This window comes from Pleurodeles waltl, chromosome 11 (assembly GCF_031143425.1).
Source record: "Pleurodeles waltl isolate 20211129_DDA chromosome 11, aPleWal1.hap1.20221129, whole genome shotgun sequence".
Lineage (NCBI taxonomy): Eukaryota > Metazoa > Chordata > Amphibia > Caudata > Salamandridae > Pleurodeles > Pleurodeles waltl.
Window position 1 is genome coordinate 956,853,265 of NC_090450.1, and position 144,179 is coordinate 956,997,443.

At 47.5% G+C, this 144,179-nt stretch overlaps 1 long non-coding RNA gene across 1 annotated transcript; it reads right to left on the reverse strand.

Annotated features, from left to right (window-relative positions):
• Positions 1–692: 692 nt before the first annotated feature.
• On the reverse strand, positions 693–78,663 carry LOC138265312 (uncharacterized). The gene is made up of 5 exons (XR_011199337.1): positions 78,026–78,663; positions 35,973–36,370; positions 24,599–24,915; positions 9,441–9,499; positions 693–715 (listed from the first exon to the last, which is right to left on the reverse strand). It is a non-coding gene; the product is annotated as an uncharacterized lncRNA (long non-coding RNA).
• Positions 78,664–144,179: the final 65,516 nt, after the last annotated feature.

A 144,179-nucleotide genomic window follows, 5' to 3' on the forward strand; every position in this document is an offset into this window, starting at 1 on the left:
GATATCTCACTATTTTTGACTTTTCTGAGCCTGTCAAGTCCTTCTTTTGACCCATTTTGCCAAAGGAAAGGAAGTTGCCTAATAATTATTCACACCTGATATAGGGTGGTGATGTCATTAGACCACACCCCTTCTCATTACAGAGATGCACATCACCTAATATGCTTAATTGGTAGTAGGCTTTCGAGTCTATACAGCTTGGAGTAAGACAACATGCATAAAGAGGATGATGTGGTCAAAATACTAATTTGCCTAATAATTCTGCACTCCCTGTATGTGTTTCAATGACTGTCTTGTGTCCTCAAACATTCTGAGCCTAAAGAATACATTGCCTATTTCTCTTTCACAAAGAAAGAAGCAGACATATACTGAGACAGAGAAGTTAATATACAAAGAAGGATAGACACATAGGGGGTTATTACAACTTTGGAGGAGGTGTTAATTCGCCCCAAATGTGACGCATATACCACGTGACGTATTACGAGTTCCATAGGATATAACGGGCTCGTAATACGACTGGTGGTATATCCGTCACGTTACCGTCACTTTTGGGACGGATTAACACCTCCTCGAAAGTTGTAATAACCTCCATAAAAAGGAAATACAACTTCTCAACAGATGTATAGATGACAGTTGCTGCTGGCTCTTATGCTTCCACAGTTCTAACTTCACATCCTACTGTAGACTTCTCACCATCACCTATCAAGCTTCAAACCTAGAAAACAAAGAAAACAGGGAAAGTTATGGAGGCATATTGACTTGTCGAGTGGAGCCCCAACACCTCCCCTCGCTCCACTCTATGCACCTCCAGGACCACCACCACCACATATCCCATCCAAAGAGATACACTCTCCTATCCTGCACCTGTCAACTTCTTGAAAAAAGAAGAGAGAAGAACACCATTGGAAGAAAAAGGGGTAGCGGGAACACTTAAAAATAGGAGAGAAATTGAACACCTGAAAGAAACAAAGAAGCAATTTCATCAGAGGACCCAGTAGCCTGCACCATGAATATTCGTACTGGAAAGTAATGGAAATGAAACAACGTTAGTACAGTATGGGTATAGATGATAGACATCATATTGAGAATATGAATAAAACCAAAACACAACCAAAGCATGTACTCCACAGCTTTCACAGCAAGCTCAGATCATCTTGCCCACCTGCCTTGTCCGCTTCCCATACCAACCACATACATCTACTGCACTGGGTTCCATTCTCTTGTTCAAAGAATCGGTTCATCGAACTGTGCCCTTGTATGCTTGCCAGTGCCAAAGGCAGCATCACTCCATATACCAGGATTAGCTCACAGACAAGACACATCACACCCAGCGACGAATACTGGTAACTTGCCATAGGCACAAGTACCTGGCTACTGCACGCCATTAGATGAGAACACAGAAAAGGACAGAATAGACCACGGGTGTGCTTGTCATGACTGTCCATGATCCAAGAAGATGTAACTTAGTTTTGCTAAGGATAGCGACAGTGCTGGTATAGATAGTGACAATGATGCTGGTCAAGGAGGTGATGCTGGTCGAGGTGGTTGTGGTACTGGGTCCTGCAGACGCGCTGGCGTGTGGAGGTACTGCCAAGTCCACAATGCAGCACCTTTCTGTGGTGGTGCTATCACTACTGGTGCTGACACAGGTGGCGACTCTGAAGCTTTTGTGAATGATTCTGATACTTTTGCTGATTACTGTTGCAGTCACTTTTGAGGATAGTACAATCACTATTGTTGGTGGCACTGTTCTTGATGGTGCTTTTGCTGGTTGTGCTGTAGCTGCTATGATGGTGCTGCAAGGGTTGTTACTGGTGCTGCTCCTTTCCACTTCTATAACATAAACCAGAAACACTTCTCGCTGCTAGATGCTTGCCAAGGGGATAATTGTTGGCAGTGGAAAAGGTGCCTTTGGCATTGTACGTAGCAGGTGTGACTAGTGATGGCAGCACTGGCAGGTCAACTTCAGGGAAGAGCAGCATTAAAGTGAATCAACAACTCCCTCCTGCTGAGGTAGTGCTGCTTTTTTCGGTAAATAAGAAATATCCATCAGTTAGTCAAAATGCTGACACTCAAGATGACAGGACTGGCCATAAAGAGGGAGCTGGTATCTGTATATGGTGACAACAGAGATGGCTGGAGTGGTGGTTGGGCTGTGTGACTGTTCTCTCCACTGTGATTAAAACTTTGGCGCAGGTGTTTGGGGTAGTGGTGACTGTCCGCTCCAACATACTGAATCGATGGAACAAAAATGACAAGACAGGAACAAGAAGATCATGTGTGATCACATACAGCAAGGGTGGGGAAGGGATGTATGCCAAGAAAAGTAAAAACCAAAGGGAAGATATGGTAGTGTGCAGGCAAAGGGAACGTCATGCACAATGAAGAACGACACAAGAAGTTACAAACGTAGAGGAAGAAAGTTCGAACTGGGACGCAAGAAAATTGTTAGGGAGGCGAATAAGCTGTGTAGTTAAAATAGTTAGAAAGTATGCACGACAAGCAGTGATAGGTAACAAGCAGGGTAATCAATTGTCAACTGTAGGAAGCTGACTTGGTGTGTTGTGGGTACCCAAGGTACTAACACCTTATACCAGGTCCAGGTATCCCCTCTTAGTGAAGTGTAGGCAGTGCCTAGAAGCCAGACATTCTAGAGTTATCTGTGGATGAGCAGCCAAGGCTTATCTAAGAAACATGCAAAGCTCATGCAATACCACTGAAGTCAAACAGCACTTACACACATGAAAGAAAACACTCAGTTGTACAGAAATATTGGTACTTTATTTTTGGAACACAATACCACAAAATACTAGAAGGGCAAGGCTCCAATAGGAGGTAAGTATTACACTAAATATATACACTAGTAATCAGAAATAGGCCTAGAAAAGGTTAGAAAACAGTGCAAATAGTAATAACCAATAGCGACCCTAGGGGGAGCACAAACCATACACTAAAAATATGGAATGCAAACACAGGACCCCCACCTAGGTGAATGGAATGTGCTGAGGGGAGCTGGGAGTTCTAGAAAACCAAAAAGATTAGAGCGGTTGCAGGGGAGTGACTCCTTCACTCCAAGGGAGATTCCTTCTGCTTCTTGTGCAGGCTGAATTCTTGCTGTCTTCTGAAGATGCACTGCCATGTTGCAAAGCTGGCAGGAGTTGTGGAAACAAAGTTGCAGAAGAGTCTTCTTCGTTGGTTACAGCATTGCCAGTTCCTGGAGGGTCCAGTCGCAGCTCTAGTGTCCAGAAGTCGAAGTGGAGGTTACAGAGGAATCCTGCTGGAGTCTTGCAAGCCGAATCTGAGGACCCACTCAAGAGAGAGACCCTAAATAGCCTTGAAAGGGGGATTGGTCACCTAACCAGGTAAGTACCTACCAGGAGGGGGCTCCTACGTCACCTGCCTGGACTGGCCACTCAGATACTCCCAGAGATCCCTGCCAACACTGGCAACAAGATGCAGAACCCAGGGACCCTCTGGAGGAGCCCTAAGCACCACCCCTGGGGTGGTGATGGATAGGGGAGTGGTCACTCCCCTTTCCATTGTCCAGTTTTGTGCCAGAGAAGGGACTGGGGGTCCCTGAACCAGTGTGGACTGGTTTGTGCATGGAGGGTACCAAATGTGCCCTTCAAAGCATACCAGTGGCTTGGGGAGGCTACCCCTCCCAAGCCAGTCACACATATTTCCAAAGAGTGAGGGTGTTACCTTCCTCTCCCAAAGGAAATCCTTTGTTCGGCCTTCCTGGGCTTTAACAGGTCAATCAGCAGAAGGGCAGAAACCTGTCTAAGGGGTAGCAGCAGCTTGGGCTGCCTGACAAACCCTGTAAGACTGGTGGTAGCAACACTGGGGGTCCTCTAAGGAGCCCCAGAGTGCATTTAATCATACTTCCAATACTTGCAACAGTATTGCAGTATGACTCAGACATGTTTGATACCAAATATGCCTAGATTCAGAGTTACCATTATGTAGCTGGACACAGGTAGTGACTTATGTCCAGTACACACATAAAGTGGCGTCCCTGAAGTCCAGGAAAATTGAGCTGGAGTTTGTTGGTGCACCTCTGCTAGTGCAGAGATGCCCTCACACACAGGCACTTGCATCCTGCCTACTGGGCTAGGAAGGCCTGCCATACGGGTGACTTACATTGAGCAGGTGCAGTGACCTGTAGTGAAAACAGGTCCATGCACCCTTTTCACGCAGACTGCAATGGTAGGCCTGCTGAACCCTTTGCATGGGCTCCCTAAGGGTGGCAGAAAAATTGATGCAGCCCATGGGTATCCCCTGGAATCCCAATGCCCTAGATACCTATGTACCATATACTAGGGACTCACATGGGTGGACCAGTATGCCAATTGTGGGAAGCAAAAGGTAAAGTTACCAAGTTAGGAGAGAGCATAATCACTGGGGTCCTGGTTAGCACGATCCCAGTGAACACTGTCAAACACACTGACAAACAGGCCAAAAAGTGGGGGTAACCATGCTAGAAAGAGGCTACTTTCCAACACCAACTCTAGTGTAAAAACATATGAGTAGCCATTTTTAATTAAGCAAAACCAGGTCTGGACTAAGAACCCAAAGCGGCCCTGGCAATTTTGTCTGAACCAGCCCCCGAACCATTGGGGAGGGGTGGGGGAAGGATTATGAAGCACTGCTGCAAAACCACACACCCCCACCACTCTTCGAGCCCACTGGGAAAACATGATGCCCGCTATGGCCAGTCCAGCCCTGGCACAATCACACCTAATTTCAGTAATTTCGTGTTACAAGAATTTCCTGAAATCATGCGATTATCTCATATCATGTAACTGCAAGTCTTTGGCTGTAAAACATATAGTGCAAGGGAACAAACCCAATGAGCAGAATATGAACGGCATGCTGTTTGTGGCACTCATGTTTTTTGTGTTATTTTTGGCACAAAATGTGTTTTGTTATATCTAGAATCGGAGGCAAGGTTGCACTGTGTGATAACATATAGTGCCAAATGCCAGATTTGCATGTTTTTCCCCAAATTATGCATAACTAATTATGCAAACACAAACTATGCATACCCCTATTATTTTAATCAGTAGGACATTTATTTTAGCTCTTACAGTTCCAGAATACCACATATGATGCTTCTCATCGCCTATTCAGCATTTCTGTAGGTGTGGATTTCAGCTGATTTTATGCAAATCATTACTATTGATCTTATGTTGATAGATTTTAGCATATAAAGTGCAAAATGTAAGCAAGGTCATAACCCCTGTGAAACTTTTCCACTAGTCCCAAAGGTTGCATGCGATTATTTTCTTTCATATTTTTGATTTTTGCCCGTTTTGTTTACATGCTTCAATAGTACATTCAATACACTGAGGCTGCGCAACTACTAATCTTTACATATGAAATTCAACAATTGGAGTGTGCAGTGAGCTCCATTCCACTGGCAGAGCTAACGGAGTTTTTGGCACTCGGCTTGGAGCGCGGAGTTCGGCCAAAAACTCCACTCCAGGGTTGTTCAGTTTTTCCTTTTATGGCTATTTGTTACTATATTCATTAGATTTTCATTGAATTACACAAGAGGCACGAAGCTGGTGACCACTGCATTACTTTAGCACTTAAATGCCTAAACCAACACACTACGTTTGCTATATTTTTTTGTATTTTGATGAATTAAACATATTTACTTATTTATTTCACTTTTTTTTTTTTTAAACAGAGGTAAATTAGAACTCTCTAAAACGCAAATTATGGAAATTAATGGTGAAGTACAACAATGGATGTGACCAGAAACGCAACAATACATAGAAAGTGCCATGGTGTTACATAAAAAGTATTTGAGATGTAGGAAACAATTTAAACCAAAACCCAATGCTCATTTCTAAAGACACCCAGCAGCAGAAGGCCCACTGGGCCACATGTACAAAGCCAGTTTGCATTTCTTAATGGTACAAATCACTATATTGATCAATGAAGAAATGCAAAATGGGCTTTTCTCATGTATAAAGCTCTTAAGGGAATCACAAATTGCGATTTCTACCCTGTAGACGTCAGAAATCACAATTTGCTATTCTCTGAAAAGGAATTCGCAAACAGGGTTTACCTATTTGTAATTCCTATTCTGTTGTACCATGCATTTCCTAAATGCGATTTGGGCATTTAGGAGATGCAATTACCATCGACTTTAGGTCGATGTTAACCAGGTGAAACTGAAAAAAAAGCACCCCAAAATGCATTTTTTTAAATTGCAATAGAGCACCCACATGCACTTTGGGCATACATGTGCTCTACAGGTGCACCCCTATTTTTGAGGTACACCTACGGGGGCCTTTTGCCCACTGCATTCATTGGTTTTGCATTTCCAAAATAGTGATTTCCTAATATGAAATGGCTTTTTGGTAAATGCAAAAACGGCCCATTAACTCAAATGAAATAGGATTTCTTAATTGTGATTTCCTAATAGCAATTCCTACTTTATAGGAATCGTAATTAGGAAATTGGTGTCTGTACATTGCATTTTGCATTACGAAAATAGCTATTTCTATGAAGTTGCTATTAAGAAATGCGAAATTGCATTTTGGAACATCTGGCCCATAGAAACAGTCTCAGCAGCATCACCTTTGAGCACACTAGTGGCATCTACATTTGAAATCTTGGCAAGATGCGAAAAATGTAAAGGCACCAAACAATCTATTATATGATGTAAAAAAAAAAAATAAAAAAAAATGTGTGCAGAGAATTATTTTTAAATACAAGTACTGTGCATGTAAGTGCAAATACCTGGTGTGTTCTCTTCAAGCACAGTTCTAACTACGGGAATATAAACAAGTTTGAAAATCACTAGGATAAGGGGAAATCAAAAGACTCTTCAAAGACCGCTTCATAAAAGACTAAGGAATCCTGCACATCGCTCATTATGTAACAATACATTAAAACAGAAATGCAAATTATATATAATTCCAAACAGAAACAACCTCCTGTTCCATAAGGGATATTTACTGTACGGCGAGAGGTGTAGAAACAAAAGCACACTGGAAAAAACATGAACTATTATGTTTCAATCTACAGATGGGAAAATGTACACCGGACAATTGAGCACAACCATGCACCACTGCAATTTAATTAGAAATTAAAAGCGCAGCGCTTACCTACAAAACCGAAGCGCTTGTTCCGCAGAAATGGCGGGAGAAATATTCAAGCCACATGCTGTAACTACCCCCCCCCCCACACCCAACAAAAACAAAAAGCTCTGCAATTAACGGAAAACCCAGAAAAATAAAGTTAAACAGAGAAACACACCTCAATAAAAGAATATGTACAATTGCCTACTACCTTTATAATATATACATATACACACACACAGACCTAACCAAAAAATACACATTCCTATTACATACCAAGAAACATCGTAAAAGAATCCTCAGTTTTTCCGTATCTTCACACAGAAAACAAACATCTGATTCTGATCTGTATGCACCACAACCTGACAAGACAACTTCAAAATGTATACAATAAATTCACAAAGAGAATATACAATTCAGCCCACTAAAAATAGTTATATACCTAATATCAGGGCCACTGGAATTATGCAGCAGAGGAGGCAAAAAGTCTAAGGGCTGACTAAATTATGCAATTATGTGGCACACTTTGTGATAGCAATAATTATTATTTTTCATTTTTATCCCTGGTAACATTGTTCAGAAAAAAGACTACCTTATTAGTACCAATGCAACATCTAAATAGAGTAATAAGCTACTGAATGACCAGTCAACATTTATGCAAGGCCTTCAGGTGCGCAGGAACCTGAATCAACATATTTTTTTTAACTGATCTGTTTAACCTAGAAACACATTTTTTAGGGTAGAATCAGATTATGCAGGAGATGGAGTATGTAGCAAATCCTTAATTATGCAAAAAACGCTGTGACCGCGAATAGCATAATTCCAGTAGCCCTGCCTATAATTAAAAAAATGTTAAACTAACATTTTCAAAGGCTCCACATTTGACTTTGTCAGTAGAGTGTTTTTGTAATAGCCGAATTACTTGATGTGTGTTGCCCCAGCAAGAAATTCTCATAATGAACTATCTTGATCTGCAACAAAGAGGAAGCTAGAAATAGGGTTCCTGTGCTGAACAGACTGCATTCATACTGTGAAGCTGTACCCTTAAAGAATAGAGTCTCATCAAAAGGAGTCAAAATATAAGGTTTGCTTTGTACGTAGTGAAATTGAAAAGCATTAAGAGTACAATATTGCAAAGTAGGTTGTTTTGAGAAGGGGACAATATTTTTATTGCATCGATAAAACGGCTGCGGTAAATCTCACATATTATGAGCGCAAAGTGAAATAAGTGAACAGGTGAGTGTTTCGCAAGTGCCATTGTATGAAAGGTTGAGGCATCCAAACTGCATGCACTTCTTAAACAATAAAATGTAAATCACTAAATAAAATGTCATCATATGAGCACGACATAAATCAAAGAACACACACTAGGCCTCATTTATTAGCTATGCGTTGCACCAGCAGTCTGACAAAGGATAATTTGGTTTCCTCATCACCAAAACCTAACGTGAACACAAACAGCGAAATGTACCATCCTCCAAACTATGACCTTGGTGGACAGACCATTCAGGCCATGACAAACCACGCAAAACACATGAAAGCTAATTAACAAATAAGGCTGGCATAAAGCCCACACCCTCTCTACTATGTCTTCGAAACCTTTTTTGAAGTACTGTGATGACATGCGGAATCTCCAAAAATATACGGCTGTCTTCGTCCTGACTTAAAAATGCCATTCATGTGAATCACAAGAGTGTATTTCGCATTTTAAAGGGCTTTTGAGCAATATTCATAAAAGCAGCCTTACAGCACAGTCATTTACAAACACAAAAAGAACAGCACTAGCCTTAATTTCACCCCCAACTTGCAATGCAGCACTCTGAGAAGCTTTTGCAAAATGACTGTTTTTGTACAAAATGAGCATAAACTATTCTCTTTGATTTGTATTATTCACTTATTCCCAAAAAATGAAACAATCGATCTAGGCGTAGGTTACAAAAAACACGGGTGGCATTTCTATGCCAGTAGTTTAGGAGGGGTTAGGCAAAAGATAAATGTGGAATTGAAGTACAACACTATTATTTTGCTTTTAATGTACAAGTCACCCACCTAATACAATTTCATGGACGTACCAAACAAGAACAGACTTTACAATTAACGACGCAGGCGCAAGACAGTTCAGAGAACATTCACCAGAAAATAAAACCCAAAGACAATCAAATTCAAATGCATAAGACCAATATTGAAATTTCGAAACATTTCAACTGCAGATTACGTCGCAATGGTATAATTTCAATGCAAGATTTCTACACACAAAATTTAAAACAATTCCCAAAACCATAAACCTCAAAATACACACAACTTAACATATATATGAGGCTTGGAATAAAATATAAATCAACTTACAGCAGCAGTGACATCCAAGAGCTGTCCTTCACACTCCAGAACAAAATCCACAACAAAGTCTGGAAAATAATTTTAGAAAAAAAAAATCATGAAAAAGCAGTAGTAGTGGGTAGTATCAATTTATTGTTCCGATAATTAAAACCATTACAAGACAAACAAGCTCAGTGAATAATATTTGCGTTAACATTTGGTCACATTAAAATAACAAAGAAAACGTAACAAAAAAAAAAAGTGCAATTCTGTTAAGAGGCAGTTAGTGTTTGTCTCCATTATCATCAAGAGATGCTTAGACTTCCTTTGGACCTACATGCACCGTGCTGGCCACCCCTACTGCCTGCGTTAGCATCCACCTTAGTATAGTAACATATTCTGCACATCTAGCCCAGGCCCAAGCCACTGAGTGTGAAAAGCCGATACTGGATGTCTCCATGCAAGTCCACACCCCCAAGGCCCAAGCTACTGGTTTTATTAACTGTCTTCTAGCGAAGGCTAACGTGGGACAGCAGCACTGAAGGTGTAGCCAACTTTCGTGTTGGGAGGAGCAGAGTCTGCAAGCTGTTTTGTCCCTGTGTGCAGGCCAGGAAGGATTAAAGTCCTTGATTGGCAAAACTAATGATGGCATGTAAGAATCTGGTATCAAATTCCTGAGTGTATTGCTTCTAGGCGGTATGGCTGAGGGGCCCCGATCTGATAAAAGTCGTTTAACACTCGCGCTGTTAATGGTAAATTTGCCGATAGTAGATCACGCTCCCTTGAGATTTCTTTTACCCTTCTGTTGATTGATTTTTTCCAAGCACTGACTGTCACAGCGTCTGCCAGCTAAATGGAGTCGCCCATTTGAAAGGTCTTCAGTGCTTTACTTAACTGGGTGTGCCACAGGTTGCAAAAAGTTTCAAAGATAGCCCTCAAATGATGTTTTAGTGAGAGGGTGTTGGCCTCTTGAGCCTGATGTAATATTTCAGGATGGCAGCTTGGCAGTCTAACTACTGCAACGCGAGGCCCAGTTCCAATCTAAACCTAGAGTGGCAGGTGTACTTCAGTTGCTGGAAGATTCTTAAGTACGCTCTACAGTGGGCTTGTTCTAAGGTGACTTCTAAAGACCCAGGAAATGGCAGGTTGCCATACTGAGGAGCGGGATGTAAGGTAGCCTTTGTTACTCTCAGTATTGGGGCTGCTGAAGCTCTTATTTGATTACTCCGTTGGGAGATCTCATATGAGATGGCAGCAGCTTTTTGTCTGATAACACTTCTCTGTCTCCCTACCCCCTTATTTTCGGTGAACCACACTCCTCCAAGGTAATTATATTTCCTGGCTGTGTGGATGGTCTGGCTTTCAAGCTGCAAAGTTATGATCTTTTTGTTCTTGCACTTTCCAAATACAAGGACTTTTGTTTTTTCCGGGTTTACTTGGGGCAGATTGGCTATGTTTAAAGTGTTCAGGGCATTTAGTGCTCACTGTAGGCCGTTTTTTGTGCGGTCCATTAACACAATGTCATTGGCCTATTGGATGATTTGGAATTTTGTGAGGCCGATCTTTGATAGAAAACCAGGCTGCTAGCCTTCAAGTGTTTCCCTAAGTCTGCTGTGTGTAAGTTGAACAGCAGTGGCACTAGGACACAGCCCTGCTTTAGGCCTCTTTTAGTTTCTATTTTCTGAGACATTGTACCTGGGCCTATTAAAACTCAGACCCAAGTGTGAGTGTACAGTTAGTTAATAGCTCTTAGGAGTTGTATGGACAGCCCCATGCTCACAGCTTCCTCTATAGGATTTCACAGTCCACTTTATCAAAGGACCGTACTGTAATCTAAGAAGCAGCAGCTGGTAACTGGTATTAGCTGCTTGCTGCTGCAAGTATGAAAGTGCCACAATGTTGTCCATTGTTGAGGACCCAGGTCTAAAGCCACATTGAAAGAACTGAAGGATATGTCGCTCTTGTACCATGCCTACAACTGGCCCAACAAGCGAGCATACATTTTTGCCTCCATGTCCAGGAAAGCTATGAGGTGATAGTTTGATGCTAATGAGCGGTCCCCCTTTTTGAAGACTGGGCAGAGTAGAGAACCTGTCCAGGAATCCAGGACAGTAGCCAGCTGGTACACACTGTTAAAAAGCTGAGACAGCTTCTCTGCCCAGTACAACAGAGAAAATTTGAACAGGGAGGCTGATAGGCCATTTGGCCCTGGGGCGCCGTCCTTCCTAATGCTCTTTATGGCATTCTCTATTGTACTAACGGAGAAGTGGTTCATCTCCACGCCTTTCACCTCGCCTGGTGCAACGAGCTGATCAGCGTCGCTTTCTAGATGTTCTTCTACCGTTGAGGAGGGTGTTTCACTGTGAAGGGGAGGATGTGTGCTAGGTCTTCTCAAGCCTATTGCTGGTAGTGCCCAGTTCCAGTTGGATGGCCGTTTATAAGTGTGTAAGGTGAGAGACCCAATCGGTCTCTGCAGCACCATTCTCCCTAGACACATGCCCGTTCCTTATCTTGTTAACACGATCCCAGAAACAGGCCTGATTTAGGTCATTTAGAAGCTGGAATATGGTTTCCCATTCTTTCCAGTCTTTTGCAACCCTGTGTTCACATATTTGCTTCTTAAGAGATCTTCCAATATTTGTTATCTGAGACGCTGTGTTGTGTGTGGGGTTTTGTTTGAGCTTGTGTAGGGCTCTACAAAGAGTCTTGCCTTGAGCACGTTTTTGTCCAGTTGTAATGTCACGCTTCTCAAGGCAGAGCGAGAAGGGTAAACACCTGATGGCTTGCCATGCAACAAATAGATAAGATTGTCCACTGACTTTTCCCACCATTCAAGGTTCAGATTAGGCTCCTGAGGATGAGATTTTAACCATTAGGCTTTTTGCTAGAGTACGCTGGTGTAGGAAGTTGGCTCTGTGTATACTATCTCAAAGTGAGAGATAGTGTGCTCAGAGTCCAAGGGTTCCTCTTAGAGGTTGATAGTGGCAAAATTAGATAATTCTAATGCTCTATTTTGTGGCAGTGTGGTCGAGCAGTAGGCTTATCAGAGGGTTGTGTTTTTTTTTTTTTTTTTAAATCTGTTTATTGAACGCAAACAGCACACAACAATACAATAGCTGTATATTATTTTGCAGTGCTTTTACAAGATTGTATAATTCTTACACAGCATTGCCGTTACAAAAGGTGCAAAAAAGAGAGGAGGGGTAAAGGGAAAATGGAAGAGGAAAAAAAAAACGGGAACATCGGGAGGAATAAACTTTAACAACTTAACTTGATAATGCGAGGGAGTTAAGGGCATTGTATAAGGAGATTGCAGTGATGTTCAATAAGTGAGCTGTTATGGGGGCCACTTGCAGCTTGCGAGGGTTGGCCAGATACTGACGATATCTGTAACTAATATAGTAAACTCTGCGGAAGTGTTAAGGGTGACTACAGTGTCGACGGGTTCAGGGATAGGACTATTTTACTTGTCGTGATTGTGTATTATAGGCTTATGTAAGCGTGTGATGAGTGACTGGGCACAGGTTAGAAGTAACTTCCGAGGGGGAGGGAGGATATGACACTGTAGGGACATAGTGCTCATTCACATATGTCCTCACCTGTTGTGTAGTGCACCCTGCCTTAGGGCTGTAAGGCCTGCTAGAGGGGTGACTTACCTATGCCACAGGCAGTGTGAGGTTGGCATGGCACTCTGAGGGGAGTGCTATGTCTACTTAGTCATTTTCTCCCCACCACCACACACAAGCTGTGAGGCAGTGTGCATGTCCTGAGTGAGGGGTCCCCAGGGTGGCATAAGACATGCTGCAGCCCTTTGAGACCTTTCCTGGCATCAGGGCCCTTGGTACCAGGGGTACCATTTACAAGGGGCTTATCTGGGTGCCAGGGCTATGTCAATTGTGGGAACAAAGGTACAGTTTTAGGGAATGAACACTGGTGCTTGGCCTGGTTAGCATGGTCCCAGCACACTTTCAATCATAACTGGCATCAACAAAAGGCAAAAGGTTAGGGGGTAACCATGCCAAGGAGGCATTTCCTTACAAAGACGTTCTCAGGTGAAACAACTTCAAGCAATGCGCAAACAAGGCAGTGATGAGGACACGAGAACAGGAACAAAAATCATAAGGGAGAGTGTGACCATGGTAACAACAGCAAGTAAACAGGACGAGTTCAAGAGAATCATTTCTGAAACACAAGACAGCGAAAGTTTACAGCCCACCAAAGAGGCCAATATGCAGAGGGAGCCCAGTGAAGTCTCAGGTTCTGGTAGAACAAACATATCCTCACTGTAGGGGAGTGCTTCCTTTGACACGGTCAACCCCCCAACACTTTTTGCCTGGTTCCTGGAGCAATTTCGAATGAAAGTGCACTGGGTCCCTGCTAAACAGGTCCCCAGTGCCCTAAAACTGCACAGTTTTTCCCAAATGGCAACCCTTTAGCTACCACTGGAGGTCCCAAATAATTGGTACCCCTGGGACCTGGGGTACTAAGGGAAAGCCCGAGGGCTGCAGCACGAATTGTGCCACCCTCAGGGACCCTCTGTAGGAAAGAATCCTCTATCTTGGCATGGTTACCCCCATTTTCTGCCTGTTGTCAGTGTGTTTGACTGTGTTCACTGGGATCCTGCTAATCAGCACCCCAGTGATTATGCTCTCTCCCTGCAAATTTGGTTGCTTGAACATCACACATTCCACATTTAGCATACTGGTACCCCCTTGTAAGTCCTTAGTTTATAGTATCCAGGGCATTGGGGTACCAGGGGATCCCCAGGAGATCCCCAAGGGCTGCAGCATCTATTGTGCAACCCATGGGGAGCTTTGAAGGGCATATTTGGTGCCCTCCTTGCATAAACCAGTTTGCACCAGTCCAGGGAACCCCAGTCTCTGCTCTGGCACAAAACTGGACAATGGAAAGGGGAGTGACCATTCCCCTGTCCATCACCACCCCGGGGTGGTGCCCAGAGCTCCTCCAGGTGGCCATTTGATTCTGCCACCTTGAATCCAAGATGGGCAGGGGCCCCTGGGAGAATCTGAGTAGCCAGGTCGGGCAGTTGATGTCAGAGTACCCTCATGATAGGTGGTCATCCTGCTAGGTGATCAGTCCCTCTTTCTGGGCTATTTAGGATCTCCCTCTTGGGTGTGTCATCAGATTCAACATGCAAGATTCCAGAAGGGCTCCTCTGCATCATTTGCGTCATCTTCTGGACACAGCGACTGCAACTGGACCCTCCAGGAACCGACAATCTGCAACTACAGTGACGGCTCCGCTTTGCAACATTGTTTCTTCGGCTCCTTCCAGCAACTGCAACATGTCCCTGGCAGTGCATCCTGCGAGGGCGACAAGACTTCAGCCTGAACAAGAAGCAAGAAGGATCTCCCTTGGAGTGAAGGAGTCACTCCCCTGCATCCACAGGCACTAACTGCAAAGACGACCGGCTGCGTGGATCTTGTCTCCTGCAAAACTGCATAGCTCCTACATCACAGATGCTGGTCTGGAGTGGTCCCCGTTGTCCTCAGCTGTCAAACATGGAAGACGGTTAGCTCTTGTCTCTTCTAGCAGGACAGTACCCCTGTACACCATGACTCTTGCAGCTACCAAGGCATGTTGGATCTTCGTCCAAGGGATCTTCAGGCTCTGTGTAGCCCTGGCCTCCAGCACTCCCTCCTACAAAGCTCAATCTCCTACCTACTGCTCCAGGACGGTGGGATTCCTCTTCAGGTGTAATGAGTGGGCCTCACTGCGACTCCTGTGCCTGCTGCCAGTGGGTTTCCTGTGGGGGCTGCCTCCTATTCTTGTGACTCTCCTAGCTGCTGGGGGTCTCCCCGGACTCCCCTCCTTAGGTCAAGTCCCCTGGACATTGTTGGTCCTCTTCGGCCTTGCAAACCTTCTTCTGTGACTCTTGCATTCGCCAAGGCTTGTTGGTTGTTTTCTAGACTGCATCTAGATCACCTACTTGGTGGGACATCACTTGCTTCACTTCTGGGACTCCTCTTCAGCTCCTGTGGGGTTCTGCTGACTTTCTTTTTCTCCCATCAACCTGGTCCTGAATCCATAGAAGAGTGGGTAGTGGCTCCTGCCACACCTGGACACTCTACCTCAAACTGGACTTGGCCCCTTTCCTTTGCAGGTCCACTACTGTCAGGATCCACCTTTGGGTTCTTCCAGTCTTGGTTGGGTCTTGCACAATCCTTTTCCAAAGTCTTCCTATTGGTTTTGGGGCACACCAGGTACTTACCTCTGCTCTACTGGTGGCTGGGGGTCACTCTGGTACTTACCTCTTGGGGCTCCTAGTTCCTCCAGCTCCCCTTTACCGATTCCACTTCTTTGGGTGGGGGACTGCCTTTCTCCTTTTTAGTATATGGGTTGGTCCTCCCCTAAGGGTCCTCACTATTTGCTATTGCTTGTACCAATGCCTATTGCTTTCTATGCTATTTACTGATTATTAATGTGTATATAATAGTGTATTTACTTACCTCCAGTTGAGGTATTGCCTAAACAGTATTTTAGCATTTGTGTTACTATAATAAAGTAATTTTATGTATGTAACACTATGTGGTTCTTTCATGTGTGTAAGTGCTGTGTGCCTAAAGTGGTATTGAATACGTTTTGCATGTCTCCTAGATAAGTCTTGGCTGCTCATCCACAGCTACCTCAAAACAGCCCTAGCTTCCGAGACACTGCATACACTTCACTAATAGGGGATACCTGGACCTGGTATAAGGTGACAACACCATAGGTGCTCACCATACACCAGGCCAGTTTCCTACATTGGTGGTGCAGTGGTGGGATAAGACACTTGCAACTGCCTTACCACTTTGTCACTAGTCACTTTCCACAGGAAAGACGAGTACTGGCTGTTAGGTACACACTGCACCTAGTTGTCAGATTTCTCATCTCCCAAGTTTGGGTAAGATAGGGGTCTAGCATAGCCTTTGCTCCAAACTTTCCCAGGGAGTCTAGTTGTTAGAGTAGTTAAGTACACCTACACCACTTTAGTAAGGGTGTCCTCAGTAGAGCACAACTCTCAGGCCCAGACTCTCACTATGAGGGTCTACCTTCCAAGGGCTGAGGAAGATCTGTGCCTCTAGAAAACTGAAGACAAAGAGAAATTCCAATAGGAGCCTGCTTCTAGGGTTACTCCTCAGGTTGACCAGGACAATGCAGGCAGCCAGGAGGAGGAAGAAGTAGAAACTGCCTCTCCAGTCCTAGACAAGGTAGATTTAGGCTACACTTGGGAGGGTCAGGAAGAAACTGGGGTAACACCACAGCAGAGTTGTGAGCACTGCAGATAGTGAGGGAGGGGAGGGTCAACAATTGGCCCACATTTACCTCTACAGGGTTGATCAAGAGAGTCGCCAGCCCTCTGTCCATACTCATGTCTCTTCAGCATCGGAGGGGACCCACTGCTCCACCTCAGGGGAAGATTCCTGAGATAGGGAAGTTAGGAAACTGAGGTTGGAGGAGGCCAAGTTGAGGCTGCAACAGCTGGCCCTAGATAGGGATGCCTTGGCAGTTGAGAGAGAAAGGCAGGTTTTGGGGTTAGCACCCCATAGTGGTAGCAATCTTAGCTTTAGGGACACCAGAATCAGACTCTTATGATTCTAGGAACCTGAGTAAGATAGTTCCACCTTACAAGGTGAGCAATGATATTTACAAATGGTTCACTGCAGGGAGAGGGCCTGTAAAGTTCAGAAGGTCCCCTAAAAGCAGTGGGCAGCACTTTTGTGGCTCTCCTTCTCTGACAAAGGAAGAGGTAGAGGTAAACTCCTCACTGTCAGAGAGGAAGATGCAGACAATTATACAACTCTCAAAAGTGTACTGTTAGATGGTTTTGGTTTGACCACTGAACAATGCAGGATCAAGTTCAGAGAAACCAAAAAGGAGTCCTCCTATGAATGGGTAGATTTTGTGGACTGCTCAGTTAAGGCTCTGCGAGGCTGGTTGCATGGGAGCAAAGTAAGTGACTACCAGGGCTTATACAATCTGATTCTGAGAGAACACTTTTTGAATAACTGTATATCTGATCAGCTGCATCAGTACCTGGTGGACTCTGATCTGACCTCTCCCCAAGAATTGAGAAAGAAGGCAGACAAGTGGGTCCGCACCAGGGTGAGTAGAAAAACTCACATAGGGTTGACCACAAAAAGAAGGAAGCAAGTAAGCATCAGGATAAGGGTGGGGACAAAGATAAAATTAAAGAGTCTTTATTAAAAATTCTGGAGAAGCATGTGAACCTGCAATTGACCAGGCATCTTGAGAGCCACGATCATTTTCATCCTTCTCAAATGGGTTTCAGAACCCATCACAGTACAGAATCGGCACTCCTTACTGTAACTGAATCTGATCGGCAACTTCTAGATCAAGGTGGTCATGCTGCTATTATCCTCCTTGATCTTAGTGCAGCATTTGACACTGTCGATCATACTCTTCTCCTTGATAGACTTTCCAAGATAGGGTTAGGAGGTCCAGCCCTTGCCTGGCTCTCCTCCTTCCTCACGGGAAGATCCTTTCAAGTTTTGGATCGCTCTTTTTTGTCTGACGTCAGGTCTCTATCTTGTGGAGTCCCGCAGGGTTCATCTTTAAGCCCCACCTTGTTTAACATCTATCTGTCATCCTTGGCCACAGTAGTCGCTCCTTATAACCTCTCTATGGTCACTTATGCTGATGACACGCAATTGATGGTTTCCCTCTCTAGTAGTAGGGACTCCCCCTCTGCCAACCTGGCCGACTGCATGAAAGATATTGGGGACTGGATGACCCTGTCGAAACTGAAATTTAATGACAGCAAATCAGAGGTAATGATTATAGGTAATGGCACCCCTACCGCCCCTCTGGCTATGTACTCTGAGGCTTTTAACAGCCTGCCTCCTCCAATAACACAAGTAAAAAGCCTCGGCTTTCTGCTTGACCCACGCTTAACTATGGAGCCACAAGCTAAAAGAATCTCCTCGATCTGCTTCGGCTTAATTAGAAGTGTCAGGAAGATTCTTGGACTTCTGCCATTCGCTGCCAGAAGAATTCTTGTACAAGACCTAGTTCTCTCCCGTCTGGACTACGGGAACTCCCTATATCTTAGTTCTCCAGATTATGTAATAAAGAGGCTGCAGGTTACGCAGAACGCGGCAGCTAGACTTCTCATGAATACCCCAAGGCATCTTTCCGCTAAACCAGCACTTGCAGCTCTTCATTGGCTCCCGATTAAGCAGCGCATTCAGTTTAAAGCTCTGTGTCTTGTTCACAGAGCCTTACACAATAAGGGTCCCCTTTCCCTTAGAAAACGTATCTTTCTTTACTCGCCCCTTAGACCTCTTAGATCTCGTTCTTCTCGACAGGTTTACATCCCTTCGGTCAAGAGATCATGGGGAGGTAATTCGTTCTCCATCAGGGCTGCTCGACTCTGGAATGCCCTGCCCTTTGAATGCCGTCAGGAATCCTCTGAACTTCTCTTTAGGAGGAAGTTGAAAACCATTCTCTTTCCCAGTTAATCTGCTTCCCCTGGCTCTTCCGACATTCATGGTGTACTTAAGGGCTGGGATGCCCCCGGGTAGCCATGCGCTCTACAAATCTATAAACTAAACTAAACTAAATAGTATTTGTATATAAAATATTAAACATATTTGTGTAACTATAATACAGTACCTTTATTTTTGTAAAACTGTGTGGTTCTTTCTTGTTTGTAAGTGATGTCTGACTATAGTGGTATTGCATAAGCTTTGCATGTCTCCTAGATAAGTCTTGGCTGCTCATCCACAGCTACCTCTAGAGAGCACTGGCTTCCTAGACACTTCCAACACTTCACTAATAGGGGATACCTGGACCTGGTATAAGGTAATAACACCATGGGTGCTCACCACACACCAGGCCAGCTTCCAACACTGGGTGCCACCTACAGTACCTCACGATTGCCCTAGGGATTCAGACTCTTCATAGTGCCCCCCCCCCCTCAGTAAGGTTCCTGGCCCCTTAATCCTCCCAGTTGCACGGATGCCCAACTCGCACTAGGCAACGTAGATGACAGAAATTCAAGCTGTGCCACCTATCATGTCATCTACCAACCACTGCCATCACCTATATGAGGGCATGCTCTGCAGGGGTAAGTAATAACCATTGCTTGCACCCTATGCTACCTACGCTCCCATCCTTCCTTGCTCACCCCACCCTCCCGCCCTACGAGGTGAACATCACAAACCCCCTCCACACTAATCCCAAACCTTCTGCTACCCCGACAGCGCCCTCCACACTCTTCTCTGCCTTTACTCCTTACTCTCCACCGTACCTAGGAGCCACAGATGGGCCTTCCTCCCCACCCTGCTGAACCGGGATATACGTGTCAATATGCACAAATATTTGTGTGTCTGTGCATATATTCTATGCTTCCGTCCTACCATTTCCAATGCTCTCCAAAACAAGATGACCACCACGCAGCCTCCTCCCTGTTCCGTCACTGCCCTAGATTTCTCACACCATATGCCTACCACTTTCCCCTCCCGCCCATGTTGCAGATGGGGACCTCCGGCACGCAAGCAGAGCACGTTCAGGCCCACAGCTAGAAATTTCTTGGCCCTGTCTCCAGAGAGTCTGGTTCTTCCACAGGGGAGTCCAGTCCCTCTGTAAACTTTGACGACAGCCTCAATGAAGAGGACATCCTTTTAGCAAGGATGGCCAAAATATTAACTTTGGAGAAACAGCTCCTAGCTGTAGAAAGCGAGAGAAAAGAAATAGGTTTAACACTCCTAAATGGTGGCAGCAATTTAAATAGGGTCAGAGAGAAAACAGACATCCTAAAAATCCCCAAAGAGATTGTAACTAAATACGAAGAAGGTGATGATATCACCAAATGGTTCACAGCTTTTAAGAGAGCTTGTGCAACCAGAAAAGTAAGCAGATCTCACTGGGGAGCTCCCCTGTGGGAAATGTTCACTGGTAAGTGTAGGGATAGACTCCTCACACTCTCTGGCAAGGATACAGAATCTTATGACCTCATAAAGGCTACCCTGATTGAGGACTTTCAATTCTCAACTGAGGAGTATAGAATTAGGTTTGTGGCGGCTCACAAAACCTCAAGCCAGTCCTGGGTTGATTTTGTTGACTTCTCAGTCACAACACTAGATGGTTGGCTAACTGGCAGTGGACTAAGTGACTATGATGGGCTGTATAGTTTATTAACGAAAAAACATCTGTTAAGTAACTGCTTCAATGACAAGTGGCATCAATATCTGGTAGACCAAGGTCCAATTTCTCCCCAAGAATTGGGAAAGAAGGCAGACCACTGGGTCAATACCAGGGTGACCAAGACTTCCACAGGGCATGACCAAAAGAAAGGGATCATAAAGCTTCCACAAGGAAAGGGTGGTGAGACATTCAAGGGAAAAAAATAAGGAGTCTTCTGAAAGGCCCCAAAAACCTGCTCAGGAGGGTGGACCTGAGCCTCTTTACCGTCCACAAATTGGTATAAGGGTAAAAACTTTGATCCCAAGAAGGCCTGGTGTCACAACTGTAGACAGCATGGACACCAAACTGGAGACAAGGCCTGTCCAAAGAAAAGTCCCACAACAACAACTACTCCAGTTAGTCCTGGAATAGCCAGTCTCCAGGTGGGATCAATAGTGTGCCCAGAGAAAATCAGGGTCCATACTGCAGCTGTTTTAGTCTCTGAGGCTGGGGTGGATTTAGCCACACTTGCTGCCTTGCCGCCTTACATGCAAAAATACATGCAGCAGCTCTTGATAAATGGGAATAGAGTAGAAGCCCTGAGGAATACAGGTGCCAGTGCCACTATGGTGACAGACAAACTGGTTTCCCCAGGACAGTACCTGGCTGGACAGACATATCCTGTCACAAATGCTGACAATCAAACAAAAGTCCATCCCATGGCAATCGTACTTTAGAATGGGGAGGGGTCACTGGCCTGAAATAGGTGGTAGTCTCCACTGCAATTCAAGTAGAATGTATGCTAGGGAATAATCTGGAGTCCCCAGCATGGGCTGAGGTAGAGCTCAAGACCCATGCAGCCATGCTGGGCATCCCTGAACTGGTGTGTGTCAAGACTAGAGCACAATGCAGAGCACAGGGTGAAAAAGAAGTGCTGGAGTCTGGAATAATGGCACAACCTTCGAAGAGGAAAGGAAAGAAGGCTGGGAAACCAGTTTCTGCACAGCAAAAGAAACAGAACCCCTCTTCCCAGGAAGAAGTTCTATGCCCTGAGGGACCTGAGTCCATGGAGCTGGAGCCTTATCAGGTAGAGCTCATGGGCCCAGGGGGGCCCTCAAGGGAACAGCTGTGTAAGGGACAAGGGAGGTGTCCCACTCGTGAAGGCTTAAGACAGAAAGCAGCTGAGCAAGAAAAAGGTAATGTCAGTGGAACCCACAGGGTCTATTGAGAAGATGGACTCCGTTACACTGGGCAAGAGATCCCAACCCTGGTGCCACAAGGAGAGTGGTAGTGCCTGAGGAGTTTAGGGAGTTCATTCTGACCTTAGCCCATGACATAGTGGGTCCACTTGAACCTCCAACAGCATCAGGGAACCAATATATTCTGGTAGTAGTGGATCATGCTACCAGATACCCTGAGGCAATTCCCTTTAGGTCCACTACTGCTCCTGCAGTAGCTAAAGCACTCATAGGTATTTTTACCAGAGTTGGATTTCCTAAGGAGGTGGTTTCTGACAGAGGTACCAACTTCAGTTGGTAAGTACATAAGGTACTTCACACAGGTAAGTATAGAACTTTGACTTAAAACTGTAGTATACACAGTTTTGGCAAAAATGGCAATAAGCGATTTTCAAAGTGGACACAGTGCAAAAATCAACAGTTCCTGGGGGAGGTAAGTATTGGTTAGTTTCTCAGGTAAGTAAAGCACTTACAAGTTCAGTCTCCCTGAGCATAGCCAGCTCACTGTTGGGGGTTCAAGGCAACCCCAAAGCCACAGCACCAGCAACACAGGGCCGGTCAGGTGCAGAGGTCAAAGGAGGGCCCAAATAACATAGGTGCCTATGGAGAACAGGGGTGCTGCGGTTCCAGTCTGCTAGCAGGTAAGTACCTGCGTTCTCGGGGAGCAGACCAGGGTTTTTTTGTAGAGCACAGGGGTGGCGGGGGACACATAAGCACACACAACACACCCTCAGCAGCACAGGGGCGGCCGGATGCAGTGTGCAAAGTAGGTGTCTGGTTTGCTGTAGAAAACAATGGAGGGACCCCGGGTCACTATGGCGATGCAGGGGGGTTTCTCGGGCCAGCCACCAACTGGACTAGGATGAGGGCTGGCTGCTGGTCACTCCTGCACTGGTAGGTGGTTTCTCTCAGTCCTGGGGGCTGCGGGTGCAGTGATAGGTCCAGGCGTCAGGTTCCTTTTTTAACAGGCAGTCGCGGTCAAGGGGGAGCCTCTGGATCCTCTCTGCAGGTGTCGCTGTGGGGGTGCAGGGAGGTCGATTCATTGGAGTCGCCTGGGAGTTCTCTCTGCAGTGTTGGTTGCCCTGAACTCGAGACGAGGGCATTGAGTGCAGAGTGTAAAGACTCACGCTTCTGGCGGGAAGTTAGAGTCTCTTTAAAGTTGCTTTCTTTGTGGTTATTTCTGGACAGAGCCGTTGTCCTCTGGAGGTTATTGGTCCTTTAGGTGCAGGTCAGTCCTGAGTCCTCAAAGGTCACTGTTCCCCTGGATGCGTCGCTGTGCAGGTTCTTTGAGTCTGGAGACAGGCCGGTAGGGCTGGGGCCAAGTCAGTTGTTGTCTCTGCAGGGCTTTCAGGTCAGCAGTCCTTCTTTCTTCAAGTTGCAGGAATCCGATTTCCTGGGTTCAGGGTCGCCCCTAAATACTCAATTTAGGGGTGTGTTTAGGTCTGAGGGGCAGCAGCCGGTGGCTACTCTCCTTGAGGTTTGCTACACCCTCTTTGTGACTCCTTCCTGACGGGAGGGGGGCACATCCCCTATTCCTATTGGGGGAATTCTCCAAAATCAAGATGGAGGATTTCCTAAGGCAGGGGTCACTTCAGTTCTGGACACCTTAAGGGTTGTCCTGACTGCTGGGTGACTCCTCCTTGTTTTTCTCATTATCTCCTATGGACTTGCCCCCAAACGTATGGGGGGGGGGTGTCCGGAGGGGCGGGCATCTCAACTAGCTGGGATGCTCTGGGTCGCTGTAACAACAGGCATGAGCCTTTGAGGCTCACCACCAGGTGTTACAGTTCCTGCAGGGAGAGGTGAGAAGCACCTCCACCCAGTGCAGGCTTTGTTCTTGGCCATAGAGTGACAAAGGCACTCAACCCATGTGGCCAGAAACCCGTCAGGTTGTGGCGGGCTGGCAGGAACTGGTCAGCATAACACTGGTGTTTGGACAGGTATACAGTGGGCATCTCCAAGATGCCCTCTGAGTACATTTTCAATAAATCCCACACTCGTATCAGTGTGGATTTATTGTGCTGAGAAGTTTGATACCAAACTTCCCAGATTTCAGTGTCGCCATTATGGAACTGTGGAGTTCATGTTTGACAAACTCCCAGACCATACACTCTTTATGCTACCCTGCACTTACAATGTCTAAGGTTTGCCTTAGACACTGTAGGGGCATAGAGCTCATTACACTATGCCCTCACCTTTGGTATAGTGCACCCTGCCTTAGGGCTGTAAGGCCTGCTAGAGGGGTGAATTACCTATGCCACAGGCAGTGGGTTGAGGGCATGGCACTCTGAGGTGAGTTCCATGTTGACTTAGTCATTTTCTCCCCATCAGCACACACAAGCTGTGAGGCAGTGTGCATGTGCTGAGTGAGGGGTCCCCAGAATGGCATAATACATGCTGCAGCCCTCAGAGACCTTCCCTGACCACAGGGTCCTTAGTGCCAGGGGTACCAATTACAAGGGACTTATCTGGGTGTCAGGGCTGTGCCAATTGTGGGAACAAACGTACAGTTTAGGGAAAGAACACTGGTGCTGGGGCCTGGTTAGCAGGATCCCAGCACACTTTCAATCATAACTAGCATCAACAAAAGGCAAAAAGTTAGGGGTAACCATGCCAAGGGAGACATTTCTCTACACCATGTTTTAAGTGTTTCTATAATTTTTGTTCTGGGCAAGAACATTACTAAAGTGTGTTCGAAAATCTATCATATTACAATACATTACTAGCATTTAGAAGTTTGCATTTATTAAAAACAAAACACATTAATATAGAAACAAAATATATTAATAAATAAATAAATACCCTCTTGAAGTAGCCTTCATATGAACGTAGGTCCATGCAACGTAGTACTGGCCATGTTGTGAGGCTTGATTTCAATTCTTTCGATTCTTTCAATACTCCTCTTGCACCAGTTTATAATCTTCTGTCTCTAATGCTGCATCTTTTGTTTTTCATAATCATCTATGGCACGTTTCAAATTTTCAACCTCTTCTTTCCCCGATTCCTCCCCTTCTATGTCTTCTGTGCTAATTCTTGCATTTTTCCTCCTCTGTTGACACAGGCTTCCTTTTCCCACTCTTCTATTTGTTGCTCCTGCTTTACTCCTATGTGGATATTACCTATAAGTGTAAACATAGCATATTCATATCTTGCTAAGAACAAAGCCAGTATGGTGCAATCATGAGGTTTAGTTTGCAAACAAGAAAATCTTCCAGCGCAGGAGACAGTGATTGTTAGAAATGGGGTATCACGATGGCAGTGTTTTGCACGATGTCCAAGTAGGGACCTTCACTCTAGTCAGGGCAAGGGAGTCACACAGCTAAGATAACCCCTGCCCACCCCTTGGAAGCAGCAGTCAGGCTTATCTCAGAAGCAATGTGTAAAATATTTGTACACACACACACACACACACACACACCACACACACACACACACACACAAACAAAACACCAAAAGAAGTACTCCACACCAGATTAGGAATAATAGCCAATATTTATCTGAGTAAAATAAGACCAAAACAACAAAAATTCAACATGCACAAGTAAAGATAACACTTTTCAAAGGTTACAATAAGTCTTAATCCATAGGAATCAATGGTTGTATCTTTTTAGCACAAAGTAACGGGGATGCCTCAAAAACAGACAACACAGGATCGCAGGGGTGGTGAGGTTCTAAAAAGCATACCGATGCGTCGGTTCCTTACTGCAGAGGGGAGGTGATGTGACGATTTTTCCCTCGCAGGAGAGGCGATGCGTTGGTTTCTTACAGGCAGAGGTGACGAGTCAATTCTTTCCTCGCAGGAAAGGCATGTGTTGATTTCCAGACATGCAGCCTCAGTTTCTGTAGGAAAGTACCCTCTTTCTGGCATGGTTACCCCTTTTTTTCTGCCTTTCAGTGCGTTTGACTGTGTTCACTGGGATCCAGCTAACCAGGACCCCAGTTATTATGCTCTACCTCCAAAACTCTGTATTTAGTCTCACAATTGGCATACTGGTGCCCCCATGTAAGCCTCTAGTATATGGTAGCCAGGTAACCAGGGCATTAGGGTTCCAGGGGACCCCTATGGGCTGCAGCAGTTACTCTGCCACCCATAAGGAGCCCCATGCAAAGGGTTCTTCAGGCCTGCCATTGCAATCTGGGTGAACCGGCTGCATGCACCCGTTTTCACTATATATCACTGCACCAGGTCACCCCTATGGTAAGCCTGCACAGCCCAGAGGGCAGGGTGCAGGTACTTATGTGTGAGGGCACCCCTGCACTAGCAGAGGTGTCCCCACAAACTCCATCTCCATTTTCCTGGACTTTGTGAATGTAGGGACACCATTTTACATGTCACTACCTATGTTCAGTTACATAATGGTAACTCCGAACCTAGGCATGTTTGGTATCAAACTTGCTAGAATCATACCCCAATATTTTTGCAAGTGCTAGTTGTATGATTCCATGCACTATGGGGGCTCCTTAGAGGACCCCCGGCATTGCTCCTACAGCCTTCTTAGGCTTTCCAGGCAGACCAAGCTGCTGCCACCTCACAGACAGGTTTCTGACCTCCTGTTGCTTGAACAGCTCAACCCTAGGAAGGCATAACAAAGGATTTCCTTTGGGAGAGGGGTGTTACACCCTCTCCCTTTGAAAATAGGTGTTACTGGACTTGGGAGGGGTAGCCTCCCCAAGCAGCCACCACTATGCTTTTAAGGGTACATTTGGTGCCCTCCGTGCATAAACCAGCCTACACTGGTTCAGGGGCCTTCAGTCCCTGTTCTGCTGCGAAACTGGAAAATGGACAGGGGAGTGACAACTCCCCTGTCCATCACCATCCCAGGGGTGGTGCCCAGATCTCCTTCAGAAGGTCCCAGGGTTTTGCCATCTAGGATACAAGGTTGGCAGAGAACTCTGGGAGCATCTGAGGGGCCAGGTCAGTAGGTGATGTCAGAGCCCCCTCCTTTTTAGGTGGTCACACAGCCAGGTGACCAATCCCCTTTTCAGAGTTATTTAGGGTCTCTCTTTTGGGTGGTTCCTCAGATTCAGCTTGCAAGATTCCAGCAGGATTACTCAGCATCCTTTAATTCGACTTCTGACCAAAGAAACTGCATCTGAGATGAAGCCTTCGCCTGCAACTTTGTTTACACGGCTCCTTCCAGCTTCTGCAACATTTCCCCAGTTGTGCATCCTCAGAGGACAGCCAGTCTTTAGTCTGCACAGGAAAGAAGAAGAAATCTCCCTTTGGGTGAAGAAGTCACTCCCCTGCATCTGCAGACACCAACAGCAACGACAACTGGCCACGTGGATCCCCTCTCCTGCTGAGCTGCCTGGATCCTGCATTACTGGTGGTCGTCAGAAGTGGTCGGTCCCTTCTACCAGCTGTCCAACTTGGGTGGCGGTAAACCATTGCCCTCCCTTGCAGGACAGTACCCCCATGCACTGTGTCTTTTGCAGCTGTCAAGGCTTGTTGGCACTTCTTCTAAGGGGTCTTGAGACATTGTGTAGCTCCGGACACCAGCACTCCTTCCTGCGATGCACAGCTCCCTAAATGGCTCTCCTGCAGTGTGGGACTCCTTTTCGTAGTGCTGCGTGGGCTCCTTTGGGACTCCTATGACTGCTGCCTGTGCTTCTGTGGGCTCAATGCAACGCTGAGGCCCCCCTCTGCTCCCCCTTCTGGGTTGAGTCCTCCTGGGCTTTGCTGGTCCCCGGCAGCCCCACCGCGACTTTTGACTGTGCCAAGGCTTGTTGGTGGAATCCGAACACGCAAACCCGACTGCAATCTTCCTTCCGGCGTGGGACATCACCTGCATCCTCCAGGAACTCAACTCGGACTCCCGGGCTGCAGTGCTGACTTAACCTCCTCACCGTCGACCTACTCCTGCATCCTCAGCGTGGTGGGTAGGGGGTCCTGCCCCCACTGGCCTCCTCTTTCCACAGGTCTTCCTTTTCAGGTATCCACTGTTGGTTTTTTGCAGTCGCTTCTGTGTTTTGCAATTCTTTTTTTTAAGTTGGTATTTTGGAGAAATTCTATGGATTTACTTCTGCTTTCTTCCATTTATCTAGGTGGGGGTCCAACTCTTGCATTCCACTTTTTTAGTATATGGTTTGTGCTCCCCCTAGGGCCACTATTCTCTATTGTCTCACACTGTTTGCACGGTTTTCTAACTATTCTTATGTCTATTTCTGACAACTAATGTACCTTACCTTCTAAAGTAGTATTGCCTCTATAGTATTTTTGGGTGTTGTGTTACCATAATAAAGTACCTTTCTTTTTTTACCACCGAGTGTATTCTTTCATGTGGATAAGTTCTGTGTGACTACAGTGGTTTTGCATGAGCTTTGCATGTCTCCTAGATAAGCCTTGGCTGCTCATCCACAGCTACCTCTAGAGAGCCTGGCATCTAGACACTGCCTACACTTCACTAAGAGGGGATACCTGGAATAAGGTGTAAGTACCTTAGGCACCCACCACACACTAGGCCGGCTTACTACAGTTCCTTACTGCCGTGCGGGTGTAGGAAGGTAGCCTCTTTCTAGCCTTGTTACCCCCAATTTTGGCCTGTTTGTAAGTATATGTCAGGGTGTTTTTACTGTCTCACTGGGATCCTGCTAGCCTGGACCCCAGTGCTCGTAGTGGAAACCCTATTTGTCAGTGTGTTTTCTATGTCTCACTGGGATCCTGCTAGCCAGGACCCCAGTGCTCATAGATTGTGGCCTGAATGTGTTCCCTGTGTGGTGCCTAACTGTGTCACTGAGGCTCTGCTAACCAGAACCTCAGTGCTTATGCTCTCTCTGTCTTTAAAATTGTCACTGCTAGCTAGTGACCATTCTCACCAATTCTGATTGGCACACTGGAACACCCTTATAATTCCCTAGTATACGGAACCTAGGTACCCAGGGTATTGGAGTTCCAGGAGATCCCTATGGGCTGTAGCATTTATTTTGCCACCCATAGGGAGCTAAGACAATTCTTACACAGCACTGCCACTGCAGCCTGAGTGAAATAACGTCCACGTTATTTCACAGCAATTTTACACTGCACTTAAGTAACTTATAAGTCACCTATATGTCTAACCCTCACTTAGTGAAGGTTAGGTGCAAAGTTACTAAGTGTGAGGGCACCCTGGCACTAGCTAAGGTGCCCCCACATAGTTCAGGGCAATTTCACCGGACTTTGTGAGTGCAGGGACACCATTACACATGTGCACTACATATAGGTCAATATCTATATATAGCTTCACAATGGTAACTCCGAATATGGCCATGTAACATATCTAAGATCATGGAATTGTCCCCCCCCAATGCCGAATCTCATATTGGGGTGCCAATCCCATGCATCCCCGGGGCTCCAGCTTGGACCCCAGGTACTGTCAAATTAGCTCTCTGGGGGTTCACTACAGCTACCGCTGCTGCCAACCCACAGAAAGGCTTCTGCCCTCCTGGGGTCTGGGCAGCCCAGTCCCAGGAAGGCAGAACAAAGACTTTCCTCTGAGAGAGGGTGTTACAACCTCTCCCTTTGGAAATAGGTGATAAGGGCTGGGAAGGAGTAGCCTCCACCAGCCTCTGGAAATGCTTTGAAGGGCACAGATGGTGCCCTCCTTGCATAAGCCAGTCTACACCGGTCCAGGGATACCCCAGCCCCTGCATTGCTCAACTCGCTGAGTTGACCACCGGCTTCATGGGACCCTCCTTTGTAGTGTTGAGACGACTGCTGTGCTCAGTTTTCTTGAACCCATGTTCAAGTACTTCTGCGGGTGCTGCCTGCTTCTGTGTGGGCTCTCTGTGTTGCTGAGTGTCCCCTCTGTCTCCTCCTCCAAGGGGTGACCTCCTGGTCCTTCCTGTGCCCGGGCAGCACCCATTTTCTTCAACCGCGACCTTTGCATCCGGGGTTTAGTGGACCCCTGCCCCCCCCCAGACACTTTCATGACTCTTGGACTTGGTCCCCTTCCTTTACAGGTCCTCAGGTCCAGGAATGCGTCTTCAGCGCTTTGCAGTCCGTTGTGGTCTTTGCAGAATCTCCTATCACTTTAGTGTGTTTCTGGGGAAGCAGGGTAACTTTACTCCTCCTTTTCAGGGTCTTGGGGTGGTGTATCTTGGACACCCGTAGTGTTTTCTTACACTCCCAGCGACCCTCTACACACTACACTAGGCCTGGTGTCCCTAAGTAGTTTGCATTCCACTTTCTTAGTATATGGTTTGTGTTGCCCCTAGGCCTATTGCATCCTATTGTATTCTACAGTGTTTGCACTACTTTTATAACTGTTCATTTACCTGATTTTGGTTTGTGTGTATATTTTGTGTATTTTACTTACCTCCTAAGGTAGTATATCCTCTGAGATATTTTTGGCACATTGTCACTAAAATAAAGTACCTTTATTTTTAGTAACTGAGTATTGTGATTTCTATGATACAGTGCTATACAAGTGGTATAGTAGGAGCTTTGCACGTCTCCTAGTTCAGCCTAAGCTGCTCTGCTATAGCTACCTCTATCAGCCTAAGCTGCTAGAACACTACTAATCTACTAATAATGGATAACTGGACCTGGCACAAGGTGTAAGTACCATCAGGTACCCACTATAAGCCAGGCGAGCCTCCTACACGGGGTCAATGAGAAATTGACACCTCGGGGACGATGTGTGGAAAATCCAGACATGCTATGTTGATGGAGTTTTGGGGAAACAGGCACTGCATCGATTCTGCAGCCGCAAGACAGGTGCTGCATCAATTCTCCAGCCATGGGCCAAGCACTGTGTCAATTTTCCTGAAGTGGTGCACTGGTGTGTGGATTTCATCCTTCAGGTCACCAGCTTATACTTTCAAGGGCCCAGGGATTGGAGTTGGTACCACCTGGCAGGTCAGGACTCTCAGCAGAAGAGCCCAGGCACTGGCAGGTGAAGTCTTTGATGTCCCTGAGACTTCTCAACAGAAAGCTAGCTCAGTTCAAGCCCTTGGAGAACCTTGGAAAGCAGGTGTACAAAGCAAAGTCCAGTCCTTTCACTCCCAGGACAGAAGCAGCAGGCAGTACAACAAAGAAGCAGACAGAGTTGCAGTCCCTCCTACGACATCCAGCTCTTCTTTCTGGCTAAATGTCCTCGGACTCGAAGTGTTCTAAATTTATGGGTTCAGTGAACAAGTACTTACACCCATTTCTGCCTTTGAAGTAGGCAGCCTCTGAAGTAGGCATACTTCAAAGAAAAGTCTTTGTAGTGCACAAGACCCTGCCTTCCCCTGCCCTGGCCCCAGAGACACTCCAGCGCATTGGAGCCTGCTTTGTTTAAGGACAGGCAAAGCCCTATTCAGGTGCAATTGTCAGCCCCCTCCACCACTCTAGTTCAGGAAGACCCATCAGGATATGCAGGGCACACTTTAGCTCCCCTTGTGTGACTGTCTAAAGTGAATTCACAAACAGCTCAACTGTTATCCTGACCCAGACATATCTTCCACAGACAGACAGAGGCACAAAATGGTTATGTAGGAAAATGCCCACTTTCTAAAAGTGTAATTTTCAAACTTCCAATTCAAAAACCAACTTGACCAAAGATGTATTTTTAAATTGTGAATTCAGAGACCCGAAACTCAATTTCTCTATCTGCTCCCAATGGGAAATTAAAATATATTTCAAGGCAAACCCCATGTTTCCCTACAGAAGAGATAGGCCTTGCACTAGTGAAAAACAAACTTAGCAGTATTTCACTATCAGGACATGCAAAACGCACCTGTACATGTCCTACTTTTTAAATACACTGCACACATTCCACGGAGCTACCTTGGGCCTACCTTAGAGGAGACTAACATGTTGTAAGAGGGAAGGTTTGGGCCTGGCAAGTGGGTACATGTGCCAGGTTGCCATGGCAGTGTAAAACTGGAACCACTGGCACTCCAACAACAGGCCTGTGACATATTTGCAGGGCTACTCATGTGGCGACACAAATCGGTGCTGCAAGCCCACTAGTACCATTTGATTTACAGGCCCTAGGCACACATAGTGCACTTTACTAGGGGCTTACTGGTAAATCAAATATGCCAAGTGTGGATAAATCAATCACCAATATATTTTAGAGAGAGAGCATATGCACTTTAGCACTGGTTAGCAGTGGTAAAGTGCCCACTGTAGGAAGCTGACCTGGTGTGTGGTGAACAACTATTGTGTTATCACCTTGTACAAGGTCCAGGTATCCCCTATTAGTGTAGTGTAGGCAGTGTCTAGAGGCCAGGCTCTGTAAAGGTAGTGGAGATGAGCGGCCAAGGCTAATCTAGGAGCCATGCAAAGCTCATGCAATACCACTGTTGTCAAACAGCACGGACACACATGAAAGAAAACACTCAGTGTTACAAGAATAAAGGTACTTTATTTTAGTGACACAATTACCAAAAAGTACTAAAGAGGCAACTCTCCAATGGGAGGTAAGCAACACACTAGATATGTACACTAGTAATCAGTAATAGGCAAAAACAGTGATAGAAAACAGTGCAAATGCAAACAGACAACAGTGACCCTAGGGGGAGCCCAAACCATATACTAATAAACTGGAATACGAATCCAGGACCCTCATCTAGGTAAGTTGAGTATGTAGAAAGCAGCTGGGGGAACTAAGAAACCCCAAACGTAAGTACCACAGTGATCCCCGCGACCAGGAAGAAAGGAGTATGTTACTGGATTTGCCCCAAACCACCCAAAAGGAAGAAAGAAGATATTGCAACACCCAGACAAGACTGCAAGAAACCAGTGGTGGATTCCTGAAGAGGAAGACCTGTGAAAGAAAGGGAGCAAGTCCAGAAGTCACAGAAGAGCCCAGTGGGGGCAGGAGCCACTACCCACCCAACTGTGGTTGCAGGAGTTGGTCTACGGTGGGACGAAGATGGTCAGGAATGCAGCTCTGGAGCAGGTGAGGAGTTCCTGCAGGATGCAGTCGACGTCCCACGCCAGATGGATGATTGCAGTCTGTCACTGGCGTGGAAAAGCAACCAACAAGCCTTGGCAAAGGCAGACGTCAAGGAGGAGCAAAAGTGGAGCAGCCGGAGACCAGCAAGGTCCAGGAGGACTCAACACACGGGGGAAGTCCTAGGGGGACCCTTAGCAAGAGAGAGAGTCCACAAAAGAAGAGGCAGCTCCCACAAGAGACTCATTGGAAGAGGAGCCCACACAGCACAACTCGAGAAGGGTTCCACGCTGCAGGAGAAGCACGCAAAAGAGGGCTGTGCATTGCACTAAGGAGTGCTGGGGGCTAGTGCTAAACAGACCCTGAAGATCTCTTGGAGGAGATGCCAACAAGCCTTGGTAGCTGCAAGGGATGCAGTGCATGGTGGTTCTGTCCTGAGTGGAAAGGCCGAGGCTTACCTCCACCAAAGTTGGACAGCTGGCAGAGAGGACCAAGAGGATTACTCTGGACTACCACCAGTGACGCAGGATCCATGCAGCTCATGATGAGGAGATCCACGGAGCCTGGATGCAGATTGTCGCTTCTGGAGGGCCCAGCCGCAGATCCAGTGGCTAGAAGTCAAAGTAGAGGGAGCAGAGGAGTCCTGTTGGAATCTTGCAAGCCGAATCTGAGGCCGAAGAGAGAGGCTAGGTGACCACCTATCAGGAGGGGGCTCTGATGTCACCTATGACCTGGCCACTGAGATGCTCCCAGAAGACCCTGCTCACCTTGGTTTCAAGATGGCAGAACCATGGGTCCTTCTGGAGGAGGTCTGGGCACCACCCCTGGGGTGGTGATGGACAGGGGAGTGGTCACTCCCCTTTCCATTGTCCAGTTTTGTGCCAGAGAAGGGACTGGGGGTCCCTGACCTGGTGTAGACTGGCTTACGCATGGAGGGAACCAAATTTGCTGTTCAAAGCATACCATGGCTTGGGGAGGCTACCCCTCCCAAGCCATGTAACACTTATTTCCAAAGGGAGAAGGTCTTACCCCCCTCTCCAAAAGGAAATCCTTTGTTCTGCCTTCCTGGGCATGAGCTGTTCAAGCAGCAGGAGGGCAGAAACCTGTCTGAGGGGTGGCAGCAGCTTGGGCTGCTTGGAAAACCCCAGAAGGCTGTAGGAGCAATGCTGGTGGTCCTCTAAGGATCCCCCAGAGTGCATGGAACCATACTTACAATACTGGAAACAGTATTGGGGTATGATTCTGACATGTTTGATACCAAACATACCTAGGTTTGGATTTACCATTGTGTAGCTGCACATAGGTAGTGGTCTATGTTCAGTACACACATAAAATTGTGTCCCCACACTCACGAAGTCCAAGAAAATGGAACAGAAGTTAGGGGGGCACCTCTGCTAGTGCAGGGGTGCCCGCACACACAGGTGCATGCACTGTGCCCTCTGGGCTAGGGAGTCTGCCATAGGGTTAACTTATAGTGACCTGTACTGAAAAGGATGCATGCACCCTTTCACACATGCTGCAATGGCAAGCCTGCAGATACACTTTGCCTGGGCTCACCATGGGATCCCCTGGTACTAAAATGCCCTGGGTACCATATACTAGGGACTTAATTGGGGCACCATTATGTCAAATGTGGGGTGTAAGTGGTTTAAGTAACCAAGTTTGAAGGGAGAGAGCATAATAACTGGGGTCCTGGTTAGCAGCATCCCAGTAAACACATTCAAAGACACTGACAACAGACAGAAAATGGGGAGTAACAATGCCAAAAAGACAGGGTACTTTCCTACAATCTTGGATTGTGTTGCTCCTACTACTCAACCCAAAGTCAAAGCCTTCATAGGCTTGACTGGGTACTACAGAAGGTTAATGAAAAGGTATGGCGCCATTGTAGCATCCTTAAATGGCCTCAACTCCATAAGGATGGCAAATAAAGTCTTGTGGAAAGCTACCTGTCAGAAGGCCTTTGATGCTCTGAAACAGGCCATGTGCTCTGCTCCCATTCTAAGAAGCCCTCATTACTCCAATTAATTGTTCAAACAGATGCTTCTGAAGTAGAGATAGGGGCAAGTACTTTCACAACTAAATAAAAAGGGTCCGGATCAACCTGTTACTTTTATAAGTAGAAGGTTGACCTCCTGAAAGAAGTGCTGGTCAGTCATTGAGAGGGAGGTCTTTGCTGTTGTCTGGGCCTTGAATAGAAGCGGAGGCCATACCTATTTGGCACTCACTTCCTTGTTCAAAGACCACAAGACCCTCCTATGGCTTGAACAGATGTAAGAAGAAAATCCCAAATTGTTGAGTTGGTCCATTTTCCTACAGGGAAATGAACTATGCAGTCGAACATAGACCTGGGAGTAACCAGGTGGGCTCTCCAGATATTTCCACTTAGACAATAAAGACTCAACTGGGCAAGGTTAGTGTTGTAAATTGTTATTAAAAAATTGTTATAAAATTTTTTTAATTCAACACTTGTCTCTATATTTTTCACATAGTAAACAAATATTTAGCAGTCTTATTTGAACACTTAGTTTACAGTTCAATATGTGTTTACCTCTATTGTATTTTGTTAAGTGGAACATTCCACTCTTACCTACCCCTCCTTTCCCTATTTGTCCTGGAATGTTCCGAAGGTAAGGTTAGAACGTTGAGACAGTGATTGAGTGGACTGAAGCACCCTGACTAGGTGTTTAGAGGAGTCGTCTTTGAATAAACGAATCTCGGACGATCTGGATTCCGTGTTATTATTACTTCACAACACTTATTTGGCGACGATGGACGAGATGCACACTGCGCAGGGGGCAGTGATGGACTTAACACCCCTGTGAGACTACCTTTCTACCTCCAGCGTTAGTGGGAAGCAGTGAAGCATACCATATCTTCACAGGTACTGTGATATCAGGGTAGCGCTGCGCTACGGGGATAGTACACCTTGTGATTAACGCTCGCCGCCCTGTGTGCCTAACATCTTGTGTGACTTTCACAAACCAGGGGACCAGGAGGGTACTTTCACTCTTCGAGCAGCATACAGAGATAAGCGTCATATGTTTAATGTGAGGAATGGAAGAGAGACTCTCTGACCGGCATTAGCCACTGGGTACTGCTCGGAGGAAATGCACATTTTGTTTAGTGAAGTAGCTGCAGCTTACAGAATCAGGCATCTTAGACAGGTGGTGGAGAAAGTAAAGAAGATGTTGTTTCTGGGTACAACTCAGAGGAAATGCGCTCAGGGTTTGGTGCAGTAGCAGCTGCTTACAGAATCAAGGCGCTTTGATAGGCGGCGTAGACAGTAAAGAAGATTTTATTGCTTGACTCACCTTTGAATTTGCAGATGATATGGCAATTGTGGCGTGATTCGGTGTCTTTGGTGGAACCGGCTGAATCCTGGTTGACAATCTCAGAGAGTGTGGGGTAGCTGTTCTGACTGGACCGTGCTTTTTCTCAAGCTGTTGGCAGAGGCTGAGCTATTAACTCAGAGTGTAGCCTGGGAAACGAAATAAAGAAGACTGGTCTGCCTCTTCTAAGCTTCATCTGAAGGAAGCAAAATTAAGGCTGCCCTCTTCGCGGTGGAGTGGATCAGTTGAAAGCAGGATAGCTGGGTTTCCATGCTCATTAGGAACGATGCAGCATATATTCTTTCAACTTTAAGGATCCTGTCCAGTTGTGTACATTCTTCTGGAATCTTGCATTGATGAAATGTGAATAGACTATTTTTCTTTAAAAAAAAAAAAAAAAGAGAACATTATTATATAGGTTATATAGTGATTTGTGTAATAGAGAGTGATCTTTTCTATTGTGTATACATCTAAACTACCTTTTCAACTGATTGCTTTTCAAGGGTTTAAAGTGCATTGCATTTTGCCATGGCTGCAGCAAGTATGTCACAACCCCCTTCCTTTCTCAATGATGTTGGGGAACCTACACAACTGTGAAAAGAATGGGTGAAAATATTTGAGTCATATTTAATTCCCTTTGGGTTGGGGGGATTATCACCAATAAGGAACATATCTTGTTGCACAACTTGGGTATACAAGTGAGAAAGATATATGTGAGTTTAACAGCAATAGAGGATGACGAGGAAGAAGGGGAGGAGGAGGTACAAGACAAATATCAAAAAACATTTTGCAAATTAGAGCGGCACCTTGGGCAAAAAGTTAATGTTGTTCTAGAAAGACACAAATTATTTTGCAGGATAAAGGGAAAAAGGAGAAGGTGACTAGTTACAGAGCCAACTTAAGAGGGATAAGGAATACGGGAGAGTTTGGACTTTGGATGAGTCGTTAATCAGAGATCAACTGGTGCGCTGCACCAATAATCCATGTATTCAGGAAAAACTACTAGCCCGAAACCCTGATCAAAAAGAAGCCAAAGATTTAGCTAAAAGTATTGAGCATATAGCAAAATGCATTAAAGAAATGTGACAAACATCGGATTCAGACACCATAAAGATGATTAGTGAACAGGTCTTTCAAGAAGACTCCAAACCTAATAAGGAAGAGGAACAGAAAGTAAATGAAGTGTACAATAAAAGTAATTTAGATTTGGATCAAGAGGGAATTAAATCAAGTGCAATCGTGATCGGCGTGGCAGCCATTTAGCCAACAATCCTCCCTTTTTTTTTTTTTTTATAATTTTTATTAGTTTTATATAGCAGATGCACAGTACAGGCGTTAATCAAAAGTACTACAGGATCACATTTATCTGTTTGATATTTCGTAGAAACAACCAAACCCCCCCATTTACACACTTAACTAGCCATTTATTACATTCAGTATTATTTTTTTTCCTGCTGCGTTACTCAAGGTGTTGTGCTTATGCTGCATCTCAGGGAGGCCCCAATTATAGTTGCAACGGGAGACCAACTATTTATGATCCCACCCTTATGGGGACTTCAGGTGTTCTCTATTGCGTTCGGTGAAAGTAGGTGGTGGGTGTACCTGATTTCTGCCTGGTACTTTTACTAATGCTCCTGTGACGATGTGCTCACACAAGTTGGCCCCTCGTTGAAGGGTGTGGGGGCATGCGCCCCTTCAGCGGTTTCCTTGTCCTGGTGATATCCTGTCATGTTATGTCTGGGTGGGGTTCTGGTAAATGCAATTTAATTGATGTACAGCCCCCTTCATGGAGGTTTGCCATCGTTTTTTGTTTCGAGCTTGGTTACCAGTGTTTCCCAGGTATCGCACCCTGTGCGTGTTTGACCATCTCGTGCAAATTTTTTGAGCACTTGAAGTTCTGTGCGGGCCCAACGCAGTGTAAGGGTATGCCAGGATTTCTGGTCCGGGGCGTTGGGCGCTTTCCAGTGCATTCCTATCAGTCTTTTATACATCACGTAAGCTAAGTCTACAAATTTGTGTAAGTTTTTTTTTTTTTGCCCTTGTCCTCACTCCCAGTAAGCAAGATCTGGGGTCCGCTCCCAGCACTAACCCCGTCCAGTCTGACATCTCCTTCACCACCCTGTTCCATTCGGTTTGCACCCGGGGGCATTCTCAGACCATATGATAAAAGTGGGCCGCTGGTTCCATACATCTGGGGCATATCGGTGCTGTATCGGGGAACATACGCTTTAACCTGGCCGGTGACAGATACGTTTGGTGTATAAAGTTAAACTGGGTGTAGCGGAATCTGGGATTCCTTGATACCCCCGAGCGTGGGACAGTACTTTCGGCCAGTCTACTTGGGGGATTGGGACAGGGAGGACAGTGTTCCACCTCTCCCTAGCCCTCTCCAGATAGGGTTCTGGAGGTTTACTAAGTATTTTGTATAAATTTGAGACTGCTTTAGTTTGAGCGTCGTCCTGTAGTATATGGTGTATTATGGGAGAAGTCTCTGGTTCTAGGGTACCTGTTCCCCATGTTTTTTTAATTGCGTGGCATATAGCGTGATACGATAAGAATTGACCAGGGTTCACATCAATGAGGGCCTGGATGGCTTCAAATGACATTAGTTTGCCATCTTCAAAACAGTCGCCCACCATTCGTATTTCCGCCTCTGACCATACCAAGGATGAGTGCGGCGCAATCATCTGCCGCCCCGGGAGACACTCCAGTGGGACATACGGGGTGTATGGGACTGCTCCGTGTCCCTTCCGGACAAACCTCCCCCAACAGGCGTGCACCGCAGCTAGCAATGGGTTGTTAGATTCACTTTTGGAGTATTTATTTGACAGCCATGTTAACAGTTGGGTTCCTTTTATCAGAGTCCGCATCCATACAGACTCAGCTGACGTCGGTCTGTGGAACCAGAGCTTCAGCCACTGTAGTTGTGCTGCTGCGTAGTAAAGCTCGAAATTGGGGGCTCCCAGTCCACCCGAATCCACCGGTCGTTGCAGTGTGGATAGTGCCACCCAAGCTCTGCCGCCCCCCCATATGAGCTGTAGCAGCGTTGTGTTCAGATTGCTAAAAAAGCTGCATGGGAGGATGAGTGGCAGAGCCGCAAAATAGTATAGTAGCCTGGGCAAAATCAGCATATTTGCCATTGCTACCCTGCCTGGTGGGGAAAGCGGTAATTTGTTCCAAAAACGTAAAGAACCCTTCATGGAGGTTAGTGCTCTCCCAAAATTACCGTCCCTGAAGTCTTCTGTGCTGTGGTATAGGTGAACACCTAAGTATTTAAATGTTTCAAAGCACCATTTCAGGCGTCCGCGTGGCGCCTTTCCTGCCTTCCTGATGGCCATCTAATTAATTGGAACACACACGATTTATCCCAATTTACTGCTAGGCCAGATACCCTTCCGAACTCGGCTAGGAGTGACATTATTGAGGGTAGCGACTCCGTGCCTTTCCGAGTGTATATAAGAGCATCATCTGCATATAGCGAGATTACGTGGTGTGCTCCGTTCCTGATTATTCCCCAAGTGCCTGCCATGGAACACACTTTAGATGCTAGTGGTTCCATTGCTATGGCGAACAATAATGGGGAGAGGGGACAGCCCTGTCTCGTTCCCCTTGATACTGGAAAACTGTCAGAGATCACTCCACCCGTTTTCACTCTGGCTCGTGGATTTGAGTATAATGTGCGGACCCAACGCACATAGTTAGGACCTATTCCCATCTGCTGCATTGTAGTCAAGAGGAAGTCCCACTCCAGCGTGTCAAACACCTTTTCAATATCTAGTGACAGCACCATTTCGTCATATGCGTCAGGGGGGTGTCCCCTATTACGCTCAGGAGCCTACGGATATTTAAAAGTGTTACGCTTCGGAATGAAGCCGTTTTGGTCATCATGAATTAGGGTATGAATAATGGGAGCGAGTCTGTTGGCCAGTATTTTACCCAGTATTTTACAGTCTAAATTTAAAAGTGAGAACGGTCTATAAGATTTGACATCCGTGGGGTCGCGTCCCGGTTTGGGAAGTACCACTATCATGGCTTCTGTCTAGGATGGAGGCAGCATTTCAGTGGCCCAGGCCTCCTCGAACACCTTCAATAGGTGGAGCTTCAGGCGGGACGAGAATGCGGAGTAGTACTCTATTGGGAGGCCATCTATTTATTCGTGGGCATCTGTGTTAAAGCTAAATCTATTTCCCCGCTGTAAGAGGGGCTTCAAGTATGTCCCTGTTTGCTTGGGATAATTGCGGTAAGAGGGAGCCTCTTAGGAAAGACTCAAATTGTGTAGCCGTGCACGATGTGCTTTTGGTGTATGGATTCTTATAATAGTCTCTGAACGTATCATTTATCTCTACCTGTGTAGTGACCATGGTATGAGTATCAACCCGAATGGCGCCGATGGGAGAGTGCTGTCTGTCCTCTCACAGTAACCAGGCCAGCATTTTCCCCGACCTGTCGCCCTCCGTTTGCAACCGCGTTAAGTAATAGTTATAATTGTGGCACCGAAGTCTACTGTCTGCTTCGTTATATTTTGTGCGGGCTGCTTTTAGTGTTGTATAAGGGGTTTCCCCCCGTGCAGCTGATATTTCCGCTGTTCTTAGTTCCTTTTCCAGTTTAACGATTTCGGCATGTAGAGTGCGCCTTACACCCCAGCTTGTAGAGATACACTGTCCTCTGACCACCGCTTTATGGGCATCCCATTCCACGGCACGTGAGTTTGCAGTTAGGTCATTTGTTACCCAGTATTGACGTAGTGTGGTGTTCAATGTGTCCGCAAATGCCGGGTCCTGAAGCGCGTCTACTTGTAAGCGCCAAATTGGGAACTCCTGTCGGCTCTTGCCCCAGCCTAATGTTACTATCAACGGTGAGTGATCTGATAGTGTCTTCGCCAGGTATTCCGTTCCATTTACCAGAGCGGCTATGTCCTGGGTGCCCCATATTATGTCTATTCTAGTGTGTATTCTGTGCGGGGGTGAGTAAAATAAGTATTCCCTCTGATGGGGATGTCTTATGCGCCATAGACCGTAAAGCCTCAAATCGCCTGCCCAGTGTTGCAGTGGAGTTGTGGTGTTCCTCCTCGCTATTGAGCTCGCTTGAGCTCTGGATCTATCCAAAGTGGCGTCTGGTATGCTATTAAAATCCCGCCCCAAACAGCCGGAGCTGATGGGTTTGCTAACAATGCCGGTGTGAGAGTACCCAAGAATCCTGCGGTGCCGCCATTTGGGGCGTATATGCTGACTACGGAAAGTTGTCTGCCATCTAGCTGGCCTTCCATCACCACAAATCCACCCCCTGGGTCTATTCTATGTGCCGTTTGGTGGAATGGGACTCCTCCTGCGATCCATATCAATACTCCCCGTGCGAACGCTGAGTATGTTGTGCCTAACAATTGTCCTCCCCATTTCGCGCATTGCTCCCGCAAATCTAGTTCCAGTAAGTGTGTTTCTTGGAGGATAGCAATATGTATTCCCAGTCTCTTGAGGCGTAAGTAGATACGGGATCTTTTACTCATTGTGCCCATGCCCCTCACATTCCATGTCACTATATCATACTGATTGCTGTTGCGTTTAGTTTGTGGTGCCATGAGGGATTATGGGGTGAGTCTGTTCGTGTGCCTCTGTCTTGCTCCCTGTTCTTCCAGTGTGCAGCCCCTCTGATTGTGCTATCAGGTGTATTTGCCTATCACAGCAGTGATTGCATGTTTGTAATGGAACTATAGTGTGTATTTTCACAATTTCACTACTGCCCTCCCCCCCAACTAATCCCTCCTCACTCCTAACTACTAATGTAAAACTACTTAACTCGTATATCTGTAAAAAAAACCTGTATCCTTGTGGATATCCGTGGTGGTATTATCATGACGGTCTAATGTGGCTCATTTGCGGGGCTCACATCAGACCGCAGACTACGTCTGCAAATGCTAGTGGGCGCCCGTAGCGTATAATCCCACCCCCGTGCCCCATCAACCCCCGCAGCAGGGCCCCGCCAGACAAAAGTGAGTTTATGCAAAAGATACAAGTGTTTTTTTTTTTGGGGAGGATGCTCTTTCTCCAGGGTCCCACAACGCTCCGGGGCCTTCCGGATCATCCAGTCATCTCTCCCCTGAATGACGAAGCAGAAATAGTGTTGTTATTCGTAGTCAGAGATCATCCGCTGCTCTGGGGGAGACCCTCGGGCCTTTCGATTCATCCATTATAGTAGAAACAGAGCTGGCCATGTCCGAGTCCGAGTTGATCTCAGGTAGCTCCCTGATTACTTCGAAGTTGTTTTGTGTTAGTAGGGGGGTTTCTTTCAGCACTTTTGCTCTTTCTTCACCTACTTGTTGAGCAGACGGTTGGACCCTAGTGACCCATTCTGGAGCGCTTCCTTGACGCCGAGGTCATCCACCCCTCTCCTCCTTCCGCGCCGTCTGACATGCGCGCAGGCCTTTGGTGTGTAACCATGTCCAGACGTCTTCCGGGGAGGTGAATATATGGGTACGATCCTCTGAAATCACTCTCAGTTTGGCGGGAAACAGTAATGCGTATTTAATGTTGAGTTCACGCAAGCGTTGTTTGACCCTAACATATGAGTTATGTTTTCTTTGCACCTGTTGAGTGAAGTCTGGGTATGCGTTGATGATTGATTCCTCATAGTTAAATGAGCCTTTGTTGCAGAACTGTTGTAAAATAGCATCTCGATCCCGGAAGTTTAAGAATCTGGCAATCAATGGTCTGGGTGGTTGTCCAGGGAGCGGAGGCCTGCCCGGAATTCTGTGCACCCTTTCCACTGTGAAGAACTTGGATGGGGCTCCGCATAGCACCTCTTTGATTAGCCATTGTTCTAGAGAGATTTCCATGCTTTGTTGTTGCATATTTTCGGGAAACCCCAGGAAACGGATATTATTTCGGCGCGATCTGCTCTCAGCCTCTTCCGCCCGTTTCCATAACGCCTTCAATTCCGCGTCCATATGTTGGAACTGTTTTTGGTTGTCCTGTGCCGTGGGAGATAGCTCGGTCAACCCCTCCTCTACCATTTTGACTCTTTCCGACAGCTTGTGATGATCTACCCGGAGTAGGTTCAAGTCTTGCGATACCGCATCTATTCTATTTTCCAGGGGGGTTTTAGTGTCCATTATCGCCTGTAGTACCTTCTCCAGTTGCACAGATTGTGACGCAAGTGTACTCACCAGTGTTTGTAGCGTCGGGTTTGTCTGTTGGTCAGTGGGTGTCGAACCAAGCGTGGCTCGGTCTTGATTCTTGGCTGATTTAAGCCTGCCCGCCATTGTATTCATTCAGGGGGAGGCCTTGTGAAATGCAACGGAACTCTTCTGGGTGTTGTTTTGTGGCAGGTCCCCCTTTTTTTTTTGTTGCCTCTTTTCGCTGACACAGTGTATGGTCCCCTGCTTACCAGGTTTTGCGCAGGGGGATGGGTTATAATCGGCGCTAGTTCATGTACTTGGTATCCTTAGTCTTGCCCAAGCTTGCTCATGGGGTGTTGTGGGGAGCCCGCAAAGCAGATGAGCGGCCACAGATGACTTATTCTCAGGTTTACCACGTGTGTCTCACCATTTTACTTAAGTAGCTGTCACCCAACGATGTTGCTGTCCCTCCTGGGTGCAGCAACCCTGGCAGGCATGCTGTAACTGATGGGGGTGGGAGCGCTTGGAGGCCCCTGTTGGGACAGCAATGTGCTTCAAAGGGGGGGCGTCCGCTCTGCCGGAGCCTAGGGGCCCGATGCGGGAGAGAAGCGACCGGTCCAGTCTGGTTGAGGGCATACAATGCTGGCCCTCGCTCCTCCCGCGTCCGAGTCCGCTCCCTGTGGACCCCCGGGTCGAGCACCTGTCTGGACTTAGGCCGGCGCTGGGGGGAGCGCTCCGCAGGCGGGGGACGAAGGCCGGAAGGGGAGGGGAGCACGGGTCCGACCGCACTATTTCTTCTGTGTTCAGGGGGCCATGGCGCTCATTCCAGACCCCCTCTTACTGCCGTACGCTGCGTTGTCGTGCGATCCAGCAATCGGGAGGGGAGCAGGTCCCGGGGCGTCCGCCCCCGCGCTGTATTTCAAGTGAGCGATTCTGTGTGTCTCGGCACAGTGCCTCCCCGACACTATGGGGGCCGAGAGGTGTTTTGGTACTGCTTGCCTTTACTCCGGCCGGGGCGCTCAGGCACCTTCATCGGCCGCATCCACTCCGGCAACCGCCCTACGGGGCTCCAGGCGGGGAGCGCCGCCCAGTCCCAGCGCGTCGTTTGTCCAGTGTTTCTCTGGCGTAAAATAGCCCCAGTGCGACTCCCCGGCCGGGCCGATCACTCGTGCTCGGCGGGTCCAGGCACCTTCTTCAACTTTACTAGCTCCAATATGGCAGACGCCTCGTGCGCCAGCTCGTGGGTAGGGGGGAGGACACGGGCCGGTAGCCCCCACCTCGGTGACGCCGGGCTCCACCGAGTTGCGTCGGTTCACTGGAGGCAGTTTCCGCGCCCCCGTGGCCCCGGTGGCGCCCTGCAGGATGTTTACAGCGGGTCCGGGATGGAGCGCTCGCTCTAGCCGCCCATCCCGGTCGCCATCTTGGCTCCTCTCTCTAGCCAACAATCCTTACTGTCCAGCTTGAAACAGCAAATATAGAAAATGTTCTAAAAGGGGACACTATGCTTGTGTGTGCAAGAATGTAAACAATTGAAAAAAAATGTTTAAATGATTGAGGATGGGAACAGGTAAAATGGTAAATTCATATTTCAGGTGACAAGTGAGAACATGGACTCCCCCCCCCCCCCACTCCCACATGTGAAATTTCATTTAATGGTGTCAAGGTAAAAGTATTTGATAATTCCTGCTCCCCTTACACTTTCATGGATCAAAATGTGTTCATTAAAAAGTTACAGGACAAAGGGTATTGTAGGAAGCTGGCTCTGTATATACTATATCAAAATGAGATATAGTGTGCACAGAGTCCAGGGGTTCCCCAAGAGGCTTGACAAAGGCAATAATAGAGAATACAATGCTCTGTTTGTGGTAGTGTGGTCGAGCAGCTATGCTTATCAGAGGGTAGTGTTAAAGATTTGTTGCACAAACACAAACAATAAGTAAGAACACACACTCGATGACTTAACTCCAGGCCAATAGTTTTTTATAAAGAATTTTTTTTTTTTCTTAATTTCTTTTTCGAACCACAAGATTCAAATTGCAAGTAAGTACATAAAAATGTAAGGTACTTTTTATAGGTATAGTTACAACTTTGAACCAAAACAGTAATGTAGACAGTTTTTCATAAAATAGCAATAAGCTTTTTTAAAAGTGGGCACGGTGCAAATTTCAACAGTTCCTAGGGGAGGTAATTACAGTTTGGTTAATACGGTAAGTAAAGCACTTAAAAGTTCAGTCTCCGGGGCATAGGTAGCCCACTGTTGGGCGTTCAATTCAACCCCAACCACCCAGCACCAGCAATACAGGGCCAGTCAGGTGTAGAGGTCAAAGAGGAGCCAAAATAACATGGGCGCCAATGGAGACAGGGGGCACTCCGGTCTGCTGGCAGGTAAATACCCGCCCGTGCTGCTGAGGGTGTGGTTTTTGTGCCTACTTGGGGCCCCTCCAGTACTCCTCCAAACTCCCCTGGTCTGCTCTCCGAGAACACAGGTACTTACCTGCCAACATACTGGAACCAGAGTACCCCCTATCTCCATAGGCACCCACGTTATTTTGGCTCCTCTTTGACCTCTGCACCTGAATGGCCCTGTGTTCCTGGTGCTGGGTGTCTGGGGCTGCCTTGAACCCCCTCCAACGGTGGACTACCTATACCCCGGAGATTGAACCGTAAGTGTAGTACTTACCTCAAACTGTACTGTACTCACCTCCCCCCAGGAACTGTTGAAAAGCGTGCTGTCCATTTTTAAAATAGCTTTTTGCCATTTTAATGAAAACTGTATACAATGTTGAATCTATTCAAAGTCTTGACTATTACTATGCAAAGTACCTTTCATTTAATGTACTTACCTGCTAAATTAATCTTGTGGTTCTACAAATAAATTTAAAAAAGACGTTTTTTCTATATAACAACCTATTGGCCCGGAGTTAAGTCATTAAGTGTGTTTTTTCACTTATTGCTTGTGTGTGTACAAGAAATGCTTAACACTACCTTCTGATAAGCCTAATTGCTTGACCACACTACCACAAACAGAGCATTAGCATTATCTATTGTTGCCTCTGTCAAGCCTCTTGGGGAACCCCTGGCTGGACTCTGTGCACACTATATCTCATTTTGATATAGTACATACAGAGCCAGCTTCCTACAATATGCAGTGAACAGATAATGAGAGGAGAAAGGATAATACCGCCTACAGAGTTGTGGGATAAACTTAGCGACATAGAACATGAAGGACATCTTGGGAAGAACATTACAAAGTCTAAACTTAGAGCCACATATCGGTTTCCTACAATGGACCACATGGTGGAAACTAATGTAAAGGAATGCATAAGGGTGCAATGAGTGATAAATCTAAACACACCCAAAAATCTCCAATTTCACCTGTGAAAGTACCATTGAAACTCTGGGATAAATTGGGGCTTGACATAATTGTTCCCTTGAATTATTCTTCCTGGGTGGAAATATACAATTTGGTTATGATCGATTATTACTCACGCTGTACTGTCACTTAGGTAGTAAATCACATGACCACACAGGATCTTATGGCCCTTCTGTCTGATGGTTTTAAGACAGACGGGATACAAAGCATCCTGATAACTGATAATGGGGTGCATTTCACCTCACACACTGAAATAATTCTTGGCAGAAATGTCAATACAACACCACAGAACAGCTCTATACTGTCCTAGAGCAAATGGTTTAGTAGGAAGGGTAAACTGTATAACCAAAGAGTGTTTGCAGCTTGCCACTAATTCTGGAGAACCACTGGATTTGGCCCTTAGGAAGATGTTACAGTCTTACCGCACTACACCCAATGCCATCGCCGGAATATCTCCCTTCCTATCACTGAAAGGAAAAGTACCAAACACAAGGTTAAATCCCAGTTGGTTGAATGGGGGTGAACCTAAATGGGTACTAAGAGAGGAAGTGAGGGAGAAAGTCCTTCGGTATCAAAGGAAATATTTAGACACATACAACTGCAACCATGAGGTCAAAGATAGAAGTTGGAAGGTGGGACAGTAGGTGGTGGTAAAGCTACCCGAGACATGACAGAAAGAAGGCAATAAGTAGTCTGGACCTTAAAGAATAACAAAAATCGAAAAAATGTGGTCATTCTGGAAGGTTGTAGGGTATGGAGCATTAAGAGGTTGTCCAAATGTGATGGGGGTTACATCTCATAATCATACAGCCTATGAATGCAGTTCATGAGGTACTCCTGAAAAGAGGAGGTATACTAGAGAGAAACAAGACAGTGCCTATTTGGCAAAAAAGACTATGATTTCCAATAATTGTGGGAGGGAGATGTGCTGTAAATTGTTATAAAACGATGCTAATTCAACACTTGCCTCTATATCTTTACATAGTAAACTAATGTTTAGCAGTCTTAGTTCTATACTTATTTTACAGTTCAATATGTATTTACCTCCATTATATTTTGTTAAGTGGCACATTCCACTCTTGTCTACTCCCTTTTCCAACTTGTTCTGGAATGTTCAGAAGGCAAGGTTAGAACACAGACTGTGATTGATTAGATTAAAGCGCCCTGACTAGGTGGGTAGAAGAGTCGACGTTGAATAAACAAATCTCGGACGATCTGGATTCCGTGTTTTTACTTTTACAAAAGTTAGGCTTATTGTCCTTTGTTTGGCCAGGGTCAGGGGTTGTGTAGGAAATGTACTCTTTTTGGCATAGTAACCCTCACGTTTTGCCTGTTTATCAGTGTCTTTAGACTGTTTTCAATGAGACCCTGCTAATCATGACCCCAGTGACTGTGCTCTCTCCCCTAAAAGTGGTTGCTTTGGTACCCTTTACTCCCCACAATTGGCATATTGGTGTACCCTTGTAAGTGTCTAGTATATGGTATTTAGGCACCCAATGGGTTGCAGCATGTATTATGTAACCCACCGGAGCCCATGCAAACTGCGTCTGTAGGGCTGCCATTGAAGCCAGAGTAAAAAGGTGCATGCACCCTTTCACTGCTGGTCACTGCACCAGGTCATTGTAGGTCACCCCAGCAGTAGGCCCTCCTAGCCCACAGGGCATGGTGCAGGTCCCCAACTCCAGTTCCAATGCACTGGACTGTGTAGGTGTCTGGAAGCCATTTTACCCATGTACTGGCCACAGGTCACAAACCGTGGCCCAGCTACATAATGGTAACTCAGAACCTAGGCATATTTGGTGTCGAACATGTTGTAATCATACCCCAATACTAATGTGAGAATTGGTGGCATGATTCCATGCACTCTGGGGCTCCTTAAAGAACCTCCCAGTATTGCTCCTACTAGTCTTTCAGGGGTTGCCGGCAGCCAACGCTGCTACAGCGCCTCAAACAGGTTTCTACCCTCCTGCTGCTTGATCTGCTCAGGCAGGGGAAGGCAGAACAAAGGATTTCCTGTGGGAGAGGGAGGCAACAGCCTCTCCCTTTGAAATAGGTGTTACAAGGCCGGGTAGGGGTAGCCTCCCTGAACAACCAGTTTCCTTTGAAAGGCACATTTGGTGCCCTCCTTGCATAATCTGGTTTTGCACAAGTCCAGGGACCCCGGGTACCTGCTCTGGTGCAAAAGCACACAAATTCAAAGGGGAGTGACACTCCCCTGTCCATCACCACCCCAGGGGTGGTGTCCAGAGCTCCTCCAAGTGGCCACTTGATTCTGCCATCTTTAAAACAAGATATGCAGAGGCCCCTGGGAGCATCTGGTTGGTCAGGACAGGTAGGACTGACATTACCTTTTCTGCTCCTGGCCACCGGAACTGCTACTGGACTTCACAGAAACCAAACAAGCCTGCAACTCCCAACACACTTCGCAACATTGTTTCACCAGCTCCTTCCATCATTTGCAACATTTTCATGGCTGTGCATTCTCTGCGGTTGGCAAGACTTCAGTTGCACCAAAGAAGCAAGAAGGAATCTCCCTTGGAGTGTAGGAGTCACTCCCCTGCATCCCCAGACACCTAAGTCAACAACAACCGGCTGCTGGGATCTTTTGCCATCCGACTCCACGAAGAATCTGCAATACAGATGCTAGGTCTGAGTGGTGTCCATGGTCCTCGCTACTTGCTGTCCAAATTGGGAGACGTTGAGCCCTTGCCTCTCCTTACAGGACAGTATCCCTGTTCACCAAGACTCTTGCAACAACCAAGGCCTGTTGACTATTGCTCCAAACCCCCAAAATATAAATAATAATTTTTGAAAAACGTACCCTTTTTTGCCACGCTGTCACCCTGATCCGCTGTGGTCCTGCATAGCAGGCACAGGCTCCCAAGCCTGCCCTGCGTCCAATCCTAAAGCTGCTTTCATGCTGCTTTTACAGTAAAAACATAATTAACTATGTTTTTTCTTTTTTTACTATCCACGTTTTGGTCGACGCTCTTCCGCCATAGTGGAGGATCCGCCCCTGATGGTTTGGCCCTAACCTAGGGCCCTCATTATTTTTCACTTATTTTTACAAATACTTGTTGTTTCTTATGCTAAACATTAACGATTACTGTATGGAAAATGTCACTTACCCAGTGTACATCTATTCATGGCATGTAGTGCTGCAGGTTCGCATGCTGTGCATATATCGCCATCTAGTGTTGGACTCGGAGTGTTACAAGTTGTTTTTCTTCGAAGAAGCTTTTTTCCCCCGAGTCACGGGAACAAGTGACTCCTCCTCTCGGTGATAGTGCGCATGGGCATGGACTCCTTTGTTAGATTGTTTTCCCGCAGGAGGGTGAAGTAAGGAGTGAAGAATTGTGTATGTACAAATATATATAGAAAGTGAAGAAGGTATCCATGCAATGTACATAGATATGTACATGATAAAGCACTACAACGGCTACAGGCTTCCATGGAGCAGGGAGAGCGCATGTGAATCTGCAGCACAACATGCCACAAACAGATGTACACTGGGTAAGTGACATTTTCTGTTCGATGGCATGTGTTGCTGCAGATACACATGCTGTTCATAGACTGAAAAGCAGTTCTCTTTCTAAGTATGCGGTGGTTAGCCTGTAGGAGTTGAAGTAGTTTGAAATAATCTTCTAGGCACTGCTTGACCAACATTTGCTTGTTGTCTAGATAACACATCTACACATTAGTGTTTAGTAAACCTGTGTGGTGCGGACCATGTGTCTGCTTTGTATATGTCTGCCATTGGTATGTTTCCTAAGAATGCCACTGAAGCATCTTTCTTTCTAGTGGAATGTGCTCTAGGAGTTACTAATAGCTGCCTTTTAGCTTTAAGATAGCAAGTTTGAATACACTTTACTATTCATCTTGCTAATCCTTGCTTGGAAATAGGATTACCTTTATGAGGTTGTTGGAAAGCGACAAGTTGCTTAGATTTTCTAAAGTCTTTTGTTCTGTCTACATAATACATTAGAGCTCTTTTGAGATCAAGAGTGTGAAGAGCTCTTTCAGCAACTGAATCTGGCTGTGGAATGAAGACTAGCAATTCCACGGACTGATTACTGTGAAATGGCGAAACCACTTTAGGTAGAAATTTTGGATTTGTCCTAAGTACTATTTTGTGTACTTGAAAGAAGGGTTCTTCTGAAGTGAATGCTTGTATTTCACTTACTCTTCTTAAGGAAGTAATTGCTACAAGGAAAGCAACCTTCCATGAGTGAAATTTAAGAGCGCAAGAATGCATGGGTTCAAATGGTGGTCCCCCAACTCTTGTGAGTACAATGTTAAGGTTCCATGCAGGAGCTGGTGGAGCTGTAGGTGGAAAACTTGTAAGCCCTTCCATAACAGCTTTTATGACAGGAATTCTAAACAGAGAGGTATGTTGTCTGTTTTGGAGCTAGACTGATATTGCAGTTAAATTAATTTTAAAAGATGGATATGTAAGATTTGCTTTCTGTAAATGAAGCAAATAGCATACAATATCTTGTACTGATGCTTTAAGTGGATCATTGTTTTTAGGTTGGCAGTAATATACAAAACGTTTCCATTTATTTGCGTAGCACTGACTGGTTGTAGGTTTACGTGCTTGTTCTAGAATGTCCATACATTCTGATGGAAGCTTTAGATATCCAAATTCTATGAACTCAGGAGCCAAATTGCCAGGTTGAACATCCTGGGACTTGGATGCCTGATCTGACCTTTGTTTTGAATCAACAGGTCTGGTCTGGTCTGTTTGGGAGCTTGTGATGTGGTATTACTGACAGATCCAATAGTGTTGTGTACCAGTGTTGACGTACCCACGTGGGAGCTATGAGTATTATAGTGAGTAAAGTGTGACGTCTTGTTGACCAGAAATGGAATTAACGGGAGAGGGGGGAAAGCGTAAGCAAACATCCCTGACCAGTTGATCCATAGAGCATTGCCCTTGGATTGAGGGTGTGGGTATCGGAACGCAAAGTTTTAGCATTTTGCGTTTTCGCTTGTTGCGAAATGGTCTATGTTTGGTGTTCCCCACATCTGAAAGTAAAATTTAATTACTTGTGGGTATATCTCCCATTCATGTTTTTGTTGCTGCGTCCTGCTTACGAGGTCAGCTAGCTGGTTGTGTAACCCTGGGATGTATTCCGCTAGCAGGCGGATGCGATTGTGAATTGCCCATTTCCAAATTGTTTGTGCTAAGTGGGACAATTGGGATGAGTGTGAACCCCCACTGTTTTTGCAGATAACACATTGTTGTCATGTTGTGTGTCCTTATTATGGATATTTTATGTATGATCTGTGGTTGGAAGGCTTTGATGGCTAAAAACACTGCCAGCAATTCCAGGTGGTTTGTGTGGTAAGTTTGCTGGATTGAGTCCAATTCCCCCTGTATTGCAAGATTGTTGAGATGGGCTCCCCAACCTGTCATGGATGCATCTGTCGTAATCATGGTCTGTGGCACAGGGTCCTGAAATGGCCGCCCTTTTGATAAGTTGGTGTGATTCTACCATTGCAAAGATTTGTAAGTTTGGCTGTCCAACCACACTAGATCCTGTAGTTGACCCTGTGCCTAAGACCATTGTTGCGAGAGATACCGTTGCAGTGGTCTCATGTTTAGACGTGCATTTGGCACTATTGCTATGCATGATGCCATCACCCCTAATAGCCTCATTACAAATCCCACAGTGTAAGTATGATTCACCTGCAATTTAAAAATGAGTGTGAAACGTTTGTATTTGTTGTGGATTAGGGTAGGCTGATTTGTGTAGGGTATCTATTGTGCATTATGTGTGCTTTTGACATTTTAGAATGGTGCTTGCTTTTATTGACCAGTCATCTAGATAAGGGAACACGTGTATGTGCTGCCTTCTGAGGTATGCTCCGACTAAAGCTAGACATTTTGTGTATACTCTTGGTGCTGTTGTTACCCCAAAGGGTAGTACTTTGAATTGATAATGCTTGCCCGCTATTACAAATCTTAGATACTTGCGAACTTGCAATGAGCTGGGTGTATAGGAATGTGGAAGTAAGCATCCTTTAGGTCTAACACTGTCATGTAATCTTGTTTTTGTAATAAGGGAATGACATCCTGTAGAGTGACCATGTGAAAGTGCTCTGACAGGATATATTGAGTTAGAGGCCTGAAATCGAGAATGGGTCTGAGAGTACCATCCTTTTTTGGTATGTTGAAGTACAGAGAATATACTTCTGTGCCTTGCTGACTAATGGGAACTATTTCTATTGCCTGTTTTAGAAGTAGAGACTGTACCACTTGTTTCAGCAGAGCAGTGTGTTCGAGAGAAAGCCTGTGAAAACGGGGTGGAATGTTTGGTGGAGTAGCGATGAGTTCCAGGCAATAACCATTGTGGATAATTGCCAGTACCCATTGATCTGTTGTAATTTGTTGCCAGTGAGAATGGAAATGGTGCAGTTTTCCTCCCACAGGAGATGTATGTTGCTGTGGAACAGATGAGAAGTAATTGTTTTGAGGAGGAAGAAGGACCTTTTGAGGCACGGAATTTACCCCTGGACCTGAAAGTGTGCCCTCTGTAAGATCCCCAGAAGACCCCCTAGTGTAAAAATGTTGTCTTTTTTTTTAGTGGGAAGTGGAGGCATCTGCAGCCTGGGATTTAAATCCTCTAAATTGAGGTTTTTGAAAGGAACCCCGAAATGGTGTAGTATAAAGGGCTCCCATGGCCTTTGCTGTTTCTGGGTCTTTTTTTTATCAATTGCTGTGCCCACCTCTGGTAAAAAAAACAGCTGTTTATTGAACGGCATATTAAGGACCGCCTGCTGTATCTCGAGTTTAAAACCTGAGGACCTCAACCAAGCATGTCGCCTGATGGTAATGCTGGTACTAATTCCTCTTCCTGCAGTATCAGCTGCATGTAGAGCAGACCTAATTTTGTTGTTTGTGATAGCTTGTCCTTCCCTCTACAATTTGATGCGCCCTCTTCTGATGATGTTTGGGGAGATACTGCAAGAATTCTTGTATCTCATCCCAATGTGCCCTGTTGTACCTAGCTAACAGGACTTGGGAATTAGCATTATGCCATTGATTGGCTGCTTGTGTTGCTACTATTTTACCTGCTGTGTCAAATTACGGCTTTCTTTGTCAGGGGGAGGAGTATCCCCAGAAGACTGGCTGTTCGCTCGCTTCCTGGCTGCGCTGACTACAATGGAGTCTGGTGGTAACTGCTGCAAAATGTACATTGGATCTGTTGGTGCAGGTTTATATTTCTTATCAATTCTGGGTGTTAGAACTCTAGCTTTAACAGGTTCTTTAAAAATATTGTCTGCATGTTTGAGCATACCAGGGAGCACTGGTAAACACTGGTACTGATTGTGAGTTGAGGATAGGGTGTCGAAAAGGAAATCCTCTTCTAATGGTTCAGCAAGCATTTGCACCCCATGATATGCAGCTGCCCTGGAGATAACCTGATTGTATGCTGTTGTATCCTCGGTGGAGATGGTCTTGTGGGATACAAATCAGGATCATTAGGCGGGATGGGATCAGAGTCGTACATATCCCACGGATCTATGGTGTAACTATTATTAACTCTTCCTTCATCTTGTGAGGAAGTATGAGAGTGTGTGGGTGAAGGCGGCGGTGGTGGAGTAAGAGGTTGTGGTGTATAGGAAAGTTGAGGTGACTGTGGTGGAGAAAGCTCAACAGTTTTTGGCTTTTCCTTTTGCTTGTAGATTTTCACCAGTGGTGGGGCAGTATCCAGAGATTCCTGGAATGCTAACTTTCTTTTCATATGAGGAGGTGGAGAAACATTAATTTTTCCAGTCTCATTCTGGATCTGAATTCTCCTTTGTTTACTGTCCATAACCTCCAGAGTGGGCTGAATGTCTGATTCATCCCCTTGTTGTTCTGAAGCTTTGTGCTTTTAAAGGAATCTTATGTAAGTTCCCTGGCAACATGCTTCATTCGAGTCAAAAGTCCTGTTTCCTCTGTATAGGAAGATGTTTTGGCTCCGAAGATGGACTCCAATGTCTCGGCTCTGAAGTCGAGCGTGCTTGTTTCAGCTCCAATGTAGCAGGATGCCGACTCGGTTCAGAGGTGGAAGCCTGCATCTTTCGGCTCGACCCAGACACCGAAACAGGTGTGGTAGCCTTTTGAGGGAATGTCTTGGCCTTTTTCTGCACCAAACCAGAGGGTCGTCGATGATCATTTGTTTTCGGGTGGAACTATGGCTAAGAAGCAGTGATGCATCCAAGGCCTTGTGTGTTTTTTTTACTTGTTGGGGTTGGGGCTGGTGTACTCACTTACTGCGCCTCAGATACAGGCTGGTTGTCCTCCTCTGAATCCTGCTCGGAGTCGGAATCTGGAAATTGAGACTGCTGTTTGTGACTGTTCTTCGCCAAGGATGTCGGTGGTGGGTTCCGTGAATTTCAATGCCATCTCCAATCGTCTTGCCCTTCAATCGCGTAAGGTTTTCTTCGATCGAAAGGACCAACACGCCTCGCAGATTTCTTCTCGTTGGTCTGGGGAAAGGCAGAGATTACACACCAACTGCTGGTCGGTGTAAGGAAACTTGGCGTGGCACAGAGGACAGAATCGGAATGGAGTCTGATCCATGAGCCTATGACGCAGTAGGCCCGAAGAGGCCCGAGAAGGGGGTGGGCATTTAATTGATCCCGATGTTACGATCGGGATCTACAATCTTGAATCTTGTGGTTTTAAATAAAATTAAGAAAATATATTTTTCTATATAAAAACTATTGGCCTGGAGTTAAGTCTTTGAGTGTGTGTTCCTCTTTTTTTGCCTGTGTGTGTACAACAAAGGCTTAACACTACCCTCTGATAAGCCTACTGCTCAACCACACTATCACAAAATAGAGCATTAGAATGATCTAATTTTGCCACTATCAACCTCTAAGGGGAACCCTTGGACTCTCTGCACATTATCTCTCACTTTCAGATAGAATATACAGAGCCAACTTACTACACCATGCTTTCGGCTCAGAAATGTAGTGTTTTGATCGAACTGAAGGCATCGGCTCCGAAGATGTTGTGGATTTTTTGGGCTCAGAAGATGTGCGATCAGATTTTTGGCTCGATTTCGAGACTGGTGTTGATGTTTGTTTGGTCAATGCCGAATGCACTTTAGTCTTCAATCTCAGTGCCGAACCCAAAGGTTGGTCATCTGGACTTTCTTTCCTAATCCAACCATGGCCCAAAGGCAGTGGAGGATTGACGACTAGTGTTGTAATCTTCTTAGCTATTTTTACAGACCTTCTTTGGTGGAGGTACATCGTTTGAAATGTCTTTGATAGACAATCTCCCTTCAAAGGACATTAGAGGGGAGGCAATTATTCTTCCTGTGTCCTTTTTATTGTCTTTTTAGCTATTTTTGTATGATGTGATGGGGCAGTTGTACTCAAGTACTGCGCTACAGGCACTTAGTGGCGGTCGTCATCTGAGTGTTTCTCAGAGTCTGAGCCTTCAATGGAAAAAGTTGCTCCTTGTCGAACTTCTTCTTGGGCATGTACTTTGCCGAATAAGTCTGGTGCCTTGCCTTTTGACTCCCACACCATTTCGAGACAATGACCTCTACTGTCCCGAAGAGTCTTTTATAGATCGAAAAGATCTCCTGAAGTGTCTTTTTATAACAAAAAAAATCTGCAGGCTATACAATTCTCTTCTTGATTGTCTAGAGACAAAGATTAAACACAGTGTTGATCGGTGTACGGAAATTTAGCGTGACACCGAGGGCAGAATCAAAATGGAGTTCGTTCCATAAGACTTACATGAAGTAAGCCCTTAAAGGGCATTGCCCTTGTGAGGGCAAGAAATTCAACCCGACGATTTAAATCAGACCGAGTATAGATGGAAACATAATCGAAAATAATACCAATGTTATTATAGGAAGAATAGAATAAATTCAGAATTACGAAACCAAGATTCACCAGATCGAGAAGAAACTTGTCTGAAATCGACTGCGGAAAGAAAACAATCTAACAAAGGACTCGATGCCCATGTGGACTATTACAGAGAGGAGGACTCACTCGATCTAATGACTCGAAAAGCTTCTTTGAAGAAAAACAACTTGTAAAACTCCGAGCTCAACACTAGATGGCGGACTTATGCACAGCATGTGAATATACAGTTACACATGCCATCGAACATATATCTGTGTGTGTACTTGGGGCGTGGTCAACATGGCGGCCGGAGCGGACGTGTAAACGAGGCTCGAGGCTCCGCTCACGGCCCACCACTAATTGTCGAATTAATATGTCCCTGCGATCGTCGGCAGATTTAAAAAAGGCTGCGCGGGGTAACAGTAAGTCTACCGCAGCAATCGTCGCTGCAAAAACGGACCGAGAAGAAACTGTGGAGGAACGAGGAGGAACGAGGAGAGGTGCTGCCTGCACCCGTCCTGACACGGCCGTGGAGGCGGCACTGGGCGAGCCGTGCTGATCTGCGGGCGGAGCGAGAGAAAACAGAGTTTTTCGTGCGGAGACGGAAGCGATCTCGCCCCCCGGAGCGGAATAAAAGGAACAGCGGCAGCCCTCCCGCACGAACAAGGGGCGCGTGCCGTAAAGCGGGCTGGGCCCTGACGGAGGATCGGCGGGTGAGACGGGCTTGGCAGCGGAGCGGCTGATGACGGGAGGCGGCCCCACGTGAGGACCAGTGCGGGCGTGGAGAGACTTTGCCTTCCCCCGGTTGGTGCGGCAGCGCGGGCGGCGCCGGGCCCCCGGGGAACTGTGCCGCTTTCGGGAGGAAGTGGAGCGGGACGGTGCCTCCACCTCACAAGAAACAGGTGTACTGCCATTTGATGGAGTTTGTTTTGACCAATGACTTTGTGTTTCACCACGGCGCATATTAGTTGCTCAATGTTCACCAGTAGCACATGGTATGTTTTGTTCAGTTTAGCCGCCTATGGGCTTTGACATTGCATTAGCCATTACTTTCTGTATTCAGTTGAGCCGCCTATTGGCTTTGACATGCTGTATCCAGTCTAGCCGCCTATTGGCTTTGACATGATATCATATATTGCATTTTGTATTCAGCTTAACTGCCTATTGGCTTTGACATGATATTAGACATTGCATTTTGTATTCAGCTCCGCTGCCTATTGGCTTTGACATGATATTATACATTGTATTTTGTATTCAGCTCAGCTGCCTATGGGCTTTTGACATGATATAAGACATTGCATTTTGTATTCAGCTTAGATGCCTATTGGCTTTGACATGACACTAGACATTGCATTTGATATTTAGGTTAGCTGCCTATTGCCTTTAACATGACATTGCATTTGATATTTAGGTTAGCTGCCTATTGCCTTTAACGTGGAGTTAGACATTGCAGTTGAGAATCCAAGCTGTATTTTTCCAAGCTGTGTTAATGCACCAGAGAACCAAGATGTTTTTCTCACAGTAGACTAGACCTGATAAGAGAGGGTACATGGTGTTGTTCTCTCTGCTTGAGCTTGGGAACAGGAGTAGTCTTGGAGACCTGGCCAGTCTCCAAAAGGCTTGCTCAGTTTCCCAGGTCTGAGAGGAGGGGGCACACCTTTGTAACGAATGTAACAGGCTGCAGAGAGTCAGATTCGAATCTGCCGGACCTCGTGCTGGAGCTTGGCGCCAGCTGCCAGCAATCCCGTGTGGGTAGATGAATCTCATTCTCGCGGCTGACAGGGGTCATCAGCTTGCAGACCTTAGAAAGATGAAGCTGTAGATAGTTCCCACACGGTGAAGTATTTGTTTTGCTTTGCATTCAATATCTTATAAATATAACCTGCTGTGTATATTGCAAACTGATATATTTTGTTTGATTAACGCGGACTTGAAAGCTACTAATTCGTCATACATAAAAATTGGGGTTGGGGAAGAATTAACAACAATAAAAGTCTTCTTTGACCTCAGAAGTGCATTTCTGGTGTGTTATGTTAGTGCTTAGAAACTAGATAAGAGGAAAGCACTACAACAGGTACGATCTACACCCCGAAGGGGGACCGGGCAGGACAGTTGGAGCGAAAAACACAAGTGGACAAACATAAATAAAACAAAAAGCACAGAGTAGAGGAAGCAACCACAAAAGGAAGAACAGTCAGGGTAGCAAAAAGAAGATGGCCGTGAACTACTAAAAGGAATTGTTAAATAAACTCCCCAAAGGAGTCAGCAGTGATGGGGCCCACATAAGACACCAGAACCTGAAGCAAACGGCGCGTAATATCATAAATTAAAACAACGCAGGGCATTTGGGAAAATACTGCCTAAAGCAATAAATTGCAAACACAGCAAGCACAACATGGGCAAACCAAAACCACCAAAGACCCACCCCAATACAGAGACTGAGACAGCCCCCTTAGAGGGAGAAATGGACATTCAAACAGATGTATTGCGAAAGATGACTGAAACCCTGGCAGCACATTCTGCACAATTCACCAAAGTACTACAGGCGGTACTAGACACAAAGACCTCATTAGAGGGAAAAATAGACTCAGTGGTACTGGAAGTCAACCTACTCTGCACAGATCAACGGAAACTTGCGGAAAGAGTCGCTACTACTGAGACGGCACTAGAAACGACCCAACCAGAAATAACTGAGTTGAAAGCTCAGATCCAACGAATGGAAAACGACATAATATCATTACAACGCAGAGCAGAAGACGCTGAAAGCCGTTCACGAAGAAATAATGTAAGGTTTATGGGGGTTCCGGAGCGACTAGAGCTTCCGAATGCTGAACAATATCTAGAACAATGGCTTAAAGACACAGTACTACCGCAAATCGCCACACAAACATTAATGATAGAGCGTGCACACAGAATTCCAGGCGGACCGCCCCACCCCGACCGCTGATAGCAAGGTTCTTAAACTTCAGGGACAGAGCTCAAGTACTGCAAAGCTTCCGTAATAAAAACCCGATAAGAATGGAGAATGCCGAAATAACAGCGTACCCGACTATACAATGGAGGTTCAACGCAAACGTGCCACCTTCACCAGAGTGAAACAAATCCTCTGCAACAAAAATATAGCTTACTCTCTCCTTTTTCCGGCAAGACTGAGAGTAATAGATGGTGACAGGACTCTATTCTTTCCAACAGCAGAAGACACGTGGACATGGCTCCACGCTAAGGGACTGGTGGATCCAATAACGGAACCGGACGGAAGTAACGACTGGCTGGTACAGCGTCCCAGAAGGAAAAGAAAAACCACTAACAGGAGTCAAACCAGACCAACAAGATCGCAAGCAGCAGACGCACAAGCACAAGTCCTTAAGGTGGCGACCACGCTCACATCGGCACAACCAACATCCAGAACTGGAAATAGAGACTCGGATTCAAACTCCTCACAAGACTGCCCGAGCCCCCCTCCGTCACCACTCATGCCAGGTCCTACACTAACCCCACGCACTGCAGATGATATATGTAGCCGCACAAATAAGCAAGACAAACCAGGGCATGAACTAGACTAGCTACATGCCAAATAATGGCAAGTATAAGCATCTTGGAATAGACCAGAAATACTATATAAACCAATGCACACAGGTCAGAGCATATGCATCGGCAAACGCGCACAGAAGTTTAATATGGAGAAAAGATGACAAGCACGAATTAACTTCAAGCGCAAGGAAAAACTAGAAAGCTGAACGCCCTGACGAACAGGGGCACGTAACCATACACATGGGCCACGGACGACTACAGGCCTAAGAACCCTCTCGTTGACCACGTCTCCACACCCACCAGGGTTACCGAATGGACCTGAAAAACAGAAATGTTAAACAAGGCACCAGTTGTGCCGCACAGTTTGGTATGGTTAAAGTTTTGTTTTTTGTTAATGATAATATGCCAGCATGTTTAGTCCAAATGTGGCCACAGGAGATAAACACAAGGGAGAGGGAACCCAAGATAAAGACACTAAATTTTAAAAGACTTACAAATATTGCGATGCAAATACATAATGACATAACACTAATACGATGGCAACATACAATGTATTAACTTGGAACGTCAGGGGGATGGCTAACATAAATAAATGCAATAGAATATATAACTACCTCAAACCCACATAGCAACATTGCAACAGACACACCTAGCAAATGAATATTTAAATAAGTTGGCCAGGAAATGGACAGGAAAAATATATGGCACCAACACGTCGACATACACGAAAGGAGTATTGATATGGATAGCCCCTGATGTCCCTTACGCAGTGGAACACACACAGATAGATAAAGATGGTAGATTTGTCCACTTGAGAGGGAAACTAGACGGCAAACCACTAAACATCACAGGTATATACGCACCCAATACTAAACAGATAGACTTCTTACAGTCTACCTACACAGCTCTAGCAGGGGACCCATTGACTCCTAATATAAGGGGAGGAGACTTTAACTGCATACCAGACATCAACATGGATAGATCACACCCCCCACTAGTGAGCGCCCCAAGCAGAAGACTCTCACAAGCACTGCAGAACTGGATGTCAGATAGAAGATTGCATGACGTATGGCGGAACCTACACCCTGTGGACTGAGAGTATTCATATTTCTCCCCAGTACACCAACTACACACTCGCATTGACTTGCAATTATGCACACACGAGCTTACAGCACTACTAGTCAAGGCAACCTACCTGGCTAAAACATTATCAGACCATTGCCCCTTAGTGTCTATGATACGCTGGGGTAGGACACATACGAATGGGCCTTCCCCATTCCGAGAGGAACTAGAAGAGAGTATAAACTCATACTTTAGAACGAATACAAAAACTACATCGTCACGGGCCATAGAATGGGACGGCCACAAGGTGGTGATGAGAGGCATATGTAAGTCCACATCAGGGTGAGTCCGCAAGACACTACATAAAGAATTATGTGAAATAGAAAGGAATATGAGGGAGGCAGAAAATACAATAGAGCAAAACAGGGAGGGAACAGATAACATGATTGAACAAAAAATAACAATGGGTCGAAACGGACGAGCGTTTACAGAAATACGATTACCGCCACTATACAGCACGCATGCACGCCGAAGGCGATCGATCTAGTAGACTGTTGTTGTGGCTACTAAAAGGCGAACAACAACATTCTACTATAAATGCCATTCGCACAGAGGAGGGCAATATAGTAAACACAGATAGAAATCAATGAGACCTTTAAAAAATACTATGCAACACTATACAAAGCAAAACCCCCTGACCAAGCACCAAGAATGTGAATTTTTTCGGACGCTCCAACTAACTAAATTGACAACAGAACAACTGATAGAGCTGGAAAAACCCATCGATTTAAATGAGATTCATCAAGCGCTAAAACAAATGGCACATAATAAAACATCAGGAGGGGATGGGCTCCCAGCAGAATACTACCAGACCTTCACAAAACAAACAATGGCACCATATCTACCCCCCCAACTTTTTGCCTAGTGTTGATGCCAACCTTTGATTGAAAGTGGACTGGGACCCTGCTAACCAGGCCCCAGCCCCAGTTTTCTTTCCCTAAAACTTTACCGGTTTCCACAATTGGCACAACCCTGGCACACAGTCAAGTCCTTTGTAAAAGGTACCTATGGTACCAAGGACCCTGTGGCCAGGGAAGACCTCTAAGGGCTGTAGCATGTATAATCCCACCCTAGGGGACCCCTCACCAAGCACATACACACTGCCTTGCAGCTTGTGCGTGCTGGTGAGGAGAAAAAGACAAAGTCGACATGGCACCCCTCCCATAATGCCATGCTCACAAATCACTGCCTGTGGCATAGGTAAGACACCTCTCTAGCAGGCCTTACAGCCCTAAGGCAGGGAACACTATACCACGATAGCTGCCTGAGCAATATGCCCCTACACTTTCTAAGTACATTCTTAGACATTATAAGTGCAGTGTAGCCATATTGAGTACATGTTCTAGGAGTTTGTCATTACTAACGCCACAGCTCCATAATGGCTTCACTGAATACTGGGAAGTTTGGTATCAAACTAAACCCACACTGATGCCAGTGTGGGATTTATTGAATAATGCCCACAGAGGGAATCTTAGAGATGCCCTCTGTATGTTAGCCATACTGCTAGTGTAGGACTGACCGGTCTGTGCCAACCTGCCACTTTCAGACAGGTTTCTGACCACATGGGGTGAGTGCAGAAACAAAGCCTATCCTGGGTGGAGGTGCTTCACACCTTCCCCTACAAGAACTGTAACACCTGACGGTGAGCCTCAAATACTCAAGCCTCTTATTACAGTGTCCTAGGACACTCCAGCTAGTGGAGATGCCTGCCCCCCAGACAAAGCCCCACTTTTGGCAGCAAGTCCAGCTGAAAAATTAGGGAAAACAGGGAGGAGTGACCACCCCAGCCAGGACCACCCCTAAGGTGTCCAGAGCTGAGGTGATCCCTCCCTGCAGAACCCTCCATCTTGGTTTGGCGAACAGGGACCAATAGGATTAGGTTTGTGCCCCCTTCCCCAAAGGAAGTGGGCACAAGGAGGGTGTAGCCACCCTCAGGGACAGTAGCCATTGGCTACTGCCCTCTGATCCCTGAAACACCCCTAAATCTAGGATTTAAGGGCACTGCTGAACCCAGCTCACCAGATTCCTGGCGTCCTAACAAGAAGTAGGGCTGTTAAGCTGAAACTCCCAGCAGAGAAGAAAGAAGACGACAACTGCTTTGGCTGCAACCGTACCGGCCTATCTCCTTCTTCAAAGAACCTGCAAAAGACCAGCGATGGGACCAGCGACCTCTGCCCAACTCCAGAGGACTGCCCTGCACCCAAAGGACCAAGAACTCCAGAGGACTGCGGCTATGTCTAAGAAAACCTACATCCAAGGACTGCCACCTCAATCCGGAAGCGTGAGTTTTGACCCCTGTGCACCCAAAGCCTACGGCCCGTGTCCAGGTGGTCCAACCAGCTAGAGAGGATCCCCAGGTGATTCGGAGCACGTGCCCTCCCGGGGTTGACCTCTCCACCCCTCAACAATGACCTCTGAAGAAGGAATCCCGAGGACCCCCCTTGACAGCGAAAGTGTTGTATTTACCTGTAAAACAATCTAAATTTTCTTCCCACCAGGTTTTTCGAAAATTTGCACTGTGAATATTTTTTAAACAGATTATTGCCAATATTTCAAGAACTGCATAACTTATCAATTTCAAAGAAAGTACTGTTGATACATGTTTGAAATATGAATCTATTGAAGTACTTATCTACAACTTGAAACTTGTAGTTCTAAAAATAAACTAAGAAAATATTTTTGATATTTCAAAACCATTGGTCTGGAGTTAAGTCATTGAGTGTGTGCTTCTTCTATTGTCTGTGTGTACAACAAATGCTTTGCACTACCTTCTGATAGGCCTAACTGCTCGACCACTATGCCACAAAAGAGAGCATTAATATTATCTACTTTGGCCTCTGTTAAGCCTCTGGGGATCCCCTGGACTCTTTGCACACTATATTTCTTTTTGATATAGTAAATACAGAGCCAGCTTCCTGCAGGGAGTCACAGCGGACCCTCAGCATCGCAGAGAGTCCACGGGAGCAGAAGCAGCACCCACAGGAGTCCCACAGGACGGGGACATAGAAGCTGCAGAAGAAGCCCACGCCACATTACAAAAGTGGATCCTATGTCACTGGAGAACCACTCAGGAGGCTAATATTTGCAGAAAGGAGTGCTGTGGGCTAGAGCTACACGCCACCTGAAGATCCCCTTAAGGAGATGAAAAAAAGCCTTGGTAGGTGCAAGGGACATGGTGAATGGGGGTACCATCCTGCGTGAGAAGGCAAGGGCTTACTTTCACCAAAGTTGGACAGCTTGCAGAGAGGTCCAAGAGGACTATTCCGGACCACCACGTGATGCAGGATCCACGCAGCACAAGATGAATGGAGATCCACACAGTGGGTCATCACTTGCTGTAGGTGCCTGTGGTTGCAGGGGAGTGACTCCTTCACTCCAAGGGAGATCCCTTCCTATTCTTGTGCAGACTGAAGACTTGCAGTCTTCTGAAGACGCATTGCCCGGGCAATGTTGCAAAGCTGGCAGGAGACTTGGAAACAAAGTTGCAGAAGAGTCTTCTTCATTGTAGCTGCGTTTTTCAGCTCCTGGAGGGTCCAGTCTCGGTTCCAGTGGTCAGAAGTGAAAGTGGAGGTTGCAGAGGAATCCTGCTGGAATCTATCTTGCAAGCCAAATCTGCAGACCCACCCAAAAGAGAGAGACCCTAAACAGCCCTGAAAGGGGGATTGGTCTATCAGGAGGGGCTCTGATGTCACCTGCTTGGCCAATCAGATGCTCCCAGAGTTCCCTACCAACCTTGGAAACATAATGGCAGAACCCAGGGTCCCTATGGAGGAGCTCTGAGCACCACCACTGGGGTGGTGATGGACAGGGGAGTGGTCACTCCCCTTTCCATTGTCCAGTTTCACGCCAAACCAGGAACTGGGGGGTCCCTAAACTGGTGTGGACTGGTCTATGCATGGAGGGCACCAAATGTGCCCTCCAAAGCAAAACCAGTGGCTTAGGAAGGCTTCACCTCCCAAGCCAGTAGCACCTATTTCCAAAGGGAGAGGGTGTACCTCCCTCTCCCAAAGGAAATCCTTTGTTCTGCCTTCCTGGTCTTGATCAGATCAAGCAGCAGGAGGGCAGAAACCTGTCTGACAGGTGGCAGCAGCTGGGCTGCCCGGAAAACCCTGTAAGACTGGTGGTAGCAAGGCCGTGGGTCCTCCAAGGAGCCCCCAGAGTGCATGGAATCATATTTCCCGTACTTCCAACAGTATTGGGGTATAATTCCAACATCTTTGATACCGAACATGCACAGGTGCGGAGTTACCATTATATAGCTGGACATAGGTAGTGACCTATGTCCAATACATACATAAAATGGCATCCCCGCATTCACAAAGTCCAGGAAAATGGATCTGAAGTTTGTGGGGGCACCTCTGCTAGTGCAGGGGTGCCCTCACACACGGATACCTGCACCCTGCCCTCTGGGCTGAGAGGGCCTACCATAGGGGTGACTTACCTGTTGTAGTGACCTGTAGTGAAAACTGATGCCTGCCCCCGTTTCACACAGGGTGCAATGGCAGGCCTGCAGAACACTTAGCATGGGCTCCCTATGGGTGGCAGAATAACTGTTGCAGCCCATAGGGTTCCCCTGGAAACCTAATACCCTGGGTACCTAGGTACCATATACTAGGGACTTACATGGGGGGGCAGTATGCCAATTGTGGGAAGAAAAAGGTACAATTTAGAGAAGAGAGCAAGAGTAAAACATACTGACAACAGGCAGAAAATGGGGTAACCATGCCAAGAAAGAGGGTACTTTCCTACTTATACAATGCAGTGTTGTACAATGCAGTGGTGTAGATTAGAACGGTGCATAGTAGAGTGAAGTGGTGCAGAGTGAAGTGGTGCAAAGTGGAGTAGAGTGCAGTGGCATGGTGTGCAGAGGAGTAGCGTAGTATGGCAGAGTGGAATAGCGTAGAGTTGAGTGATACAAAGCCAGTGGCGCAGAGCAGAGATTAGTGGAATACATTGCAGTGGCACAGAGTGGTACAAAGCAGAGTAGCAAAGGGGAGTGCCAAGTAGAGGATAGTGGCATAGAGTGCAGTGGCATGGAGTGCTGTAGTGTAGAGTGGCATATAGTTCAGTGGCTTAGAGTGCAGTGTTGCAGAGTAGAGTGTGAGAGTGAAGTTGTGTGGAGTAGAGTGGCACAGTGGGCAGTGGCATAGAGTACAATTCTGCAGAGTGCAGAGTAGTTTGGAGTGGCCTACAGTGGACTGGCATAGAGTGTAGGGGCACAGAGTTGAGTAGCGTTCTGCAGAGTAGACTGGTTTGGTGTCGACTGGAGTGGCGTAGAGTGCAGTGGGGAACAGAGCATTGGCATGGAGTAGAGTGGTAAGAGTAGAGCGGTACAGGGTACAGAAAAAAGTTGTAGAGCGGAGTGGTACAGAGAGCAGTGGTGTGGTATGGAGTGGTGCAGAGTAGAGTGGGGTGGTGCGGAGTAGAGTTCAGTGGTATGGAGTTGTACAGAATAGAATGGAAAGATGTAGAGTGCAGTATTCATAGTTTGGTAGCACACTGCCATTACAGACAACACACTCATTTAAAATTACCATTACATTTGAACAGACATTCAGATTTACTACTAAAACTACACAGTGCACAGATGAATATATGTGGAAATAGCATCACCTAGTCTAAGGATTTGTTTTGATCATAATAAAGTATTTGTTTCCAACACACTTCAAAAATAACAAAAAAGGTGCTTCATTTTTGCATTCATAATTCTGATATATTTTGAAATACTTACACAGTACATTTAAACACTATTGTGCACTAGAAAAAACTCTTTACTACCTTCAGTATCCAGCAAGATTGTCACATAAATCCTCTACCTTTGAGGTCATAGAAAGAAAGATAAACAAGCACACTTGGAAGATAGTGCCTGACATTTGACCTCGGTCTTTGAATGCACAGCAAACGTGATGAGATAAGAACAATATTTAAAGGCCTTGAACCAGAAGAACCTAAAGCGCATAAAGTCAGCAAACTGAAAGCCAGAAAGTGTGAGTTATAAACTACAAAGCTAATAGTACTCAACCAGTGGAATGCATTCCTAGGTCACCTTTCTGAAAGTGCTCAAGATGTCTTTACCAAACCAGACAGCTGTGCTGTCTGGTAGGCTTCGACCTAATAAAGGGACCTGGTGAACTGCTTGAAGCTGCCAGCTTAGTGAAAACCATAAACTGCACACCTATCTCTCACATTTCTTCACCCATCACGCTGCTCATACTATGATCCATAACATCAAAGCAGCACCTTGAAGGACCTCACGCACAACATAGACACACTTCCCACATAGTGTCAAAACAAAGACCACACCCTTCCAGGCACACACCCTTCATAGTGTGGCATGCTGCCACATGCAGGCAGGTGCTTCAGTGTTGCACCTAGTGGTGGTAAGCGCTATATAATTTCAACAGTACAATACAACTGTTTAAATCGGGCACCAGACACATTCAAAGGAGCCAGAAAGACAACATTAGGAATGTCGAGGACTGACACTTTTCCCTACAATCAAAGGACGCAGCTGCTATTGTAAACTCAATGAAACGCCACAAACTTCTATTTAAGTCTTGAAAGTCAAAGGGCAGAGAAGGCAGGCAGTCGATGTTTACTCCAGAGGATGATGTGTGACAGGAGACAAGGCTTACCCTGGAGGATGGTATGTGGTAGGAGACTAGGCTTACCCCAGAGAATAGTGTGTGTGGTAGCAGACAAGGCTTACTTCAGAGGACTGAGTGTGATAGCCGACAAGGCTTACTCCAGAGGGTGGTGTGTGAGTGATCAAGGCTTACCCCAGAAGAAGGTGTATGTAGGAGGCTGGACTGGCTTGTAGTGAGTACCAAGGGGTACTTGCACCTTGCACCAGGCCCAGTTATCCCTTATTAGTGTATAGGGTGTCTAGCAGCATAGGCTGATAGATAATGGTAGCTTAGCAGAGCAGCTTAGGCTGAACTAGGAGACGAGTGAAGCTCCTACAGTACCACAAGTGTCACTTGCACAATATCATAAGAAAACACAATACACAGTTATACTAAAAATAAAGGTACTTTCTTTTTATGACAATATGCCAAAGTATCTCAGAGTGTACCCTCAGTATGAGGATAGCAAATATACACAAGTTATATGTACACAATACCAAAAATATGCAGTATAGTCTTAGAAAACAGTGCAAACAATGTATAGTTACAATAGGATGCAATGGGGACACATAGGGATAGGGGCAACACAAACCATATACTCCAAAAGTGGAATGCGAACCACGAATGGACCCCAAACCTATGTGACCTTGTAGAGGGTCGCTGGGACTATTAGAAAATAGTGAGGGTTAGAAAAATAGCCCACCCCAAGACCCTGAAAAGTGAGTGCAAAGTGCACTAAAGTTCCCCAGAGGACAAAGAAGTCATGATAGGGGAATACTGCAGGAAAGACACAAACCAGCAATGCAACAACAATGGATTTCCAGTCGAGGGTACCTGTGGAACAAGGGGACCAAGTCCAAAAGTCACAAGCAAGTCGGAGGTGGGCAGATGCCCAGGAAATGCCAGCTGTGGGTGCAAAGAAGCTTCTACTGGACAGAAGAAGCTTAGGTTTCTGCAGGAACGACAAGGGCTAGAGACTTCCCCTTTGGAGGACGAATCCCTCACGCCGTGGAGAGTCGTGCAGAAGTTTTTCCCGCCGAAAGACCGCCAACAAGCCTTGCTAGCTGCAAATCGTGCGGTTAGTGTTTTTGGATGCTGCTGTGGCCCAGGAGGGACCAGGATGTCGCAAATTGCGCCAGGAGATAGAGGGGACGTCGAGCAACAAAAGGAGCCCTCTCGACAGCAGGTAGCACCCGGAGAAGTGCCAGAAACAGGCACTACGAGGATGCGTGAAACGGCGCTCACCCGAAGTTACACAAAGGAGTCGCCGGAGACCAACTTAGAAAGTCGTGCAATGCAGGTTAGAGTGCCGTGGACCCAGGCTTGGCTGTGCACAAAGGATTTCCGCCGGAAGTGCACAGAGGCCGGAGTAGCTGCAAAAGTCGCGGTTCCCAGCAATGCAGTCTGGCGTGGGGAGGCAAGGACTTACCTCCACCAAACTTGGACTGAAGAGTCACTGGACTGTGGGGGTCACTTGGACACAGTTGCTGGATTCGAGGGACCTCGCTCGTCGTGCTGAGAGGAGACCCAAGGGACCGGTGATGCAGTTCTTTGGTGCCTGCGGTAGCAGGGGGAAGATTTCGCGACCCACGGGAGATTTCTTCGGAGCTTCTAGTGCAGAGAGGAGGCAGACTACCCCCACAGCATGCACCACCAGGAAAACAGTCGAGAAGGCGGCAGGATCAGCGTTACAGAGTTGCAGTAGTCGTCTTTGCTACTATGTTGCAGTTTTGCAGGCTTCCAGCGCGGTCAGCAGTCGATTCCTTGGCAGAAGGTGAAGAGAGAGATGCAGAGGAACTCGGATGAGCTCTTGCATTCGTTATCTACAGTTTTCCAAGAGACAGAGACCCTAAATAGCCAGAAAAGAGGGTTTGGCTACCTAGGAGTGAGGATAGGCTAGCAACACCTGAAGGAGCCTATCAGAAGGAGTCTCTGACGTCACCTGGTGGCACTGGCCACTCAGAGCAGTCCAGTGTGCCGGCAGCACCTCTGTTTCCAAGATGGCAGAGGTCTGGAGCACACTGGAGGAGCTCTGGACACCTCCCAGGGGAGGTGCAGGTCAGGGGAGTGGTCACTCCCCTTTCCTTTATCCAGTTTCGCGCCAGAGCAGGGCTAAGGGGTCCCCTGAACCGGTGTAGACTGGCTTATGCAGAATTGGGCACATCTGTGCCCATGAAAGCATTTCCAGAGGCTGGGGGAGGATACCCCTCTCCCTTGCCTTCACACCATTTTCCAAAGGGAGAGGGTGTAACACCCTCTCTCAGAGGAAGTCCTTTGTTCTGCCATCCTGGGACAAGCCTGGCTTGACCCCAGGGGGGCAGAAACCTGTCTGAGGGGTTGGCAGCAGCAGCAGCTGCAGTGAAACCCCAGGAAAGGCAGTTTGGCAGTACCAGGGTCTGTGCTACAGACCACTGGGATCATGGGATTGTGCCAACTATTACCAACACAAAAGAATGATGGACGGAGTGCTGACAATGCAAACACTCACCCCCAGTCACAGATCTGGGTTTAATCCATCGTTTTTTTGCTGCCCATGCCATTCCAGTTTGGACCCAGCCATATGCAAATCAGTCTTGACCCTGTTCCCATGGGAACAGTCCAGCCCGAACTGCCAGGCCAGGTCTTCCCTGGACTGGAAACAAGCATCCTGGGACCGGTTTCGGGGTTTCACCCCTCATCAGCCAGGCTAGCTTGAATCCAGTGGCATGGGAAGCACGGGACCCACGTCTGGGCATACCCTTCCCACTTAGGGCAACATTACCAACACAAAAGAATGATGGACGGAGTGCTGAAAATGCAAACACTCACCCCCAGTCACAGATCTGGGTTTAATCCATCGTTTTTTTGCTGCCCATGCCATTCCAGTTTGGACCCAGCCATATGCAAATCAGTCTTGACCCTGTTCCCATGGGAACAGTCCAGCCCGAACTGCCAGGCCAGGTCTTCCCTGGACTGGAAACAAGCATCCTGGGACCGGTTTCGGGGTTTCACCCCTCATCAGCCAGGCTAGCTTGAATCCAGTGGCATGGGAAGCACGGGACCCACGTCTGGGCATACCCTTCCCACTTAGGGCAACATTACCAACACAAAAGAATGATGGACGGAGTGCTGACAATGCAAACACTCACCCCCAGTCACAGATCTGGGTTTAATCCATCGTTTTTTTGCTGCCCATGCCATTCCAGTTTGGACCCAGCCATATGCAAATCAGTCTTGACCCTGTTCCCATGGGAACAGTCCAGCCCGAACTGCCAGGCCAGGTCTTCCCTGGACTGGAAACAAGCATCCTGGGACCGGTTTCGGGGTTTCACCCCTCATCAGCCAGGCTAGCTTGAATCCAGTGGCATGGGAAGCACGGGACCCACGTCTGGGCATACCCTTCCCACTTAGGGCAACATTACCAACACAAAAGAATGATGGACGGAGTGCTGACAATGCAAACACTCACCCCCAGTCACAGATCTGGGTTTAATCCATCGTTTTTTTGCTGCCCATGCCATTCCAGTTTGGACCCAGCCATATGCAAATCAGTCTTGACCCTGTTCCCATGGGAACAGTCCAGCCCGAACTGCCAGGCCAGGTCTTCCCTGGACTGGAAACAAGCATCCAGGATGGCATAGAGGGGGCAATTCCATGATCATAGACATGTTACATGGCCATATTCGGAGTTACCATTGTGAAGCTACATGTAGGTAGTGACCTATATGTAGTGCACGCGTGTAATGGTGTCCCCGCACTCACAAAGTCCGGGGAATTGGCCCTGAACAATGTGGGGGCACCTTGGCTAGTGCCAGGGTGCCCTCACACTAAGTAACTTTGCACTTACCCTTTACCAGTTAAAGGTTAGACATATAGGTGACTTATAAGTTACTTAAGTGCAGTGTAAAATGGCTGTGAAATAACGTGGACGTTATTTCACTCAGGCTGCAGTGGCAGGCCTGTGTAAGAATTGTCAGAGCTCCCTATGGGTGGCAAAAGAAATGCTGCAGCCCATAGGGATCTCCTGGAACCCCAATACCCTGGGTACCTCAGTACCATATACTAGGGAATTATAAGGGTGTTCCAGTAAGCCAATGTAAATTGGTAAAATTGGTCACTAGCCTGTTAGTGACAATTTGAAAGAAATGAGAGAGCATAACCACTGAGGTTCCGGTTAGCAGAGCCTCAGTGAGACAGTTAGGCACCACACAGGGAACACCTACATATATGCCACAAACTTATGAGCACTGGGGTCCTGACTAGCAGGGTCCCAGTGACACATAAACATACTGAAAACATAGGGTTTTCACTATGAGCACTGGGCCCTGGCTAGCAGGATCCCAGTGAGACAGTGAAAACACCCTGACATACACTCACAAACAGGCCAAAAGTGGGGGTAACAAGGCTAGAAAGAGGCTACTTTCTCACAGTGTATGATAGCAGTCAAGGCTTACTCCGGAGGGTGGTGTGTGTTAGAGCTCTCAGTGTTTCCTGGTTTCACATGAGTGACTCAAACCTACAATTTCTTGCATTCCAATAGAAAAGAATCTTGAACTTAAAACAATGAGGAAATAGAAACAAAGGTACTGCAATGAATTGTAAAAACCTTGGACTAGATAACCTACTCACAAAAAAGTGTGAAACTTGAGAGCTCTAGTATGGTAGAAACTCCTGTACAATAATATACACAAAAGCAGTATCCACTAAATGGTCTATCCAGTCATTTTCAAATAATGTTAGTTCAGTTTGCTCAGCTAACGAAATTTTAAGCACATTGATTCAAGTTTATTTTCCAAAATGAAGACGGAAAAAGCAACTGCTACGTTTGCACAATATGTTTTATGAAGTAACAGGGGTTGCACTGGATGAATTTTCTAATGGAAGTAAGAAGTCAAATGCTTCCTAACCAAGTGGTTCTTAACCTTTTGACTTCTGTGGACCCCAACTTAATCAGTAATGGAACCCGGCGCCCCCACAGAATCATTATTGGATCCCGGTAACCCCTTCTGAGTCATTGCTGTAAGCCAGGGACCCCAGTCTATGTATTTTCAGTCACTTGGACTGCAAAACAGAACACAAAAAATACAATAACGAGCATTCATCAAACAAATACATAAATGATGAAATATTGTATTTCATTCTCAAACAAATATTTTTAAAAATTGAACGTTTAATTTGAACAGAAAGGTTGGAGCTTTTCTAAATACAATTAATGCCACCCATTGGCTATACTGTATTTACTTGATGCACTTGCACTGCTGCCACAAATCAATCTGAGAACACTACTTCAATGTTTAGCCTCTAGTCTGAAATTGCTTTATTTACAGAATGTTTTCAAATTGTTAATTTCACATTTTGCTTCTTTATATGTGCTTTATTAATCTGCTAATATTTAGTTTTATAGGCAGTCGCAAAACCCCCGAATAGGCTTTGCAGACCCCCTGGGGTCGCCGGACCAGTTTACGAACCACTGTCATAAAGCAAAACAAAAATTTCCCTCACTAACGTGCTACAAGATTTAGATTTTGTTAAAAGTCAAGATTAGGACATATTTTCTGCAAACTCAAGCAGCAGAAAAAAGCCACAAAAACACTTTCAAAATGAAAATGTCAGTCCACCAATATACAATAAATATATATTTTTTTTATGAAGAAGCAAAAAAAGATACTTCAGGGTCGCCAGAGTCCGATCAAAGCCATTCCCCATACAGTAGGGAACGAGACAGGGCTGCTCTCTGCCTCCCACTAATGTCTGTTCTGGCCAAGGAGCCGTTGACAGCGTGGGTGTGGATGAACACTCAGGTACGGGGTTTCAGGTGTGGTGGTGGGCAGATGACGTCCTCTTTTTCTTGCGGTACCAGACTCCACAAGACCCCGGACACTGCAGATCATGCAGATATTTGGAGAGACCTCTGGTCTGTACATTAACACCTCAAAATCAACAGTGTTTACACTGTGCGTGGACCCTCCCCGAGACTTGAGTGGGCATCAGGACCGAGGATAGCCCTAGATAGATTTAAGTACCACGGCATCTATGTATCCCCAGATGAGAAAGCAGCGTGGGCTCAATGTAGAGCAGATGTTGACCCACCTTAGAGAGGACATAAAAACTTGGTCGGAGCTCCCCTGTCCTTGTCTGGGTGATCTACCCAGATTCCTCTATCAACTCTAGAATTTCCCATACCCTGTCCCACAATGATGTATTAGCAAACTGAATTTACATCCTTAACTCATTCCCATGGAGTATTGGCATGCCTGAGTGAAGCCTTATCCTGGCAGATCCTGAGGGACCCAAAGGTAGCCCTTCTACATCACCCGGGTGACCTAGGTGGGAACAGGTATAAATTGTCCCTTCTCAGATTGGGATTGACTCTTGCTAAACGTGATATATCCGAAGAGTGGAAAAGCGGAGGCATCCCCGTCACTAGCAGTACCAATCACCTTATGGTTTTGGAAATTGCAGTTTACAACGCTAGATGTTGCCCCAACAAATACCCCAAAATATGGAAGAGCTGGACAGATTACCGGGGGTGTATTCCTAGAACCTGTTTGTCCCGCCCACCAAATAATACAGATTGAAATCTAAACATTAAGGGGGGGCGGGGTGACCGAGTCGAGGAGAATTGGCAAAAGTGGCCTTTGAGACATTTGTATATATGACAAATTTTGGGAGGGAAGGGGGTCTGATAAGATGGCGAGTTCTTTTGATTTTGCTTTGTGTGTTTGTTAAAATATTGTTTTGATGTGATCTCGTCGGCGGTGTCGATTGGTTACATCTTAAACTAAAAAAAAAACATTTATTAAAAAAAAGATACTCCGGTGCAAAAACGATAAATCAAATGTTCTTTCAAATCTTGCCTAACACGTGTCTCGCAAGATCCACTTTATTTCTTCAGGGCCACAAACTATAACTTTCTTCAAACACGCTTATGTTAATCACAAGAAATACAGCAATAGAAATATATGTCATCAGTGATCCCCTATTTAGTGCCTGATGCTCGGCTGTTGAAGAACAAGAAAAGTGATCGTATCTGCTTACTAAAGTTATGGTCTGTGTAGGAAAATGGGTTCTGGTTGCAGAAGCCCCGACCTTTTGCCTGATTTTTTATGCAGCTTTGACTAAGTGCACTGGGGTCCTGTTAACCAGGTCCCCAGTGCCAATGTTCCTTACCCAAAACAAGACACCTGGTCAACTGATCCCGAAGTGGCCAGGGCTTTTAGCACCTTTGTAAATCCCTTGTAAATGGTGCCTCTAGTACTAAAGAGGATCACTAATGAGCTACGGCACAACTTGTGGCACTCCGAGGGACCCAGCACCAAACACACAGACTGCCACTTCAAACTGCTTCAGAAAGTGAAAACATGACATGGCACACACTGTGTGTCATGTCCCCTAACTCTGCCTGTAGTACTTTTAAGTCACCCCTACAGCAGGCCTTACACTCCTAAGGCAGGGTGCATCATACTACAGGTGGGGTAGCAATATACCCCTACCATGCCTTAGCTGCTTCTTTGACATGCTAAGTGAACAGGGAAGCCAGTGTAAATACACGTGCTAGAAACTGGTCAATACGAGCTCCCCAGCTACATTATGGCTTCACTGACAATAGGGATGTTTGTAGCAAACCTATTGCAGTAAACAACCCTCACTGATTCCAGTGCCTAAAAGTGGCCTCTGAAAACCTACGAATTGCTGGGGGGCTGATTTACTAGTGTCCACCAGTCAGCCACCAACAGACGAGTTTCTGACTCTTCCCCCCTCCTCCCCCCCTACCCCCAAAAAAAAAAAAAAAGGCGAGAGCCTTTTCTCTCGGGCAGTCATGAACAAGGCCTGCTCTGGCGGGCGTATTAACACACCCTCCTATACAGGATGGCCTGCAAATCTTCATCCCAAGGCAGTGGAACTTCAAAGAAGAATTAGCTTTATTTCCCTTGCAAAAATTACATGAAATACACTATTACCTAAAATGAAATAATAATGCGAATAATTGGCTTTGACATTTTGTACTATTCTTTAGTGCGAAATGTGTCTATTTGCCCTTATTTTACGCGGGAATGCCATTTCACTGCAAATAGTGCAAAATTGAGCACGATACCAACAGCTGAACATATTTGCTTGTTCATGTTGTCCCAGTACTCCTGTGATAGGCTTCTTACCCAAAGTCCCAATTAAACAACATTGCTGGACCGCGTAAACTCAGCAATTTTGTGTTACAATCAGAATGCCGAAAAAGCAAGAAATTATGAAAGTTGACATCACTATCTGACAATTTGCCCTGGTCTACAGGAACCCAGGGGGGAGGGGGTGGGCATGAAGTGAGACTGATAGCTGTCTTATTGCAGGGCCGTCAGTTCTAGCCCAGTAGGGTTTAGGGTTATGGGGAATGAGTAACATGTTTGTATCTAGAGAGGTGTGAAAAAGTACATGTTTTTTTTCAGGTAAAAATACCTGACTAGAAGCATTAGCACAGTGCAGAATCAATCTCCCATTAAAAGTCTATTGGCTTTAACATATGTTTTTTTTCCCAACAAACAAAGCAGTCCTACTGCAGTTGTCGTAAATTTGCAAGTCAAACATATGTGGCCCTTAGTCTGGATCAAAAACAGTACGCAAGGTAATAAACATATGGGGGGGCCCAAACTCATCTCAATAGTGTTTCATAAACCTATTTTTCTGTTTGTCTCATGAAGTGGAGCGATAGTTGCACAGTCATGCCAGACCTAAAATACACAATATAGTTTGATGAGCACATATTAGTGGACTAAGATCACAAGAAATACTGTAATGCGACCTGTAGAGCTTCTGACCAAAAACCATAAACCTCTCTCTCACGTCTTCACCCATCAAACTTCTAAGCACTGCGTTACACGATGACCGGACCTCGGTGGCATGGAAAGACTTTCCACGTAGGAATAAAACAAAGGCGACCCACTTGCAACCGTACAACCTACAGTGTGAAGTGTGGTACCATTGTAGACAAGCGCTCCAGACCCTACATTGGGTAGTAAGCGCTATAAATGTTAATATACAATGGGTTGAGGAAAGAGTGGTGAAGGGTAACAGAGTTTGGAGTGACTTAAGTGAAATGAGCTTCGAAGTGCCTTTCAGGGGTACTTTTAGTATCCAAGGTTTGAGTAAAAGTATCACACTTTGTGTAGACCTGCAAGAACTGTTCAGAGATGTTTCTAATCACAAACAACCAAATACCCAACATTTCAGAAGAACCTGTAACTTTGGGAGGTGCACGGACATTACCCATCACGGATTAGTGGTCCGTATACTATCGAGTGCAGTGGCAGGAAGCGTTGAGATCGCTGACGTCATTTGTGACGCAGTCAGGAGTGTATTGTTTTGCTTGGATAACATCTGTGTTGGCATTGGCTGTGGCATGTATTCTGTGGGCGAAGGAAACGGTGTCTGAAAACAGTCAGTCAGTCAGTGTGAACCGACTGATGTACTTAAGAATGTCAGTCCTTGTCACTGAACGGCGACAGAGCACAAACGCTCGTTTAAGAGAGGGTCTCCCTATTCTAACCCTCTCTAATATATACATACACCCTGGGCCTGCCCACTCCCAAGGGTCTGATCACCACCCTTCCCGCGCCCCCTTCGGCACACTGTGGGGCAGACCCCCTCCCACCTCTTGGCATCGCTGGGGCTTTTTATGACACCAGAAGTGGGTGCTTCTTTCGTGTCGCATCGATAGTTTGCAAACAGTGCCCCGGACACCGAGATGTAAACATGTACATATTAATTAACGTATATACGTAAATTCGAAATAAATTCAAAGAGAGATCCGGGCTACGAATCTGGGCTCCAGAGATGTGATCTTAAGGCGACTTGACAGTAATTCACAGTATGTAAATATAAGCTCCACTTACACGAAATAACTGTATTAAACAACTGTAGTCTCCACTCGACCACAATGGTGTTGGCAGCAGAGCCCGTACTTACGCGTTCTCAGCAGTCTGAGCTCCAACCCTCAGACTTTGGAACCGTGGACTCCGATCTCCTAAACCCTCTGGTAAAATCCCCTCTCTGCGAGGTTCAGGTTCTTGTTTTACACATACTTATAAATATATTTCTAAATAATACTGTATTTTTCAAGAACTAATTACAGGTAACAAAGGCAACACTGGGGTTTAAACTTTTCAATCAGGAAGGTTTCGTTTGCAAGGATATGACGGTCTGTTGTTATCACATATTCACCCATCCCGGGGGCTTTATCGAAAAACAGCTAGAAAATATTTTCCATTTTTAAATTCTGTGCCTATAGCGTTGGATTTCTCTTCTGACACCCACAGAGTCTAATTATTCGATTACTGAGTGCAGATTAAATAAACACGCGGCCAATGCGATCACGCCAGGCATTAACAATATCAATTCTTTCTACCAAATATCGTTAGTTTTTTTTTCTGAAAGCTTTTATACTCACGTTTTGGTTGAATAACGTATAATGAAGGTCACAGGTCCGGAGCGGAGACTCGGAGTCGCTGATACAGACTCAGGTAGCCAACGAGTTCCACTTCGAAGTTTCCAAACTGGCCACGGGTTTTCCTAAATATACCAGTGAAGAGGCGACTCCCCGCTTCCATCGCTCACCTGTGAGGCCGGAGGAGCGGCTGGTGGGCCCCTGACACACAGAGCGTCAGGGGGGAGCGGGGAGTACTGGTCTCGCAGGGACCCGTTCTCCGATCTAGAATATGCTGGAACTCGGAAGTTAATTCAGGGGGTTATTTATTTATTGAATCCAGTGCGCCGGCTATTTTTTAAAAAGAAGATAACAATGGCACGAATGATTTAACCACAAGAGTGGGAGATTATCATGCAGAATTTGTAATTTATTTCCGTTTAACAGACCCAACGATATCACCCTACGTCCAAGATAATTCTGACATCGAAGAGCTTGTTGGTTTGTGAAGCCGCCCCCTTCTCCCCATCGCTACATTCACGGGGTGCCCTGCCCACGTGAGGGGCGGACCTCTGCTTCTGAGGCACGTCTGCCCCCCATCATGAATAAATTAAAAACACCCCACACTTCTAAGGGTGTCCTCACACTAATAATGGGCGCCGGCTCAGTAGGGGATCCAGACACGATCTGCACCACGCTCTGCAGGGGGGCTCCAGCCACCCCTTGATGCACCCGGGGAGGAAGCGTCGGCTCCTGGGGTGACGTGTGAAGGGGACAGGTCAGTCTCTCTTGTCCTTGCACGGATAGAGGTGTGCACGTGTTCACTCACGCACCGACACGCCCCGGGTGTTTCACCAGAGCACGTGCCTGCGCTGCACGGTGGCGTCGTCTGCACACTAGTGCAGAGGACGGGCTAATGCTGTAGGCTGCAAACACCAATGTATGAAACACAAAAATACTAACAGAAATGTCATCAAAATGGGCGCCTTAGAGCTGCCGAGTTTCCCAGATCCGTCTGGGACGTATTGCTCCAGTGAACGGTTCTCAAAGTGAATTCTGGGGCCTGTAGCCCTTTTTTAAAATGGATTAAAAATACAGAAAGTCCCATAATACAAAGAAAACAAATGGAATAAAACAGCGCACACCGCGCGGACTTGGAAGAACAATCGGCCTCCAAACCACCACCCCCACCTATAAATCAGGCTAACATCAGGCGGCCCTCCCTCATTCCTCTTCACTGGACGCTTGTCCCCTCAGCCCTCTCCCCCCTTCACTTCCACAGTCTCAGAACAGCTTCTAATAGTATTTACTCATTTTCTCCTCATTACGGCCTCATAAGTGGATGTCGCTCAAAAACTGTTGAAATATGTATTGTGGATGAAATACGTACCCTTGGTATAGCTATGCCTCTGCCAGGGCCCCAGTAACTGATGAGAAGAGAGAGGAGTAGTGGGAGGGGCTGAGAGAAAAGGCGTTTGTAAACAGAAACAGAGTCGACGCAGAGGGGCCTTGGAAAGAGGGGGCCCTCTCAGCCCTTTAATTCCCGCTTTCTCTTCTCTCCAGTCACCCATCTCCTCCACTGCCTATATTCTTCCCTTGGGTAGCTTACCACCCCACCCCACCCCGCCCGCTCCGCCCTCTAGTTTCAATGCTTTCAGAGGCTCCAGACCAGACAGAAGCTGCAGGAAAAGTTACATTTGTTGCAAATGCAGCCGGGAGACAAAATCACAAGTGCAGCTGTCTGCAATAATATAAAAAAACAAAACAGAAAACAAGCATTTGGAATGCAATAGGTCTCGCATTTTCTTGAGTTAGAGCTAATAGCATTGTAAATTCATAACTGAAGTATGAAAATCTTTACTGCTTGATTAATTAAAATTGTTGCACCAAATGACAATAATAAAAAAAGCCCATAAAATACAAAAACCGCTAACCAACATATTCCCACATAAAACCCATGTGGGTGCATAAATTGCATAGCCTCCTAAATAAACCTTTAAAATTCAGATAGAATAATCCAATCGTGCAACCACGTAAAGTTCTACTGTTGCACGAAGTAAACTTCCATTGTCTCTCCCTGCACAAGCACTTTCTGGTTATTAGATCCTTTGCCTAATATCGTGTCTAACGTTCCGCGAGGCCCACTAATTAGCCCATTTCTTGGGGATAAAAGTACAAGATACTACCTTCCATGACCCAGTCATATGCACCACAGAGCCCTGCCTGTCTCGATGGACTTTGCCATGAGCTCCTAAATTCTCAGTTCGATGAGCTATATTAAGCTAATATAGAGTACAACGTTGACTCCACTAGGCCACTTAGATTCATAATGAACCCGTGCAAATGCAAGTGTCCATGAGCCCAAAGCTGCTTTAGTGCTCGATCCAGTGGGTATCCTCTTTACTTCTCATCATTCCAGAGCCCAGAGCCATCAAGAAGAAACTTGGGGTAACTTGGGAGGTAGGAGCCGTTTCGTCAGTGCCGTTTCTTTGTAGACCTCACCCCTTCTGTGAGAACCCTCACTAATTTGGCCCTTTGCCTGGTGTAGAGCCATTCTCAGTTTATAAAAACAATTCCCAAAGCAGGCTTGTTCCATGGGGACCACTGCAGTAAATAAGAGTCTTATAGCTTCATTACATGTTCACACCCCGTGTTTCAAGAACCAGGGTTTTAAAAGTTGACGTCTTCCTGAGGCCAAACATGGGCAGTAGAATACAAGATGTGTTATAGATTCAGTGTGATATTTACACCGAGTGCATTCTTGCAAGTGCAACTGTGCCATCTTCCAATTACATCGATAGTCCCAGGCAGGTAGAGTTAAGAGGCGTGTGAGGAAATGCCTCCTTGGCATGGTTAACCCCTAACTTTTTGCCTTTGCTGATGCTAAGTTCAGATTGAAAGTATGCTGGGACCCTGCTAACCAGGCCACAGCACCAGTGTTCTTTCCCTAAACTGTACCTTTGTCTCCACAATTGGCACAACCCTGGCACTCAGGTAAGTCCCTTGTAACTGTTACCCCTGGTACCAAGGGCTCTGATGCCAGGGAAGGTTTCTAAGGGCTGCAGCATGTCTTATGCCACCCTAAGGACCCCTCACTCAGCACATGCACACTGCTTCACAGCTTGTGTGTGCTGGTGGGGAGAAAATGACTAAGTCGACATGGCACTCCCCTCAGAGTGCCATGCCAACCCCACACTGCCTGTGGCATAGGTTGTAGGAAGGTAGCCTCTTTCTAGCCTTGTTAACCCCACTTTTGGCCTGTTTGTGAGTATATGTCAGGGTGTTTTTACTGTCTCACTGGGATCCTGCTAGCCAGGACCCCAGTGATCATACGTTTGTGGCCTATATGTGTTCCCTGTGTGGTGCCTAACTGTTTCACTGAGGCTTTGCTAACCAGATCCTCAGTGTTTATGCTCTCTCTGCTTTTTAAATTGTCACTGCAGGCTAGTGACTAATTTTACCAATTCTGATTGGCACACTGGAACATCCTTATAATTCCATAGGATATGGTACCTAGGTACCCAGGATATTGGGGTTCCAGGAGATCCCTATGGGCTGCAGCATTTCTTTTGCCACCTATAGGGAGCTCAGACAATTCTTACACAGGACTGCCACTGCAGCCTGAGTGAAATAATGTCAACGTTATTTCACAGCCATTTTACACTGCACTTAAGTAAATTATAAGTCACCTATATGTCTAACCCTCACTTGGTGAAGGTTAGGTGCAAAGTTACTTAGTGTGTGGGCAACCTGGCACTAGCCAAGGTGCCCCCACATTGTTCAGGGCAAATTCCCCAGACTTTGTGAGTGCGGGGACACAATTACACGCGTGCACTAGATATAGGTCAATACCTATATGTAGCGTCACAATGGTAACTCCGAACATGGCCATGTAACATGTCTAGGATCATGGAATTGTCACCCCAATACCATTCTGGTATTGGGGGTGACAATTCAGCATCCCCGGGTCTCCAGCATAGAGCCAGGGTACTGCCAAACTAACTTTCCTGAGTCCTCTCTGCAGCTACCGCTGCTGCCAACACCCAGACAGGTTTCTGCCCCTCTGGGAACTGGGCAGCCTGGTCCCAGGAAGGCAGAACAAAGGATTTCCTCTGAGAGAGGGTGTTTCACCCTCTCCCTTTGGAAATAGGTGTGAAGGGCCTGGAAGGAGTAGCCTCTCCTGGCCTCTTGAAGTGCTTTGAAGGGCACAGATGGTGCCCTCCTTGCATAAGTCAGTCTAAAGCGGTTCAGGGTTTCCCCCAGCCCTGCTCTGGTGCGAAACTGGACAAAGGAAAGGGGAGTGACCACTCCCCTGACCAGCACCTCCCAGGGGAGGTGCCCAGAGCTCCTCCAGTGTGTCCCAGACCTCTGCCATCTTGGATGCAGAGGTGTGAGGGCACAATGGACAGCTCTGAGTGGCCAGTGCAAACAGGTGACGTCAGAGAGCCCTCCTGATGGTGCTTACCTTTCTCTGTAGCCAATCCTCCTCTGTGGGCTATTTAGGGTCTCTCCTGTGAGTATCTCACCAGATAAGGAATGCAAGAGCTCACCAGAGTTCCTCTGCACTTCCCTCTTCGACTTCTGCCAAGGATCAACCGCTGACTGCTCCAGGACGCCTGCATAACCGCAACAAAGTAGCAAGAAGACTAGCAGCAACATTGTAGCGCCTCATCCTGCCGGCTTTCTCGACTGTTTCCTGGTGGTGCATGCTCTGAGGGCTGTCTGCCTACACCCTGCACTGGAAGACAAGAAGAAATCTCCTGTGGGTCAGAAGAATCTTCCCCCTGCCAAATGCAGGCACCAAACGTCTGCATCACCGGTCCTCTGGGTCCCCTCTCATCCTGACGAGTTTGGTCCCTGGAAAACTGGAGCTGGGTCAAGTGTCTCCGAAAGTCCAGTGACCGTTCTGTTCAAATTTGGTGGAATTAAATCCTTGCCTCCCCACGCGAGACAGTAATCCTGTGTACTGCGTGAACTGCAGCTGCTCGGGCTTCTGTACACTTTTGCAAGACTTCCTTTGTGCACAGCCTAGCCCAGGTCCCCAGCACTCCGTCCTGCATTGTCCAAGTCCCTGAGTTGGACTTGAGACCCTCCTTTGTTGCTCTGAGTCATCCTCAGATCTTCTAAGTGTCTGTTCAGGTGCTTCCTGCTTCTGCGTGGGTTCTCTGTATTGCTGAGTGCCCCCTCCGACTCCTCCTTCAAGGGGCGACATCCTGGTTCTTCCTGGGCTCTGGCAACACCCAAAATCCTCAACTGTGACTCTTGCAGCTAACAAGGCTTGTTTGTGGTCTTTCTGTGTGGAAACAACTCTGCATCCTCCACCACGTCGTGGGGCATCTTATGACCAAAGGAGAAGTTCCTGGCACCTTCAGTTGTTGCAGAATCTTCGGCTTCTTCCACCCAGAGGCAGCCCTTTCGCACCTTCATCCAGGGTTTAGTGGGCTCCTGCCCCCCTGGACACTTGCGTGACTCTTGGACTTGGTCCCCTTCGTTTACAGGTCCTCAGGTCCAGGAATCCATCTTCTGTTTTGCAGTCAGTTGTTGTCCTTGCAGAATCCCATATCTCAACTTTACTGTCTTTCTGGGGTAGTAGGGTAACTTTACTCCTACTTTTCAGGGTCTTGGGGGGGGTATCTTGGACACCATTAATGTTTTCTTACACTCCCAGCAACCCTCTACACACTACACTAGGCCTAGGGTCCATTAATGGGTTGCATTCCACTTTTGGAGTTTATGGTTTTTGTTGCCCCTAGGCCTATTGTCTCCTATTGCATTCTATTGTGTTCTACAGTGTTTGCACTACTTTTCTAACTGTTTACTTACCTGATTTGGTTTGTGTGTGTATATTCTGTGTATATTACTTACCTCCTAAGGGAGTATATCCTCTGAGATACTTTTGGCATATTGTCACTAAAATAAATTACCTTTATTTTTAGTAACAGAGTATTGTGTTCCTTATGGATGTAGTACTATATGATATAGGTGGTATAGTAGGAGCTTTGCATGTCTCCTAGTTCAGCCTAAGCTGCTCTGCTATAGCTACCACTATCAGCCTAAGCTGCTAGAACACCTCCAATCTACTAATAAGGGATAACTGGACCTGGCACAAGGTGTAAGTACCCCAAGGTACCCACTATAAGCCAGGTCAGCCTCCTACATAGGTAAGTCACCCCTCTAGCAGGCCTTACAGCCCTAAGGCAGGGTGCACTATACCACAGGTGAGGGCATATGTGCATGAGCACTATGCCCCTACAGTGTCTAAGCAAAACCTTATACATTGTAAGTGCAGGGTAGCCATAAAAGTATATGGTCTGGGAGTTTCTCAAACGTGAACTCCACAGTTCCATAATGGCTACACTGAAAACTGGGAAGTTTGGTATCAAACTTCTCAGCACAATAAATGCACACTGATGCCAGTGTGCAATTTATTGTAAAATACACCCAGAGGGCATCTTAGAGATGCCCCCTGAAAACATACCTGACTTCTAGTGTAGGCTGACCAGTTCCTGCCAGCCTGCCACACACCAGACATGTTGCTGGCCACATGGGGAGAGTGCCTTTGTCACCCTGTGGCCAGGAACAAAGCCTGTTCTGGGTGGAGGTGTTTCTCACCTCCCCCTGCAAGAACTGTAACACCTGGCGGTGAGCCTCAAAGGCTCACCCCTTTTGTTACAGCGCCCCAGGGCAACCCAGCTAGTGGAGATGCTCGCCCCTCCGGCCACTGCACCCACTTTTGGCGGCAAGGCTGGAGGAGATAATGAGAAAAACAAGGAGGAGTCACCCACCAGTCAGGACAGCCACTAAGGTGTCCTGAGCTGAGGTGACCCCTGCCTTGAGAAATCCTCCATCTTGAGTTTGGAGGATTCCCCCAATAGGATTAGGGATGTGCCCCCTCCCCCCCCACAGGGAGGAGGCACAAAGAGGGTGTAGCCACCCTCAAGGACAGTAGCCATTGGCTACTGTCCTCCCAGACCTCAAAAGCCTCCTAAATTCGGTATTTAGGGGCTCCCCAGATCCCAGGAAATCAGATTCCTGAAACCTGAAGAAAGAAGAAGGACTGCTGACCTACAAGCCTGCAGAGAAGGGGAAGACGACAACTGCTTTGGCCCCAGCCCTACCAGCCTGTCTCCAACTTCGAAAACCTGCTCCAGCGACGCATCAGACAGGGACCAGCGACCTCTGAAGCCTCAGAGGACTGCCCTGGACTAAAGGACCAAGAAACTCCCGTGAACAGCAGCCCTGTTCAAAACCAGCTACTTCTTTGCAACAAAGAAGCAACTTTCAAAGACTGCACGTTTCCCGCCGGAAGTGTGAGATTTCACACTCTGCACCCTACGCCTCCGGCTCGAGATCCAGAGAAAAAACTCCTCAGGGAGGACTCCCCGGCGACTGCGAGCCAGTGAATAACCAGAGATGACCCCCCCCTGAGCCCTCACAGCGACGCCTGCAGAGAGAATACAGAGGCTCCCCTTGACCGCGACAGCCTGTAACAAGGGACCCGACGACTGGGACCAACACTGCACCTGCAGCCCCCAGGACCTGAAAGAACCGAACTTCAGTGCAGGAGTGACCCCCAGTCAGGCGAAGAAGGTGGCGGATGCCAGAGACTGCTTGCACATCTGCAAAGCGTATATCAATAGTGAAATCCGAGCGAAGTCATAAAATTTCAACAAAATGGTGTTGGGTGCCAGGCTAGCCCTAGCACCTGCCACCACAGGTGTCGGAGGGCCACACACTGAAGAGTTGGTGGTTGCCTAAATATTGAAAGAAGAGTGGCCAGTGCACACCAATAGCATGAATCCTGATAATGTTCAAGAATAAGTAGAAAGTTCGTTCTTGGGAGATGATGTGTAGATATTTATTATAAGTGCAGGTAGAAAGTAGAAATCTCAATCAAAAGACTGCGTTGTACAAAATGACCATGTGTCCAGAGCAGCCAGATGGTGATAAATGGTCAAAGTTACAATAGGATGTTCGAATGTAACAATAAGTCCATACAGCAAAACAGCCAACACGTGTTTCGTCTTCAAGACTTTGTCAAGGCTTCAGATGTATATAAAACATTAGAGTGGTAAGAGTAGAGCGGTACAGGGTACAGAAAAAAGTTGTAGAGTGGAGTGGTACAGAGAGCAGTGGTGTGGTATGGAGTGGTGCAGAGTAGAGTGGGGTGGTGCGGAGTAGAGTGCAGTGGTATGGAGTTGTACAGAATAGAATGGAAAGATGTAGAGTGCAGTATTCATAGTTTGGTAGCACACTGCCATTACAGACAACACACTCATTTTAAATTACCATTACATTTGAACAGACATTCAGTTTTACTACTAAAACTACACAGTACACAGATGAAAATATGTGGAAATAGGATCACCTAGTCTAAGGATTTGTTTTGATCATAATAAAGTATTTGTTTCTAACACACTTCAAAATAACATAAAATGTGCTTCATTTTTGCATTCATAATTCTGATATATTTTGAAATGCTTACACAGTACATTTAAACACTATTGTGCACTAGAAAAAACTCTTTACTACCCTCCGAATCCAGCAAGATTGTCACATAAATCCTCTACCTTTGAAGTCAGAGAAAGAAAGATAAGCAAGCACACTTGGAAGACAGTGCCTGACATTTGACCTCGGTCTTTGAATGCACAGCAAACGTGATGAGATAAGAACAAGATTTAAAGGCCTGTAAACAGAAAAGAGTTTGTGGAAGGATACACAAAATATGATTAAGGCGACAGAAGTGATGCATTGAACCCGAAGAACCTAAAGCACATAAAGTCAGCCAACTGAAAGCCAGAAAATGTGAGTTATAAACTACAAAGCTAATAGTAATCAACCAGTGGAATGCATTCCTAGGTCACCTTTCTGAAAGTGTTCAAGATGTCTTTACCAAACCAGACAGCTGCGCTGTCTAGTAGGCTGCGACCTAATAAAGGGACCTGGTGAACTGCTTGAAGCTGCCAGCTTAGTGAAAACCATAAACTGCACACCTATCTCTCACATTTCTTCACCCATCACGCTGCTCATACTATGATCCATAACATCAAAGCAGCACCTTGAAGGACCTCACGCACAACATAGACACACTTCCCAAATAGGGTCAAAACAAAGACCACACCCTTCCAGGCACACACCCTTCATAGTGTGGCATGCTGCCACATGCAGGCAGGTGCTTCAGTGTTGCACCTAGTGGTGGTAAGCGCTATATAATTTCAACAGTACAATACAACTGTTTAAATCGGGCATCAGACACATTCAAAGGAGCCAGAAAGACAACATTAGGAATGTCGAGGACTGACACTTTTCCCTACAATCAAAGGACGCAGCTGCTATTATAAACTCAATGAAACGCCACAAACTTCTATTTAGGTCTTGAAAGTCAAAGGGCAGAGAAGGCAGGCAGTCGCTGTTTACTCCAGAGGATGATGTGTGGCAGGAGACAAGGCTTACCCTGGAGGATGGTATGTGGTAGGAGACTAGGCTTACCCCAGAGAATGGTGTGTGTGTGGTAGCAGACAAGGCTTACTTCAGAGGACTGAGTGTGATAGCCGACAAGGCTTACTCCAGAGGGTGGTGTGTGAGTGATCAAGGCTTACCCCAGAAGAAGGTGTATGATAGCAGTCAAGGCTTACTCCAGAGGGTGGTGTGTGTTAGAGCTCTTAGTGTTTCCTGGTTTCACATGAGTGACTCAAACCTACAATTTCTTGCATTCCAGGAGAAAAGAATCTTGAACTTAAAACAATGAGGAAATAGAAACAAAGGTACTGCAATGAATTGTAAAAACCTTGGACTAGATAACCTACTCACATAAAAGTGTGAAACTTGAGAGCTCTAGTATGGTAGAAACTCCTGTACAATAATATACACAAAAACAGTATCCACTAAATGGACTATCCAGTCATTTTCAAATAATGTTAGTTCAGTTTGCTCTTGTAAACGAAATTTTAAGCACATTGATTCAAGTTTATTTTCCAAAATGAAGACGGGAAAAGCAACTGCTACGTTTGCACAATATTTTTTATGAAGTAACAGGGGTTGCACTGGATGAATTTTCTAATGGAAGTAAGAAGTCAAATGCTTCCTAACCAAGTGGTTCTTAACCTTTTTTTACTTCTGGGGACCCCCACTTAATCAATAATGGAACCCGGTGCCCCCACAGAATCATTATTGGATCCCGGGAACCCCTTCTGAGTCATTGCTGTAAGCCAGGGACCCCATTCTATGTATTTTCAGTCACTTGGACTGCAAAAAAGTACACAAAAAATACAATAACAAGCATTCATCAAACAAATACATAAATGATGAAATATTGTATTTCATTCTCAAACAAATATTTTTAAAAATCGAACGTTTAATTTGAACAGAAAGGTTGGAGCTTTTCTAAATACAATTAATGCCACCCATTGGCTATACTGTATTACTTGATGCACTTGCACTGCTACCACAAATCAATCTGCCACAAATCAATCTGAGGACAATACCTCAATGTTTAGCCTCTAGTCTGAAATTGCTTCATTTACAGAATGTTTTCAAATTGTTAATTTCACATTTTGCTTCTTTATATCTACTTTATTAATCTGCTAATAATATTTAGTTTTATAGGCAGTCGCAAAACCCCTGAGTACGCTTTGCAGACCCCCTGGGGTCGCCGGACCAGTTTACGAACCACTGTCATAAAGCAAAACAAAAATTTCCCTCACTAACCGTGACACAAGATTTAGATTTTGTTAAAAGTCAAGGAGATTATGACATCTTTTCTGCAAACTCAAGCAGCAGAAAAAAGCCACAAAAACACTTTTAAAATGAAAATGTCAGTCCACCAATATATAATAAATATATTTTTTTTTTTTGAAGAAGCAAAAAAGATACTTCAGGGTCGCCAGAGTCCGATCAAAGCCATTCCCCATACAGTGGGGAATGAGACAGGGCTGCTCTCTGCCTCCCACTAATGTCTGTCCTGGCCAAGGAGCCATTGACAGCGTGGGTGTGGCTGAACACTCAGGTACGTGGTTTCAGGTGGGGTGGTGGGCTGTCGGATAGGATAGAACTGTGAGCGGATGACGTCCTCTTTTTCTTGCGGCACCAGACTCCACAAGACCCCGGACACTGCAGATATTTGGAGAGACCTCTGGTCTGTACATTAATACCTCCAAATCAACAGTGTTTACACTGTGCGTGGACCCTCCCCGAGACTTGATTGGGCATCAGGACCGAGGATAGCCCTAGATAGATTTAAGTACCACGGCATCTATGTACCCCTAGATGAGAAAGCAGCGTGGGCTCAATGTAGAGTAGATGTTGACCCACCTTAGAGAGGACATAAAAACTTGGTCGGTGCTCCCCCTGTCCTTGTCTGGGTGATCTACCCAGATTCCTTTATCAACTCCAGAATTTCCCATACCCTGTCCCACAATGATGGTTTAGCAAACTGAATTTACATCCTTAACTCATTCCCATGGAGTATTGGCATGCATGAGTGAAGCCTTATCTTGGCAGATCCCAAGGGACCCAAAGGTAGCCCTTCTACATCTCTGGGGTGACCTAGGTGGGAACAGGTATAAATTCTCCCTTCTCAGCTTGGGATTGACTCTTGCTAAACGTGATATAGCCTAAGAGTGGAAAAACTGAGGAATCCCCGTCACTAGCAGTACCAATCACCTTATGGTTTTGGAAATTGAAGTTTACAAGGCTAGATGTTGCCCCAACAAACACCCCAAAATATGGAAGAGCTGGACAGATTACCGGGGTGTATTCCTAGAACCAGTTTGTCCCGCCCACCAAATAATACAGATTGAAATCTAAACATTAAGGGGGGTGACCGAGTCAAGGAGAATTGGCAAAAGTGGCCTTTGAGACATTTGTATGTATGACAAATTTTGGGAGGTAAGGGGGTCTGATAAGATGGCGAGTTCTTTTGATTTTGCTTTATGTGTTTGTTAAAATATTGTTTTGATGTGGTCTCGTCGGCGGTGTCGATTGGTTACATCTTAAACTAAAAAAAAAGATACTCCGGTGCAAAAACGATAAATCAAATGTTCTTTCAAATCTTGCCTAACACGTGTCTCGCGAGATCCACTTTATTTCTTCAGGGCCACAAACTATAACTTTCTTCTAACACGCTTATGTTAATCACAAGAAATACAGCAATAGAAATATATGTCATCAGTGATCCCCTATTTAGTGCCTGTTGCTCGGCTGTTGAAGAACAAGAAAAGTGATCGTATCTGCTTACTAAAGTTATGGTCTGTGTAGGAAAATGGGTTCTGGTTGAAGAAGCCCCCACCTTTTGCCTGATTTTTTATGCAGCTTTGACTAAGTGCACTGGGGTCCTGTTGACCAGGTCCCCAGTGCCAATGTTAACACCCCCAAAACAAGACACCTGGTCAACTGATCCCGAAGTGGCCAGGGCTTTTAGCACCTTTGTAAATCCCTTGTAAATGGTGCCTCTAGTACTAAAGAGGATCACTAATGGGCTACAGCACAACGTGTGGCACTCCGAGAGACCAAACACACAGACTGCCACTGCAAACAGCTTCAGAAAGTGAAAACACGACATGGCACACACTTTGTGTGTCATGTCCCTTAACACTGCCTGTAGTACTTTTAAGTCACCCCTACAGCAGGCCTTACACTCCTAAGGCAGGGTGCATCATACTACAGGTGGGGGCAGCATCTCTGCATGAGCAAATATACCCCTACCATGCCTTAGCTGCTTCTTTGACATGCTAAGTGAACAGGGAAGCCAGTGTAAATACATGTGCTAGAAACTGGTCAATACGAGCTCCCCAGCTACATTATGGCTTCACTGACAATAGGGATGTTTGTAGCAAACCTATTGCAGTAAACAACCCTCACTGATTCCAGTGCCTAAAAGTGGCCTCTGAAAACCTACGAATTGCTGGGGGGCTGATTTACTAGTGTCCACCAGTCAGCCACCAACAGACGAGTTTCTGACTCTTCCCCCCTCCTCCCCCCCTACCCCCCAAAAAAAAAAAAAAGGCGAGAGCCTTTTCTCTCGGGCAGTCATGAACAAGGCCTGCTCTGGCGGGCGTATTAACACACCCTCCCATACAGGATGGCCTGCAAATCTTCATCCCAAGGCAGTGGAACTTCAAAGAAGAATTAGCTTTATTTCCCTTGCAAAAATTACATGAAATACACTATTACCTAAAATGAAATAATAATGCGAATAACTGGCTTTGACATTTTGTACTATTCTTTAGTGCGAAATGTGTCTATTTGCCCTTATTGAACGCAGGAATGCCATTTCACTGCAAATAGTGCAAAATTGAGCATAATACCAACAGCTGAGCATGTTTGCTTTGTTCATGTTGTCCCAGTACTCCTGTGATAGGCTTCTTACCCAAAGTCCCAATTAAACAACATTGCTGGACCGCGTAAACTCAGCAATTTTGTGTTACAATCAGAATGCCGAAAAAGCAAGAAATTATGAAAGTTGACATCACTATCTGACAATTTGCCCTGGTCTACAGGAACCCAGGGGGGAGGGGGTGGGCATGAAGTGAGACTGATAGCTGTCTTATTGCAGGGCCGTCAGTTCTAGCCCAGTAGGGTTTAGGGTTATGGGGAATGAGTAACATGTTTGTATCTAGAGAGGTGTGAAAAAGTACATGGTTTTTTTCAGGTAAAAATACCTGACTAGAAGCATTAGCACAGTGCAGAATCAATCTCCCATTAAAAGTCTATTGGCTTTAACATATGTTTTTCCCAACAAACAAAGCAGTCCTACTGCAGTTGTCGTAAATTTGCAAGTCAAACATATGTGGCCCTTAGTCTGGATCAAAAACAGTACGCAAGGTAATAAACATATGGGGGGGCCCAAACTCATCTCAATAGTGTTTCATAAACCTATTTTTCTGTTTGTCTCATGAAGTGGAGCGATAGTTGCACAGTCATGCCAGACCTAAAATACACAATATAGTTTGATGAGCACATATTAGTGGACTAAGATCACAAGAAATACTGTAATGCGACCTGTAGAGCTTCTGACCAAAAACCATAAACCTCTCTCTCACGTCTTCACCCATCAAACTTCTAAGCACTGCGTTACACGATGACCGGACCTCGGTGGCATGGAAAGACTTTCCACGTAGGAATAAAACAAAGGCGACCCACTTGCAACCGTACAACCTACAGTGTGAAGTGTGGTACCATTGTAGACAAGCGCTCCAGACCCTACATTGGGTAGTAAGCGCTATAAATGTTAATATACAATGGGTTGAGGAAAGAGTGGTGAAGGGTAACAGAGTTTGGAGTGACTTAAGTGAAATGAGCTTCGAAGTGCCTTTCAGGGGTACTTTTAGTATCCAAGGTTTGAGTAAAAGTATCACACTTTGTGTAGACCTGCAAGAACTGTTCAGAGATGTTTCTAATCACAAACAACCAAATACCCAACATTTCAGAAGAACCTGTAACTTTGGGAGGTGCACGGACATTACCCATCACGGATTAGTGGTCCGTATACTATCGAGTGCAGTGGCAGGAAGCGTTGAGATCGCTGACGTCATTTGTGACGCAGTCAGGAGTGTATTGTTTTGCTTGGATAACATCTGTGTTGGCATTGGCTGTGGCATGTATTCTGTGGGCGAAGGAAACGGTGTCTGAAAACAGTCAGTCAGTGTGAACCGACTGATGTACTTAAGAATGTCAGTCCTTGTCACTGAACGGCGACAGAGCACAAACGCTCGTTTAAGAGAGGGTCTCCCTATTCTAACCCTCTCTAATATATACATACACCCTGGGCCTGCCCACTCCCAAGGGTCTGATCATCACCCTTCCCGCGCCCCCTTCGGCACACTGTGGGGCAGACCCCCTCCCACCTCTTGGCATCGCTGGGGCTTTTTATGACACCAGAAGTGGGTGCTTCTTTCGTGTCGCATCGATAGTTTGCAAACAGTGCCCCGGACACCGAGATGTAAACATGTACATATTAATTAACGTATATACGTAAATTCGAAATAAATTCAAAGAGAGATCCGGGCTACGAATCTGGGCTCCAGAGATGTGATCTTAAGGCGACTTGACAGTAATTCACAGTATGTAAATATAAGCTCCACTTACACGAAATAACTGTATTAAACAACTGTAGTCTCCACGCGACCACAATGGTGTTGGTAGCAGAGCCCGTACTTAGGCGTTCTCAGCAGTCTGAGCTCCAACCCTCAGACTTTGGAACCGTGGACTCCGATCTCCTAAACCCTCTGGTAAAATCCCCTCTCTGCGAGGTTCAGGTTCTTGTTTTACACATACTTATAAATATATTTCTAAATAATACTGTATTTTTCAAGAACTAATTACAGGTAACAAAGGCAACACTGGGGTTTAAACTTTTCAATCAGGAAGGTTTCGTTTGCAAGGATATGACGGTCTGTTTTTATCACATATTCACCCATCCCGGGGGCTTTATCGAAAAACAGCTAGAAAATATTTTCCATTTTTAAATTCTGTGCCTATAGCGTTGGATTTCTCTTCTGACACCCACAGAGTCTAATTATTCGATTACTGAGTGCAGATTAAATAAACACGCGGCCAATGCGATCACGCCAGGCATTAACAATATCAATTCTTTCTACCAAATATCGTTAGTTTTTTTTTCTGAAAGCTTTTATACTCACGTTTTGGTTGAATAACGTATAATGAAGGTCACAGGTCCGGAGCGGAGACTCGGAGTCGCTGATACAGACTCAGGTAGCCAACGAGTTCCACTTCGAAGTTTCCAAACTGGCCACGGGTTTTCCTAAATATACCAGTGAAGAGGCGACTCCCCGCTTCCATCGCTCACCTGTGAGGCCGGAGGAGCGGCTGGTGGGCCCCTGACACACAGAGCGTCAGGGGGGAGCGGGGAGTACTGGTCTCGCAGGGACCCGTTCTCCGATCTAGAATATGCTGGAACTCGGAAGTTAATTCAGGGGGTTATTTATTTATTGAATCCAGTGCGCCGGCTATTTTTTAAAAAGAAGATAACAATGGCACGAATGATTTAACCACAAGAGTGGGAGATTATCATGCAGAATTTGTAATTTATTTCCGTTTAACAGACCCAACGATATCACCCTACGTCCAAGATAATTCTGACATCGAAGAGCTTGTTGGTTTGTGAAGCCGCCCCCTTCTCCCCATCGCTACATTCACGGGGTGCCCTGCCCACGTGAGGGGCGGACCTCTGCTTCTGAGGCACGTCTGCCCCCCATCATGAATAAATTAAAAACACCCCACACTTCTAAGGGTGTCCTCACACTAATAATGGGCGCCGGCTCAGTAGGGGATCCAGACACGATCTGCACCACGCTCTGCAGGGGGGCTCCAGCCACCCCTTGATGCACCCGGGGAGGAAGCGTCGGCTCCTGGGGTGACGTGTGAAGGGGACAGGTCAGTCTCTCTTGTCCTTGCACGGATAGAGGTGTGCACGTGTTCACTCACGCACCGACACGCCCCGGGTGTTTCACCAGAGCACGTGCCTGCGCTGCACGGTGGCGTCGTCTGCACACTAGTGCAGAGGACGGGCTAATGCTGTAGGCTGCAAACACCAATGTATGAAACACAAAAATACTAACAGAAATGTCATCAAAATGGGCGCCTTAGAGCTGCCGAGTTTCCCAGATCCGTCTGGGACGTATTGCTCCAGTGAACGGTTCTCAAAGTGAATTCTGGGGCCTGTAGCCCTTTTTTAAAATGGATTAAAAATACAGAAAGTCCCATAATACAAAGAAAACAAATGGAATAAAACAGCGCACACCGCGCGGACTTGGAAGAACAATCGGCCTCCAAACCACCACCCCCACCTATAAATCAGGCTAACATCAGGCGGCCCTCCCTCATTCCTCTTCACTGGACGCTTGTCCCCTCAGCCCTCTCCCCCCTTCACTTCCACAGTCTCAGAACAGCTTCTAATAGTATTTACTCATTTTCTCCTCATTACGGCCTCATAAGTGGATGTCGCTCAAAAACTGTTGAAATATGTATTGTGGATGAAATACGTACCCTTGGTATAGCTATGCCTCTGCCAGGGCCCCAGTAACTGATGAGAAGAGAGAGGAGTAGTGGGAGGGGCTGAGAGAAAAGGCGTTTGTAAACAGAAACAGAGTCGACGCAGAGGGGCCTTGGAAAGAGGGGGCCCTCTCAGCCCTTTAATTCCCGCTTTCTCTTCTCTCCAGTCACCCATCTCCTCCACTGCCTATATTCTTCCCTTGGGTAGCTTACCACCCCACCCCACCCCGCCCGCTCCGCCCGCTCCGCCCTCTAGTTTCAATGCTTTCAGAGGCTCCAGACCAGACAGAAGCTGCAGGAAAAGTTACATTTGTTGCAAATGCAGCCGGGAGACAAAATCACAAGTGCAGCTGTCTGCAATAATATAAAAAAACAAAACAGAAAACAAGCATTTGGAATGCAATAGGTCTCGCATTTTCTTGAGTTAGAGCTAATAGCATTGTAAATTCATAACTGAAGTATGAAAATCTTTACTGCTTGATTAATTAAAATTGTTGCACCAAATGACAATAATAAAAAAAGCCCATAAAATACAAAAACCGCTAACCAACATATTCCCACATAAAACCCATGTGGGTGCATAAATTGCATAGCCTCCTAAATAAACCTTTAAAATTCAGATAGAATAATCCAATCGTGCAACCACGTAAAGTTCTACTGTTGCACGAAGTAAACTTCCATTGTCTCTCCCTGCACAAGCACTTTCTGGTTATTAGATCCTTTGCCTAATATCGTGTCTAACGTTCCGCGAGGCCCACTAATTAGCCCATTTCTTGGGGATAAAAGTACAAGATACTACCTTCCATGACCCAGTCATATGCACCACAGAGCCCTGCCTGTCTCGATGGACTTTGCCATGAGCTCCTAAATTCTCAGTTCGATGAGCTATATTAAGCTAATATAGAGTACAACGTTGACTCCACTAGGCCACTTAGATTCATAATGAACCCGTGCAAATGCAAGTGTCCATGAGCCCAAAGCTGCTTTAGTGCTCGATCCAGTGGGTATCCTCTTTACTTCTCATCATTCCAGAGCCCAGAGCCATCAAGAAGAAACTTGGGGTAACTTGGGAGGTAGGAGCCGTTTCGTCAGTGCCGTTTCTTTGTAGACCTCACCCCTTCTGTGAGAACCCTCACTAATTTGGCCCTTTGCCTGGTGTAGAGCCATTCTCAGTTTATAAAAACAATTCCCAAAGCAGGCTTGTTCCATGGGGACCACTGCAGTAAATAAGAGTCTTATAGCTTCATTACATGTTCACACCCCGTGTTTCAAGAACCAGGGTTTTAAAAGTTGACGTCTTCCTGAGGCCAAACATGGGCAGTAGAATACAAGATGTGTTATAGATTCAGTGTGATATTTACACCGAGTGCATTCTTGCAAGTGCAACTGTGCCATCTTCCAATTACATCGATAGTCCCAGGCAGGTAGAGTTAAGAGGCGTGTGAGGAAATGCCTCCTTGGCATGGTTAACCCCTAACTTTTTGCCTTTGCTGATGCTAAGTTCAGATTGAAAGTGTGCTGGGACCCTGCTAACCAGGCCCCAGCACCAGTGTTCTTTCCCTAAACTGTACCTTTGTCTCCACAATTGGCACAACCCTGGCACTCAGGTAAGTCCCTTGTAACTGTTACCCCTGGTACCAAGGGCTCTGATGCCAGGGAAGGTTTCTAAGGGCTGCAGCATGTCTTATGCCACCCCAAGGACCCCTCACTCAGCACATGCACACTGCTTCACAGCTTGTGTGTGCTGGTGGGGAGAAAATGACTAAGTCGACATGGCACTCCCCTCAGAGTGCCATGCCAACCCCACACTGCCTGTGGCATAGGTTGTAGGAAGGTAGCCTCTTTCTAGCCTTGTTTACCCCACTTTTGGCCTGTTTGTGAGTATATGTCAGGGTGTTTTTATTGTCTCACTGGGATCCTGCTAGCCAGGACCCCAGTGATCATAATTTTGTGGCCTATATGTGTTCCCTGTGTGGTTTGCTAACCAGAGCCTCAGTGTTTATGCTCTCTCTGCTTTTTAAATTGTCACTGCAGGCTAGTGACTAATTTTACCAATTCTGATTGGCACACTGGAACACCCTTATAATTCCCTAGTATATGGTACCTAGGTACCCAGGATATTGGGGTTCCAGGAGATCCCTATGGGCTGCAGCATTTCTTTTGCCACCCATAGGGAGATCAGACAATTCTTACACAGGACTGCCACTGCAGCCTGAGTGAAATAATGTCCACGATATTTCACAGCCATTTTACACTGCACTTAAGTAATTTATACGTCACTTATATGTCTAACCCTTACTTGGTGAAGGTTAAGTGCAAAGTTACTTAGTGTGTGGGCAACCTGGCACTAGCCAAGGTGCCCCCACATTGTTCAGGGCAAATTCCCAGGACTTTGTGAGTGCTGGGACACCATTATACACGTGCACTATTTATAGGTCAATACCTATATGTAGCGTCACAATGGTAACTCGGAACATGGCCATGTAACATGTCTAGGATCATGGAATTGTCACCCCAATACCATTCTGATATTGGGGGGACAATTCCATGCATCCCCGGGTCTCCAGCATAGAGCCCGGGTACTGCCAAACTAACTTTCCTGAGTTTTCTCTGCAGCTACCGCTGCTGCCAACCCCCAGACAGATTTCTGCCCCCCTGGGAACTGGGCAGCCTGGTCCCAGGAAGGCAGAACAAAGGATTTCCTCTGAGAGAGGGTGTTTCACCCTCTCCTTTTGGAAATAGGTGTGAAGGGCCTGGAAGGAGTAGCCTCTCCTGGCCTCTGGAAATGCTTTGAAGGGCACAGATGGTGCCCTCCTTGCATAAGTCAGTCTACAGCGGTTCAGGGATCCCCCCCCAGCCCTGCTCTGGTGCGAAACTGGACAAAGGAAAGGGGAGTGACCACTCCCCTGACCAGCACCTCCCAGGGGAGGTGCCCAGAGCTCCTCCAGTGTGTCCCAGACCTCTGCCATCTTGGATGCAGAGGTGTGAGGGCACAATGGACAGCTCTGAGTGGCCAGTGAAAGCAGGTGACGTCAGAGACCCCTCCTGATGGTGCTTACCTTTCTCTGTAGCCAATCCTCCTCTATGGGCTATTTAGGGTCTCTCCTGTGAGTATCTCACCAGATAAGGAATGCAAGAGCTCACCAGAGTTCCTCTGCACTTCCCTCTTCGACTTCTGCCAAGGATCGACCGCTGACTGCTCCAGGACGCCTGCATAACCGCAACAAAGTAGCAAGAAGACTAGCAGCAACATTGTGGCGCCTCATCCTGCCGGCTTTCTCGACTGTTTCCTGGTGGTGCATGCTCTGAGGGCTGTCTGCCTACACCCTGCACTGGAAGACAAGAAGAAATCTCCTGTGGGTCAGCGGAATCTTCCCCCAGCCAATGCAGGCACCAAACCTCTGCATCACCGGACCTCTGGGTCCCCTCTCATCCTGACGAGTTTGGTTCCTGGAACACTTGAGCTGGGTCAAGTGTCTCCGAAAGTCCAGTGACCCTTCTGTTCAAATTTGGTGGAATTAAATCCTTGCCTCCCCACGCAAGACAGTAATCCTGTGTAGTGCGTGAACTGCAGCTGCTCGGCTTCTGTGCACTTTTGCAAGACTTCCTTTGTGCACAGCCTAGCCCAGGTCCCCAGCACTCCGTCCTGCATTGCCCAAGTCGCTGAGTTGGACTTGGGACCCTCCTTTGTTGCTCTGTGTCATCCTCAGATCTTCTAAGTGCCTGTTCAGGTGCTTCTGCGGGTGCTGCCTGCTTCTGTGTGCATTCTCTGTATTGCTGAGCGCCCCCTCTGACTCCTCCAAGAGGCAACATCCTGGTTCTTCCTGGGCTCTGGCAGCACCCAAAATCCTCAACTGTGACTCTTGCAGCTAGCAAGGCTTGTTTGTGGTCTTTCTGTGTGGAAACAACTCTGCATCCTCCACCACGTCGTGGGACATCTTCTGACCAAAGGAGAAGTTCCTGGTACCTTCCGTTGTTGCAGAATCTTTGGCTTCTTCTACCCGGAGGCAGCCCTTTCGCACCTTCATCCAGGGTTTAGTGGGCTCCTGCCCCCATGGACACTTGCGTGACTCTTGGACTTGGTCCCCTTCCTTTACAGGTCCTCACGTCCAGGAATCCATCTTCAGTGCTTTGCAGTCAGTTGTTGTCCTTGCAGATTCCCATATCTCGACTTTACTGTCTTTCTGGGGAAGTAGGCTAACTTTACTCCTACTTTTCAGGGTCTTGGGGTGGGGTATCTTGGACACCGTTAATGTTTTCTTACACTCCCAGCGACCCTCTACACACTACACTAGGCCTAGGGTCCATTAATGGTTTGCATTCCACTTTTGGAGTATATGGTTTTTGTTGGCCCTAGGCCTATTGTCTCCTATTGCATTCTATTGTGTTCTACAGTGTTTGCACTACTTTTCTAACTGTTTACTTACCTGATTTGGTTTGTGTGTGTATATTTTGTGTATATTACTTACCTCCTAAGGGAGTATATCCTCTGAGATACTTTTGGCATATTGTCACTAAAATAAATTACCTTTATTTTTCGTAACTCTGAGTATTGTGTTCCTTATGATATAGTACTATATGATATAGGTGGTATAGTAGGAGCTTTGCATGTCTCCTAGTTCAGCCTAAGCTGCTCTGCTATAGCTACCTCTATCAGCCTAAGCTGCTAGAATACCTCCAATCTACTAATAAGGGATCACTGGACCTGGCACAAGGTGTAAGTACCCCAAGGTACCCACTATAAGCCAGGTCAGCCTCCTACATAGGTAAGTACCCCTCTAGCAGGCCTTACAGCCCTAAGGCAGGGTGCACTATACCACAGGTGAGGGCATATGTGCATGAGCACTATGCCCCTACAGTGTCTAAGCAAAACCTTATACATTGTAAGTGCAGGGTAGCCATAAAAGTATATGGTCTGGGAGTTTCTCAAACGTGAACTCCACAGTTCCATAATGGCTACACTGAAAACTGGGAAGTTTGGTATCAAACTTCTCAGCACAATAAATGCACACTGATGCCAGTGTGCAATTTATTGTAAAATACACCCAGAGGGCATCTTAGAGATGCCCCCCTGAAAACATACCTGACTTCTAGTGTAGGCTGACCAGTTCCTGCCAGCCTGCCACACACCAGACATGTTGCTGGCCACATGGGGAGAGTGCCCTTGTCACTCTGTGGCCAGGAACAAAGCCTGTACTGGGTGGAGGTGCTTCTCACCCCCCGCAAGAACTGTAACACCTGGCAGTGAGCCTCAAAGGCTCACCCCTTTTGTTACAGCGCCCCAGGGCAACCCAGCTAGTGGAGATGCTCGCCCCTTCGGCCACTGCACCCACTTTTGGCGGCAAGGCTGGAGGAGATAATGAGAAAAACAAGGAGGAGTCAACCACCAGTCAGGACAGCCCCTAAGGTGTCCTGAGCTGAGGTGACGCCTGCCTTGAGAAATCCTCCATCTTGAGTTTGGAGGATTCCCCCAATAGGATTAGGGATGTCCTCCCACCCCCCCCCCCCCCACAGGGAGGAGACACAAAGAGGGTGTAGCCACCCTCAAGGACAGTAGCCATTGGCTACTGCCCTCCCAGACCTAAAAAAACCCTAAATTCAGTATTTAGGGGCTCCCCAGATCTCAGGAAATCAGATTCCTGCAACCTGAAGAAAGAAGAAGGACTGCTGACCTACAAGCCTGCAGAGAAGGGGAAGACGACAACTGCTTTGGCCCCAGCCCTACCGGCCTGTCTCCAACTTCGAAAACCTGCTCCAGCGACGCATCCGACAGGGACCAGCGACCTCTGAAGCCTCAGAGGACTGCCCTGGACTAAAGGACCAAGAAACTCCAGTGAACAGCAGCCCTGTTCAAAACCAGCTACTTCTTTGCAACAAAGCAACTTTCAAAGACTGCACGTTTCCCGCCGGAAGCGTGAGATTTCACACTCTGCACCCGAAGCCTCCGGCTCGAGATCCAGAGAACAAACTCCTCAGGGAGGACTCCCCGGCGACTGCGAGCCAGTGGGTAACCAGAGATGACCCCCCCTGAGCCCTCACAGCGACGCCTGCAGAGAGAATACAGAGGCTCCCCCTGACCGCGACTGCCTGTAACAAGGGACCCGACGAATGGAACCAACACTGCACCTGCAGCCCCCGGGACCTGAAGGAACCGAACTTCAGTGCAGGAGTGACCCCCAGGCGAACCTCTGCCTTGCCCAGGTGGTGGCTGTCCCGAGACGCCCCCCATGTGCCTGCCTGCACCGCTAGAGTGACCCCCGGGTCCCTCTATTGAAACCTATAGAAAACCCAACGCCTGCTTTGCACACTGCACCTGGCCGCCCCTGTGCTACTGAGGGTGTGTTTTATGTGCCTACTTGTGTCCCCCCCGTTGTCTGCTCCCCAAGGACGCAGGTACTTACCTGCTGGCAGACTGGAACCGGAGCACCCCTGTTCTCCATAGGTGCCTATGAGTTTTGGGCACCTCTTTGACCTCTGCACCTGACCGGCCCTGAGCTGCTAGTGTGGTAACTTTGGGGTTGCCTTGCACCCCCAACGGTGGGCTGCCTATGCCCCAGGACTGAGACTTGTAATTGTTTTACTTACCTCCTAATCTAACCTATACTTACCTCCCCCAGGAACTGTTGATTTTTGCACCGTGTCCATCTTGAAAACAGCTTATTGCCATTTTTTACAAAGACTGTACATGATATTGTTTCCATTCAAAGTTCCTAAAGTATCTAAGTGAAGTACCTTACATGTAAAGTATTAACTGTAAATCTTGAACCTGTGGTTCTTAAAATAAACTAAGAAAATATATTTTTCAATATAAAAAACCTATTGGCCTGGAGTAATTCTTTGAGTGTGTTTTCCTCATTTATTGCCTGTGTGTGTACAACAAATGCTTAACACTACCCTCTGATAAGCCTAATGCTCGACCACACTACCACAAAATAGAGCATTAGTATTATCTACTTTAGCCTCAGGGGAACCCATGCACTATGTGCACACTATATCTCATTTTGATACAGTATATACAGACCCAGCTTCCTACAGGGAGTCACAGGGGACCCTCAGTGTCGCATAGAGTCCATAGGAGCAGAGGCAGCGCCCACAGGAGTCCCACAGGACGGGGACGAGTTAGTTGCAGAAGAACCCCAGGCAGCACTACAAAAGAGGATCCCATGTCGCTGGAAAACCACACAGGAGGCTGTGCTTTGCACGAGGAGTGCTGGGGGCTGGAGCTACACGTCGCCTGAAGATCCCTTGGAGGAGATGCAAACAAACCTTGGCAGCTGCAAGGGACGCAGTGCATGGGGGTTCTGTCCGACGTGGGAAGGCAAAGGCTTAATTTCACCAACGTTGGAAAGGTGGCAGAGAATATCAAGAGGACTATTCTGGACCACCTCCCATGATGCAGGATCCACGCAGCTCTAGATGAAGGGAGATCCACGCAGTCAGTCGTCGCTTGCTGTAGGTGCCTGAGGTTTCAGGGGAGTGACTCCTTCACTCCAAGGGAGATTCCTTCTTCTTCTTGTGCAGGCTGAAGAGTTGCAATATTCTGAAGATGCACGGCTGGGGAAATGTTACAAAGCTGGCATGCGATGTGTAAACAAAGTTGCAAAAGAGTCTTCTTCACTGTAGCAACAGCTTTTGTCGGTTCCTGTAGGGTCCAGGTGCGATTCCAGTGGTCAGAAGTCAACGTGGACGTTGCAGAGGAATCCTCCTGGAATCTACCTTGCAAGCCGAATCTGCGGACCCATCCAAGAGAGAGACCCTAAATAGCACTGAAAGGGGGATTGGTAACCTAACCAGGTAAGAACCTACCAGGAGGGGGCTCGGACGTCGACTGCCTGGCCTGGCCATTCAGATGCTCCCAGAGTTTCCTGCCAACCTTGGAAACAAGATGGAAGAAACCAGGAACCCTCTGGAGGAGCTCCGAGCACCACCCCTGGGGAGGTGATGGACAGGGGTGAGGTCACTTCCCTTTCCATGGTACAGTTTCACGCCAGATCAGGGACTGGGGGTCCCTGAACCAATGTGGACTGGTTTATACACGGAGGGCACCAAATGTGCCCTCCAAAGCAAAACCAGTGGCTTGGAGAGGCTACCCCACCCAAGCCAGTCACACCTACTTTCAAAGGGAGAGGGTGTTACACCTCCCTCTCCCAAAGGAAATCCTTTGTTCTGCCTTCCTGGGCTTGATCAGATCAAGCAGAAGGAGGGCAGAAACCTGTCCGAGGGGTGACAGCAGCTGGGCTGCCCAGAAAACCCTGTAAAGCTTGGGGTCCTTCAAGGAGCCCCCAGTGTGCATTGAATCATACTTTCAGTCCTTGCAACAGTATTGGGGTATGATTCCAACATGTTTGATACCAAACATGCCCAGGTTCGAAGTTACCATTATGTAGCTGGACACTGGTAGTGATCTCTGTCCAGTACACGCATAAAATGGCATCCCCTCACTCACAAAGTCCAGGAAAATAGATCTGAAGTTTGTGGGGGCACCTCTGCTAGTGCAGAGGTGCCCTCACACACAGGTACCTGAACCCCGCCCTCTGGGCTGAGAGGGCCTACCATAGGGGTGACTTATAGTGACCTGGTGTAGTGACCTGTAGTGAAAACGGGGGCCTGCACCTGTTTCACGCAGGCTGCAATGGCAGGCCTGCAGAACCATTTGCATGGGCTCCCTATGAGTGGTAGAATAACTGCTACAGCCCATAGGGATTCCCTTGAGCCCCAATGCCCTGGTACCTATGTACCATATACTAGAGCCTTACATGGGGTGGCTAGTATGCCAATTGTGGGAAGAAAAATGTACAATTTAGAGGAGAGAGCAAAACTACGGGGTCCTGCATAGCAGGAACCCACTAGACACAGTCAAACATACTGACAACAGGCAGAAAATGGGGGTAACCATGCCAAGAAAAGAGGGTACTTTCCTTCAAATACAATGGAGTGTGGTACAATGCAGTTGTGTATATTAGAGTGGTACATAGTAGAGTGAAGTGGTGCAGAGTGGAGTGACGCAGAGTGGAGTAGAATGCAGTGGCATGGTGTGCAGTGGAGTAGAGTGGTGCCGAGTGGAATAGCGTAGGGTTCAGTGATGCAAAGCCAGTGACATAGAGCAGAGATGAGTGTCATACAGTTCAGTGGCACAGAGTTGTGCAAAGCAGAGTAGCAAAGAGTAGTGCCGAGTAGAGGATAGTGGCATGGAGTGCAGTAGTGTGGAGTGGAGTAGTGTAGAGTGGCGTTGAGTTCATTGGCTGAGAGTGTAGTGTTGCAGAGTAGAGTGTCAGAGTACAGTGGTGTGGAGTAGAGGGCATAGAGGGCAGTGGCATAGAGTACAGTGATGCAGAGTGGAATGCAGTGGTGCAGTGTGCTGTGGTGCAGAGTAGCTTAGAGTGGCCTACAGTGGACTGGCAGAGTGCAGGGGCATAGAGTTGAGTATTACATGTTGGTGAGTGACGCAGAGTGTAGCTCTGCAGAGTAGACTGGTGTGGTCCCAACTGGAGTGGCGTAGAGTGCAGTGGTGTAGAGTACAGTGGCGAAGAGAGCACTGGCAGGGAGTAGAGTGGTAAGAGTAGAGCGGTACAGTGTACAGTAGAAAGCAGTGACGTAGAGTGAAGTGGAGTGGTACAGAATGCAGTGGTGTGGTATGGAGTGGTGCAGAGTAGGGTGGGGTGGTAAAGAGAGCAGTGGTATGGAGTGCTGTAAAGTGGAGAGGTGCGGAGTAGAGTGCAGCAATATGGGGTGGTCTAGAGTAGAATGGAAAGGTGTAGAGTGGAGTATTTGTGGTTTGGTGGCACACTGCCATTACAGACAACACACTTTCATTTAAAATGACCATTACATTTGAACAGACATACAGTTTTACTACTAAACCTATACAATGCACAGACAAAAATGTGTGGAAATAGCATCACCTAGTTTAAGGATTTGTTTTGATCAATTTAAGGTATTTGTTTACAACACACTTTAAAAATAAAAAATGTGCTTCATTTGTACCATCATAATTCTGATATATTCTGAAATACTTACACAGTTCATTTAAACAATGTTGTGCACTAGAAAAAACTCTTTACTACTCTCAGTATCCAGCAAGATTGTCACATAAATCCTAACACTTTGAAGTCAGAGAAAGAAAGGTAAACAAACACCCTTGGAAGACAGCGCCTGACATTTGATCTCTGTCTTTGAATGCACACCAAATGTGATGAGATAAGAACAAGATTTAAAGGCCTGTTAACAGAAAAAGAGTTCGTAGAAGGATACAAAACAATTGGTTTGGGCAACTGAAGGGACACACTGAACCTGGAGAGCCTAAAACAAATAAAGCCAGCAAAGGGGAACCCAGAAAATGTGAGTTACAAACCACAAAGCCAATAGTAATCAACCATTGGAATGCATTCCTAGGTCAACTTTCTGAAAATCTTCAAGATGGCTGCGACCTAATGAAAGGGACCTGGTGAACTGCTTAAAGCTGCCAGCTTAGTGAAAACCATAAACTGCTTGCCTATCTCCCACATTTCTTCACCCATCACACTGCTCATGCTATGATCCATAACATCATAACTGCACCTTGGAGTACATCACGCACAACATGGAAACACTTCCCACATAGGGTCAAAACAAAGACCACATCCTTCCAGGCACACACCCTTCACTATGTACCATGTTACCCATGCAGGCAGGTGCTTCAGTGTTGCACCTAGTGGTGGTAAGTGCTATGTAATTATAATAATACAACTATTTAAATCAAGCAACAGACACATTCAAAGGAGCCAGAAAGACATTAGGAATGTCAAGCACTGACATGTTTCCCTACAATCCCAGGAAGCATGTGCAGTTGTAAACTCAGTGAAACTCCAAGAAACTTCTCTTTAGGTCTTGAAACTCAAGGGGTAGTGAAGACAGGCAGTAAATGTTTACTCCAGAGGATGAGTGGTAGGAGACATGGCTTACTCTGGTATGTGGTAGCAAATGAAGCTTACCCCGGAGGATGGTATGTGGTAGCAAACTAGGCTTAGCCCAAAGAATTGTGTGTGGTAGCAAACGAGGCTTACTTCAGAGGACTGAGTGTGATAGCAGACAAGGCTTACTCGAGAGGGTGGTGTGTAGTAGCACTCTCAGGATTTCCTGGTTTCACATGAGTGACTCAAACCTACAGTTCCTTGTATTCCAGGAGTAAAGAGTCTACACTTAAACAATGAGAAAATAGGAACAAAAGTACTGCAGGGAACGGGAAAAACCTTGGACTAGATAACCTACTCACACATGAAAGTATGAAACTTGAGAACTCTAGTATGGTAGAAACTCCTCTACAATAGTATACACAAAAACAGTGTCCAATAAATGGACTATCCAGTCATTTTCAAATAATGTTAGTTCAGTTTGCTCACCTAACATTGATTCAAGTTTACTTTCCAAAATGAGGACGGGAAAAGCAACTGCTACATTTGCACAATATGTTTTATTAAGTAACAGAGGCTGCCCTGGATTAATTTTCTAATGGAAGTATCGGTTCCTGGGCCATCATTGCAGTCGTTGTACATTTGGGTCGTGGGACACTCTTTCGTTAAATGGGCAGTGAGACAAGCTCAGTCGACAAAGCTGGGGTCTAATTTGGGTTTAGATGTGACACGATATTGCGTTCGGTGGGAGGGTAGAGGGGGTATGTCCTGGCGTGAGTTATTGGAGACGTTACAGAGACTTAAAGGGAGAGGACACTGTCCGGACGTCTTACTGATTCACTTAGGTGAGAATGACCTGGTGAAGAGGACTGGTTTGGACATATTAAAAGACATGAAGAGAGATTTATCAGTGATTCGACAGCAATGGTATGGCTGTCATGTGATCTGGACGGCTTTTGTTCCCCGTCAGATTTGGAGGGGAGCTCGTAGACCAGGGGCCATTGAGAAAGCCAGGAAGAAAATTAATAGGGAAATGAAGACCTTTTGTTCTGAACAAGGTTTCACGTATATGGAACACACAGATATACGATTTGAAGATAAGGAATTCTTTAGGGGCGACGGAGTACACCTGTCCTTTATGGGCATGGAGCTGTACCTGCTCCAATTGAAGGAAGTGTTGAGTAGAACATTTAGGGAAGTTTAGGACGGTTATTGAGACGAATCGGAATGGGGGGGCAGAAAAGGAGAGGGCAGCTTAGGTGCCGGGCCTCGTCCTTTTCTGGTGGTGGAGACAGAGAAAGGGCACATGACAAAAACTGAACGGATGGGAAGAAAAGAAGACAGGAAAAATGCTGATTGGATAAGGGTGGACAGTAGCAGGGATACCTAGATAATATCGAACGTTAAGGGCTGGAGACTTGCACGCTCAAGACGCTAGCAACTGACTATTAAGGTATTAGACAGAGTAGTTAGGAGCACGAAGTAAGGAGGACTGGACTATTGAGTAGCAAGTGCAAAAGGGGGGAGGGGGGGGGGAGGGGTGGGGGGCGTGTTGTTAGGAGAATTTATGTATAGTGAGGTTTTAGTTTTGTAAGGCACAAGGCCAAGGGAGTGAACTTTGTGAGTGCACCTGTTTCCAATAAAGCAGCCTTTTACACACACAAAAGAGGTGTGATGGAGCATACTTTCTCTCTCGCAAGGGGGTTTTGGGGGGGAGCGCCGGAATCGGCAGTCTCCCCCCCCGGGAGTTTGCGAGAGGTTGGTATGGCCCATGCGTGCCCTTTTTGGGTGCTATTTGGGCTATGCTTAGAGGTTCTAGTTGTAGCCTAAGGCTACAGTATAAATTGGGGCAACATCTTAGATTCGCCACCATTTTGTGATTGGAGGTTCTGGCCAGTGGTCGAGCTTTTTCCCTCCCGCCCGCCCATTATATATTGGGTTTTAGGGTGTTTTGTTTTTTCGTTCCAATTTTTGGGCGTATTTCCTTATAAATGGCCTGTTGGGAACAGGTGCGCAGGGGGGAGTTATATGTATTGTCGCTTGGAGCAGGTGCAGGCGGAGACAGAGAAAGGGCACATGACAAAAACTGAACCGATGGGAAGAAAAGAAGACAGGAAAAATGCTGATTGGATAAGGGTGGACAGTAGCAGGGATACCTAGATAATATCGAACGTTAAGGGCTGGAGACTTGCACGCTCAAGACGCTAGCAACTGACTATTAAGGTATTAGACAGAGTAGTTAGGAGCACGAAGTAAGGAGGACTGGACTATTGAGCGGCAAGTGCAAAAGGGGAGGGAGGGGTGTGTAGGGGAGGGGGGCATGTTGTTAGGAGAATTTATGTATAGTGAGGTTTTAATTTTGTAAGGCACAAGGCCAAGGGAGTGAACTTTGTGAGTGCACCTGTTTCCAATAAAGCGGCCTTTTACACACAAAAAAGAGGTGTGATGGAGCATACTTTCTCTCTCGCAAAGCAGAAAGCTGCACGAGTGAGTTCAAGGGGCATGTAAATGGATTCAAGACGCTGGAGATGGCTTCGGGATTATGCTGCCTCAGTATTCGGTTCTTTCACATTTAACTGCAGCAGCTGCATGTTTGAGAGGAAGGCTCTGGGCACCGGCACGTTTATATTTAGAAATCAAGCACTGCTGTGGGTGAAGGAAACTGTATCTGAAAATATCAGTCGGGGTGAACCGACTGATGTACTGAAGAACGTCAGTCCTTCTCACTGAACGGCGACTGAGCACAAGCGCTCGTTTAAGAGCCGGTCTCCCTGTTCTAACCCTCTCTAATATATACATACATCCTGGGCTTGTCCACCCCCAATGGTCTGATCATCACCCTTCCCGCGCCCCCTTCGGCACACTGTGGGGCAGACCAGTTCCCTCCTCTTGGCATCGCTGGGGCTTTTTATGACACCGGAAGTGGGGTGCACGCTGCCTCTTCCGTGTCGCATCTCGCAGGGACCCGTTCTCCGATCTAGAAATATGCTAGAACTCGGAAGGTAATTCAGGGGATTATTTATTTATTTAATCCAAGGCGCCGGCTATTTTTTTTTTTTTTTAAAGAAGATAACAATGGCACGAATTATTTAAACACAAAACAGTTTGAGATTATCACAAGCAATTTGTAATTTATTTCCATTTAAGAGACCCAACGATCAGTGCTTAATGTGTTCTTCTTGTTTACGGTGCTGAGCACCGGCCCTTATTTTTGAGGGCCGGGGCCTAGTCTTCTGCTTCAAGCATTTGCTGCGATCAAAAGACACATATAGGGAAGACGGGGGGCGGGAAAAACGAAAAAGCGTCACAAAGTAAGAAAGTAGAAAGCTGCAAATGTGAGTTGAATGGGCAGGGAGTAGTTTTATATGGATTGAAGAGGCCCAAGATGGCTTCAGGATTACGCTGCCTCAGCACTCCGTGTTCACTCATTTAATTGCAGCAGCCGCGTGTTTAAGAGGAGGGCTTTGGGGACCGGCACCTCTTTATTTACAAATTAAGCACTGCCAACGATATCACCCCACGTCCAGGATAATTCTGACATTGAAGAGCTTGTTGGTTTGGGAAGCCGCCCCCTTCTCCCCATTCCTACATTCAGGGGGCGCACTGCCCACGTGAGGGGCGGACCTCTGCTTCTGAGGCACGTCTGCCCCCATCATAAATAAATAAAAAACACCCCACACTTCTGAGGGTGTCCTCACACCAGTAGGGGCTCCAGACACGACCCGCACCTCGCTCTGCAGGGTGTCTCCAGCCACCCCTTCATGCACCCGGGGAGGAAGCGTCGGCTCCTGGGGTGAGTGTGTAGGGGACAAGTCAGTCTCTGTTGTCCTTACACTGATAGATGTGTGCACGTGTTCACTCACGCACCGACACGCCCCGGGTGTTTCACCAGAGCACGTGCCTGCGCTACACGGTGGCGTCGTCTGCACCCGGTGCTAGTGCAGGGGACCGGGACGGGCTGTAGGCTGCAAACACCCAGGTATGAAACACAAAAATACTAACAGAAATGTCATCAAAATGAGCGCCTTAGAGCTGCCGAGTTTCCCAGATCCGTCTGGGACGTACTGCTCCAGTGTACGGTTCTGAAAGTGAATTCTGGGACTTGTAGTCCTGTTTCATAATGGATTAAAAACACTGCAAATCACAGAATACAAAGAAAACACGTGGACTGAAACAGCGCATACCACGCGGACTTAATCCCTCTCCCCCCCCCCCCCAAAAACAACCTATAGATCAGGCTGCCCTCCCTCGTTCCTCTTGACTGGACACTTGTCCCCTCAGTGTCGGAACAGCTTCTATTAGTATTTACACATTTTCTCCTCATTCCGGCTTCAGAAGGGGATGTCGCTCAAAAAACTGCTGAAATATGTCTTGTCCGTGTGAGGATGAAATACGTACCTTTCGGTATAGCTATGCCTCTGCCAGGGCCCCAGTAACTGATGAGAAGAGAGAGGAGTAGTGGGAGGGGCTGAGGGAAGAGGCGTTTGTAAACAGAAACAGAGTCGACGCAGAGGGGCCTTGGAAAGAGGGGGCCCTCTCAGCCCTTTAATTCCCGCTTTCTCTTCTCTCCAGTCCCTATCTCCTCCACTGTGTATATTCTTCCCTTGGGTAGCTTACCACCCCACCCCGCCCCGCCCTCTAGTTTCAATGCTTTCAGAGGCTCCAGACCAGACAGAAGCTGCAGGAAAAGTTAAATTTGTTGCAAATGCAGCCGGGAGACAAAATCACAAGTGCAGCTGTCTGCAATAATATTACAAATTTTTTTTTAGAAAACAAGCATTTGCAATTTAATAGGTAATGTATTTTCTTGAGTTAGAGCTATATTAGCATTTTAAATTCATAACTGAGCTTTCCTTGCCACATAAATTGGTCAATCCTGCCTCATAATTTCACCTTTTCCTGCTATATAATTCCAGTAGTCCAGCATTTAACTAAAGCACTTCTTTCATCCTTCTTCCTCTATCTTAAAACATATATAATTATCATATAAACTTTTGTCAGTAGAGTGCAATGCTCTAAATGCCATAACAAAAATTTCATTAGGGACGGATTGCAGGTTGAAATAAAGAGGGAGTTAGGAGTAAAGATGGCTAGGACAAGTGGCGTAGTAACTGTGTCATGGGCCCTGGAGTAAGAAACGAAAATGGTTGTGTAGGGAGCTGGCCTGGTGTTTGGTGTTACCACCCTAAACCAGGTCCAGGTATCCCCTTATTAGGGAGGTATAGACACTGTCTAGGAAGGCAGGGCTCTCTAAAGGTAGCTGTGGATGAGAAGCCAAGACTTATCTAAGAGTTATGCAAAGTTTATGGAATACGACAGTAGTCACACAGCACTTACACACATGAAAGCACCACACAGCATTATAAAATAAAGGCAACTTTATTTTAGTGACACAAATACTAAACTACTATATAGGCAATACCCCAACTGCGGCGTGGCTTGGAAGCCAGCAATGACGGGCGTGTGAGCAGAGAGCTCCGCTCCAGCATACCTAAAAATCCTGCAGAAACATAATTGTAACTGGTCTGGGAGACACCCCGCACAGCCCCCTCCCTTGAGGGCTGTGGTGACTGTGGGTTGCGGGCCCCCATCAGTACGCGGGTAGAGGTGCCGGCAACGGGCCGATATGCAGGCGCTTGGCCTGCAAGAGGCCAGTGGCGGCGTGGTTGGAGGGAAGACGGTGAGAACTGGAGCACAGAAGGCAACCGGAGGTGAGGCACCTGGCCTGAGCGACGGCAGAGGCGGCACAGAGGGGGAAGACTATGGAGAAGGGGTTCCACGGGCCCTATAGAGGCATCGCCCAGAGGCAAGTGAAGTCGAGTGGCTGCCCGGGAGTACAGTGGGCGGAGTGGCCAGCGGAGGGGGGCGGCTCCACACATAGGTGAGAGTGAGGAGAGGCCTGGGCATGCAGAGCACGGAGCGGGCCACTGACACTCAGGCACCTACACTACTGGAAGATTGTAGGAAAGTACCATCTTGCCTGGCATGTTACCCCCAATTTTACTGTATGTGTGTTTGTTTTTGCCTGTGTCACTGGGATCCTGCTAGCCAGGACCAGAGTGCTCATAAAGTATGCCCTGTATGTGTTTCCTGTGTGGTGCCTAACTGTATCACTGAGGCCCTGCTAACCAGAACCTCAGTGTTTATGCTCTCTCTGCTTTTAAAATTGTCACTGCAGGCTAGTGACCAATTTTACTAATTCTAATTGGCACACTGGAACACCCTTATAATTCCCTAGTATATGGTACCTAGGTACCCAGGGTATTGGGGTTCCAGGAGATCCGTATGGGCTGCAGCATTTCTTTTGCCACCCATAGGGATTTCAGGCAATCCTTACACAGGGATGCCACTGCAGCCTGAGTGAAATAATGTCCATGTTATTTCACAACCATTTTTACTGCACTTAAGTAACTTATAAGTGACCTATAAGTCTAACCCTCACTTGGTGAAGGTTAGGTGCAAAGTTACTTAGTGTGTGGGAATCCTGGCACTAGCCAAGGTGCCCCCACATTGTTCAGGGCAAATTCCCTGGACTTTGTGAGTGCAGGGACACCATTACACGCGTGCACTACATATAGATCAATACCTATATATATCGTCACAATGGTAACTCCGAACATGGCCGTGTCACATGTCTAGGATCATGGAATTGTCACCCTAATACCATTATGGTATTGGGGGGACAATTCCATGCATCCCCGGGTCTCCAGCATAGAGCCCGGGTACTGCCAAACTAACTTTCTGAGGTCTCCTCTGCAGCTACTGCTGCTGCCAACCCCTCAGACAGTTTTCTACCCCCCTGGGGCCTGGGCAGCCTGGTCCCAGGAAGGCAGAACAAAGGAATTCCTCTGCGAGAGGATGTTACACCCTCTCCCTTTAGAAATAGGCCTGAAGGGCCTGGGAGGAGTAGTCTCTCCTGGCCTATGGAAATGCTTTGACGGGCACAGATGGTGCCCTCCTTGCATAAGCCAGTCTACACCGGTTCAGGGATCCCAGCCCTGTTCTGGTGTGAAACTGGACAATGGAAACGGGGAGTGACCACTCCCCTGACCAGCACCTTCCAGGGCAGGTTGCCAGAGCTCCTCCAGAGTGTCCCAGAGCTCTGCCATCTTGGATGCAGGGGTGTGAGGGCACATTAGACAGCTCTGAGTGGCCAGTGCCAGCAGGTGACGTCAGAGACCCCTCCTGACAGGTGCTTACCTTTCTCTGTAGCCAATCCTCCTCTGAGGTCTATTTAGGGTCTCTCCTGTGGGTATCTCACCAGATAACAAATCCAAGAGCTCACCAGAGTTCCTCTGCACTTTCCTCTTTGACTTCTGCCAAGAATCGACCACTGATTGCTCCAGGACGCCTGCATAACCGCAACAAAGTAGCAAGAAGACTACCAGCAACATTGTAGCGCCTCATCCTGCCGGCTTTCTCAACTGTTTCCTGGTGGTGCATGCTCTGAGGGCTGCCTGTCTTCACCCTGCACTGGAAGCCAAGAAGAAATCTCCAGTGGGTCGACGGAATCTTCCCCCTGCTAACGCAGGCACCAAACTTCTGCATCACCGGTCCTCTGGATCCCCTCTCAGTCTGACTAGCATGGTCCCTGGAACACAGGAGCTGGGTCCAAGTGTCTTCGACAGTCCAGTGGCCCTTCTGTCCAAATTTGGTGGAGGTAAATCCTTGCCTCCCCACTCCAAACAGTAATCCTGTGGACTGCGTGAGCTGCAGCTGCTTCGGCTTCTGTGCACTTTTGCAAGACTTCCTTTCTGCACATCCTAGCCCAGGTCCCCAGCACCCCGTCCTGCATTGCCCAACTCACTGAGTTGGACTCCAACGTCGCGGGTCCCTCTTTTGTTGTTCTGAGTCGGCCGTCGTCCTCAGATCTTCTTAGTGCCAGTTCAGGTGCTTCTGCGGGTGCTGCCTGCTTCTGCATGGGATCTCTGTCTTGCTGAGCGCCCCCTCTGTCTCCTCCTCCAAGGGGCGACCTCCTGGTCCTTCCTGGGCCCTAGCAGCACCCAAAATCCAAAACCGCGACTCTTGCAGCTAGCAAGGCTTGTTTGCAGTCTTTTTGCATGCAAACAACTCTGCATCCTCCAGCACGCCGTGGGACACCTTCTGACCAAAGGAGAAGTTCCTGGCATCTTCTGTTGTTGCAGAATCTTTGGCTGCTTTCACCCGGAAGCAGCCCTTTTCCACCTTCATCCAGGGTTTAGTGGGCTCCTGTCCCCCCTCTGGACACTTGCATGACTCTTGGACTTGGTCCCCTTCCTTTACAGGTCCTCAGGTCCAGGAATCAGTCTACAGTGTTTTGCAGTCAGTTGTTGTCCTTGCAGAATCCCCCATCTCGACTTTACTCTCTTTCAGGGGTAGTAGGGTAACTTTACCCCTACTTTTCAGGGTCTTGGGGTGGGGTATCTTGGACACCCTTAGTGTTTTCTTACACTCCCAGCGGCCCTCTACATACTACACTAGGCGTAGGGTCCATTTGTGGTTCGCATTCCACTTTTTGAGTATATGGTTTGTGTTGCCCCTAGGCCTATTTTTCCCTATTGCATTCTATTGTGTTCTACAGTGTTTGCACTACTTTTCTAACTGTTTACTTACCTGATTTCGTTTGTGTGTGTGTATATTTTGTGTATATTACCTCCTAAGGGAGTATATCCTCTGCGATACTTTTGGCATATTGACACTAAAATGAAGTACCTTTATTTTTAGTAACTCTGCGTATTGTGATTCTTATGATATAGTGCTAAGTGATATAAGTGGTATAGTAGGAGCTTTCCTTGTCTCCTAGCTCAGCCTAAGCTGCTCTGCTATCAGCCTAAACTGCTAGAACACTACTAATCTAGTAATAATGGATAACTGGACCTGGCATAGGGTGTATGTACCACAAGGTACCAACTATAAGCCAGGCCAGCCTCCTACAAAGATTGCCAGAAGATGCTGATGGCACCACGGGCGGCCGGTAAAACGGGGGCCTGGATGTCGATTTTAAGAAAGTGCCACTGTTGGCATGATTACCCTCCCCAACTTTTTGCCTAGTATTGATGCCAAGTTTGATTGAAAGTGATCTGGGACCCTGCTAACCAGGCCCCAGCCCCCGTGTTCGTTCCCTAAAACTATACCTGCTTCCACAATTGGCACAACCCTGGCACACAGTCAAGTCCCTTGTAAAACGTACCTATGGTACTAAGGGCCCTGTGGCCAGGGAAGGTCTCTAAGGGTTGAAGCATGTAAAATGCCACCCTAGGGAACCCCTCACCAAGCACATACACACTTGCCTTGCAGCTTGTGTGTGCTGGTGAGGAGAAAAAGACAAAGTCGACATGGCACCCCTCTCAGGATGCCATGCTCACAAATCACTGCCTGTGGCAAAGGTACGACACCCCTCTAGGAGGTCTTAAAGCCCTATGACAGGGTGCAATATACCACCATAGCTGCCTGAGCAATATGCCCCTACAGTTTCTAAGTCCATTCTTAGACATTGTAGATGGAGTGTAGCCATATTGAGCATATGTTCTGGGAGTTTGTCATTACGAACTCCACAGCTCCATAATGGCTTCACTGAATACTGGGAAGTTTGGTATCAAACTTCTCAGCACAATAAACCCAGTGTGGGATTTATTGAAAAATGCCCACAGAGGGAATCTTAGAGATGTCCCCTGTATGTTAGCTATACTGCTAGTGTAGGATTGACCGGTCTGTGCCAGCCTGCCACTTTCAGACAAGTTTCTGACCACATGAGGTGAGTGCCTTTGTGCAATCTGTGGTCAGGAACAAAGCCTGTCCTGGGTGGAGGTGCGTCACACCTTCCCCTATAAGAACTATAACAGCTGGCGGTGAGCCTCAAAGACTCAAGCCTCGTATTACAGTGTCCTAAAATACTCCAGCGAGTGGAGATGCCAGCCCCCCCAGACAAAGCCCCACTTTTGTCAGCAAGTCTGGTGGAAAAATTAGGGAAAACAGGGAGGAGTGACCACCCCAGCCAGGACCACCCCTTAGGTGTCCAGAGCTGAGGTGACCCCCTCCCTGCTGAATCCTCCATCTTGGTTTGGAGGACAGGGACCAGTAGGACTAGGTTTGTGCCCCCCTCCCCAGAGGGAGTGGGCACAGGGAGGATGTAGCCATCCTCAGGGTCAGTATCCGTTGGCTACTGCCCTCTGACCCCTAAAATGCCCCTAAATATAAGATTTAAGGGCTTCCCTGAACCTAAGTCATCAGATTCCTGGTGACCTGACAAGAAAAGGACTGCCAAGATTAAACACCCAGCAGAGAAGAAGGAAGACGACAACTGACATGGTCCCAGCCCTTACGGCATGTCTCCTGCTTCAAAGAACCTGCAAAAGAACAGCGACACATCCAGCGGGACCAGCGACCTCTGCCAAGCTCCAGAGGACTGCCCTGCACCCGAAAGGACCAAGAACTCTTGTGGTCAGCGTCCCTGTCCAAGAAGAAACTACAACTAGGGACTACCACTTCCCTCCGAATGCATGAGTCCTAACCACTCTGCACCCGACGCCCACGGCTCGTGTCCAGGTGGTCCAACCAGCTAGAGAGGATCCCCAAGCAATTCCGACCACGAGCCCACCCTAGGTTGACCTCTCCACCCCTCCATGATGATGCGTGCAGAGGGAATCCTGAGGACCCCCCTGACAGCAAAAGCTCTGGACAAAGATATCCAACGGCAAAGGACCCACTGCACCCGCATCCCCCAGGCCTTGAAGAAACCAACACCTGGTGCAGCCACGTTCAACATGCGGCCCCCTCCTCCCTGTCCAACCAGTGATGTCCCCGAGACGTCACCCTGAACCTCACTTGCAGCCACTGAGTGACCCCCAGAGTTCCCTCGTAGAGAATCATTGGAGACCCGGCATCTTGTTTGCACCCTGCACCCGTCCTCCCCAGTGACACTGAGTGTATGTATGGTCCCTACGTGGAGCCCCACCAGTGCTCCTCTAAACCCCCACCACGTCTGCCCTCCGAAGTCGCGGGTACTTACCTGCCTGCAGATCTGAAACCGAGTGACCCAGTCTCCTTAGGAGCCCATGTTAATTTTGCCTACACTTTGACCTCTTCACCTTGCCGGCCCTGGGTTGCTGGTGGTGGGTGTTTGTGATTAAGTCGAACCCCAACCTGTGGACTTCCTAACCCCTGAAGAGTGGAACTGTAAGTGTTGTACTTACCTATGAAACAATCTAACTTTTCTTCCCCCCAGGAACTGTGTCTGAAAATTGCACACTGAACATTTTAAAATCAGATTATTGCCAATATTACAAGAACTGTATAACTTATCAATTTCAAACTAAGTACTGTTGATAAATGTGTGAAATATGAATCTATTGAAGTACTTACGTACAACTTGAATCTTGTGGTTCTAAAAATAAAACTATGAAAATATATTTGTGCTATATAAAAAAACATTGGTCTGGAGTTAAGTCATTGAGTGTGTTCTATTGTCTGTGTGTGCACAACAAATGCGTTCCACTACCCTCTGACAAGCCTAACTGCTCGACCACACTACCACAAAAGAGAGCATTAGTATTATCTACTTTAGCGTCAGGGGAATCCCCGGACTGTGTCCACACTATATCTCATTTTGATACAGTATATACAGAGCCAGCTTCCTACAGGGAGTCACAGGGGACCCTCAGCGTCGCATAGAGTCCACAGGAGCAGAGGCAGCACCCACAGGAGTCCCACAGGACGGGACACATTAGTTGCAGAAGCAGCCCACGCAGCACTACAAAAGAGGATCCCATGTCGCTGGAGAACCACGCAGGAGGCTGTGCTTTGCAGGAAAGAGTGCTGGGGGCTGGAGCTACAAGTCACCTGAAGATCCCTTGGAGGAGATGCAAACAAACCTTGGCAGCTGTACGGAATGCAGTAGATGGGGGTACTGTCCTAAGTGGGAAGGCAAGGGCTTACTTTCACCAAAGTTGGAAAGGTGTCAGAGAAGACCAAGAGGACTACTCCAGACCACCACCCATGATGCAGGAGCCAAACAGTTCAAGACGAAGGGAGAACCATGCAGCCGGTCTGCATCTTCCGTGTCGCATCGAGAGTTTGCTAACCGAGTGCCCCGGGCACCGAGATGCAAATCTCCATATTAACGTATATACGTGAATTCTAAATAAATGCAAAGAGAAATCCACCCTCCGAATCTGGGCTTCAGAGATGTGATCTTAAGGAGACTTAATTACTTTTACAGTGTGTAAATATAAGCCCCACTTACACAAAATAACTTTATTAAACACTGTAGTCTCCACTCGAGCACAATGGTGTTGGCAGCGGAGCCCGTACTTACACGTTCTCAGCAGTCCGGGCTCCAACCCTCAGACTTTGGGACCGTGGACTCAGATCTCTTAAACCCTCTGATAAAATCCCCTCTCTGCGAGGTTCAGGTTCTTGTTTATCACAGACTTTTCAAAATATATTTGTAATTTTTCAAGAACTAATAGTGAGGTTTAAATTATTCTATCTGGAAGGTTTATTTTGCTAGGATATGACGGTCTTTTTCATCACATATCCACCCATCCCGGGGGCTTTATCGAAAAACAGCTATAAAATATTTTCGATCTTTAAATTCTGTGCCTAGAACGTCGGATTTCTCTTCTGAAACCCACAGAGTCTAATCACTCAATTACTGAGTGCAGATTAAAATAAACACGCAGCCAATGCGATCACGCCAGGCATTACCAATATCAATTCTTTCTACCAAATATCGTTAGTGCATCATTTTTCTGAAAGCTTTTATACTCACGTTTTGGTTGCATAACGTAAAATGAAGGTCAGAGGTCTGGAGCGGAGACTCGGAGTCGCTGATACCGACTTAAGTAGCCAACGAGTTCCATTTCGAAGTTTCCAAACTGGCCACGGGTTTTCCTGAATATACCAGTGAAGAGGCGACTCTCCGCTTCCATCGCTCACCTGTGAGGCCGGAGGAGCGGCTGGTGGGCCCCTGACACACAGAGCGTCAGAGGGGGAGCGGGGAGCAGGGGCGTAGGAGACACTAAATTTCTGGGGGGGACAGGGACAACCTTGAGGTGGGCCCCCTGCACAAAGTTTGCACACAGAAGGGTTGCTGTGGCGGGTGGAGGGGGGTAGATAGGGGAAGGGGATCACTTCCAGTCGAGTCCTGTGAGGCCTGCAATTCCCTGTCTGCTGGACCCTTTGCTGTCTGTTAGACAGCGATAGGCTCTGTGCTGCTGTTCGCCTGTGTGAAGTCCTAAGAGGCTTGTGCTGCCTGCTGAGCGCAGTGCTTCCTGTCGATTCCTGTGATGCCTGCCATGCACTGTGCTGCCTGTTGGGCGCTTTCTTTCTTGTCAGGCTGTGTCAGAGTCTGGGTCCCCGCCTGCCTATGAAGGCCAGTAAGGCCTATGATTGCTGCTAGGTCCTTGTCTGACTGTCAAGTGGCAGTGCTGCTACCTTCCTGTGAACTGCTGTGCTGTCTGACAAGGCCGGCCTTAGTGCTGGTGGTGCCCTGTGCGACACTGTTTGTTGGCACCCCCCAGTGACCACCTCTGCCACGGATTTCCTCACTACTATCCATCACCACTCTCTCTCAGATGCATTTCATTAGTTTTATAAGCACCACTCTACAGGGAAATATCCCTTACAACGCAATCAATGCAATGCAATGCAATGCAATGACCACACTGCCATTGCCACACATATGGGTCTAGCACACATGCCTTTACCACACGTCTTTACCACGCATATGCGTGGTTACAGCATAGAGAGCAGTCTAGCAGTCTGGGTGGAACAGGAAGAAGTAGAGGAGAGAGAGGTAAGTAGGGCTGTGGCAGGGTTTAGGGTGGGATGTTGGGGTCATTTTTAGGATAGGGTAGGGTCAGGGTAGATTTTAAGTCAGGGTGGAGTAGGTTTTAGGGTTCAGGACGAAGGCATGGGGGACAAGTAGCTTTTAGGACAGTATGGGGTAAGTTTTAGGGTACAGGGTGGGGGTCATGCAGTATTTAGGACAGAGCGGGTAGGTTTTAGGGTTCAGGGTGGGGGCAGGAGCATCAATGTAGTTTTTAGGGCAGTTCAGGGTAGGTTTTAGGGTTCAGAGTGGGGGTCGGGTAGTTTTTAGGACAGGGCAGGGTTACTTTTAGGGCTCAGGGCGGGGGGGTTAGGGCTCAGGGTAGAGTCAGTTTTAAGTGCTTGGGCAGGATGGAGTATGGTATCAGGTGTAATGGGGCAGGGCGGGGAGAATTTACCACGCATGTTCCTTCACCAAACATGCTTTTACAACGAAATTTGTTGTAAAGGCATGCGTAGTAAAGACACGGTCGTTGTTGAGACCACCTTGTTAAGGCATGCATGATAGAAGCATGTCTTGTTCCATCATTCAGCCCTCATACCAGTCTAGGGTGTCAAAGCACTTTACATCGCACAAACATTACGCAGAGACAATCATCATGTGTGTGTAAATCGCTGTATATGAAATGTTACATAAGACAGAGGACTACAAGGTGTAGGTGTCATAGGTCAACCATACTGGTAGCAGATATACTGTAGTTTAAGAGTGCTTTATCTGGAGAAGCGCAAACTCTGAATTTAAAACATAACACCATGGTTCAATAATAAGAATTGATTTGCGCTCAAATTAACTTGTTTTGAAACATTGTTAATGAAAAAGTGAGGGGAAATCATAACACTCTAATCTATACCTTGATGTTTGCATGCAGCTCTTTGATGAATTAATTGCTCACTGTTATATATTCAGTTTTAATTTATAACTTGCAGGGGACAAAAAATGGAGCTCTCTGATGTAGGAAGCTGGCCTAGTGTGTGGTGAGTACCTATGTATGGTATTATCTCCTTATCCCAGGTCCAGTTATCCCTTATTAGTGTAATGTAGGCATTGTCTAGAAGACAGGCTCTCTAGAGGTAGCTGTGGATGAGCAGCCAAGGCTTATCTAGTAGACATGCAAAGATCATGCAATACCACTGTAGTCACACAGCACTTACACACATGAAAGAAACATGTGTTACGAAAATATAGGTTCCTTATTACAGTATCACAAACACTAAAACACCAGATAGGCAATACTCCAATAGGATGTAAGTAACACACTATTATATGTACAGTAGCAATCAGAAGTTGGCATAAATAGCAATAGAAAACAGTGAAAAGCAATAGGCAACACTGAAGGCCTAGTGGGGACCAGACCATATACTAAAAAAGTGGAATGCGAAAGCCGGGTCCCCACCCAAGGAAGTGGAATCGGTAGAGGGGAGCTGGAGGAACTAGGAAACCCCACAGGTAAGTAGCAGAGTGCCCCCCACAGGAGAAAAGAGGTAAGTTACTGGTTTTTCCCCAACCCACCTAAAGGACTTCAGAGAAGGATATTGCAAAACGCAGACAAGATTACAAGAAACCAGAGGTGGATCCTGAAAGAGGAAGACCTGAAAAAGCAGGGGACGAAGTCCAGTTTACGTTGGAGTGTCCAGTAGTGGCAGGAGCCACTACCCACCGTCTGTGGATGCAGGAGTTGGTTGACGGGGAGACGAAGACGGTCAGTAATGCAGCACTGGAGCAGATGAAGTGTTCCTAGGTGATGCCCATCGATGTCTCATGCCGGATGAAGAATTGCAGTCATTCTGTGGTGTGGAAAACCCACCAACAAGCCTTGGCAAAGGCAAATGTCGCAGCAGGAGAAAAGTGGAGCTGCCGGGGACCAGCAAGGTCAAGGGGGACTCAACCCAAGGAGGGGAGTCCCAGGTGACCCGCAGCAAGGCATAGAGTCTGGAGAAGGAGAGGCAGCCCCCACAGAAGACCCACAGGCAAGGAGCCCAAGAGCTGCAGAGACGCCCACGCAGCACACCTAAAGAGAGGTCCCATGTCACAGGCGAAGCACGTAGAGGGCTGTGCTTCACAGAAAATAGTGATGGGGCTACACAGAGCATAAAGATCCCTTGGAGGAGAGGTCAACAAGCCTTGGTAGCTGCAAGAGACGCAGTGCATGTGGGTACTGTGCTGCATGGGAAGGCAACGACCTACCTGCTCCAAAGTTGGTCAGCTGGTAGAGAGGACCAAGGAGACCACTCCAGACTACTACCCCTGATGCAAGATCCACGCAGTTCAGGAGGAGAGGAGATCCACGCAGCCAGCTGTTGTTGCAGTTGGTGCCTGCGGATGCAGGTAAGTGACTCCTTCACTCCAAGGAATTTTCCTTCTTTCTTCTCATGCAGACTGAAAACTTGCTGCCCTCAGAGGAAGCACAGCCCGGGTAAATGTTGCAGTTGCTGGAAGGAGCCAGAGAAACAGTGATGCAGGGCGAAGTTGTCGCTGGAACTGCAAATTGTAGGTTACTGTGAAGTCCAGTTGCGGTTCCAGTGGCCAGAAGTCAAAGTAAACATTGCAGAGGAGTCCTGCTGGAATCTTGCACGTCGAATCTGAGGACCCATCCAAGAGGGAAACCCTAAATAGGCCAGAAAGGGGGATTGGTCACCTAGCAGGGTGACCACCTAATAGGGGGCTGCAACGTCACCTGCCTGCCCTGGCCACTCAGATGCTCACAGAGGCCTCTGCCCACCTTGGTTTCAAGATGGCAGAATCAAGTGGCCACCTGGAGCAGCTCCGGGCACCAGCCCTGGGGTGGTGATGAACAGTGGAGTGGTTACGCCAATTTCCATTGCCCAGTTTCGTGCCAGAGTAGGGGCTGAGGTCCCTGAACTGGCACAGACTGGTTTATGCAAGGAGGGCACCAAATGTGCCCTTCACAGCATACCACTAGCTTGGGGAGGCTACCCCTCCCAAACCTTGTAACACCTATTTCTGAAGGGAGAGGGTGTTGCCTCCCTCTTCCAAAGGAAATCCTTTGTTCTGCCTTCTTGAGCATAAGCTTCTCAAGCAGCAGAAGGAGGGCAGAAATCTGTCTGAAGGGTGGCAGCAGCGTGGGCTGCCTGGAAACCCCCAGAAAACTAGTAGGAGCAATGCTGGGGATCCTCTAAGGAGCCCCCAAAGTGCATGGAATCATACAATCAATACTGACAATAGTATTGGGGTATGATTCTGACATGTTTGATACCAAACATGCCCAGGTTCGGAGTTACCATTATGTAGCTGGACATAGGTAGCGACCTATGTCCGGTACACATGTAAAATGGTGACCCCGCGCTCACGAGGTCCAGGAAAATGGAGCTGGGGTTTGTGGGGGCACCTCTGCTCCGGCAGAGTGCCCTCACACACAGGTACTTGCACCCAGCCCTCGGGGCTAGGAGGGCCTACCATTGGGGTGACTTACAGTGACCTGTAGTGAAAGGGTGCATGCACCTTTTCACGCAGGTTACAATGGCAGGCCTGCAGACACATTTTGCATGGGCTCCCTATGGGTGGCATAATACATAATACATGCTGCAGCCCATGGGGAACCCCTGATCCCCCAATGACCTGGGTACCTGGGTACCATACAGGGAGTGCAGAATTATTAGGCAAATGAGTATTTTGACCACATCATCCTCTTTATGCATGTTGTCTTACTCCAAGCTGTATAGGCTCGAAAGCCTACTACCAATTAAGCATATTAGGTGATGTGCATCTCTGTAATGAGAAGGGGTGTGGTCTAATGACATCAACACCCTATATCAGGTGTGCATAATTATTAGGCAACTTCCTTTCCTTTGGCAAAATGGGTCAAAAGAAGGACTTGACAGGCTCAGAAAAGTCAAAAATAGTGAGATATCTTGCAGAGGGATGCAGCACTCTTAAAATTGCAAAGCTTCTGAAGCGTGATCATCGAACAATCAAGCGTTTCATTCAAAATAGTCAACAGGGTCGCAAGAAGCGTGTGGAAAAACCAAGGCGCAAAATAACTGCCCATGAACTGAGAAAAGTCAAGCGTGCAGCTGCCACGATGCCACTTGCCACCAGTTTGGCCATATTTCAGAGCTGCAACATCACTGGAGTGCCCAAAAGCACAAGGTGTGCAATACTCAGAGACATGGCCAAGGTAAGAAAGGCTGAAAGACGACCACCACTGAACAAGACACACAAGCTGAAACGTCAAGACTGGGCCAAGAAATATCTCAAGACTGATTTTTCTAAGGTTTTATGGACTGATGAAATGAGAGTGAGTCTTGATGGGCCAGATGGATGGGCCCGTGGCTGGATTGGTAAAGGGCAGAGAGCTCCAGTCCGACTCAGATGCCAGCAAGGTGGAGGTGGAGTACTGGTTTGGGCTGGTATCATCAAAGATGAGCTTGTGGGGCCTTTTCGGGTTGAGGATGGAGTCAAGCTCAACTCCCAGTCCTACTGCCAGTTCCTGGAAGACACCTTCTTCAAGCAGTGGTACAGGAAGAAGTCTGCATCCTTCAAGAAAAACATGATTTTCATGCAGGACAATGCTCCATCACACGCGTCCAAGTACTCCACAGCGTGGCTGGCAAGAAAGGGTATAAAAGAAGGAAATCTAATGACATGGCCTCCTTGTTCACCTGATCTGAACCCCATTGAGAACCTGTGGTCCATCATCAAATGTGAGATTTACAAGGAGGGAAAACAGTACACCTCTCTGAACAGTGTCTGGGAGGCTGTGGTTGCTGCTGCACGCAATGTTGATGGTGAACAGATCAAAACACTGACAGAATCCATGGATGGCAGGCTTTTGAGTGTCCTTGCAAAGAAAGGTGGCTATATTGGTCACTGATTTGTTTTTGTTTTGTTTTTGAATGTCAGAAATGTATATTTGTGAATGTTGAGATGTTATATTGGTTTCAGTGGTAATAATAAATCATTGAAATGGGTATATATATTTTTTTTGTTAAGTTGCCTAATAAGTATGCACAGTAATAGTCACCTGAACACACAGATATCCCCCTAACATAGCTAAAACTAAAAACAAACTAAAAACTACTTCCAAAAATATTCAGCTTTGATATTAAAGAGTTTTTTTGGGTTCATTGAGAACATGGTTGTTGTTCAATAATAAAATTAATCCTCAAAAATACAACTTGCCTAATAATTCTGCACTCCCTGTATGTAGGGACTTATAAGGGGCACCAGTATGATAAATGTGGTGTGTGTGTGTGGTCCAAGCAACCAAATTTAATGGGACAGAGCACTGGGGTCCTGATTAGCAGAATCCCAGTGAACAAAGTCAAAACTTATTGACAACAGGCAAAAAGTGGGGGTAACCATGCCAAAAAGAGGATACTTTCCTACATCTGACAAAAGCAGTAACCCACTGACATATTCACATTATATGCACTTTGTGATCTGCATGTAGACGTTCTTGCAGCAGGCATAGTAATCCTGTACGTTATGATGAGTCAAAACTTCCACTAGACAAAACTTCAATCTCTCTTCAGACCATTAATCACCGGAATTATCTTGAGATTTTTATTGTTGCCTGAAAACTGTTGGTGGCAAGGAACACCCAGCAGGTGCTTTTAAAGCCACAACATACTTGCAAACATGGTGCCCCCATCCTAAGTAAGCACCTGGTGCAGTGGTACCAGTTGCATCGCCCTAGAGCTGGCCCTGCTGACTTACCTGGCCCTGTCCATCTCTCAGCCCATCTGGTTCTTTCTGGGACCCATGCTGTGTGCTGGTCTCTCCGCTGTCTATCCAGCAGTGTCAGGCTCTGTTCCACCACAGCCTGTGAAGTCCTGTAAAGCCTTTGAGTTGCCACAATGCTGGCTTTGCATCTACAGGCCATTGGCAGGAAATTAGATTTACAGACAGCCCTTGGCCTTCAGAGTGGGCTGTCACAAATGCCAGAATGGCTGAGGGAGAGACAGGAGACCGGAATGTTGGGGAGGCCGGATGTCGATTTAGGGGACAATAATTAGCACTGGGGTAGGCAAGCTGAAGACAGAGGAGAGAAGAGAGTGAGAGAGAGGCGACAGAAACGGGGGCCCTAACAAACATTGTCACATCAGCGCGCTAAAGCCTGCCCTGCTCATATTTCACAGTAACTCAACAATAATGTATTTAAAAAGGGAGATACTTGGCAACACAACACTGTATTTAAAAATAAGGGGAGATACTTGGAAATACTTTATTTAATTACCCAAACCTCCACAAGTCTTGCTGCTGTCTTCAGGGTTCCATCTTCAAGGGACAGGAAGGTCTGGCTCAGGAGGGACGGGATGCAGACGCCAATCAACAAAGGGCCAGGGCCTCTCTCATCTCCCTTTGTTTTCCGAAGTGCAGACTGCAGGCAGCTGATGGCAAGGTGAGAAGGAATCCCTTGTGTGCTGCTGCACAACAAAAGGGCAGTGGGAGAGTGTCCTGGAGGCAGGTCACAGGTCAAGTGCAGGGCCAGTATAGGTTGCGCTTTCATGCGCTAATGGCCCTGCGAATTACAGAAGAGAAGGGAAAACTCTTCTGTCCCCTCGTCCCCCCCACCCTTGTCCCCCGTGTCCCCCCCACTCCAAAATCTGGGGGGGGCATATCCCCTGCGTCCCCCACACTTCCTACGCCCATGGCGGGGAGTACTGGTCTCGGAGGGACCCGTTCTCCCATCTAGAATATGCTGGAACTCGGAAGTTAATGCAGGGGGTTATTTATTTAATCCAATGTGCCGGCTATTTTTAAAAAGAAGATAAAGGTACGAATTATTTAAACACAAAAGAGTGGGGGGTTATCATGAGGAATTTGTTATTTATTTCCAATTTAAGAGACCCAACGATATCACCCAACGCCCAAAATAATTCTGACATTGAAAAGCTTGTTGTCTTGGGAAGCCGCACCCTCCTCCCCATCACTACATTCATGGGGTGCACTGCCCGCCCACGTGAGGGGCGGACCTCTGCCCCATAATAACTAATTAAAAAACACCCCATAATTTCAAAGGGTGTCTTCACACCAGTAATGGGCGCCGGCTCAGTAGGGGCTCTAGACACGATCTGCATCTTGCTCTGTAGGGGAGCTCCGGCTACCCCTTGATGCACCCGGGGAGGAAGCGTCGTCGCCTGGGGTGACGTGTGAAGAGGACAGGTCATCTCTGTTGTCCTTGCACGGATAGATGTGTGCAATTGTTCACTCACGCACCGACACGCCCGGGTGTTTCACCAGAGCACGTGCCTGCGCTACACGGTGGCGTCGTCTGCACCTGGTGCTAGTGCAGGGGACGGGCTAATGCTGTAGGCTGCAAACACCCATGTATGAAACACAAACATACTAACAGAAATGTCATCAAAATGGGCGCCTTAGAGCTGCCGAGTTTCCAGCTCCGTGTGGGACGTACTGCCCCACTGTACGGTTCTGAAAGTGAATTCTGGGACTTGTAGTCCTGTTTTATAATGGATTAAAAATACTGCAAGTCCCAGAATACAAAGAAAACACTTGGACTGAAACTGCGCATGCCGCGCGGAATTGGACCCACCCCCCACCTATAAATCAGGCTTACATCAGGCTGCCCTCCCTCATTCCTCTTCACTGGACCCTTGTCCCCTCAGCCATCTCGCCCCTTCCCTTCCCCTCCCCGCTGTCTGCAGAACAGCTTCTAATGGTATTTACACATTTTCTCCTCATTCCGGCTTCAGAGGGGATGTCGTTCAAAAACATGTTGAAATATGTCTTGTCCGTGTGAGGATGAAATACTTACCCCTGGTATAGCTATGCCTCTGCCAGGGCCCCAGTACCTGATGAGAAGAGACAGGAGTAGTGGGAGGGGCTGAGAGAAGAGGCGTTTGTAAACAGAAACAGAATCGAGGCAGAGGGGCCTTGGAAAGTGGGGGCCTCTCAGCCTTTTAATTCCTGCTTTCTCTTCTTTGCAGTCACCCTATCACCTCCACTGCCTATATTCTTCCCTTGGGTAGCTTACCACCCCGCCCTCTATTTCTATGCTTTCAGAGGCTCCAGGCCAGACAGAAGCTGCAGGAAAAGTTACATTTGTTGCAAATGCAGCCAGGAGACAAAATCACGTGCAGCTGTCTGCAATAATATTACAAAAAACAAACAGATCGAAAACAAGCATTTGCAGTGCAATAGGTCTCACATTTTCTTGCGTTAGAGCTATTAGCATTGTAAATTCATACTAGACTTTTCTTGACACTTAAATTTGTCAACCCTGCCTCATAATTTCGTCTTTTCCTGCCATATAATTCCAGTGGCTCAGCATTTAACTAAAGCAATTCCCCTATCCTTCTTCCTCTATCCTAAAACATATACAATTATCATATAAACCTTCACCAGAAATAACCTTTTGTCATTAGTGTGCAATGCTCAAAATGCCATAACAAAAATATCATTTGTGACGGATTGCAGGGTGAAAGGAAAGAGGGAGTCAGGAGTAAAGATTGAGAAGACAAGTGGTGTAGTAACTGTGTTATGGGCCCTGGAGTAAGAAACAAATATGGTTGTGTAGGAAGCAGGCAGGGCTCTCGAGAGGTAGCTGTGGATGAGCAGCCAAGACTTATCTAGGAGACATGCAAAGCATGTAGTCAGACAGCACTTACACACATGAAAGCACCACACAGTGTTACAAAATTGAAGGTACATTATTTTAGTGGCACAAATCCTAAGCTATATAGGCAATACCCCAACTGGGGAGTGGCTTGGAAGCCAGCAATGGCAGGCCTTTGAGCAGAGAGCTCTGCTCCAGCGTGCCATTAAAATCCTGCAGAAATGTAATTGAGACCAGTCCGGAAGCACCTCTGCACGGCCCCCTCTCCTGTGGGCTGCCAGGAGTGTGGGCCCCTGGCGGTACACGGGGATAGGTGCCAGGGCTGCAGCGCCCAGCCTGCACAAGCCCAGTAGTGGTGCAGTTGGAGGGAAGATGGCGAGGAGGGGAGCACAGAAGGCGACTAGAGGTGAGGCACCTGGCCTGAACGACGGCGGAGGTGGCACACATGGGGAGACGATGTGGAAGATGTGCCACGGGCCCTATAGAGGCGGCGCTCAGAGGAAAGTGAAGTGGATTTGCTGCCCGGAAGTAGAGCAGGCAGAGTGGCCAGTGGAGGGTGGCGGCTCCGCACACAGAAGGTGAGAGTGAGGAGAGGCCTGGGCTTGGAGTGCACTGAGCGGGCCACCCACAGTCAGGCGCCCACACTAATGGAAGATTGCCAGAGGATGCTGATGGCACCAGTGGCGGCCGGTAAGATGGGGGGCCTGGATGCCAATGGTACAATTGATCGCAAAGTTGGGTGAAAGTGGGGCCTGAGCTGAACTTACAGCCCCAAGGGGACGGTTGAGAAGAGCGCCCATTTTCCAGCTCAAAACCTAGGGGGCGCTCTGGATTGCTGGATGATCTGGGGAAGTTATTTGAATTCAGGGAGGGAGGCCCTAATGTACCTGCTGCACAGGGAAAGTCAATTTGGCAGTGACTGTGGAGTGGAGGGCATCGCGGATGGAGACATCGCTGGAATCACTTTATTCCCCCGTTCGATCATCTGATAAGCCTTGGAACTAGGGTTTTGGGGAAACCATATAATTTTGGAGAACACTGTGGGCAATGCATGGACTAAAACAAATGTGGCTGTTCTGGAATGGGATGGGACCTCACTGGTGCAACAGATTGGGGAGATACTCAGGACTCCTAAGAGACATCCATTCATACGCACCTGGATAAAGTGCTGGCTGCCATAGCAGACCCAAACAGCCCCTGCAGCACGACATGAGTGCCGTATCGGTAAGCCTGGGTCTGTTGCCAAGGGTAGGTCGCTCCCCATGCCGCTGCAGCTCCTCCAGGTTCCTGAGTTCCTGAGACCCACCCCACAGTAAGTACCCCCCACCTCCCAGCCCCTCGTTCTGCCCCGCGCTACTCACCCTCTCTCCTGCTCCTGCTTCTTTTCCTCTTTCCTTCTTCTCTGTTCTTCCTCCTCGCTCCTCGTCTGTATTCTTCTTCTGTACTCCTCTTCTCCCCGTCTTCTCTCCTCTTCTCTTCTTCCTCATCTTCTGCTGTGGTATTCTGCACCCTGTTTCTTCGTTTTTTGTACCTCCCTCCGTGTTCTTCTGTGTTCTTCTGTGTTCCTCTGTCTTCTTCTGTCTTCCTCTGTCTTCTTCTGTCTTCCTCTGTCTTCTGTCTTCCTCTGTGTTCTTCTGTATTCTTCTCTGTTCTTCTGTGTTCTTCGGTTTTCTTCTGTGTGTCTTCTGCTCTTCCGGTCTTCTGCTCTTCCGGTCTTCTGCTCTTCCGGTCTTCTGCTCTTCCGGTCTTCAGTCCTTCCGGTCTTCTGCTCTTCTGTTCTTCTTTTCTTCTGTTCTTCTTTTCTTCTTGTCTTCTGCCTTCGGCTCTTCTGCCTCCTCCGTCCTCTTCTCCCCGCGCCTGCCCTCCTGCTCCTGCCTCATCCCCCTCCCCCACTCGCATCCCCCTCTCTATCTCCCCTATCTAACCCGTTCACTTTCTACCTCCCTCACTCCTCCTATCTACCTATCTCTCCATCTCTCTATCCCACTATCCAACTCCCTCACTCTCCACCTCCTCCTATCTTCCTATCTTCCTATCTCTCTATCTTTTTCCCTATCTATCGATTTCTCTATCTACCTTTTCTCTCTACCTATTTCTCTATCTCTCCCCCCCTCCCGCCACCCCCTCTATTACCTACCTTCCTATCCCCTCACTCTACCTCTCACCCTCACCCACCTCTACAACCCCCCCTCCCCTATCTTCACAACCCTACACCTATCTTTCTCCCTAATCTCCTAAACCTCCTAACACTCTCCCCCCTCCACCCTTAAACCCCCCTCCCCCAGCTCTTCTCACTCTACCTGTCCCCCCCTCCCTCGCGCTTTCCCCCCGCGACCTCCTGCACGCCCCCGCCCCCCAGCTCCCATTCGCCCCCAGCTGACCCCTCCCCCCCTCCTACCTCATATGGTGGCCGCTGCGCGACTGCGCCTCTGGCGCGCCGGAGGCGCGCCAGAGGCAAGCCCGTCTGCGCCCGTCCGCGCCTGGCCCGCGCCCAGCGCCATGACCCCTGGTCCCCAGCGCTCCCAAGCCCCGATGATCCGCTATGACCCCACCACCCTCCATGCCCTCAACCCAGGACGCTCCAACACCTGCTTCCAAGCTCACCCCAAACGCACCCATGGACCCTTCGCCTGCAACTCCTGCAAACGCATCTTCCACCACGCAACAACTACGACCACAAGCCCACGCGCCATCAACCACCTCAAGTGCATCCTAGTCAACGCTCGCTCCGTTCACAAACACGCCGTTGAACTCTGGGACCTCCTAGACTCCACAGCACCGGACGTCGCCTTCATCACGGAGACCTGGATGAACGCCTCCTCTGCTCCAGACATCGCCACCGCCATCCCCGAAGGCTACAAGATCTCCAGGAAAGACCGCACCAACCAAGTAGGAGGAGGCATCGCCATCGTCTTCAAAGACTCCATCAGCGTCACCACCTCCACTGAAGACTCCCCTCTTGCCGCTGAACACCTGCATTTTCAGATTCGCACCGACCCGAGGACCACCCTCAGAGGATCCCTCGTCTACCGTCCTCCCGGACCTCGCGCCCCTTTCAGCAACACCATCGCCGACTTCATCTCCCCGCACGCCCTCGCCTCACCGGACTACATCCTCCTAGGCGACCTCAACTTCCATCTGGAACAAAACAACGACCCCAACACCACCACCCTGCTCGACAACCTCGCCAACCTCGGCCTCAAACAACTGGTGAACACTGCCACCCACATCGCCGGACACACACTCGACCCTATCTTCTCCGCCAGCAAACACGTCTTCTTCAGCCACGCCTCCGCCCTTCATTGGACCGACCACAGCTGCGTCCACTTCACATTCCGACGCGAGACCCGCCACCTCCGCACTTAACCCATCCCTCGCCGACAGTGGAACAAGATCCCTGAAGAGCAACTCTTCGCCGCACTCGCCGCCAACCAACCCACCCTCACCACCGACCCCAACGTCGCAGCCCTCAACCTCACAAACTGGATCTCCAACTGCGCAGACAACCTTGCTCCTCTCAAACGCTCGCAGCGACAGAACAACACCAAGAAACCCCTCTGGTTCTCTGACACCCTCAAAGAATCAAAGAAAACTTGTCGCGCACTTGAGAAAGCCTGGCGCAAGGACCGCACCGCTGACAACATGGCCGCCCTCAAGAACGCTACCCGCAAACACCACCACCTGATCCGCACTGCCAAAAGGAATTTTTTCACCGACAGACTGGACAAAAACAGCCACAACAGCAGAGAACTCTTCAGCATCGTCAAGGAGTTCTCCAACCCCAGCGCCAACGCCAACGCCGTCACGCCCTCACAGGATCTATGCGAATCCCTCGCCACTTTCTTCCAACGCAAGATCAGCGACCTCCACGACAGCTTCGGACACCAGACCCAACCTAACACCACCGAACCCACATCCCCGACCATCACCCTCAACAACTGGACCCACATCAGCACGGAAGAAACCAAATCCATCATGAACTCTATCCACTCCGGCGCCCCTTCGGACCCCTGCCCGCACTTCATCTTTAACAAAGCCGACAACATCATCACCCCGCACCTCCAGACCGTCATCAACTCTTCTTTTTCTTCTGCTACCTTCCCCGAATGCTGGAAACACGCCGAAGTCAACGCCCTACTAAAGAAACCTACGGCTGACCCGAGCGACCTGAAAAACTTCCGCCCCATCTCCCTTCTGCCTTTCCCAGCCAAAGTAATAGAGAAGACCGTCAACAAACAGCTGACCACCTTCCTGGAAGACAACAACCTGCTCGACCCCTCACAGACCAGATTCCGAACCAACCACAGCACTGAAACTGCCCTCATCTCAGTCACAGACGACATCAGAACCCTGATGGACAACGGTGAAACAGTCGCCCTCTTTCTTCTCGACCTCTCGGCTGCCTTTGACACCGTCTGTCACCGCACCCTAATCACCCGCCTCCGCTCCACCGGGATCCAAGACCAGGCCCTGGACTGGATCGCCTCCTTCCTCGTAAACCGCTCCCAAAGAGTCTACCTCCCTCCGTTTCGCTCAGAACCCACTGAGATCATCTGCGGCGTACCTCAAGGCTCATCACTCAGCCCGACACTCTTCAATGTCTACATGAGCCCCCTCGCTAACATCGTATGCAAGCACGACATCATCATCACCTCCTACGCCGACGACACCCAACTTATACTCTCCCTCACCAAGGACCCCGCCAGCGCCAAGACCAACCTACAAGAGGGTATGAAGGACGTCGCAGATTGGATGAGGCTCAGCCGCCTAAAGCTGAACTCTGAAAAAACTGAAGTCCTCATCCTCGGCAACACCCCGTCCGCCTGGGACGACTCCTGGTGGCCCACGGCCCTCGGCACCGCACCGACCCCCGCAGACCACGCCCGCAACCTCGGCTTCATCTTGGACCCCCTTCTCACCATGACCAAGCAAGTCAACGCCGTGTCCTCTGCCTGCTTCCTCACCCTCCGCATGCTCCGCAAGATCTTCCGCTGGATCCCCGCCGACACCAGAAAAACCGTGACCCACGCCCTCGTCACGAGCCGCCTGGACTACGGCAACACCCTCTACGCTGGGACCACCGCCAAACTCCAAAATCGCCTGCAACGCATTCAAAACGCCTCAGCCCGCCTCATCCTCGACGTACCCCGCAACAGCCACATCTCCGCACACCTGAGACACCTGCATTGGCTCCCAGTCAGCAAAAGGATCACCTTCCGACTTCTCACCCACGCACACAAAGCCCTCCACGACAAGGGACCGGAATACCTCAACAGACGGCTCAACTTCTACGTCCCCACCCGCCCCCTCCGCTCCTCTGGCCTCGCACTCGCCGCCGTCCCTCGCATCCGACGCTCCACGGCGGGTGGGAGATCTTTCTCCTTCCTGGCGGCCAAGACCTGGAACTCCCTCCCCACCAGCCTCAGGACCACCCAGGACCACTCCGCTTTCCGGAGACTCCTAAAGACCTGGCTGTTCGAGCAGTGATAACCACCCCCTTTGTCCCTAGCGCCTTGAGACCCGCACGGGTGAGTAGCGCGCTTTATAAATGCTAATGATTTGATTTGATTTGATTTGTTGCAGGTGGCACATCACAAACTGGCAGAGCGGGTCAAAACGGTGAAAGCTGTAATGGATGAGATTAAACCGGATCAGGCGGTGCTGACATGCACTGTGGGGGGCCTCACAGAGAGGGTGAACGTCCTGGAACAACAAGCGGAGGATGCAGAAAGCAGAAATCAACGCAATAACATTTGACTTGTAGGGCTGCCGGAGGGGTATGAGGACGCTGATATGATGGATTTTCTGGAACAATAGCTATAGATAGAGGTGGAGACAGACTGACTCACTCCCTTCTTTGGCCTTGAGAGGGCCCACTGAGTGCCAGTAAGACAGCTGTCTCCGGGCCGTCCGCCCCAGCCAGTGGTGGTGTGCTTACTACACCTCAAGGATAGGGATTTAATACTCCATAGGGCATGCAACAATGGCCCATATGCCCTGAGGAACGGAAATGTGTTGGTGCTCCTGGACTATACAGCAAGAGTGCAGGCATGACGGGCGTCTTACCAACTGGTGAAGAAGAACCTACAGGAGGAAGGATTGCAATACTCCCTGATGTTCCCAGCGAAATTGCAAATTATTCAGGATGGAAACACACTCTTCTGCGCCTCACCTGAGGAAGCCTGGGCTTGGCTGGATGCCTATAAGGTGGGAGTACCGCACCCAATGTCCAAAACCAGGCCTCGGGCTCGCATTAGGAGGCAAACTAAAGGCAAACAAGGAGGATCCTTCCAGATAAGACGCTCTCCATCGCAGAGGAAAAGGGAGAGAGTGGCAGCATTATGGGCTGTGGCAGAAATGGTGACAGTGAACAGGCCAGGCGACAGATGGGACGACTGTCAGGACCCAGGATCAAGCGTATCTGGCTCTGAGTCCTTGCATCTCTGGGAGGGAGACTTGCCAGTTATGACTCCGCAGACAGCTGAAGATATATTATGATGACAGGGATGCCACTCGTGGAGGAATTGGGCGGTTGCTGCTGGTGTGCCTGTGACTAAAGGAGCTTGTGCTGGGGTGGTGCAGGCGGCGCAGGGGAGCATTGATGGAGGCATGCATCCTGAGGAATCAGATGATGTCTTTGTTAGTGCTATATGAGGCTGGAATGTAACATTTCTCTGCTACTTTCCTGACCTATCCCCCCCCCCCCCCCCAGTAGGAAGAATCACATCGCAGGGAACTGGCCAGCTGTAGTTGGACTGTCCTGGGGTGTGGAATTTCTTTGTGGGAACTGTTATTGCCAGTCCTAGGGGTCATTGTTGCTTGAGAGGGATGCAGTGGGTGGGAAACCTGTTGATTGATATCATACATACACATGACTATGACTCAACTAGATGAATCATCATGGAATACAGTGACATACATATCCTGGAATATTAGAGGAATGGGTTCTGCGACTAAGAGATGTAACATTCACAGATATTTAAGACGTCAGAGGGTGCATGTGTTCATGTTGCACCTTTAGTACAGGGTGAAATAGCAAGACAGCACTGTAAGTGGTGTGGTCATATCTACGCCTCTTCATATTAACCCTACTCCAGAGGAGTGCTCTTATGGGTCAAGGCAGGGGTCCCGCTTGAACACATGTGTGGGAAGTTGGCCTGGTGTGTGGTGGGTACTCAAGGTACTTACACCCTATACCTGGTCCAGATATCCCGTCTTAGTGAAGTGCAGGCAGTGTCTAGAAGCCAGGCGTTCTAGAGGTAGCTGTGAGTGAGCAGCCATGGCTGATATGGGAGACATGCAAAGCTCATTAAAAACAGCTGTAGTCACACATTACTATCACACATGAAAGAAAACACTCATAGAAAAATAAAGGTACAATATTTTTTAAACAAATCACCACAAAATACTAGAAGGGAAATCCTCCAATAGGAGGTAAGTAATACACTAAATATATACACTAGTGTAAGAAAATGGTTCCTTGTTGCAGTTACCACCCCACTTTTTGCCTGATATTGATGCTAACGTGACTGAGAAGTGTGCTGGGACCCTGCTAACCAGGCTTCAGCACCATTGTTCTTTCACTTAAAAATGTACCATTGTTTCCACAATTGGCACACCCCTGGCACACAGATAAGCCCCTTGTAAAAGGAACCAGTGGTACCAAGGGCCCTGTGACTAGGGAAGGTCCCTGAGAGCTGCAGCATGTGTTGTGCCATCCTAAGGGACCCCTCACCTAACACATGCACACTACCATTGCAGATTGTGTGTGTTGGTGGGGACAAAAAGGCAAAGTCGACATGGCATCCCCCTCAGGATGCCATGCATACAAAATACTGCCTGTGGCATAGGTAACTCACCCCTCTAGCAGGCCTTAAAGTCCTAAGGCAGGGTTCAGTATACCACAGTTTAGGGCATTGCTGCATGAGCAATATGCCCCTACAGTGTCTAAGTCTATTCTTAGACATTGTAAGTACAGTGTGGCCATATTAAGAATATGGTCTGGGAGTTTGTCAAAAACTAACTCCACAGCTCCATAATGGCTACACTGAATACTGGGAAGTTGGTATCAAACTTCTCGGAATAATAAACCCACACTGATGTCAGTGCTGGATTTATTAACAAATGCACACAGAGGGCATCTTAGAGATGCCCCATGTATTTTACCCAATCCTTCATTGCAGATCTGACTGGTCTGTGCCAGCCTGCTGCTGAGAGATGAGTTTCTGCCCCCCTGGGGTGAGAGCCTTTGTGCTCTCTGAGGACAGAAACAAAGCCTGCACTGGGTGGAGGTGCTTAACACCTCCCCCTGCAGGAACTGTAACACCTAGCAATGAGCCTCAAAGGCTCAGGCTTCGTGTTACAATGCCCCAGGGCACTCCAATTAGTCGAGATGCCCCCCCGGACACAGCCCCCACTTTTGGCGGCAAGTCAAGGAGAGATAATGAGAAAAACAAGGAGGAGTCACCCACCAGTCAGGACATCCCCTAAGGCACCCTGAGCTGAGGTGACCCCCTGCCTTTAGAAATCCTCCATCTTGGTTTTCGAGGATTCCCCCAGTAGGAATAGGGATGTGCCCCCTTCCCCTCAGGGAGGAGGCAGAAGGAGGGTGTAGCCACCCTCAAGGACAGTAGCCATTGGCTACTGCCCCCCAGACCTACACACACCCCTAAATTGAGTATTTAGGGGCACCCCTGAACCCAGGAAATCAGATTCCTGCAACCTGAAGAAACAAGAAGGACTGTTGACCTACAAGCCTGCAGAGAAGGAGGAAGATGACAACTGCTTTGGCCCCAGCCCTACCGGCCTGTCTCCAACTTCGAAAATCTGCAACCAGCCACGCATCCGACAGGGACCAGCGACCTCTGAAGCCTCACAGGACTGCCCTGGACTGAAGGACCAAGAAACTCCTGTCAACAGCGGCCCTGTTCAACACTAGCTACTTATTTGCAACAAAGAAGTAACTTTCCAAGACTGCACGTTTCCCGCCGGAAGCGTGAGACTTCTGACTCTGCACCCGACGCCCCCGGCTCGAGATACAGAGAACCAACACCTCAGGAAGGACTCCCCGGCGACTGCGAGCCCGTGAGTAAACAGGGACCCCTTGAGTCCCCATAGCGACGCCTGCAGAGAGAATCCAGGGGCTCCCCTTGACCGCGACTGCCTGTAACAAGGGACCCGACGCCTGTAACCAACACTGCACCCGCAGCCCCCAGGACCTGAAGGAACTGAACTTCAGTGAGGGAGTGACCCCAGGCGACCCTCTGCCTAGCCCCAGTGGTGGCTGTCCCAAGAAGCCCCTCCTGTGCCTGCCTGCACCGCTAGAGTGACCCCTGAGTCCCTCCATTGTTTTCTACCTGAAACCAGACGTCTGCTTTGCGCACTGCACCCGGCCGCCCCTGTGCCGCTGAGGGTGTGTTTTTTGTGCCTACTTGTGTCCCCCCCAGTGCTCTACAAAACCCCCCTGGTCTGCCCCCACGAGGACGCAGGTACTTGCTTGCTGGCAAACTGGGGTGAAGGGGCATCTCTAAGAAGAAGTTTTCTCGACTTGCAGAAAACCAACACCTCAGGGAGGACTCCCTGCGCACTGCGAGCCCGTGAGTAACTAGAGACGGCCCTCTGGGTGTATTTTACAATAAATTGCACACTGGCATCAGTGTGCATTTATTGTGCTGAGAAGTTTGATACCAAACTTCTCAGTTTTCAGTGTAGCCGTTATGGAACTGTGGAGTTTGTGTTAGAAAAACTCCCAGACCATATACTCTTATGGCTACCCTGCACTTACAATGTCTAAGGTTTTGCTTAGACACTGTAGGGGCATAGTGCTCATGCACTTATGCCCTCACCTGTGGTATAGTGCACCCTGCCTTAGGGCTGTAAGGCCTGCTAGAGGGGTGACTTACCTATGCCACAGGCAGTGTGAGGTTGGCATGGCACTCTGAGGGGAGTGCCATGTTGACCGTCATTTTCTCCCCACCAGTACACACAAGCTGTGAGGCAGTGTGCATGTGCTGTGTGAGGGGTCCCCAGGGTGGCATAAGACATGCTGCAGCTCTTAGAGACCTTCCCTGGCATCAGGGCCCTTGGTACTAGGGGTACCAGTTACAAGGGACTTACCTGAGTGCCAGGGTTGTGCCAATTGTGGAGACAAAGGTACAGTTTAGGGAAAGAACACTGGTGCTGGGGCCTGGTTAGCAGGGTCTCAGCACACTTTCAAATCATAACTTAGCATCCGCAAAGGCAAAAAGTTAGGGGGTAACCATGCCAAGGAGGCATTTCCTTACAGAGGGGTACTGGTTGGTGGGAGGGTAGAGGAGGGGAAACATTTGGAAGTGAGTAACACCCTCTCCCTTTGAAATAAGTGTTACATGGCTTGGGAGGGTTAGCCTCCACATGCCACTAGTATGCTTTGAAGGGCACATTTGGTGTCCTCATTGCATAAACCAGTTTTCAGCAGTCCAGGGACCCCAGTCCCTGCTCTGGGCCGAAACTGGCAAAGGAAATGGGAGTGACCACTCCCCTGTCCATCACCACCCTAAGGGTGGTGCCCAGAGCTCCTCCAGGTGGCCACTTGATTCTGCCATCTTGAATCCAAGTTGGGCAGAGGCCCCTGGGAGCTCTGAGTGGCCAGGTCAGGCAGGTGACGTCACATCCCCCTCCTGATAGGTGGTCAACCTGCTAGGTGACCAATTCCTCTTCCTGGGCTCTTGTGTGGGCCATCAGATTCAATGTGCAAGATTCCAGCTGGACTCCTCTGCATCGTTTACTTAATCTCCTGGCCACTGAGACTGCAACTGGACCCTTCAGGAACGACAGTCTGCAACTACAGCGACGACTCTGTTCTGCAACATTTTTTCTCCAGCTCCTTCCAGCAACTGCAACATTTCCCTAGCTAGTCACCCTCTGAGGGCAGCGAGTCTTCATCCTACACAAGAAGTAAGAAGGAATCTCCCTTGGAGTGAAGGAGTTACTCCCCTGCATCCGCAGGCACCAACTGCAATGACGACTGGCTGAGTGGATCTTCTCTCCTCTGGAACTGCATGGATCCTGCATCACGGGTATTGGTCTGGAGTAGTCCCCTTGGTCCTCTCTACCAGCTGTCTAACTTGGAAGATGGTAAGCCCTTTCCTTTCCTTCCAGGATAGTACCCCTGTGTACTGTGACTCTTGCAGCTACTAAGGCTTGTTTGTTCCTCCTCCAAGGGATCTTCAGGCTCCTTGTAGTTCTGGCCCCCAGCACTCCTTCCTGCAAAGCATAGTTTCCTGCCTGCTGCCCCAGTGACGTGGGACTCCTCTTCATGTGTGCTGAGTGGACCTCACTGCAACTCCTGTGCCTGCTGCCAGTGGGTTGTCTCCTCTTTTTGTGACTTTCCCAGCTGCTGAGTGTCACCTCGACTCCTCTCCTTAAGTCGAGTCCCCTGGACCTTGCTGGTCCCCTTCAGCCTTGGAAACCTTCTTCTTTATCTCTTGCATTTGCCATGGCGTGTTGGTAGATTTCGACCGCTGATGTGGGACATCACTTGGATTACTCCTGGAACTTCTCTTCAGCTCTTAGGCTGAACTGCCAACCTTCATCCACCGTCGGCCTGGTCCTCCATCCACAGAAGGGTGGGTAGTGGCTCCTGCCACAACCAGATGCTCCATCAGAAACTGGACTTGGCGCCCTTCCTTTGCAGGTCCTCTTCTGTCAGGATCCACCTTTGGGTTCTTCCAGTCTTGGTTGGGTATTGCATAATCCTTTTCCAAAGTCCTCCTGTTGGTTGTGGGAAAAAACAGGTCCTTGCCTCTACTCTCCAGATTGCTGGGGGTCACTCTGGTGCTCACCTCTTGGGGTTCCTAGTTCTTCCAGCTCCTTCTACTAATTCCACTTCCTTGGTTGGAGGACTGCCTTTCACATTCCACTTTTTAGTATATGGTTTGGCCTTCACCTACGGCCCTCATTATTTTCTATTGCTTTTATCAATGCTTAGTGCTTTCTATGCTATTTACTGATTTCTAATGTGTATATAATAGTATGTTTACTTACCTCCAGTTGGGAGATTGCCTATTCAGTATTCTAGTATTCGTGTTACTGTAATAAGGTACCTTTATTTTTGTAACACTGTGTGGTTCTTTCATGTGGGTTAGTGCTGTGTGACTATAATGGTATTGCATAAGCTTTGCATGTCTCCTAGATAAGTCTTGGCTGCTCATCCACACCTACCTCTAGAGAGCCACTGCCTACACTACACTACACTAACAGGGGAAACCTGGACCTGGTATAAGGTGATACCAGGTCCAGGTATCACCTTAGGTGCTCACCACTCACCAGTCCAGCTTCCTACAACATCTACCCAGCTTTTCTGCTAGACCAATAAACTCCATTGCAAAATGTTCCCAATGATTTTCTGGTAATTTTCAACATCTCAGAAGTGGTTCTCTCCATAACTTACTTTTATCACTATTACCACATGCACTGCGGCCTCTCACTTAATCGTCCACCTCTCTATCCATTCCTGTTCACCCAAAAAACAGCAGTAACCTCTTTTTTGTTTTACTTCTTCCCAGATGACTTATGTCAGTCAACCTTGCCCTCACATTACCTGGCGTCACAATACAACTACATCTTAATACTTTAGACCCACAAATACTCAATTCGTCCTTAACCACACTTTATGATTTCATTCTTTTGCTTTCTCCCACTTCTTGATTCCACCCACCCCTTATAAAGCGCTTTAGCTGCCTATAAGTTTCATTCTCTGCCACTGCTTGTTGCCAATCATCTTCTGTCAATGCAAATTCACCCATATCACAAGTACTCACCCTCTCCAGCTCTTTTCCTTCTTTATTGTGCACACTTTTATCCAATGGCATACTGGATAGACAATCTGCTGTGACATTTTTCTTTCCTTTGACATAATCTAACCCTGATAACAAAAATCTCGTTGTCCTAGTTGTCACACCACCTTTCAATCCTTTACTACATTTAAATCTTTGAAGTATCGGTTTCTGATCAGTTCTGACAGTAAAGGGTAGGCCCCATATATAGTACTGACAATGATTTATCACCCAAGAACAAGCTAGGGCCTCCCCCTCTATAATGAGATGCAATTGTTCAGCTCCTTGCATTCTCCTGAATACAAATCCTATTATCCTCTCCTGTCCATCCACCCTTTGGGACACTGCAGCTCCCAATCCTACATTACTGGCATCAGTGGTGACCAGAGTTTTGTTGTTTACATTAAAATGACATAGGGGGTGATTCTAACTCCGGCGGTCGCCGCCCGCCTGGAGGGAACCGCTATTTGTCCGCCCCGCGGTCAAAAGACTGCTGGGGCCATTCTAACTTTCCCGCTGGGCCGGCGGGAAAGGGGCCTGCAACACAGAAGCAACTCCGAATGGAGCCGGCGGTGTTGCAGGTGTGCGACGGGTGCAGTTGCACCCGTCGCGCTTTTCACTGTCTGCTAGGCAGACAGTGAAAAGCATACTGGGACCCTGTTAGGGGGCCCCTGCACTGCCCATGCCAGTGGCATGGGCAGTGCAGGGTCCCCCAGTGGCCCCAGGACACCCGTTCCCGCCAGCCTGTTCCTGGCGGTGAAAACCGCCAGAAACAGGCTGGCGGGAAGGGGGTCGGAATCCGCCATGGAGGATTCGCCCAGCCGGGGGAAATCCGGCAGGAAACCGCCGGACCCGGTTTTCTGACCGCGGCTAAAGCCGCGGTCGGAATGGGCAATGAAGCACCGCCAGCCTGTTGGCGGTGCTTCAGTCATTTTAGCCCGCCAGGGTTAGAATGACCCCCATAGTTATGGTGACTGGATAATGGATTGTTGGATCTCAATAAACGCATTTTCACACTCATTTCCCCACTGAAATACATTCTTATTCTTTAATAACAATCTCATAGGTTCAACCTTTTCAGTAAAATTGCCTATAAACTTAGAATAATATTCCACAAGTCCCAAAAACGATTTCATTTGTTCCTTATCTTGTGGCCTGGGCACTTCAGATATAGCCTTGCCTATGCTCTTCTTGGGTTTAATACCTATTTCTGAAATTCCATGGCCTAAACAATCTTCTTTGTACTTTTTTAACTGGCATTTCCCCTTCTTTATTGTCAATCCTCGTTTTTCAATCCTTGTAAGACTCCCCTCAACACCTCATCATGCTCTTTTTCTGATCTGCCTACTACCAGGAGATCATCCTGGAAGCACAACACTGTTTCCATGCCCTAAAAAACTTTGCATCATTCTCTGGAAGACAGCTGATGTGGAGGCAATACCGAATGGCATCCTTCTATAATGAAATGCTCCTACAGGTGTAACAAATGAAGTTAATGGTCTTGACTCATTATGTAAATTCACTTGGTGGCACGTCAATGACATGCTAAGTCGCTAAACCACTTTCTTCCTCCCATCATGCATAACATTTTGGATATATTTGGTAGCAACTGTCTGTCCACCCATATATTCTTGTTCAGTTCCCTTAAATCTATGCATAGACAGATTTTTCCTCCATCCCTTGGAGCCACCACTACTGGAGATAACCACTCCGATGACTAATTCGGTTCTATGATGCCTTCGCCATTAAGATACCCAATTCTTTTTTTATTGGCTCTCTCATTAGATATGGCACTGGTCTTACTTTATGCACCACAGGCACAGCTTTTTCCTTTACAATTATTCTATGGCTAAAACCCCTAATTAGTCCTAATGTTTCTTAGAAAACATGAAGAAATTCAAGTATTAATTTACACCTTCATTATTTTCTCTCTCCTATAGATTAACTGTTTCTATTGTCATGTGTAGGAAGGTGGCTTTGTATATACTATATCAAAGTGACATATAGTGTGCACAGAGTCGAGGGGCGTGGCCAACATGGCGACCGGAGTGGCATCATAAATTGCAGCTCCGCTCCCAGCCCTTTTAATTATCCTGCTTGCGGTGCCTCCAGCTTTTCCTGAGGCAGGCGCCGACCTTCCCGCCGCCCAGGACTTCCAAAAGCAGCCGCAGCTTCAAGCTGGGCGCAGACACTGCCCATTGAGGCGAGAGACAATCGGCGCGGAACCGGGCCGACGTCTGGGGCCTAGATGGGTGCCGTCCCGAGCCGTAGGCCGACTCCACCTCCAGCGAAGTGAGGCTCCGTGAGGACGCGCAAAGCACGGCCGTGCATAAGCAAGCCGTCACGGGGACGGAACTGGGCTCAGGGCCCATAGCAAAGGTGAGCGTTTGCTGGTACTGCGACCGTACTCCCCTCCCCGAGGCGTGGCGGCAACAGGGCGCCGGGCCCGGCTCTGGGTCACGCTCCGCCCGTGAAGGAGGTGGGCCGAGGCCTGCAGCCCGTGCACAAGAGTGGTGCTGACAGAGGGCGGGCTCCAACTTCCCTTATCAAAGGGAAAGTTAATAAAAGCAAAAGGGGCAACGAAGCACTGGGATGCCGCATCTCGCCCGGCTGCGGACCGCAGACCCCGTGGCTGCGGACCGCGGTGCACGGCCTAAGCACAAGGAGGGTGCTGCCACACATGGGACACCGCAGGCGTAGAAACGCAAGGCGCGGACCCTCTGCCTGGTTCCAAGCGCCTACATGAGAACGCCGCCGAACAAGATATCGCGGTCAACTGTTATTCGTCAACGTGAGTCAAGTCGTGATGTAGACACAAGGCCCTGGCCTCCTCCTTGGTCAGAACGCCCAGAGTTGACAGTGGCTCCACAAAAGCGTAGCAGTAACCACCTCTGGCCCCCTGGACACCATAAATAAACTTCTTTTGGAATGTAATTGCCTCATGCTGGGCAAGGAGGCAGTAGAGTTCTGCGACCCTGCTCATCTCTTCTTCTATGACCCACTAGTGCCCTGACTGGCTGTCGCACCTGCCGCGGTTTGAACCACTGAGCCCGGGAGATCCCAACTTCGGTCACACACAACACCCCCCACACCCACGCCACACCAGTACCGCAGCATCATG